Genomic DNA, 144,179 nt, shown 5'->3' with positions numbered 1-144,179 from the left:
TGGTGGCCATCTTGGGAGATTTATTATTTATGAAGTTTCCTAATTTCCTCATTTACTGCAGTCTCCTCAGTGGGAATACTTTCAGTTTTTTATTTTGGTTTCATCAAGAAGGCATTCAGATGTGTCACACATTTGCCATAAATTCTGAATGTTAGCACTCTAGTTGCTCATTAGACCACTGTAGTAAAACTACTGCTCACCAGGGAAGTCTGCTGCTGGTATTCAAAGTGCATGTTTCAGTCTGCATGTCAGAATTTTTTTATGACATAGAAGAGGATTTGAGAAGTCAAAATGTGCCCTAATTTTTCTTTCTGCAGAACTAATCATAATTTCTATGGAAAAATGAACCCCCTCATTTTGTTCCTTTGTAAATTAAATGTTTTAATTGTTACCACTTTATTCCAATCAAGATGGCTTCAGGTGTGCCATACTTTTGTCATAAGTAAGACTGTTAGCGCTCTAGTTGTTCGTTAGAACACTCTGGGACATTCTGTCATTGGGCTATACTTGGGCTACATCTGGGTGATATTTGGGCTACATTTGGGTTCTTTTGTCTCTGGTGGCCATCTTGGGAGATTCATTTGTTAAGAAGTTTCCTAATTTCCTCATTTACTGCAGTGTCCTCAATAGGAAATTATTTCTGTTATTTACTTTGGTTCCATCAAGAAGGCATTCAGATGTGTCACACATTTGCCATAAATTCAGAATGTTAGCACTCTAGTTGCTCATTAGATCATTGTAGTAAAGCTACTGCTCACCAGGGAAGTCTGCTGCTGGTATTCAAAGTGCATGTTTCAGTCTGCATGTCAGAACTTTTTTTATGAAATAGAAGAGGATTTGAGAAGTTAAAATGTGCCCTAATTTTTCTTTCTGCAGCACTTATTATAATTTCTATGGCAAAATGAACCCCCTCATTTTGTTCCTTTGTAAATTAAATGTTTTAAGTGTTATCACTTTATTCCAATCAAGATGGCTTCAGGTGTGCCATACTTTTGTCATAAGTAAGACTGTTAGCGCTCTAGTTGTTCGTTAGAACACTGTGGGACATTCTGTCATTGGGCTATACTTGGGCTACATCTGGGTGATATTTGGGCTACATTTGGGCTCTTTTGTCTCTGGTGGCCATTTTGGGAACTTATTTGTTATGATGTTTCTTAATTTCCTCATTTACTACAGTCTCCTCAGTAGGAAATGCTTTCAGTTTTTTACTTGGATTCCATCAAGAAGGCATTCAGATGTGTCACACATTTGCCATAAATTCAGAATGTTAGCACTCTAGTTGCTTATTAGATCACTGTAGTAAAGCAACTGCTCACCAGGGAAGTCTGCGGCTGGTATTGAAAGTGCATGTTTCAGTCTGCATGTCAGAATTTTTTTTATGAAATAGAAGAGGATTTGAGAAGTCACTCAAAATGTGCCCTAATTTTCCTTTCTGCAGCACTAATCATACTTTCTATGGCAAAATGAACCCCCTCGTTTTGTTCGTTTTTAAATTAAATGTTTTAAGAGTTACCACTTTATTCCAACCAAGATGGCTTCAGGTGTGCCAAACGTTTGTCATAAGTAGGACTGTTAGCGCTCTAGTTGTTCTTTAGAACACTCTGGGAAGATGCAGTAGAACACAAGGAATCAACTGACAGTCTCTGCCCTTGTTGGATGTACATGTTTTACTGAGAATGTCAGACTTCATTCTCACATGACTGAGAAAGATAATGTGAATTTACAGAAAATATGCTCTCAGTTTAGCTTATAGATCACCTTCCAAACCTCTGTGGGAAACGCATGAGAAAATAGTTTTCTCTCAAACATAATTCATGATATCACAGCAGAAGGCTTTTTCACATGGTAAAATCACCTTACAACACACCACAATTCCTAAAATCGGTATGGTACCATCAACAAATGAGTTATAATGTAACTAAAGTCTTAACACCTTCTATTAACTGCAATGCTTTGTAATGCGGTGCTATCATGTATATTGGTCCCAAGATGGCTGCTAACACTTCTTGGATGAAGTGCTGACAGCCAATCAGATCTCACGATGAGATGTGTGGTTAGGCTCCGCCCAGATATATATGTAATTTTACTTATGATTTTCTCAGGAACTACTGAACAGATTGACACCATATATGTAAAAGGCACATACCTGACCTGAGGACTACCTCTTTGCCAATTTTCAAGTAATTATTTTCAACCGTTCGGGCTGTACCTTCGACTAAAGGTCCTATGGGAAAATGCATGGGGAAAACGCGTTTTGGGACCCCCCTTTTTTCTCAGCCCCCGCTTGACGAATCACCTCGAGACTTTCACGGTTGGAGCTGAATGGAGCACCCCATTAGTTTTGAAAATTTCACAAAGATAAGTCAACTGGAGCCAAAGTTATTCAAAATAGAATTTTCAGATTTCCTATGGGAACTCGGTCCTAACTATAACTATCTACTGGCGACTGCCAGTAGATAATATATATATTCACTGAAAAAACCATAGGTTTCAGAGACGTTATAGTTCGAAAATAGTATTTAAAAAAGCTTTGAAATTCACTGAAAAAACCATAGGTTTCAGAGACGTTATAGTTCGAAATTAGCATTTAAAAAACCATAGAAATTCACAGACAAAAACATAGGTTTCAGGGGTGTTATAGTTAGCTGGACATTTCACTCATACAAAACCATAGAAATTCCTCCGTTATAGTTAGTTCTGCTAACTATAACTCGCGCACCCACAATGTACTGCTGATGATGTCACATATTACATCATTCATGACATGGTCAGTGACATCAATGATGACATCACTTATGACATCTCAAATGACATCTCTGATGACATCATTGATTACATCATCCAGTGAATGTGGTTTAGTTTGAAATTTAAATATGTATGATATATATATATATCAATCTGTATTGAAGAGTGAGTGGATATATAACTGTCTCGATGGAGGAATTAGTAGCTGTCTGACTGTCTGTTTAAGTGAGTAGTAAAAAGTGTCTCACTTAATACATGGATTAGTAACTAAACTATGTGAATGTGTGCATCACTGTCTCTGTTGTTGTATAACATGCTGCATCAGTTGGTCACTAACTACATGACTGTGTATATTAGTTATTGATTATTTGGGTGAGTATTTGTATGGGACACTGAGTTTGTGTGTGGTTGGATGGGGTGTGTGTAACAATGCATAGATGTGTGAATGGTTGATTGACTAGGTGTATAGGTTTAAGAGTGCATGTGGAAACAGTTGTTTGGGTGACTGAGTGTATTTATTTGTGTGTTGGTGAGCGAATATATATTTTAGTTGTACCTCTTCAACAAATAAAAAAATAAACGGCATTGTATGTGAGAGTTGGTGTATATAAATAAGTATCTGTAAGAGTCAGTGATTGTGAGAGTAACTATATGAATGAGTGTATAATTGTAATAGTGAATTTTTAACATATTAACTATGAGTTACTATGTGTTTGAATAAATGAGCTGTTGTGTGTATAATTGTGTAAGTGAGTAAATGTAAGTGTGATTCATTGTTTTCATGAGTGAGTAGGGTGACTGCATAACGAACTAAGATGAATGCTGATGTGTCAATGTATATACATATGTGTATAAGTGCATTTGATAGTGTTCTATTAATTAGTAACTGCATGTATAAGTGATTCTGTTGTTGAATGGATAGTTGTGTGTGTAGACTTAGGAATCAGTGAGTGGGTAATGTAGTAACTGTTATTTGTGTGTCAATGGTTTCAAATATGATACTCTGTATTTTAAAGTGAGTGATGAAAGGTTATACTAGTGTATGATGAGGTGTATCAGATTGTCACGTGGATGATGTCATCAGTGATGTTATTTGTGATGTCATCAGTGATGTCACTGACCATGTCATGAATGATGTAATATGTGACATCATCAGCAGTGCATTGCGGGTGCACAAGTTTTAGTTAGCAGAACTAACTATAATGGAGGAATTTCAATGGTTTTGTACGAGTGAAATGGCCAGCTAACTATAACACCCCTGAAACCTATGTTTTTTTCTGTGAATTTCTAAGATTTTTTAAATGCTAATTTCTATCTATAACGTCTCTGAAACCTATGTTTTTTTTCAGTGAATTTCAAAGCTTTTTTAAATGCTAATTTCTAACTATAAAGTCTCTGAAACCTATGTTTTTTTCAGTGGATTTCAAAGGTTTTCTAAATGCAAATTTTTAAGTGTGATCGTAGTAATACCTAGTTTTTGTTACTGATATTCTACAGTTTTTAAAATGTTTATTTATAAATATTTTATTCATTAAATAACATTATATATTTTTCTGAAAATTGCCAAAAAAATAAAAAATTTCAAACTGAAATTTTATTTTCGTCTTATTTTTTTATTTTAATATATTGATATTTCTATGGGGTCGCGCACCCAAAGCATACACATTACGGTGGGTGCGCGGATTCTAGCTACCATTTTAGAAAAGTGGTGAAGGATCCGCGTACAGTGTGCGACGGCTGCGTCTTTTTCAGTTACATCATATACATTTAATATTACGTTATGTGCGCGATTGGTATGCGACCAGTCCGCAACTCCTTCTCCCTCGCATTCGTGACACATGCGCATTACGGTATGCGACGCTTGCGCGGAGGCGGGTCCCGTGTGATGTCATATACGTGCTGGGGCGCGCTGGGTGTTTCGGCTCCCGCAAAAAAAATGTATGTTCTAAAATGATATTTGTCATTAATATACATATTAGGGCAAGAGATTATCTAAGGTAATATAATATATTTGTACTTATAATAAACTTATATTATTTTTAAACATATTTTCGCGGAGTCACGTCAGGTGCATGCTGCCTGAGCGCAGAGTGTGTGGATCCCATGTGACCTAAAAAAATGATTTTGTTGGTTCATAACATTTCCCATTGTAACTATTGAAGGACCCCACCCATTTTAATCATTCTTGTTGGAGTATCTTGGAAGAGACATCTTTTTCCTACAAGAACCCTTTTTGCTTGTTTTTTTGGGTGTTTTTAAAAAAATATCAAACAAAATGGCATCTGGACAGCAGCAGCAGCAGGAGGAAGTATCTCCTGAAGAAGAATTCTTGCAGGAGGCACCACGTCCACAGAGGCTGGAATCTGTTGTGTGGAAATTCTTCACTTTTCCACCATGAGAGAAGAAAGTAAATGCGAGAAAGGTGACGTGCAAAATTTGTGACCGAGTCCTGTCAAGAGGCAGTGAAAAATAATACTCTTGTGGCACTGCTTCTTATGTACAAGCATCTCCGGACCACACATCCTCTCGAGCAACACTGCGTGAAGTGTAAGAAACTTATATCGTTCGGTGAGCAACATTTGTTAATTTTTGGGGGATTTTTTTGGAATGATAAGTAATTCCAAAAGTTTCCTGTTTTATTCGTTCTTTTTTTGTTCAGTTTTTGAGAAAACACCCCAAAAAATACAAAATTGTTAAAAAAAAAAAATACAAAAGAAAAAAGAACAAAAAAAAAGTTCTTATCAGAACTATCTTATCTGGTTAAAGAAAGAACTATAATTGCAAGGTAATGTGTGAAAGTTTGGTTGAATATAGTAGACAGCATGATTGACTAAAAGAATGCATTAGTAGTGTATGGTGAATTTATAGTTGAATATTTATGAGGATGTACTGTAGCGTGGCAAGCTCTTTAGCTGCACTGCACTGTGGCACTTCCGATGCACAGGGATGTGACATATGTACATGACTATGTTGCAACTTTGTGCTTCCCTCTGCACTGCTGCACAAACTGCAGCCATGTGGTGACACAGGCACACTTGCACCATGGTGAAAGGATGTCTGTGTCTGTGTCTGTGTCGTGCAGAGATTGTTTTTGTGCAAGAAGGTACACCTTCCTGCACAAAAACAATCAGTAAAGGCCTTTTCCTCTTTCAATGTATGCTGTGGAATGCAGCATGCATTGAAAGAGGAAAAAATGAGGAGAAATTAAAACAATTCTCCTCGTTGCGCCTTGCTACACCAACTCTAGGATGGCGCAGCATTCACACACATCTCCAGATTTACAATTTCTCATAAATCTGGAGATGTGTCTTGTTCTATGTGTGTTGCGTGGGAACACCCACAACAACACCTATGGAAAGCCCCTTCAATGAAAAGTTCTGTGTTTGAAGGGGTCATATTTACAAGGAGAGGAAAAACCACGCAGGGTGGCTTTTCCTCTCCTTGTAAATATGAAGGAGTGCCTCGCGCCAACACTATGTTACAAAAAGTGACGTACTGGTGGCGCAGGGTGCTTGTAAATCTGCCCCATAAGTGCATAGGTATTGGCAGACTAATACAATAAGAACACAGTGCTGGATGGGTGATTGAAGAATTGAATGAGACTGACAGGAGGTATCCTACGCTGCATGGATACTACTTCAGTATTTAATGGAGTGGACCAATAGTATGTATCTGCTTAGAGATTTGTAGGGATTATGCACAGAATATTTTATGTGTACTTGTGTTGGTGCCTAGGTCATTTTATAAGAATGCCACTAGTAACTGGAATGATGACAGTGCTGCAAACAGAGTGAACACTTAATTTATAAGTGTTTACGTATTGTCAGAGTGATAGGATAAGTAGATAGTGGTAGATAAGAGATTAAAGAAGTGCATGGGATAGACTGGACGATTCCTACACTGCATGAGTACTAACTGGGTATTTAGAAGAGTGTATCAATAGTATGTAGCTAGGTAGAGGTCTGCTTGTACAGTGCACAGAATATTATAGCTGTACTTGTGTTAGTAGCTAGGCCATTTCATAAGTTCATGACTAGTAACTAGAATAATTACAGTATTACAAACAGAGTGTATAGTGAATGTATACGTGCTTAGGTGTTGGTGGAGTAATAGGATAAGTAGATAGTGCTGGATGGGTGATTGGAGAAATGCATGGGACAGACAGGAGGATTCCTACACTGCATAGGTACTAATTGGGTGTTTAGAAGAGTGTATCAATAGTTTGTAGCTGATTAGAGGTGTGCATGCATAGTGTACAAAATAGTGTACCTGCACTTGTGTTAGTGACTACGCCATTCCTTAAGTATACGACTAATAACTGGAATAATTTCAGTGTTGCAAAGAAAGTGCGTGCTGAATTTATAAGTGTTTAGGTATTGGTGTAGTGGTAGGACACGTAGATAGTGCTGGATGGGTGAATGGAGAAGTGCATGGGACAGACTAAAGGATTCCTAGACTGCATAGGTACTAACTGGGTAATTAGAAGAGTGTGTCAATAGTATGTAGCTGGTTTGAGGTCTGCATGCATAGTGTACAAAATATTGTACCTGCACTTGTGTTAGTGGCTAAGCCATTCCTTAAGTATATGACTAATAAGTGGAGTAATTTCAGTGCTGCAAAGAGAGTACATGCCAAAATTATTAGTGCTTAGGTATTGGCAGAGTGATAGGATACGTAGATAGTGCTGGATGGTTGAATGGAGAAGTGCATGGGACAGACAGAAGGATTCCTAGACTGCATAGGTACTGAGTATTTAAAAGACTGGATCAATGCTATGTAGCTGATTAGAGGTCTGCATGCATAGTGCACAGCATATTGTAGCTGTACTAGTTTTTCTGACTAGGCCATTTCTTAGGTACATGACTAGTAACTAGATTAATTTCAGTGCTGCAAAGAGAGTACATGTTGAATTTATAAGTGCTTAGGTTTTGGCGAAGTGATAGGATACGTAGATAGTGCTGGATGGGTGATTGGAGAAATATATGGCACAGACATAAGGATTGAACCACAGAAAGGACCGTTCCTAGTTGTATATAAGAGATGCACAAACTAGTGGAGGCAAATCACAAAAAATTGACGGACTGGCATCACACACCACCAGGTGTCATGCTTCATCATCTGCCAGTCCTCGCCCTCTAAAAACCGCATTTGATAGAGGGCGGGCATGCACCTGGAGACAGGGAAGCACTTCTAAACTAAGTGGGGGCCCAAACAAAAAAAGGAGTGAGTGAATTTAAAAACCATCATAGTATACCTGAACGATTTTTTATTCTATGGGGTTACTATGTGGGATTAAAATATATAAGTGCGGTGAGTGGGGACCTTATCATCCCATCGCCGCTGTGAATTAGTGATTGTTAAGAGGGGGTCAACATGTTTCTGCCTGTATTGTCCACTTGGGTACGTGGCATTCGTCAGGACCTTAGAGATTGGGCTCCAATCTTACCACTGGGGGCGTAGGCCTATAGCCAGCTGCCACCTGTTTAGAGAAACCTGTAAGAGAGAGAGGGGGTGAGACAATCATATAATACTCAAAATGGTTGTCATTCGGTAGAACTTGATGTGTCACAGTCACGCTCCATACTTACTGCTCTCTCCTAAAGTGAAAAAGGTGAAAAAATGTATATGAGTGTCAGGCATCTGTGTTCACTCTGACATTCATGCAAATAAAATGGAAGTCTTACCCTATTGGAAAAACCTATTTGCCCCATGGGAGGGGTAGGGGGGAAGTCCCTGTAGCCACATTCTGGTGGGAGACGGTAAAAGATGAAGACAAAAGGGTTAAAAACCAGACAGGTTAAGAATGGTATATCAAGGATACTTAGTTAATTAGCAGAAAAAACCGCCAGGGCGTGCTTGAGCAACTATAGTATCAACCTCTTGGAAGAAGACATCAAAACACAGACTTACAGTTCAAGGTGTACTCCCCGCTAGAAAACCTAGCGCTGCATGCGTCCAGCCTCCTCCCCGGTGACAGTAAGTGTTGTGCGCAGCAAGCTTTTATACTATTCGGGTGTGGGAATAGTTGCATGCAATATGGGTTACAGGTGAGCATGGCGCACAGTGATGATGCCGCGTTTCCTGTGTCCTAAAAGGAGCATGCAGAAAAGACTGCACGTTGCCTGTTTGTTGCCTGACCCTCGTGGGGGTGTGTCAACACCTGGCGCTGCTCTATGACACGCCGCTTCCTGTGTCCCGTCTTTACTTTAGATTATTGCCTGGAGTAGGGCGGATCATAGGGAAGGACCAGCTTTGGTCCAATGAAAACGTTTGATTTGTGTGGCTAATCAGTCCGCCTACCATAGTCTATGGAGAAACAAGGGAGCGATTGAAAATGTAGACGCGCTTTAACAGAAATGTGGGAAACATGAGCCCTGCTCATGACTGTTATTTCATGTCAAGAGCTGTTTATTAAGCATTTGCACAAAAGAAAGAAGGCAAACCCAGATTATATACAGTCAGGGTGAGGGTGTGGTTAAACCCACAGTTAATGTAGAAGTCGTTTTTTTACAGCTACCGCATGATTGCGGATCAAGATGGTTTTAGGGAGTAAGGAAAGCTGCGCCTGGCTCTTTTCACGTGTATTACTGTATCTATTGTTTGTGTTTCTTTTGTCATTTTTTTGAGAATGTTAGATTGTATGTTTTGGTGAGCGTGAAAGAAGTTACTTCATTTGTAGCCATGGGATGTCATCGTTCAATCCGTTTTTCCATGTCCCAAGGCGAAACACCCAGCGCTGTTCTCTAACATGTAAGACATGTGAGAGGCAGCCATTGCGTTTCTGTACTACTTCTAGTACTGTCCATCTTAGATCATTATCAGAGTGTTCTTTCTCAAGGAAGTGTTTTGTTAATTTGGTGTTATCTTTCTTCCTTCTGATAGTGCTCCGGTGCTCACTAATTCTGGTCCTTACACGCCTAGTAGTCATGCCAACATACATGAGTTGACAAGGGCATTTGAGTAGATACACTACATTCTCTGTGTTGCAGTTAGAGAAGTTCTTCTGAATCCATGGTCGCTCAGTGCCTATGTCCACTTCTTTTGTGGTGGACGTGAATTGGCATGATACGCAATCGCCACAGGGGTGATGTCCAGTTGGTCATTGGTGGCCCCCTAGTGTCAGTTGGTTGTCATCTCTAGCGGCTGGTGGTTTGGTATGGACTAGTTCATCTTTGATGTTCCTACTGCGTTTGTACGCAAATAGGGGCTGGGTCCAAACTTTGTCGCTGGTGTTTAATATGCGCCATTTCTTTTGTATAATGTTCTGAATTTTTTTAGACGCAGGGGTAAAGGTGGTGACACACACCATCCGGTTGGCCTGCTTTTTTGGCGTGCTTTCCAGAAGAGCTGCCCGGTTGTTATTTCGAGCTCTTTTTTTGGCATTCTTGATCAATTTTTTGGGGTAATGTCTTGCCCTGAGTTTCATTTCCAGGGTGTCTGCTTGTTCATGAAAGTCCAATATTTCTGAACAATTCCTGCGGATACGCAGGAATTGTCCTACTGGGAGGTTTTGTCTTAGGGCTTTGGGATGGAAGCTCTCAAAGAGCAGAAGGCTGTTTTTGTCAGTTGCTTTGTTGTGAACTCTCGTGCGTAGGCCTTCTGAAGATAGGTTGATTTCAAGGTCCAGGAAGATTGCTCTTTCTTTGTCGATGGTATGCGTGAATCTCAAGTGTGAATCAATGCTATTTACCCATTCCACGAATGATTGTGCTTCTTCATTGGTACCCCTCCAGACGATCAGGACGTCGTCGATATACCTCTTCCACATTTTGAATTGACATAAGGATTCCAACACTGCATAAGTATTGACTGGGTATTTAGAAGTGCGTATTAATAGTATGTAGCTTGTTAGAGATCTGCATGCATAGTGTACAAAGCATTGTACCTGTACTTGGGTTAGTGGCTAGGCCATTCCTTAAGTATATGACTAATAACTGGAGTAATGTCAGTGCTGCATAGAGAGTGCATGTAAAATTTATAAGTGCTTAAGTATTGGCAGAGTGATAGGATACGTACATAGTGCTGGATGGGTGAATGGACAAGTGCATGGGACAGACAGAAATATTCCTAGACTGCATAGGTACTAACTGAGTACTTAAAAGACTGTATTAATGCTATATAGCTGATTAGAGGTCTGCATGCATAGTGCACAGAATATTGTAGCAGTACTAGTATTGGGGTATCTATGGTTTCAAGAATGGTAGTCTGTATTTTAGGGTGTGAGGAGGTGCTTCAGATGATCACATGGATGATGTCATCAGTGATGTCATGTGAGATGTCATCCGTGATGTCATCAGTGATGTCACTGACCATGTCATGAGTAATGTAATATGTGATGTCATCAGCAGTGCATCGCGGGGGCACTAGTTATAGTTAGTACAACTAACTATAATGGCCAAATTTCTCTTGTTTTGTACGAGTGAAATGTCCAACTAACTATTACGTCCATGAAACCTGTGGTTTTTTCAGTGAATTTCTGAGGTTTTTTAGATGCTAATTTCCAACTATAATGTCCCTAAAACTTGTGGTTTTTTCAGTGCATTTTACATATATGTATTTAATCTCCTCTCACTCTTACAAGGAAGGAATCAGCACTCAGGTTGTAGTTTGGAAGTATTTAATCTGCAAAGGACGTGATCCACACGTTTTGTCTTGTCCTAACCTTGATAACAATACAAGACGTCATTGTAGCATCCTTATTTAAATTTACAAATGCCTCCAGTTGCCAACATTAACAAAGGACTACATATTACTTTAATCCAAAAAGCTGGCAGCCATATTGGCCTGGTCACGATCTGAAAATTCAGGAATTGATACAATAAAGAAAAGAAAACAAGTGTTAATATGCACACAATGTCATTTCAGCATATCTTGCCCCGTGACCGCCGTACCTGTATGTTCGTCAATGTGACTTATGCATAATAAACATGCTTAGGATTGCAAACATCAACATAAACAATGGACTACACATTACTTTAAAGTGAAAGGCTATCAGCCATATTAATCTGGGCACGTTGCGTATTATGATGGTTCTTACACGAAAGAAAAGGAAAAAAGGGCTGCTAATATACACACACTATCCCTAAATAAAGTTCTAGCGAATATAGTTCCATTCCATTCACAGCTCATTTGAGATGTCATTAGTAATGTCATGAGTGATGTAGCTGACCATGTCATGAATGATGTAATGTCTGAGGTCATTAGCAGTACATTGCGAGGGTGTAAGTTATAGTTAGCTCAGGTAACTATAACTGCTGAATTTCACTGGTTGTGTATGAGTGAAATCTGAGTCTAACTATACCGTCCCTGTAATTTTTGTTTTTTTCAGCAAATTTCTAGTTTTTATTTAGCGTTAAGTAAGATGCATATCACAATGGATGGTGTGGGGTTGGAAGCAGGGCCTGGCAATGTGCTGCCCCCACAAAGCTTGCTGCTCCTGCCTTCCCTCCTCCTATCCATCCATTGTCCAAGTCCATGTCCCTGCTCCCTTATCACAGCCCTGTGTGGCCATTGTTCTGCCATTGGCCTTCCCGACTTCTCTGAACAGTTAGCTTGCTGCCCCATCCACCTCCTCCCTATCCTCTGTTGTCTGAATCCATGGACTAGCCTCCTCCCTCCTGCCATGCATGGTCTGATGTGCTGCCACTGCCCTCCATTTAGCATGATGTATCAGCCCACTCCTCCTGCCCTCCATTGCCCAATTCTTTGCCCCATCATTGACCTCCTGCTTAGCCTCTGTGCTTAGCTTGCTGCCCCTATTCACATTCCCCCTGCCCTCCGATGTCTGTGTGCATGCCCCTGCTCTATAAATTTTGCCCACCATGTTCCATGGACCTGCCACTCCTATCTACTCTGAGTGTTCTGTTGAGCTGCCACTCCCCTCCCACCTGCCTAGCATTGTCAGATGACTGTAACCTGTCCCTGCCACCTCCACCCTGCCTGTCCACATTCCATGCCCCTATCCCCTTCCTCCTGTCCTCCATGGTCCATTTTACTGCCACACCCTTCTGCACTCCCTGGTCTGTTGTGCTGCCACTGCTTCTCCTGCCTGCCCCGCATGGTCTGTTGTGAGGCCCCTTCCCCTGAACTCTCTTGTCTGTGCCCAGATTCTGACCCTCCCTCCATGGTTCTCTCTGCATGCCCCTGCACCCTCCTTCTTGCCCATCATGGTCATTGTGCTGCCACTAACCCTCCTGCTTGCCAGACATGGTCTTCTGTGCTGCCACGTCCCCTTCCACCTTCCCTGTGTGGTCAGCTAGCTGCCCCTGACCCCCTCCCTCCTTCCCTCTATGGTCTGTGTGTATGCCATTATATTCTCACTGTTGCTCTCCGCGGTGTGTCTTGCTTCTAGTGCCCATCTTGCCTGACCTCCATGGTCATTTAGCAAAAATAATGGGGTGACTGAGAGCTGAAAAGACGTGCAGAAAAGCAGATCGCGTAAATCATGCGACTGACCTAAATCCTCAAATTCTATTGCTATGATGATATAACCCATTACCCCAAAGAATCTTGATACCTTCAAGGGCATCTCCTGATTCATAAGGACAACAAATTGACCGAGAACCCGTCGCGCTCGCAGACATTCATTAAAATCTGCGTATGGGCTGTATACCCATCCCCCCTGTCCTGAGGGAGAGCCGGCGTGATGCTTATTAGATTTTGCGCAGTACACGTGGTTGAAACATTGACTCACCTTATATGTCTACACAACGCTTCTGATCACAGATTAATTCACAAAGGATCACGACGTGTATGTGAAAAACCATATAGGCAAAAGAAAAATTGTACCCTTCCCTTTTACATATTCACTTTTGCTGCATAAGAAATATACTGTATATATTATTTATCATCACATGTCACTTTTTCACCACAAGTCACCAATATCTTGCTTTTTCATTTGAACTTATGTATTACGACAGTCCATAATACTCTTTATTCCTTTAAATTACCAAATTGAAATTTCCTATTGGTGTGTGTTTCTTTCCTCATTCAGCTGATACTTGTTACATGTAATGTATATATGTTTTGAACACCCTAAAGAAATTAGAAATTCCCGACAGAACCATTGTATTTATATTTAGAACAAATGGAGGTGCACTAAACATAGAATAGAGAGTCCCAATATTTCTCTTTTTCTTTGTTTGACTTTTATTTCATAGCTGATAAATACAAAAGAACAGCCAACGCGTTTCGTTCCTTTAACCCCTTCCCCGCTCATGACGGAACCGTTCCGTCATGAGCCACGGTTGAGCTGTGCTCATGACGGAACGGTTCCGTCATGACACGCCCGTTGGCGGCCGCACGGCCTGCGCGGCGCTGTTTCCCCGCCTGTGCGGGGGGACAACGCAAATGGGCGGAGTCATGACGGAACCATTCCGTCATGAGCACAGCTCAACTGTGGCTCATGACGGAGCGGCTCCGTCATGAGCACAGGCCCACCGCGCTGCCCCCCTGCCCCCCCCAGCGCTGCAGCGGAATGTCCGCAGCAGCGAAGGGGTTAAAGACAATTTTAATGGAACTTCTTCAGGGCTGCAACAGAATAGAAAAAAACATTTTTATAACACTCATTTAAAATGACGGACTTACACATAATTACAAAAGTTTAAAATATTGTACAAATAATACTCAGTTGTTTTCAAGGTATTCCAAACTGTACAATGAAGGAGTCATAATATACACAAGACACCATACATTATTCGGTGTTCTTTATGACTAATTTTTTGACACCTTATTTTGAGGGTATTCCAAAAGACACAGAGAAAGAGTCAAAGTATACATAAAACACTGTACATTATTCAATGTTCATAACGACAATTTCTTTAAAAGTTTGAAGAATTCTAACTTATATTTGCCAAAGCTAAAACTCAAAATGAAGACTACTGTCTCACCTCGAATTGATAGCAAGTCAAGTTCAAACTTTATATTTGATGAATCGAGAGTAAAAAATAGACGGCGAATCCCACTTGATGTGTAAGAAATCCAAGATAACTAGAAAGTAAAGCAAAGAAAACCAAAATAGACCAAACCCAAACTATTTAAGAAGCATTTCAACGGGATTATATACTACAACTTATCTCACCTTTGTCGGTCGTGGAAGGTTTAGATATGTGCAAAAAACCATTGGTTCATTTTAAAGATGAAAAGCCCATTGTAAAGTTGACTATCAGATTTGTGATAAAAATCTAAAATAAAAACAGAAGAAGATACTGAATCATAATATAGTGGGTATAATAGATGAAAGATTATTATATAATAATTCAGCATTTCTTATAATTCCACGATATTGTCTCATCCCTACAAGTTGGCACAAAGAAAGATGCCCTGTGCCCTCCTGTAAGTAATAGATGGTCTTGTTGCAATCAAATCTTTCAGGCCTGGTATTTCTGTCAGAAGGTGCCAATGCTTGCGAAAGATATTAAAGATGGCACCACTGTGTAAGGTGTACTGTGTTATAAATCTTGCCTTCAAGTTAATTTCATCAACGGGGAGTTTTTCTGTCAGTGTATCATCCCTATTCAAATTGTAGGCCCTAGATTCCGCTTTATCAATGATTGCCTGTGTGTAATCCCTCTTAGCGAACCTAGTTTTCACGTCCCTGATATTGGCTTGGAAAGTTACTTCCTCGCTACAAGTTCTCCGTATCCGTACCATTTCTCCAAATGGTATGTTGTTCTTAACTGACCTGGATTGTGCACTTGTGGCGTGAAGGACCGAATTGCATGACGATTCCTTTATATAGAGTGTACTGTGTATTTGACCCTGTTGGATGTAAAACTGTATGTCGAGGAAGTTGATACGTTCTTTGTTGTACATCATTGTAAATTTCACATTATAGATGTTATCATTGAGAAACAAAACATATTGCTCAAGAGCTTCCACTGAGCCAGACCATAAACAGATTACGTCATAGATGTACCTCCCCCAGTAAACTATATAATTGGTCCAGGGGGAGGCACCTCTGCTCCAAGCATGCTCCCTCTCAAACCACCCCATAAAGAGGCAAGCGTAAGAGGGAGCAAACTTGGAGCCCATCGCAGTACCATGTATTTGTTGGTACCAACCGTTATCAAAAAGGAAAAAGTTATTAGACAGTATGATGTCAATCATGGAGACAATCATTTCATTGTACCCCAACAGTCCTGCATCCTCCTTGTCCAAAAATGTTTGGACTGCTTTTATCCCAAAATCCTTATTTATGCAAGTATAAAGACAAATACATGGTACTGCGATGGGCTCCAAGTTTGCTCCCTCTTATACTTGCCTCTTTATGGGGTGGTTTGAGAGGGAGCATGCTTGGAGCAGAGGTGCCTCCCCCTGGACCAATTATATTGTTTACTGGGGGAGGTACATCGATGACGTAATCTGTTTATGTGAAGAGAGACACAATGGTTCTAAATGGCCTAAAAGGTCCAGAATAGGAAAACCTTTAAAAGGTAAACGTTTAAATAAAGGTTTTTTTTTTAAATAAATTTTGAAAAGAGAGAGTGATAGTTAATATAGAACAGGGACAAGAAGGTCAAGGTATAACAGATATTTATTATACAATGAAGTAAATTCAGATGCTCACATATTCAGTGACAGTAAGCGTGACAAAAAAGGTGAAAGTGAACTTTAAAAGAAGACATCGCATTGACAACAGGAATTGAACCACTTTCTTTTAGACTTAATATGAGGGGTTCATGTTGTGAGCGGGCGACGACGTTTCGAACTCAGTTAGTTGAGTTCATCTTCAGGACAAAAATGAGCATCTATAATTGTCAGTGTAGATATAAGGTAGAATTTTAGTTTTTACTGATCACGAGAGAATCAAGTGCAAGTTACTGCTTCAAAGTAGGGCCCTTTGTCATGGCAGGAGGCTTGGGAAACGTTCTTAAATCATTTTACCGGGACCTCAGGGATTCAGGTGCCGGGCGGATTTGGTAATTTGTCCGATCGGATTGCAATGAATGCGAGCCTCCCGGTAAGCAAGTCCTGTTCAAGTGCTGCTAGCGCTGGGACAGAGCCGACCGCTCACAACATGAACCCCTCATATTAAGTCTAAAAGAAAGTGGTTCAATTCCTGTTGTCAATGCGATGTCTTCTTTTAAAGTTCACTTTCACCTTTTTTGTCACGCTTACTGTCACTGAATATGTGAGCATCTGAATTTACTTCATTGTATAATAAATATCTGTTATACCTTGACCTTCTTGTCCCTGTTCTATATTAACTATCACTCTCTCTTTTCAAAATTTATTTTAAAAAAAAACCTTTATTTAAACGTTAACCTTTTAAAGGTTTTTCTATTCTGGACCTTTTAGGCCATTTAGAACCATTGTGTCTCTCTTCACATTGTACCACCCCAGGTTTGTATATTGGGGTTCCCTTGTTTCCTATCAAACACTTGTAATCTGTTTATGGACTGGCTCAGTGGAAGCTCTTGAGCAAAATGTTTTGTTTCTCAATGATAACATCTATAATGTGAAATTTACAATGATGTACAACAAAGAACGTATCAACTTCCTCGACATACAGTTTTACATCCAACAGGGTCAAATACACAGTACACTCTATAGAAAGGAAACGTCATGCAATTCGGTCCTTCACGCCACAAGTACTCACTCCAGGTCAGTTAAGAACAACATACCATTTGGAGAAATGGTACGGATGCAGAGAACTTGTAGCGAGGAAGTAACTTTCCAAGCCAATATCAGGGACGTGAAAACTAGGTTCGCTAAGAGGGGTTACACACAGGCAATCATTGATAAAGCGGAATCTAGGGCCTACAATTTGAATAGGGATGATACACTGACAGAAAAACTCCCCCTTGATGAAATTAACTCGAAGGCAAGATTTATAACACAGTACACCTCACACAGTGGTGCCATCTTTAATATCTTTCGCAAGCATTGGCACATTCTGACAGAAATACCGGGCCTGAAGGATTCGATTGGAACATCTATTACTTACAGGAGGGGAGTTTCGTTAAGAAATTCCCTTTGTCCCAGTTATGTAACGACTCCCAAGACAACACATTCATGGTTACCACCCAAACCAAAAGGCTTTTATGTCTGTGGGATGTGCAATGTATGCCCCTTTGGTAGAAACAAGACCGTTACATTTAACTATAATACATCTAAAAGCTTTAACATAGGTCACTTTTTTAATTGCAATACGACACATGTCGTGTACATCTTGGGGTGTAAATGTGACATCATTTATGTGGGCAGTACTATTCGCTGCTTAAAATTGAGGATCCAAGAGCACCGTCGAGCCATTAGATCTAAGGACAATAGGTATCCCATTACAAACCACTTTTCCTGTGAATATCCGGACGGCCTAACCTTTTGGTTCCATGCAATAGACCATGTACCGGTACAAACAAGAGGGGGGTAACAGGGATCTGTTACTGAGGCAAATGAAGGCCAGATGGATTTGTCGACTGAAAGCGACTCAGTTGGGGCATAATACCGATGGGGAAATGCATTACTTTCTCTAGAAACATGATGTAATTAAGACTGTAAAACCTTAATCTGAATGATGACATATATACATATAACTTTATGTCTACCAGACATTCATTCTATCCCCTTGTCGGTTTAACACTAACATTGCTGATGACCTTGATTATTATTATTTTTTCTTTATTTTTTATTTTTCTTTTCTGAGAGTTATACTTATAGGGTGTTTTCTTCCTTCTTTCTTCTTTTTTCTTATTCTTTACAATTTTTTTTAATTTTTTCTTACTTTATTGTCAGGTATAATCACCATGGGGTATTTTGACTGCAGTCTATATACCTTATGGTCTAAATGGTTATAACACTAACCAATTGTGTTACTTATCGACTCCAGCAGAATCATCCTTTGCATATGATCTGCAGCTTAATATACTAGTTTTGTTTCTGCATTCTGTCTCCATATAATTGTACTTAGAAGTGTTTTTTTTGGGTAGCAGCATTTACAAGACTTTGACTCGTTCTCGTAATTTCGTTTTATCTAACGATTTGAACTACATAACGGATATTGCCCTATCTGAGTAGGGGCGCAACATTGGTGGAACACAGCGGTGACCCATTTGCCAATTTGGCAGTTAAATTATCGGGTCCGATGGGTGTTATTGTGTTGCAAACGGTGTCTGTGTTTTCATTTAGGATAGAATACTTACTTGCGACCAGTGTGCAAATTGGACTTTCATACATATACTATACGTATATAATTTTTACATGTGACCGGGGGCACCGTGTTGGTATAATATGACGGTGTTTCCTTTGCTAACCTAATATGTACATTGTCGGGTTTAGAAGAGCGACAACGTGAATAATATCTATATTCGGTAAGGCACTTTTTGCCAGTCAAACATGGCGCCCGCTCTTTTATACAAAAACACGTGAAATACGTGACCCATTAAACCGTCGGGATGAACGAATCACATGATTTGTCCTCAAAATCACTTTGTGATTAAATAAATATATCCATTTGAATAAAATATTTTTGTTTAGAATTTAGTACTTGTTCGAGAGCAGTGTGCAAATTGGACTTTCCTACAATATATATACTATACGAACTGGAATACAAAACAAAAAAATCTTTACACGGGACCAGGGGCACTGTGTTGCTAGAATATGACGGTGTTTCTTTTGCTAAATCTAATATTTACATTGTCGGAGTATGAAGAGCAATTCACAATGCGAATAAATATTTATATTCGGTAAGGCTTTTTCTTGCCAGTCAAACATGGCGCCTGCACTTCTGTATAATAACACGTGACCAAATCAACAGTCGGGATGGACGGACCACATGACTTGTCCTTGCTATTTATATGTCTTAAAAACAGCGCGGCTGTTTGAATCTCACATAAGGGATTGGTACTTGAACCGTGACTTCCGACCGTGACTTGAGGTAAAATTATGGGTCTTTCAAATGATTAATCTTTCTTTGGATGTGACCTAAATTAACGAAGAGGGTGGGGAGGAGTATTTTCATTTTAAAGTTTGACTTTTTGATATCGGACACTAGATGATGCCGTGTTTATACTATTGTGGAAAGTTGTGGCTTCCCTTCACTCTTGCGCCTTCTTGGCTTCACTTATGTTACATACTATATACCGATTTTTAGTGTGATCGTGAAGCAAATATTAACCATGACGCTTGGCATATATTAGTATACATGAACCAAGGAAGGGGTTTATGCATTATCATGAAATAGTTAGTAGATAATACTCTGGGTCGCTATATGTTTCTCATCTTATGTGTTTTGGGTGTTATAATTAGATCTCATTGATCAAAAAAAATTTGACACGCTAGCCTTATCTGTTTGTTATCGTTAAATAATTAGGAGGTGGCATCATAGGTCGTCATGACGCTTGACATATCTTATTCTATTTTATATATGATCCAAGGAAGGAATTGTGTACTATCGCTAAATAGCCAGTGGATAATTTGTATGTTAGGGGGAACAAATTAAATAGCATTAACCTAAATTTTGGATATGCTAATCTCACCCACTTGCCGTCGTAATGCAATTCGGAGGTGGCATCAGATGTCTTGTTATATTTTATGTGTGTGTTATGTTAATGATATTTCCACTGGGAGTGTATCCGCCTATTAATATCGGGTTGGTCTTACATTTTGATCACCCTTTATTGGTTATTATATTAGATAATCTGAATGCAAATATATCGTCCTTCCTTTCCCCACTAGGAATTTTGGCCGCTACTTAGGCCTCTGGATACATTCTTGATTTACACTTACAAGCCAAAAGTTGTTACGGAGGTAAAACAATTATCATGTTAACTATTGCCTTTGTTTCTGGTATGTTCTCGAATCAAAGGTTTTCCGAATGACCACTTGTACCATGTTGTCCATAGGCCATTGTGTGTGCTTATATATTTGTATTTAACCTGTGACATAGATTGATCTATACCACGCCATATGGGATTGTCTGATTTACGTTTTTCCTATTAGGGTAAGGCCGGGGCTGTACAGCGTTTATAGATCGATCAACTTTGGATTTCTGCTGAATATTTTATGCACATATAACTCGTGAACCCGGACCTTAAAAATGTGGCGTTTACTTGATCTCATCCGATTTTCGGACAAAGAAAAAGATATTTCTGGTGAGACTATTTGTTGGCCTAAATGAGATATATATATATACATATTTTTTATGATATAATATTGTCTATGGCACTTTACACCTCCTGCGATACTACACATTTCCTGTGGGATTTGATATCTAAGCCTTATAGGAATGTGCAACTGCTTTCATCATTTTTTATTTTCTTCTTCATTTTTATTTACACTTTCTCTGTTTATATATTCTGTTTTTTGCTGCTTTACATACACAATTCTGTTTTTCCCTATTAAGGTGGTGTTGCTATCTACATTAAACATAACTTAGCGTGGTGAAACAACGAATTTAAGACCCTTTTATGTATGTTTGTTTGCTTAAATCTACTATATGTCTATTCATCTATGACCTACTATGTTTCTTAATATGTGTTGGTTTGATTTGCTATTCTCTTTTTTATATGTGATCTCTATATGTGATTTTATATGTGATTTTTAATATGTGATCTTTTATATGTGGTTTTTATGTAGTTTCTATACAATTCCTATGTAAATTTTATGTAACGATTATGCAATCTTTATATATGAATGTATGTTATTTATATGTCTATATCTGCTTTGTATGTCTTTGTCCTATGTGGCAGTTGTGCTTAGTTTGTCTTTTATTCATGTATTGTTTCAGCCCTGACGAAGTTCCTATCGGAACGAAACGCGTTGGCTGGTGTTCAAGATCTTACTGAAAAAACAATAAAGAAGTTTATTTTGGAAAATATACAGAACTACTTGACTTCATCCTGGTGCACCGTCCCTTTTTTCTCTCAAACATGATTCATGATATCCCAGCAGAAGGCTTTTTCACATTTAGAACACATCACAATTCCTAAAATGAGTATGGTACCATCACCAAATGATTTATAATGTAACTAAAGTCTTAAAACCTTCTATTAACTGCAATGCTTTTTAATGAGGTGCTATCATGTATATTGGTCCCAAGATGGCTGCCAACACTTCTTGGATGAAGTGCTGACAGCCAATCAGATCGCACAATGAGATGTGTGGTTAGACTCCGCCCAGATATATATATTTCTTTTTCCATTAATATTCAAAAAAGTACTGAACGGATTTACACCATTTAACAAAAAGAGCTCTTTCTGAACCAAGACCTACCTTTTTGCCAAATTTGGTGTAATTACGTTCAGCAGTTCGGGCTGTAGCCGTGTCTAAAGTTTCCAAAGGAAAATTGCACGGAGAAAACACGTTTTGGGACCCCCCCTTTTTTCTCAGCCTTATGGTAACTAGGTCCTAACTCTAACTACCTACTGGCGACCGCCAATAGGTAATATATATATATATAAACATAAATATATATATTTATTACATTCACTAAAGGTAAAGGGTTCTAAGTGATCCTTTCCCTTTTGAAAATGAGTAACTACCTCCTTCTTGGAGTAATAAGCCTATCAATGGTCTGTGACTGAAATTGCTGTTGAATAACATTCAAACATAGCATTCAAAATCTCAATTTCGAAGGGAAATCCTAAACATGTCCCCTTCCAAACTGCAATTCGGTACACCTTTCTAAATCCATTTTGAGATTTTGTAAGCACTTAAAGAGTCAAAAAAGTGTTTAGTACACAGTAAAAAGTAACCTAGCAATTGTGCTATAATTTAGCGAATCAAAGGATTTTTAGGGCCAGAAGTACGACCCTTTCATTTTGCGAGTCGGCAGTTGCATCATTTTGCGACTCGAAATTTGCAACTTGCAAAATGGAATTTCCAAGAGTGTCTCAGACACTGGTTGCGATTTCCAATGGAGTCACAAATGACCTGCTCATTAATTATCATGAGGCAGGTCGCAATTTGTGACCCCATTGGGAATAGGCAACACTCATAGGGATGGTGGCCTGCTAGGATGAGCAGACCACCATGTCTGTGACTGCTTTTTAAATAAAGCATTTTTTTTAATTCTGCCCGTTTTCCTTAAAGGAAAACTGGGTGCATTTAAAAAAGAAAGATGAAACATTTCTGTTAAATTTTTTAAGAGTAGGCAGTGGTTCGTGGGACCACTGCCTGCTCTAAAAAATATATTTTCGCTGCCAGACAGAGAGGGAAAGGGGTCCCCTGTGGACCCCTTCCCAATTGCGAGTAACTTACCAGTTTTGCGAGTGCAATTGCGGTCACAAATCAATTGCACATAGAAGTGCAACTCGCTATTAGGAAGGGACGCCCTTGGCATGTTCCTTCCTAATAGCGAGTCGCAAACCCTAGTTGGTGAGTCGACAATAGGTTACCGACTAGCCAAATAGAGTTTTTTGGTATGGCACAGAGCTATTTTGCAGTTACAAACTGACCGATTGCGCGTTTGCGAACGCAAAAAGCGGTCGTACATGTGGTCCTTAGACCATTAAACAGCTTCGTGCCTCTGTCCCCTTACAGTAGGAGAAGAGGTGGTGGCAAAATACCAGAGCACCTTGTGCCAAAGGTCCACTCCACCACTGTTCACAAAATAAGAGATCATGAACTAAAGTGATGACATGCGTAAGCTATAAACCATCCCGACAAACAGCAGACTCCTAACAAAAGGTGCAGCAAACCACCAGAGCATACTGATGAGAAGGATAAAACCTAAAGGCGGCAGATGAAAATGATACGATGCTATCAATCACTGTCCAAGGGGACCCAGTACATTTTGAAGAAAAGGTTAGGAAAACAGAGGCTGTTAGCCATTTTCCAGATAATTACTCCCCCAATGCTGATATATGGCTAGATATCTCCTTGCTATAATCTTAGGCTTCGCTGTGCCTTTTTGACCTTGACTGCTTCACAAATGCCAATTTCTCTCTAGAATTATCCCCCTCGCACCCTCCTCGTAGCACCGTAGAAAGGGAAAATATTATGATTTATAATGAGCTTCCCACTCTTCGTTTTGACTTTACAGTTCTCATATAATGCGCCACGTGCTATTTCACATTCAGCCCCTGCAGGTCTGCACGTGGTCACTGCTTGGTCACCAGTTGTCCTTCAATGAGATGAGATATAACGGCGAGTTGAAAGTTTCCTTAGTAAATATATATAGTCATTTTCCGCATTTCCTATATAAATCTCATTTCAGGCTAATAATATGCATCTTATGAAACCCTAGCCAAGGCTACAATCCTCATTAGAGATAATAAGTTGTTCCAAGTTCAGTAAATTAACACGCAACAAAATCATTGCCTGAGATAACTTAATGTTGGATTGCATTAATTTAGAAGTTACACATAGCCGTGTTGCTCACTGCCTCGGCTTCTGTCTCTTTCTCTGCTTCAGTCATGGTCACCGTCTCGATATTGTTTGATTTCTCTCTATTTATTTCACTCGGCGTCTCGCTATCTCTCTTCTCTCTTTCTACTTTTATTTCTTTAACTCTATTCATCTGTCTCTCTTTCTAGGTCTCCCTCTGCACTTTTTTTCTCAACATCTCTATCTATTTCCCTCATAATTTTTTCTCTCACCCCTGTCTCTTTCTCCTTATCTCTCCCGCTTCCTTTTCTTTTCCTATATCGATCCCTCTCTTTCCCTCTGCCCTTTATCTGTTCCTTTCGACCTCTCTCTTTTTATCTCTCTCTAGCTCCTGCTATATACATTTCTCTCTATATATATCTCTCCCCTCACTCTTGCATACTTGAGAGTACACAAACATACACACACACACGGAAAATGCTCACACGCGTGATCTGCTGCTACCCAGAAAATTATCGCGAAATGTTTTACTGTAAATGTTTCACGACTCCATTGTGCAATAAAAGGATGTTATAAAATTCCATCTGTTTCAATGCATTATCCTTCCAGCTGGGCATTTTATTGAGTGCTTTTATTGCCTTCTGTACTTTTAATGTCTTCTAAAATAAGTAAACCAGACAATAGCATAGCCTTTGAAAGCTCAGAAGACTACACGTGATAGCCTTGGGGCACATCAATTAAATGGAAAGATATATACTCCAATTTACAACTTCGTTCTTTCAAGCAATTTTGCAGTAATATGAATGTCTTGCCTTTACAATGGTGTGCGCACCGTTCCATAACTCTTCAATTTATTGCTTACTGTTTTTTGAACAAACTGTTTTGCAGTGGCTTTTTCAGATAAACAGTTCGTGATTTTTTGCTGTTCTGTCATATTATGAAGACTACTTCTTCTATTGAAACTCTCATTAATGAGTATTTACTAAAACGTTGGGAAGTCTCTTGTTTTAAGTGATATGTAAATGTCAAGTATAAAGGGAGGGCGTTTTCTTAAATATCACCTCAAGGAACAAAATGCATTTAGGGGGCAAGTTAAACTCAAAATAAAATGTATCTTTGCTCGGTCAAGTGGCTCAATGAACTGCCTAATTTGGTGGCTTGATGGACTAATGCATTCACTAGAGCAATCTATGTTAGACCTCATGGTCACGTGTGGGAGGACAAGCTTTCATGCTTCTGTCAATAAAATGAGTACTCTTAAGGTGGGTCACAAAAACAGCTTATATTCAGCCCTACCATGCCCCCAACAGATGAGTATTCACATGTTTATGAGAGTAGGATTCCCTTCTCACAACTCTCCCACTGAAACTCAATCCTGTCATGCTGAATTTTCATGAATTGTGGCATATGATCTCTGGTGTCACGGCCTTCCCTGTGTACCTCTCTGCTTAATTTGAGCTTGTGGTTTCTGGTGCTCAGCACCAGCACTTAATTGTCAGCACAGACAGGCTATAGTGACAGTCCACCACAAGGTGGTGCTGTCTGAGATTTGCACATGAACCATGTTTATTAGGTCAAATGGCATTGAAAATGAATAATATCAGCCCCTCACACCATTATTATATCTTTGTGTGTCCTGAAATTGTCTGAATTGTCACACTTGTAGGAGTGTGATGGTTAGGTGCTATGTTGGTACTGTCATTGGCAATGCTGGCAGGGGCATGGTGTAGGCTGCTGTGACCTTTCAAGAAGGGCCCTGGCTCTTAATGCTTTACAAATTAAGCACTGGTACCTCACAAATGCCTTGCAACCATATAATACTGATCCCCTGACAGATAAACCTTCTCATCCATAGCTGTTCTGTTTTGTGCAATTCCCTACATTTCAGGCACTGGCATTACAGCCAACAACTAGCCTTGCTAGTGTAATTTCTTGTATCTAATAAAAGCAATATTTTCAAAATAAAACCACTAGGGAATTCAATCTGTTCAGCCCCTCCGCGCCCGCCACCCCTGAACACACACACACAGTTGCATTTTCTGGCCTCAGGGTTTTATCACTGCCTGAACTGTTGAGCTAGCCTCACATTAATGTGTCTCTTAAGATTTGGGTCACTCTTTCATCCCACTGACGCCCCTGTTAACATGGACTAGCGTTTACTTGTGACAGGATGCCACACTGGATAATGCAAAATATAATAACCAACACATTATAAATTATCTGCATGAGCACAGAGCCACTTAATCCAGTAATTTATTTAGTTATGTGACGATGGCGTACAATATTTTTCTGACAGACCAATACATTTGATATGGTCTTTGTGTGGCTCTCTTAGTCATAGCAGCACCAATTAAGATTACATTTCACAGTTTTAAGCACTTTAGAATCTCAGCTTCCAAATGATAAATACCTTTGCCTTATCTCCTATAATTCTTAATATTATTCTTGGCTTTTCTGGCATTGATGAATAAAATGCTAATCAACCCATGTGCTAGAAAGAAATAGAACACAATTACACACAGTTCTCTATAGTGACCTGCGAATGAATCTGAAACAATAATGCATAAGGGGTAATGATATTTCCTGGGTGTTTTTCAGACTTTAGTTTATTCATAATTCATATCTGTTTGATCTCTCTGCCTACATTTCCCCCTAAGGTGTCGGATGGAGGGGTAAACATAATTCTCACACAGGAATTGGGGGAGGTCTGTATCATCTTGATTTATACAATGTTTGGCCAGAGAAGGTTTCTCTTCACAGCTTTGGTGAGAGTTCTCCCCTGTACCAAGTTCACCATAGCAATATGTATTCTTTTTGACTCCCACCTTAGCGTACGCAACTATCATGCATGCGTACTGAGGCTTCTTTGTATAACAAGGAATAAGACCCAGAGAAGGAATCTGATATCCGAGGGGCACACCATGTGCACCCTCCTTGCATAAGGGTGGCTAATGTGCCCTTACCGGGTTGTGGCGACAGACGGTGGTGACTGCGATTCAAATATCACTAAGCAGGACAGGCCTTTCTACCTGTCACCTGCTAGGGAGAGGGCATTCTGGTATTTCCCACTTTTTTCAACATTTTGTCTGCCAGTCCACTGCAACTAGGTCCTTGGCCATGCCACACTTTATTCTATTCCGGATGCAGACAAATCCTGTGCTGCCTAAGAGAGAGGAAGAAGAAGAGACCCCAGACAGCTGTTGTGAATTAAAGGGTTTTTTATGGCATTCCGGAGACCTGTTTGATGGGCAGAAAAAGGAGCATTTAGGAGGCAGTGGGTATCTTTAAAACTAGGGAGTTTACCTCTGTCAGTTGTTCTCTAGGTGAGTAACTGTATGAAATACATCTTTTCTGCGTGGTCATCCCAGATTTTTTGCATTTTGCTTGACCCTATATTTTTGCTGGCTTTAGAACTATGTGCACTTTACCCCTGCTAGAAGGAAGAAAAGTGCCCATGTTCCTCCTTTTAACATGGTCGAATTGGCATATTCACAACTGGTATATTTAACTTACCTATAAGTCCCTAGTATATGATACAAGGTGAACTCAGAGCCTGGATATTAAATGGCACTAGTGGACTGCAGCATCTATTGTGCCATCCACTACAGTGGCAGTTCAAACATGTTTTTGAGCCGACCACTGTAGTCTGATTGCAATGGTGAAAAACATTCACTGAAGTCTGTCAAGGTAAACCCCTTTTGAGAGGGAAAACCCGTCCTTTCAAATATTAATAAGTCACCCCCTTGTAGTCCTCAAGGTGCAGGGTGCATGACAAATTAATAATAGAATATGTACAACTGTACAGTTAGCATGTCTGTTAGATCTGGGGGTCTCTAGTTGGCAGAGGTATTCACCTTAGACCAAATAGGGACCCTTGCTTCTAGTCAGGGTACAGGGACACACACGGTAGATAACCCCTGCTCACCCTCTAGGTAGCTTGGCTCGAGCAGACAGGCTTATCCCCAAGGCAATGTGTAAGGTATTTGCACATAGACACCACAATGATCTCCCCTCCGCACACCACAAACTTAGACCACACAGGTGAGTTATATCAAAAATAATATATCCCTATCTAGTTTCCGCAGTTGAAATCAAGCATCACAGGTTTACACAATATTCGCTTTTTTGGTTGGTCGGGATCGTAAGACGATAGTCTCTAGTCTCTTGAGTGATTCGATACTCACTGAGAATGAATCAGTTTGTAGGCTCTTGATGTTTAGGCAGCTACGTTGCTCCGGCGGTGTCGCTGCACTTGTTGTACAAGCGCTCCTCTGGCTGTTCGGTGCAAGGATTCCACAACTCCCTCGACGAGCCCCAAGTGACGATGTCGACGTCACCGGAGTCAGCCACTCACAGCGCGGCTTTGTAGAGCAGGGAAGTACGACTCTCGATCTGCTTCAGGCCTCCGGGTCGCGGCAAGGCACGTGCCGATGAGCACGTCGATCATCTTGATGCGGCTACCGGTGTCAGGCCCGGATCAGTGCGGTACTCTCCAGCAAGACAGAGAGCAGCCAGCCCACCTCACAGGCAGATGTTGAGAAGCTTGGTAGAACAGTCCACGGACCCTGCGGCACACAGCAGCGCAGGTGGGACACAGCAGAGTCTTGAGTTCTTGGCAACCTTTCTATCCCTGGGTTGCGAAACAGGAGGCCAGCTCTTCTCAGGCCCTTGGAGATTCAGTTGAAGACACAGCACATAGCAAAGTCTTGTTTGGTCAAGTGGATAGGGTCAGCACACAGCAAGACCCCTTCTCCTCCTCAGCTTCAGTTGTACAGCAGAACAGGTCAGCCTTTAGAGCACACAGCACGGCAATCTTCCTTTAGTTCTTCAGCGGTCCGTCTTTCAGCAGAGGTTCCTCTCGATGGTCGAATCTAAAAATCTGTTGTCAGGGGTCGTATACCCCTGACTCCAGCTGAAAGTGGGGAGAACTACCCACCCTCTTGGGAGTTCTCATCGCTAAGGCGGAAAAACCTGGACAGGCCATCAGCATTGGCGTGCTCTGTACCGGGACGGTGTTCCACCGTAAAGTCCATTCCCTGTAGGGAGATGGACCACCTCAACAGTTTTGGATTCTCACCCCTCATCTGCATTAACCATCTGAGGGGCCTGTGGTCGGTCTGAACACGGAAGTGGGTCCCAAACAGGTAGGGCCTCAGCTTCTTCAGGGCCCAGACCACAGCAAATGCTTCTCTTTCAATAGCGCTCCACCTCTGTTCCCTGGGAAGTAGCCTTTTACTAACGAAAGCTACGGGTTGGTCCCCGCCCTCGTCGTCCATCTGTGAGAGTACTGCTCCCACACCTTGCTCTGAAGCGTCTGTTTGCACTACGAACTCACTCGAAAAGTCAGGCGCCTTAAGCACCGGTGCTGTGCACATTGCAGTTTTCAGGGCATCAAAAGCAGTTTGACAGGCCTCGGTCCAATTCACTTTCCTGGGCTGATTTCTAGAGGTTAGTTCCGTCAAGGGGGCAACAATGGTGCCGTTTCCCTTGATGAACCGTCTGTAATACCCGGTGAGTCCTAGAAAGGCTCTCACCTCTGTCTGCGTCTTGGGGGGTTCCCAAGCCAGAATGGTATCGATCTTCGCCTGTAGGGGCGCCACCTGGCCGCTCCCCACCTGGTGTCCCAAATACACCACTGATCCCTGCCCTATCTGGCACTTACTAGCCTTGATAGTGAGGCCTGCCTTCTGCAGCGCCCTCAACACTTCACAGAGGTGTTGCAAGTGTTCCTCCCAAGTGGAGCTGAACACAGCAATGTCATCCAGGTACGCGGCGCTGAATTGCTCCAGCCCGGTCAGTACCTGGTTGACCGGTCTCTGGAAGGTGGCAGGGGCATTTTTCAATCCAAAGGGCATAACGCGTAACTGGAAATGCCCCTCTGGTGTTGAAAATGCCGACCTCTCCTTTGCCCCTTCAGTTAAGGCAATCTGCCAGTACCCCGAAGTCAAATCGAAGGTGCTGAGGTACCTGGCAGCTCCCAACCGATCCACGAGCTCATCAGCTCTGGGGATGGGGTGCGCGTCAGTCTTGGTGACCGCATTGAGCCCGCGGTAGTCCACGCAAAACCGAAGTTCTGACGGGCCACCAGGTGTAGCAGATTTCTTGGGAACGAGGACCACTGGGCTAGCCCAGGGACTGCTAGAGGGCTCAATTACCCCTAACGCCAACATCTTGGAAACTTCTTCCTTGATGCTGGCCCTGACCTTGTCAGCTACTCTGTAAAACTTCTGTTTCACAGGCAGGCTATCTCCAGTGTCCACATCATGGACGCACCAATTGGTGACACCTGGGGTCAGGGAGAACAGGGAGGCAAACTGACCCAACACCTGGCGACAGTCTCTCTGCTGCTCTGGGGTCAGGGTGGGCGAGAGGACCACACCATCCACTGACCCGTCTTGCTCCTTGGTTGCCAGGAGGTCAGGGAGAGGATCACTATCCTCCTCCCCACCGTCGTCTGTAGCCATGAGCATCGTCACTTCAGACCTCTCGAAGTGGGGTTTGAGGCGGTTCACATGCAAGACTCTAAGGGGCTGCCTAGGAGTCTTCATGTTGATCAGGTAGGTCACCTCACTCTTGCGCTCTACCACCTCATATGGCCCGGTCCACTTGTCACGGAGCGCACAAGGCTCCACCGGCGCCATTACCCACACTTTCTGCCCCGGATGAAATTCTACCAGCGTGGTATTCTGGTCGTACCATCTTTTCATCTCCTCCTGGCTGGCTTCTAGGTTCTCCTGAGCGAGCTTCCTGGAGCGCTGCGTTTGGTTGCGGATGGCCAGCACATAGCTGAACACATCCGGGGGGGTTTTCCCACGGGATTTCTCCCACCCCTCCTTCACCAGTGTGAGAGGTCCTCTAACAGGGTGGCCATACAGCAGTTCAAAGGGGCTGAACCCTAAGGACTTCTGAGGCACCTCCCTGTAGGCAAACAACAGGCATGGTAACAAGACGTCCCACTTCCGTCTCATGGGCTCCACTAGGCCCATAATCATACCTTTCAGGGTGCAGTTGAACCTTTCAACCAACCCATTTCCTTGAGGGTGGTAAGGAGTGGTGAACTTATAAGTTACTCTGCACTCCTCCCACAGAGACTTCATATACCTAGAGATGAAGTTGGTACCCCGGTCGGAGACCACCTCTCGGGGGAACCCCACACGGGAAAAGATCCCCATCAATGCACGGCCCACCACGGGTGCTGTGATTGTCCTGAGAGGGACTGCTTCCGGGTACCGAGTGGCGTGATCCACCAAGACCAGGATAAACCTGTTGCCTAAGGCGGTCTTGGGATCCAGGGGCCCTACGATATCAATGCCCACCCGCTCGAAAGGGGTGCTCACTACAGGAAACAGCTGGAGGGGCACCACGCACTTCCCTCCGCTCTTACCACTGGCTTGACAGGTTTGGCAAGACTTACAAAAGGTACCGACGTGCTTCTTCATCTGGGGCCAGTAGAAGTGGGTGACAAGCCTGTGATAGGTCTTGTCTTGCCCCAGATGTCCTGCGAGAGGCACGTCGTGAGCCAGACCCAGTAAGAAGTTCCTGAAGCGCTCGGGTACCACCAGCACACGGGCTGCACCGGGCTCAGCGAACTTAGGCTCACTATACAGTAAGTCATCCTCCCAGTAAATCAAATGTTCCTTGGACCCTAGGCCTGCTGCCTGGTCTGCAGCCTGCTGCCGCACACCGACGAGAGAAGGGCACTCCTTCTGAGCCTGGCAGAATTCCTCCCTGGAGGGGCCACCCTCTTGCTTCCAATGGGTCAGCTCAGGCAACTCCCCCAGTTCGGCCACTTGCTCCCCTGTAGGTTCCAGGGCATCCCCCTCAGGTTCTGCTTCCTCCTGGACCGTGGGAACAGTGGGGGCCGGTTTCCCGCGCACTCTGCCCCTTCCTCTCCTGGCAAGTTCCTGGGCCATTGTTCCAGGCTCCAGTTCTACTAATCCACCCTTACTGGCTGTCATGGCACGTGTGGATACACAGATCCACGCTGGCAGTCCTAAGTTCTGTGCTCTACGTCCTTCCATGGAGAACTCTCCAGGTCGTTACCCAACAGACAATCTACCGGCAAGGCATCACTGACACAGACTTCCAAGGTACCAGAGACTCCCCCCCATGTAAAGGGAACACGCGCCATCTTGCAGAGGCGAACTGAAGTGTCAGCTGCCACTACTGGGCGGAGCACATTGGGAATGATTTGCTTTTCAGACACCCACTGACACCTGACAGATGTCACACTAGCCCCGGTGTCTCTCAGAGCCTCTATCTCCCTCCCATTGATGGTCACCTTTTGCCCGTATTTCTTAGTGTTAGCGGGTATCAAGGTATCCTGGACCATCTCTTGGTCTCCTAACGAGACAAGGGTCATCATAGCTAATCCCTCTTCTCCACTGAAAATCAAATCCCCTCCCAAAGCTACACTAGCTAACCCTGGGACTGGAGCAGCAGCTGGTGCTGGGGGTTTCTTGGGACAATTAGGGGCGATGTGCCCCACTTCCCTACACGGATCAGGGGCGCCCACCCCCACCAAGAGAAACGTCCAAATCAACTACCCAAGAAAAACCAGGAGAGGGAAAGGAAGGCAGCGGCAAAGCTTTACGCAGCGGGAAAACGGTGAATTAGTGAGTAATATATCATCACACACTCTCACCAATCAAGAGAAGTCCCTTTTGGGACGCGGTTTATCGTTTGTACCCACGTCTCATGCCAACCATTTACAAACCCAAGGAGAATTCTTCAGATTCATGCGCACCATTCGTCTTAAACATTTCTTCAATGATGTAGCATCTGACACCACACAAGATGATACTTTTATCCATCATCAATTCAAACCTAAGAGTACCTTTGTGCCACTATCATCTCACAAAACTTTGGATATCTTTGAGACATTGGTTAACAAAGACTTGGAAAAACTCAATTACAAACCTAAACATCACAACAACATGTCAAAACATGAACGTCAAGTTCTTCTGAAATTGTCTAACAATCCCTTGATCACAATTCCACCGGCTGATAAAGGAGGAGCAATAGTGTTGATGGACTCAGAATATTACCATGCTAAAGTACTGGCACATATCTCTGATACCAATACCTATTTGCTATTATCATGTGATCCCACAGCACAACTTTTGGAGCTTCTTAACTCTATTCTCAACGCGGCGCTTGAACAAGCATGGATTGATAACAACACACGGCTTTTTTTATCGTCATCCAATCCTCAACGCCCTCATTTATACATGATCCCTAAAATACACAAGGATCCCCATGATCCCCCGTTTCGTCCAATAGTATCTGGCTGCAAATCCATCTTTGATCCCATTGGAAAATTCCTGGATTATTACCTACAGAAGTTCGTACAATCTTGGCAAACTTACCTTAAAGACACTACTCACTTTCTCCAAATGCTCCAACAAATGACCATTGATCCTCAAGATTCCTTTTACCTATGTACCATTGATGTCACAGCCCTTTACACCTCTATCCCACACGCAGCAGGCCTTGAAGCGGTAGAATGGGCTTTATTCAAAATGGAAGACATTGACATTGAGAAGGTCTTTATTTTGCAGCTTTTGAAGTTCTGCTTACACAACAGCTATTTTCAGTACCAACAGAAATTTTACGCGCAACTGAATGGCACTTCAATGGGCTTTTCGGGAGCACCTGCTTATGCGAACATCTATATGGCACAATATGAACAAGATCATATTATTTCTAATACTGCATGGTGGTCTAAAATACGTTTATATTGTCGCTACATAGACGATATATTCCTGATTTGGAGTGATTCAGCACAGTCTTTTATCTCTATGATAGAGACACTCAACAGGACTCATACCCATATCCAATTGACCTATACCATTCACAAGGACTCCATTCACTACCTGGATGTACAAGTCACTAAAACATCAATGAACCAATTTCACACTACAGTTTTCCATAAACCTACTGATCGCAACAGTCTTCTAACCTTTGCAAGTTTTCATCCCCGCCATCTCATCAACAATCTACCGTTGTCTCAATTCACTCGAATTCGCAGAATTTGCTCAGACCCTGAGAAAGTACCCTTCAATTACAAATTACTTTCGAAAAATTCTCATCAAGAGGATACTCAAAGGAGGTGCTACATAAATGTCTTACACGAGCAATGACCACTCCAAGAGCAGATTTATTGCAACAGAAACCACGTACTGCCTCTAAAAGACTTGTATTTGTTAGCAACTTTTCTACATCCTCAAACAAAATCAAGAAGATTATTCTCTCACGGTGGGAATTGTTACAACAAGAACAAGATTTTCAAAACCTTTTTTTGGAGAAACCCATGTTTGCATACACCAGAGGTAAAAACTTACGGAACCTCCTGAAATTCTCTAAAACTACTGACAAACCTGATGCTTATCATGGAACTCGTAAATGTCATTCATGTATTCACTGTAATAACGTTATAACAGGAAACATCTTAACTCATCCCACATCAGGTTCCAATATATGCCTGAAACATAACAGTGACTGTAACACTACCCATGTCATTTATTGCATAAAATGCCCCTGCGGCAAGGCCTATGTAGGTAAAACTGAGCGCAAAATAAAAACACGCATTACGGAGCACAAATCCAGGATTAGGAACAAAAGTAGTACCTCAAGCCTTGCTATGCATTGGCTAGAAGCCAAACACACAATTTCCCAACTTCGATTCCAAATTATTGAGACTATTGATGTTAGACCAGGCGTAGATACCACTAATTTACTTCTGCGTAGAGAACTCTTTTGGATTCAGAAATTGCAGACCTTGGCCCCATGTGGGCTTAATGACCGTTTAGACTTTTCATGCTTTTTGTAAATACAGTACTTACATGTCTGTTCATTGCATTTTTGTATCCAGTGAATCATTAATGGTCCTCTTGTTTTACACCTTCATTAAGTACTCTCACTTTTGTTGTTATTTTGCATTTCTTTCTATGACTATCCTTTTCTCTCATTGGCTATCACGTTTATATAAGCACTTTTCTAAACTCTTTAATACCTTCGCTATCATTTGATATCACATTTTTTACAAGCAAAACCCATCTTATACCATCTCGCATCCAGATTTCCATTAGTTTGTCCTTTATTAGATCAAGCATACCTTCATGTTCCCATGCACTGGGCACATTTATAAATACTTAACTTATGGTCTTTTTCTCTATCACACGCCTTACGGGTCATACACGCACATGTTATTTCTCTGTTCCATCTTTTAATTCACCAATAGGATCTCTTCAACAATGGCGACTGTGTATTCCTGTTGATACTTTGTTTCAACAGCGCGGCAGCTACGTTTTTAGACTAAGCGAACACTTGGTTGTTTTTTCTGTTGCTTGGTTACACAGTGCACTGATTTTTTCCTTGGTTTACTTTACCGTGTTAGTTCACATGATCTTTCATTGTATACACTTCTGTAGCCTTTTATTTTTATGGTTTCAGATTCGGGTTTTCCCTTTCAAAAGGGTTATATATACTCTTATACATGGCGCTACCTGCCAGTCCTCTTTCAATCGTTATTAGTTCTTCTTCCGTTTTCGACATCCTCATCGCATAAATTGGCGCGCGATTCGCATTTCTAACATCCCGTTGCACCAACAGGACGCCAGTGTGTTTTCCAGACCACGTATTATCGTCGGGACTCTCGAGTAAGTAACTTGAACTCGTGTAGTTGTTCTTTAGTCATTGGCTCTGAACACGCCAAGTTAATATGCCAGGATTAGTCCTTACTCGTTACGTTTTGTTTCACTTTAGCGCTTCCTGCTTAGTCGGATTAAGCACAATTGTTCTTCCACGTCCTATTTCGATTGATTGATCTACTTCGGATCGTGCATTATTTATATCCTGCACCACGCTTTGGAATACGACTTTCTTCTTTTTTATTCCTTGTGAGTATAGTCATCGCCTGTTCGCGTTTTTTCATTAGAGTTATTAATGCACTACCCTTTTCCCTTTTCTCAACATATTGTGTTCTCATGTTTTATTTCAGTCATTTGTCTCATCATTTACTTAATACCATACAGTTGGTAAGTTGAACCTGGTTTTTTCCTCACGCATCACTTTTTATACATGTATTTGCATTTATTCTATTATTATTTCGTTTTCCATTTTTTTCAGTTGCAGTTAGCTGTACACATTCATTCTTGTTTCTTTTATGGACTCGCATACATAATATTCGAGGTGAGGTTATATTCATCCTTCATTCCATCTCATCACATCACACCATACACTTATTCTGGACTTTTCTTACATTTCTTGCACCGTATCGACTTCCATTACTTTTTCTTGAGCTACTTTCGCCTGTTATACAGTCACACTTTTGGGTGTCTACACTAATTTTTTCCTTTCAGCTTATGTAAGGTCTATCTGTCATACGTCTGGGTCATTGGATTGTATTATTGATCTTGCTAATTGCACAGCTCCCCACCATGGACCCTTCTTGTATAAATGTACCTATCGCTTTGTTATTGACTATGTAATATATGTACTCTTTCCACAGATTGCCCCTGACGAAGGGACAGTTAAGTCCCGAAATGCATTGGGCTCACCAACACATCATCTTGTGACCATCTTGAAACATTATGTTGTACATTACATTTTTTGAATCGTTTGTGGTAGATGACTACCATTATGCACACTTGTTGAATTCTTTTTGATCCTTGTAATATGATGTTGTTCCCACATATATGCTGAAAAAATATATGTTTAAATGAACACCACTGTTTTGCATTTTTTGATGTTTTGCTAATGAGATTAACCATTTGTAACCTAGTTACCCTTAGCACAGTGCGCAGCGTCAATCACTAGTTGGTTGTCCATTATTCCACTTCCCTACAAGCATAGCAAGTAGGCGGTGGTCTGTTGCCCTTAGGGGGCCAAGACCTCTTAGGCTTGGGGGCTTGGGACTCCTTCTCCTGGGAACTGTTTTGGGGCCCTTTAGAGAACTCCTTACTGTTACCCTTGTCCTCCCCACCTTTCTGCTGGGGACCCTGTCCACCCTTGGCTGGCATACTTACCACCCCTTTGTTGACCCTGGTGCTAGTCCAGCGGTCTGCCTCTTTAGCAAGCTCACTGGGATCAGTTAACTTGCTGTCTAAAAGATGCTGGCGCAGCTCTGGAACACATAGACTACTCAAGTGCTCCCAACTAATCAAGTGACACAACCCCACATAATCAGTAACTTTGCTGCCCTTTTTCCAACCTTCCAGTGCACGCGTGTACATACTCACACACTCCACCAAAGTACTCGAATCAAGTTTCTTGAAGTTCCTAAACTTCTGGCGGTACTGTTCTGGTGTAAGCCCATACCTGAGGCATAAGGCCTCCTTCATAGTGGGGTAGGTTAGGGTCCCTGCTGCTTCTAAGGGTGCTAAAACATCCCTCCCAGAGGCCTCAAAATGCTTCCACAAACCTGCTCCCCAACTCTTCTCAGGCACTTCATTCATCTTCAGGGCAAGCTCATAGGATCTAAACCACGCATAGATATCCTCACATTCTGATAATTCTGCACCAAATCTTTCGGTATGTATACTTTACCCGCCTGTACTGGTTGTGCGCTGCCACCATTCGAACTGGACGCCACTTGTTTGGCTTTAATGTCCAGCTCCCTCATGCTCAACTCATGAGCCAACTGGAGTTTCTTCTCTTCCAAAGCGAGAGCATTCCTCCTCTCCTCCGCCTCTTTCTCACTGTCAAGGCGCAGTTTCCTTTCTTCCGCTTGAGCTTTGAGCTTAAAAAGTTCAATCTCATGGGCCCTAACCCTCTGATTTTCCTCCAGCTCCTCTGGAGAGAGGCTCCTACTGGAATGGCCGCTGCCACCCCTAGACGCTGGCCTATTCACTGGCAGATCATCGGATCCAAATCCGTGCTCCGGTGTGCCATCCCCTTCAGTAGTTTCCTCGGTTGCGCCATTCTTGGCCTCCCACCAGGCCCTTAGAGCTTTCTGTAGCTCCGTCTTGTTGGCGCTGCCCTTCGCTGGGCATCCAAGCTGCTTGCAGAATTGCTTGAGTTGCTCCTTCTTATATTCGAGCAACTTTTTCACTTCGAATTGCAATTCCGACTCCTCACCTACTCCATTCAGAGACATGATGCTTCGTCGATCCTCCAAGAATAGTCTTCGCACAAAAAAAAACTTTGTGCGATGCAACTGCTTACTAGATTAGTGATGTACGAAGAATCACTGCAGGTCAAGTGCAAATACTGGTTCTAATCCGCACCGCTGACCACCAATGTTAGATCTGGGGGTCTCTAGTTGGCAGAGGTATTCACCTTAGACCAAATAGGGACCCTTGCTTCTAGTCAGGGTACAGGGACACACACGGTAGATAACCCCTGCTCACCCTCTAGGTAGCTTGGCTCGAGCAGACAGGCTTATCCACAAGGCAATGTGTAAGGTATTTGCACGTAGACACCACAATGATCCCCCCTCCGCACACCACAAACTTAGACCACACAGGTGAGTTATATCAAAAATAATATATCTTTATCTAGTTTCCGCAGTTGAAATCAAGCATCACAGGTTTACACAATATTCGTTTTCTTGGTTGGTCGGGATCGTAAGACGATAGTCTCTAGTCTCTTGAGTGATTCGATACTAACTGAGAATGAATCAGTTTGTAGGCTCTTAATGTTTAGGCAGCTACGTTGCTCCGGCGGTGTCGCTGCACTCGTTATACAAGCGCTCCTCTGGCTGTTCGGTGCAAGGATTCCACAACTCCCTCGACGAGCCCCCAGTGACGATGTCGACGTCACCGGAGTCAGCCACTCACCGCGCGGCTTCGTAGAGCAGGGAAGTACGACTCTCGATCTGCTTCAGGCCTCCGGGTCGCGGCAAGGCACGTGCCGATGAGCACGTCGATCTTCTTGATGCGGCAACCGGTGTCAGGCCCGGATCGGTGCGGTACTCTCCAGCAAGACAGAGAGCAGCCAGCCCACCTCACAGGCAGATGTTGAGAAGCTTGGTAGAACAGTCCACGGTCCCTGCGGCACACAGCAGCGCAGGTTGGACACAGCAGAGTCTTGAGTTCTTGGCAACCTTTCTATCCCTGGTTTGCGAAACAGGAGGCCAGCTCTTCTCAGGCCCTTGGAGATTCAGTTGAAGACACAGCACACAGCAAGACCCCTTCTCCTCCTCCTCCTCTTGTTTGGTCAAGTGGATAGGGTCAGCACACAGCAAGACCCCTTCTCCTCCTCAGCTTCAGTTGTACAGCAGAACAGGTCAGCCTTTAGAGCACACAGCACGGCAATCTTCCTTTAGTTCTTCAGCAGTCCGTCTTTCAGCAGAGGTTCCTCTCGATGGTCGAATCTAAAAATCTGTTGTCAGGGGTCGTATACTTATACCCCTAAAAGTCTTTGAAGTCTTTGTGCAAGTGGGTCCTGAGCCCGGTCTGATCCAGTTCTGGGTGTTGCTGGAGCACTTTGTTTTCCTGGCCTCTACATTCTTTTCAGAGCGAGGGGCAGAGTCGTCAGCCGCCCAGCAGGAGGTGGAGCCAGCAGAGTGGCAGGCAGGCACAGCCCTATTCAATCCCAGGTGCTATCTCCTCCCTCCACTCTCCTTGCAAATGTCGCCATTCAGCAGAGGGCTGACTCAGCCAACCTCCCGGGGGATCCCCAGCCCCTGTCACTCTCAAACCAGACAGTCAATCCACAAGCGCGCCCAGGCACACAGAAGGGTCAGACAAGAGAACAGCTACTCTCTAAAAAGTACTATTCTCCAACTCAGGATTTAAAAACAACCTCTCCTAAAAGATGTGTTATTAAATGCTGAGCTCAGGGATATCAAACACTCATGTCTTATCTTGTTCTTATGAGAAGATAGGCGGATAGCCATTGGCACCAGCCTCCCCCATGTTAGCCTATGGAACAAGATAACCTTGCAGTAGTGAACACACAAAGTGGCCGGTGTTCACTACCAGAACATGTTACCTGCACTAGTACATGCTCTACCTTCTACATACACTGCACCCTGCCCAGGGGGGTACCTTGGGCCTTCCATAGGGATGACTGACGTGTACGAAAAGGGAAGGGTTAGGCCCGGCCAGTGTGGACACTGGCCAGGAGGACATGGCAGTCCGGGGACTGCAGGCAGGCCTGCGGCGGCAGGCCTGAGACACGGTTTTAGAGCTACACAGGTGGGTGGCGCAATCAGCGCTGCAGACCCACTAGTAGCATCTGTCATCACCAGCCCTGGCACACACAGTGCACTTTACTAGGGACTTCATGGTGATACAGATATGCCAATCAGGTATATCCAATCAATACGATATTTTACACAGGGAGCACTTACACTCTGGCACTGATTAGCAGTGGCAGAGTGTCCAAAGCATCTAAACCAGCCAAAACGAAATCCAGCATAGCATCAAAATCCAGGTAGCAGAGGCAAAAGATAGGGGAAAAACCCACGCCAAGGATGTCAGGTCTAACAATGTCCTTACAGTGACTTGCCCCTAATAAGCTATTTTTACTCTAGAAAGTCTGGCAGGCCCACAGAGAAACACTGGGAAGCAATATTAAATCCTAACACTTTATCTCAGGATATCGACCAGCTACAAAAATAATTAACCCACTAATAATAAAAAAACAATTCAGTGGGAAGTTGGATGTTTAAAAAGTATTATGGAAAAGTAAATTTCAGAAAGTTACCCTTTGCCTGCCTGAACTGTCAAAGGCTAATTAACATATGCCTCTGCTAGCTCACACCCAGGATCAAATTATATTCTAACCAAAACAGACAGAGATGACCACTTTGAACTTTGCAGAATATGCAGGGTGGCCCTACAGTGACCTGACATTGTCAAATCCTGCTTGATTGTCAAATCCTGCGTGACAGATCTGCTGGGTTCACATATATAACTTGGAGCACACTTGAAAGGGGAGTGAACAGGATGCCAAGACAATTCTTATTGATCCACTGTCTCGTTGCTGAACAACTCAGCTTTTGTGATACCAGGCCTCTGTCTTTGTGGTTAATTTGTGTACAGTTGCTGCCTGGATTTTAGTTTTGGATGTAGGAGTAAACTAGGATTACCATACGTCACCTGCTAAACACACCATCAACCCTTATAGACCAAGTTTATTGTAGCTGAAGGACATCACCATCTTCAAAATGCCCAGTGTGGGTAGGGTTGTCCCCTGGAGCCTTTACCCCATTATTTAGGGTGTGTCCAGGCATCATTCTGACTTACAAGCTAGTGCCAGACATAAATGTAGCATCTCCAGGCACTCATTTCAGAATATCTTCTGGACCTGTGGAAAAATAGTAGGTGATTGAAACTGATGTCTGTAACCAGAGAGGAACCCTTGGGACTGGACCTGCTCTGTTGTACCCAGGGTAAAGAAGTGGAATACCATCCTTTGGAAACAGCTTCCAACAAACTTAAATGCTGGAACCTGGTCAATAAGCCAGCAACCCCTATTGCAACACTACTCCTTCAAGACAGCTTCCAACAACCTTCAACCTAGTAATTCAGCCAGCATCCCCTCATGGAGCTATGTCCCTTTGTTACTTCCAACAACCTTGAATCCTGAATCCTGGCGAATCAGCAGGCACTGTTGTGCCCTATCACCATGACTACAACCATCTTCTCACCATTTGACACCTTCGCTATTCCAGCCCTTTACACAGACACCATGTTTAGTGCACTAACCGGGCGCTTCTTGTTTTGGTATCCCCTTTTTCTTCAAGGACATTCTAGCAATTGAGTTTAAATAACAAAGTCTTGCATAAAGGGGAAAATACTAGGTATGCGAAGGTACTACACACAGGGGTCTATAGGGAGAAGGGAAGCCTACCAAAGGCATACTGCTACCTAATTTAAACAAAAACACGCAAAGGTATGTCTGGTATACATGGGGAGAAAGTAAACCTTTGAGATAAACGTTATCTGTTGGAGAATGCTTTCCTTAGGACGAGAACCCTCACTCACCCTTAAGTGACATTCTTCATCATAGGGTTCCCTCCTCACACCTGCACCACCAGGTACCTGGTGTAGGCTATAATTCTCAAAAAGAGAGTAGCAGAGGTATTTTTTGGGGGTAGATGAGCAACAATGTTTAGATGAGGTGCAGAGTTCTATCTCGTTTTAACGTAAATAGGGAAGGAGTGATTCAGATAAAACTGTCTCCTGGTAGGCGAAAACTTAATTGGTATCTCCAGTGGCCAGAATTAAAAAGAAAAAATCACTGGGACTTTGGAAAGAATACTCCCTTTAGCATCAAGGTCAACATATTTCTGCCCTTAAGGGGCTCAAACCGGTGTTCAGGGGCATTCATCAGGACCAACAAACTATAATGTCACTCTAAAAACAATTACGTGTAAGAACCTTATACCCACCTTGTCATAGTAAGCCAGAAGATAATGAAAAAATGGCCCACAGTGTCACAATCTTGGGGTCCACTTCTGTATTGAATAAGGACACAAAACAAAAAGGGGTTAAAAGCATTCAAAAACTGACAACGGGGTGCAAATCTGTAACAGTGACTGGGTGAATAGAGTAAATCAAACCACCACCTCCACCACAATCCACACTAGTGTTTAGATGGGATGAGGGGCATTTCTTACCCGTAATCAATAATGTATTACCCACTCTCAAGCCTCAAAGGCTGCCTATCATGCAGGGGTGTATGGTACAAAGGAATATTTGAGGTAGAAAAAATATATATAACATCACGTAGTCTCTATGAATTATATAATCTGCATTCATGCCAAAGTCTCCCTAGTGTTGCACATATGTAGGTTTACAAACGTACATCATCTGGTGTTTATCTGAAATGATGCATACTTTTGGTGCATATAAACAAGTCCTTAGAACAACAAAGCACCATATGGGCATGGCCCACATCCAGTCATTATCTATTCCTATGTTAATTGTAATGTGCACTAGCACTCAACTATGAACAAAAGGGGAAACTTCAATTCACCTCCATGGTATTAAAACCATAGCGTCATAAAGAACATTCTGATCTAGATAACCTAAAGAGGGAATGAGGCACATAAGTGCAATGCTGTGCAAATTGGTATTGTAAACAGTTACCTTTCTAGGGTTGCCATGGCGGGAGGTTTTGAAATGAAGTCATGGAAGTATGTATTATAAAAAAGGGGTGGAAAAGGAACATCTCTAAGACTAGTGAACCTGCTGGGCTTTCTGAAAAACTAATTATGAGAAAAATGGCTGCATTAAGCCCCTGATACAGTGTGCGCTGGCTCGGTCTGGTGGGGACAATCGCTGAGATTTAACTTACAGCGGAGTACGCTGTACTCACGGAGTTGCGGCACAAGACCGTAATGTCAGAACATTTGTTCACCCCATACCCACATAACTGAAAGTCCGCTGTGTAAACTCAACTGACAGCAAGACCAACGAGAGTATGTACTTGCTGGCTTGCTTATATTGAAAGGCGAAGCGCTCAATACTTGGCAATCATTTGCAGGTGTGCGGAGCTTCTTGGGAGTTATAGTTCGTCCGTCATAGGCACCATCTCCAACATGGTTAACAGCTCAGGTTTTTGAGATATTAGGTCCTTGTTCATGTCCTGTGGAACTCAAGATGATGCTCCAAGGTTAAAAGTCATCCTTCACACGGTGCAAAGATCGGGGAACTCTGACCACTTTCAGTGTTATGTGTATCCGATACAGCATACGGTTGAAGGGGGTGTAAATGGGGGGGATATAAAATGCAAATGGTAAGGAATGAGGCTCTTTTATAGTCTCATACCGAATTTACATAGTATTAGTAAAAAACAGAGGCAAGGAGAGTGCGTTTCTCAGAACATTCTGGAAAGATATAAAATGATAATTTATAATATACCAACACATGAGTAGGGCATAGGTCATCTATAGAGTATGCAGATTACATAGACAAAAAACATAGTGCGTAAAAAATCAGTGATGTATGTCTTTGTACAGCCTATAAAAGTTCAATGTATCTGTGTGACTAGATCTTAGATGTTACAAGGTAGCCCACAGGATGTCATCATTTAAACCGTGTAGGCGACTCTTCAATCTAAAAATCCAACATTGTTCCCTGCAGAACTACAGGGACTCTAAATCATCCATACCATTAGTGTAATGGGGCTTGTCAATGATGAGTCATTTAATGTCCCTTTCTGTGTGTCCAGTCAATAGATAGTGTATTGTCAGTTGTGTGAGATTTTTTACATTTAACAGAGCTGCAATGTTCCACTAATCTAGTTTTTACCTTGCAAGTAGTCTACATAATTTAATTTGCAGTGGTAAGTAATGAGGTAAATCACTCCACTAGTGTTGCAAAGTGTGTGGTTGCGTAGATCCCACAGAGTCCTCAGGCCTAGGACCACTTGGCTCAAAGTTTGTGTTAAATGGCAGGGAATGGTGTGGGACAGCAGCCAAAGCAGCTGACTTCCGCAGCACGGGGCTCGCGGTTCGGTGCCTGGTGCAAATGGCAGCTGAGCTCAGCATCATATGACTCTGGGCAATAGCTCACTTAATCCTCCTGAAGGCCCCAGCACCTTGAGACCCTTAGGGGTGGTTAGATCACGCTTTACAATTACTGGATTATTTATTATTAACAGGCAGACAGAGCAGGACCCACATGGGAAACACCCTTTGACTGGAGGTAAGGATCAAATGGTGTCTTGATTTTCTCTTTGGAATGGTAAAAGCCTAGTATGGATGACCAAGTCTCTAATGTTTTTGTGTGTTTTGAGCGCAAACAGGGGTTTCTCAATGTTACCTTCACCTGTATTTAGAATGTGTCAATTTTTGTTTATGGCCTTCTTTCTAGTGTTAGTCAGGTGGCTATATGTACTAACACACATCAATTTGTCAGATATACATTTGGGAATTGTTTCCAGAAGAGCCTCTCTGTGGTTGTTTCCAGCACTTTTAGAGGCTCTCCGGATACGATCTTTTGGATATTGTCTTTGTAGGAGGTTTTCACATAAGATCTGTTGCATGTTTTTTGAACATCTGTAGCCCAGTCACAATTCCTCGTTGTTGGAAAGTGGATTATTGGTAGGGGCAAATGTAGGTGTGCCACTGGCAATAAGGCCACTAACACAGTATAGGGCTCAGAATAGGTCTCAGATAAATATTCCCATGTTCAACCCTTGGTAGCTTAGCTGCGAGCAGGCAGGCTTAACTTCAAAGTATATGTAAAGCATTCAAAAACACCAATTCAGTAAATAATTGAGATTCAATACCTAATAAAAACCCAACACCGATTTATAAAAATAGGAAATATTTTTATCTCTAAAATGACACCAAAACGACAAAAATCCAATGTACGGAACCGGAATTGTGATTTTTTAAAGATTTATCACTTTATAGCACTTAAAAACTTATAGCACCATATTGGGATATCTGGTCCGATAGACCGGCTCAAAGTCAAAGTTTCAGGCTGACCGCGATGGAGCCCTGAGCGGCTACCCCTCTCGGTAGGTCCTGGTCAGTTTTTACCTTCGGACTTAGAAACTTTTCTGGAGTTTTTTCTCGTGGGGTCCCTCAATGCACTTCACCAGGCGGGATTTGGTGAGGGTTCGCCAGCCTCAGATTTCTTCAAACTCTGGAAGTCGGACCTACAGAGCTTTTAGCGGGACGAACCTGGATGGCTTGGCCGGCTCGCGGTTGAAGGCAGGCGGCTTGGCTGACCAGGTTGAGTCGGTCCCCCTATGGAGCTTTTTCCCAAAGTTGCTCCAAAGTTCTCCAAACTTCTGGAACTTCTTCCTGAAGTTCACCAAATTGTCCCAAAGCATCTCAAACTCACTCCAAGGGTCTGGAAGCTCCAAGATGGTCCTTGAAACTTGACGACTTCACTTACCACAATCAACTTGGACAAAACCCTTACAAATCCACTGGTATTTCTCCAGGTTGAGGATCCTTGGTGGTGATGTTCCAGGTGAGCTCTGTTAACCTGTAGCTTGCAGGGAGTCCACTCTTTAGTTATTTTACAGCAAGGTAATCCACAGGACTGTAGTTTCAGCTGGTGCAGTTTTCAGAGGGCAGGCCAAATAATTTGCACCCCAACTTCTCAGCATGGCAACATCTTGCTTTCTTAAGTTTCAAGCAGCAGATCTGAGAGACTCTGCCCCTCTCAGATACTTATTCCAAGTTCTCGGGGTCAAGCAGGAGGTCACTCCTGACCAATGGGAGCAGGGCAACTCCCCAAGGATATGACCACATCCTGTAGAGTGTGGCATTATTTTGTCCCAGAGTGCACCAAATCCTCCAAATTCATAATGGCTGATTTTCCAGCAGGGAGATAAGAGCTGGCTATTCACACCCCTAGGATGGCTACTTTCCATAGCCCCCCCCCTGCATCATTCCTTCCTTAAGCCTAGCACTGGCTTTGGATCAAAAGAGTGAAGTTGCAAATGACACTGAGGCTCCACCTCCCCTTAGAAGACCATGGTTTATGACTCCTCCCCCTGCTCTGGCAATTCTGTTTAGCAGCACCCTGCCCTCCCAGCAGAACTCTTTAACCCCAGGGGCTCTTTATTGCCTCTTCAAAGCAGCCTGGCTAATCTACTTAACTCTAACCAATCTGGACAGACCACTGGAAAGCTGAATCTGGACTTGCAAACAAGAAAGTCTTATTACTTCTTGTCCGTACATTTTGGGAGAAATTCAACAATATGATATAATTTGGATTCATCACAACCATCCTGGGAAGTCTTTGAATGGAAGTTTTATCATGCTCCTATCTGGAGTTATTAGTTAATAATTTCTTGCCATGTTAATGTATGTGGCATGGGATTTGCAATGGGAAAAATGATTTGGGCCATTTTTCCAGCACTAGGGCTTATAAAAACATATTTTGTAATTACTTTGATTATTTCTACAAGGCCCCCACCCCATGGGACAACTAGGGGAGACCTTAGGTGCTCTGAATCTGTAGAAATATTGCATATCCTCCCTACACAGTGCTCCTAGCATCAAAGTCGAATTTTGGCAGCACTTTATCACAATGTGGGGAGTGAAATGTGAAGTTTCACTTAACCCAGGTCTTATAAAACTCATTTTATAATGGTCTATCTTATAAATACCTGCCCTCCCACCCCTGTGACACCTAGGGGAGACACTGGGGGTTCCCAATATGCCAAGACATGGTAAGTTATCCATTTTTAAGTGCCCCACACACAAAAGTCGCGTTTGGGCACAATTTACTTTTTAAAAGCAGTACTGTCACCCAGGGCTGCTTTTAAACTGACCTCAGGCTTCAGTAGTGCACACATGCAAGTGCAGAAAAAGATGCTGGCCTCTAACCTGCCATGCCCTATTGTGGACTAGGGACTTCTAGGTAGTTTTAATCCCCATGCCCTATTATTTAATGGGGTCGGATAGGGTAGGTCATACCAATCACAGGGGTACCCCATACCATAGTGTACCCTAGTTTATACAGGTGTTTTCACTGTATTCTAAATGTGTCTCATTCAGCATAGTACTGGCCCTAGGCCTGGTTAGCCAGAGCCCAGGGTCAGTCAGAGTCAGATACCAGCAGTATCATTCAGTAAAAAGTTGGGGGATGCCCAGGGCACAGGATGACTTTGCAACACTCGTGATTCAAAGGAACCGATCCTCTGGAAGGTTGTTATGCAGTGCATGTAGGTGAAAGCTTTAATAGGATAGTAGAGAGTTCCAGGCAATTGGTTTCTTATATAGTTCTGAAAATATACCACCATCCTTAGGGTATAGTGGCAGATCTAAAAATGGTATCAAATCCTTGCTGTATTTGCAAGTAAATTTCAGATTGCTCTCTATAGAGTTGAGCCATGATTAAAAGGTTTGCAGTGCTGGTAAATCCCCCCGCCCAGATGAACAAGATATCATCTCTGTATCTCTTCCTTAGTTTAAGGTTCACCTGGAAGGGGTTCTCATCTGGGTAGATGTGGGTGGTCTAGAAGTTGTGAATGCAGAGATTTGCCATGGTAGGAGCAAAGATACTGCCCATTGATATCCCATTGACCTGCCAAAGAGTTGGTCTTGAACCCGGAGATATTCTTCTTCATTATAGTTGCACAGTCCATGACAAAGATCATCTTGTTCCCTTTGTGCTAGCAGTCCTTAGACGGTCTGTAGAGTAACTGCAAGATATTTGTGTAAAGTGACTCTGCGACAAACGATACCTGATAATGTATTTGAGGGTTGAACTGCACATCAGCAAGAAAGGAGAGAAGATGCTTCATGTCTTCTAGGTAGGATGGCATCTTCACCAGTCCACAAAGTGGGAGAAAGGCTCAGATCGTGAGCTGATCCAGAAGCAATCCTGGGGGTGGTCATGTTGGTTTGTGGATCTTAGGTAATGTATAACATATATTACCTGTGGATTTAAGGTAATATATAACCACATTGTAGACGGTGCCTGTGACAGCCGTACTACAACTCCCCAAAAACTTGGCACACCTGCAAATGATTACCAAATAGTGAGAGATCAGCATTTAAATACAAGACCTCAGGAACATACATACTCTTGCCAAGCTTGCCATCAGTTGGGTCTACGCAGTGGACTTTCTGGTAAGTGGGTATAGGTCAGGCAATGAAATGACATTGGGGTCTTGTGAAACAACTCTGAGAGCACAGCGCACTCCTCTGTTAGACACATCCCAGCACTCGCCTCACCACACCAAGCAGGCTCATGCTGTATCGGGCAGTTAGTGTAGCCGTTTTTCTGATAATTATTTTTTCAGGAAGCCTAGCAAGTCCACCTATCTCAGAGATTTTCCTTTTCGTACCCTTTTTTTTTATAATACATACTTCCCTCACTTCATTTAAAGAACTTCCGCCATGTGGCACACAGGTAATCGTGCATGATACCAATTTGCACAGTATTGTGTTCATGTGCCTAATTCCCTCCATAAATGAAACCACTTAGAATGTTCTTCATGACGCTATTCTTTCAATTCCACTGAGGTGGTTCACAGTTTCCCCTTTTATTCATAGTCGAGTTGACCCATAGACACTATTTGTTTGTGCGTGCTGGGAAAACTACTTGTTCCAGAATTCAGTGTGGCAATCTCCCACCAGTAGGATTTGGCCAGGCTTTAACTGATTGGTTCAGCGAGTCCTTAAATCATCCTCAGCACTCCTGCAGTGAGGGACCCAGAGGTACTGTTTGTTTGTGCGTGTTGGGGAAACTACTTGTTCCAGGATTCAGGGTTGAGAGCTCCCGCCAGTAGGAGTTTGCCAGACCTTCCCTGATTGGTCATATGAGAGATTAAATCACCTGCAGCAATCCTACAGTGGGAAATGCACAAGCACTCCCCGGCATAGCCCGGGCCATGAGCAGGCCCGTCTGTGCCCATTCAAGTTGGACTCTAATTCACTACTAACTAATCAGGATCAAGGTGCTATACAGTGACTACTCTCCGAGAGGAAAAATACATTAAAGCAAAGCCACCAAAGCAGAGGTATCTCTCGTTCTCTTTTTTCATAGCAGCTTTGTGTGATTAATCCTGCGCGTAACAATTAGGATTATTACACTCTCTTTTTCTGTCTTGCTCTCATTTTATCATGCCTTAGCCCCAAAAGGGGAAACACATGACCAATGCTAGTGCTTCAACAGTGCCTCCAAATATGACCATGGAGGCCTTTTTCAAGCATGCAGTTGGCATCATCAATAAAGAAATCAAGCTGGCAGAAAGCCTCCTTTCTTCCTCCTCCCAAACATCGTCCCTGCCGGGCTTGCCAAAAAGCCGGTACGCTTGACCCTTCAAACATAGGCATCAGCCCAAGCGTCTCACCCGCACTGGACACTCGCCAAGAAGGGAGAGATCAGAACCAGTCCACACTTGAGATCTCTGCATCTTCCTGAGCCCATTTATCCTCTTGGAGCCAGGAGTCTTAGTGGTTCACCTACACCTACAGATTAAGGCGCAGCTGGGAAGTGAAAGAGACTGAAGCCTGTTAGGAAATCCAAACAACCAAGGGTCAATACCATTAAGTTCCCCAAAAAGAAAGATTCCTCAAAAAGAAAAAAGACGGTATCGGATTCCTCCCGGGACACCCTCAATGACACCACAATTGCTGCCCTAGAGACAAGGTTAAGCCCAAGTCTGGAGCATCATTGAGCTAGAGCTGAAGAACCTTAACCAACAGGGGCCTCCTTGGTTAGGAAGTACACCTGTCCATGCCCTGACTCTACCCCGCCCTGCTCCTACACCAATATATGTTCAATCAGCCCTGGGAGTAAGTTAAGGGGGCGCACTGGTTAACCAAAGCAGAACCATTCCTTTGTTAGTTCACCTCTCTACTTCAGACAATCATACACTGTTTCATCGTACGGGAGAAGACTCTGGGGTTAATAAGAAAGACCATATAGCATTCTGTTGCTCCAAACATAAAAAATATCTAAAAATGAAGTTTCAATCCAACACAGGGAAATTGGTTCACCGTTCACCCAGAGAGAACCACTCGATAAGGGGCCATGCACACTGAACAAGGAACCTCGGATTGAGCCAAATGAAATTTGGCCCTATATTTCCCCAGAGTACACCCCCTATATTATTGTGTTGGAAAATGTCCCCAAAATGGCTCAGCCTCATATACAATCACATGCATCTCTTTTGAACATGGTATCATATTGGCTACGAAAGCATTCCAAATGATTTAGCGACCACTCCAAAAACATTATTTCCACGAGGAGGGTTTCTTGGATTGGACAACTACCTAAGAGCTAACAGGGTGATTGCATAATAATACATTTCAGAAGACCATATTTAATCAGGACTTTATTACACTCACTCAGCCAAAGCCCAAATTCACCAGATGGCATCAGAGGCCTCCTATTTATTGCCCCCCAAGGGCTCCCCCGGCTAGTATACAATAACAGTAAAAACGCTCAATTGGGTACAGCAAAGTATACAAATGTAAATAATCACCCCAACTGTCCCCTCCCTCTCTCCTACAGGTTCACTCCTCTGGCATCTCTAGAGCAACTGGACTGACTACCCCACATAGCACCTCAACCATATCTAATTGGTAACCACTCCATCTCCACCACACCTAGACAAAGGTCATCTCACGGTGTACTTCCGCAAGAAGGGGACCTTGGTCTGATCTCATGGAATGTGTTAGACTCGCACTTCAAACTGGAGACCCATGAATGGTTGAACTCAGTGGGACACTACCAAAGAATCTGCTGTCAAGAGACTTGGTTATTGGACCAGCCGCAATTAAATGGTCTTGTCACTTTCAACTTTCTAGCAATCTCCTCAAAGTCAGGTTGAGCTAAAGGGAGTTTGGCAATCTTTATTTTAGTGACCGTGGCGGACTGTAGGTTTATGAACTGGTCATCACCCATTCTATCATATACCCCTGATCACCATTGAGAAACCTTTTGACCTATTATTGGTCAACTAATACTATAATATATTTGACCCGGGAGAAATGGGATAGGGGATGTATTGCATAAAATCTCAAATGACCCAGGAAAAAGTTATTAATCCTGTGGGCAGGAGACTTTAACATCTACATGTGTTGCAATGGACTCTATGCAATATGTGTAATTTGTGATGATTCTGATGAACCCCGCACACATATTAAACATACCACTTACAGAGACACATTAAACAGGGTGCCCTCTGCTAACAATCTGATATTTGCACAAGAATATAGCGCACAGTCCCCCATTCAGATCCTGACATACATGGGGGCAGGGTCTAACTATCATAGACTATATATTAATTTCTAAGGAGCTGCTACCAGCACTGATCACTTATAAAACTGTGGTCTAATGCATAAGTGATCATAACCCCCTAACCCTGGAGCTAAAAGTATTGTTATCCAGGGATACTCAAAAAAACACCAAATTGAAGATAATTAAAATAAATGTTTGAGCATTAGATGGGAAAGAATTGACAAGGAAGCCTTCCGTAGAGATGTAGTTACACATAATCAAATGGAGATTAATCAGATCTTGCAAGAGGACTCAAAGTCACACTACGTAATCCAGGCCTCTACCTCCCTTAAAAATTATATGACAGATAAACGGACTAAAAGAGCTGGAAAAACCCACAATAGTCCAAGGTGGTTTGATAGTACCTGTTCTAAAGTCCACAAACTTTTAAAGCTTGCTCTGAATAAAGGCTCACGAGACAGATCGGGATTTGCAATGGCCAGAAAAACTTATTAAGAAGCCATTTTTATAAGGAAGACAGAAATAAGGGGACAGTCTTATAAGGAGTTAAGAGTTGCTGAAAAGCTGAAAGAATAGCAAGCCTTCTGGCAAGTAGTAAACTCCAGACTGTCCTAGGAGAGACCCTTCCTAAAGTTGAGTGTGTCATTTCAAGCGATTCCTGGGTGACTCACTCCTCAAATATATTCTGCCCAAAGCTCCAGAACCCCATGTAAGAATATGATGCTAAAGCTATCGACGACCCCATTGCTAGCCTGGAATTGTGCAGATCTATTAAGGTCTCTATGTGATCTTAGCAATTGTCTGATTGCTAAGATCACATAGAGACCTTAGACTAATGTCTTAAGAAGGGAAATCATTGGCCATTTGGTCAAAACATGGGAAGAGGCTATGATTATTCCCATCTTTAAAAAGGGTGATAAAAGCCAGCCTCACTGCTATCAGCCAATTTCAATCCTGAATAGCGCGGTTAAGATCCTAGGAAGGGTTATATTGGCCAAACTAGAAAGCTGGGCTGCAGAGACTCAGGGTTATCAGACTTACTGTTTGGGTTTCACCTAGGCTTGGGAGCAGTAAAACAGACATTATATCTGTTACTTCAAGTCTACAAATAAACAAAGGCCAAAAAAGGCTGTGTCCATCTTGACTTTATGGACTTGACATGTGTCTCTGATACAGCGGAATGTTCCAGACTATGGTCAATAATATCAGAATTAGGTATAGATGGCATAATTATTTCCCTGCTTCACAGGCTTCATGTACACACCACAGCCAGAGTCCGCTAATGCATGAATGGGGAACTCAACAAATAATTTCTATCAGTAACAGGGGTTAGACTGAGTTGTGTCCTGCACCATTTCTCTTTTTAATACATATCAACGCTCTAGGATATCATTTGATAAAGATATCCCTAAAATTAATTTATGAGAAATTCCTGTGTTACTTTACGCAGACAATGCTGTTCTTATTGCCTGAACAGCTAATGGGCTTCAGTCCCTGCTAGATGTTTTTAATAATTATATGAATATCCTAGCGCCCCACGTCATATGGAATGAAATGCACCCCAAATGTGTCTAAGACCAGGAAGTTCTTATATGGTGTCAAAGAAGTTAAAACAAACCCCTCACTTCAACTACATCGGTGTCCCAATTAATTTTGGTTTTACTGGAAGTTTTTACTGAATGTTAGAATTTTGCAATTTTACAGTACAATTGACACAGTATTTAGATTCTCAAAAAGGCTAGGACATAAACCAATAAGCGAATTTCTCTGTATTTTAAAAAATAAATGTGTATCAGTCTCTACATTTGGTGCGGGTATCTAGGTACGTCCAAACAGTAAAGATTGTATAAAATAGGTTCAGAAGAAAACTACTGGCAACCCCACACTCCATCACATCGTTCTTCCTCGATGAGGTAGAGCTAAATTACAGAGAAGACCACATCAAATGACAACCCCTTCTTATATGGCGGCGAATTTGGAAAAATCCAGACGTCCAATTGTGTAGCTCAATCTTGTTAGACTGCATGAATTTGGATATTTACATGTGTATCCTTTGGCTTAAATACGTCAAAACGAGCTTTAAAAGCCTGGGTATTGAAGAATTCTTTCAAAATATGGTTATTCTATCTAGCATCCTCTCAATCCAAAAAGTTACTTTCTTCCAACACATGCAAAGGGCACAATTAGGGGACAGTTGTGAGGAGAGGGGAGATATCTCCTGGGTACTACCAGCATGGCCAACACTTTACCCACAACTAAATGCAGGTGAGATACATACGTATCACAGTGAAGCCCTAGTGAACAAAGCACCCTGCACTTTATCCTATTTTGTACATTTTGCATCCGTCAAAGTAGGCAGCACCCAGTACTGCGAGCACTGGGCTCTAGATCTCACACGGTTGCTTTCTCCCACTTACAGTGTCTGGGAAACTAAATTGGTTTCTATGCTGTTTTTAACTATATTTTAATTTCCCTAAGATCACAATCAAAATATTGAAATTTTCGATTATATTTTGCTGCTTTCACATTTCATTGGATGTTAGTGACTTTATTTAAGGTTTTAATAATTTATTGATTTCATCAAAGTATACCTCGTTATTTTTAATTATGTATTAAATAATGAATATTCTATCTGTGATATGACTTTTATGGCTCAATAGAGCCGTATAAAGTATTTTGATTGAGTGCTTGTGTACCTTACACTTTACATGGGACTAGATATTTGCTGGTTGTGGACCATGGCCCATATGGAATTTTGTCTTTTTAAACGGCAGATAGGAACTCTCTGGTGGGAGTATGTACTCCTCGAGTGAACTCGTAATCACAAAAGATACTCCATTCAATGTCTAGAAAACACTAAATAACCCTAGGGAGATGATTGATGAAGTGACCTACATGTTACCCACTAGGTTGTAAGAAAGAAAACAAATCCTTTTTGTTTTAAGTACCCTCACACACCCTAGTGGTGTCATGCTTCATCATCGGGTCACCCTGTCCCCCAAACGTCAAGGTGGGCTCAATCAGATCTCAGGAAGAGCTTGAAAGATCTGGCCAGGGGGTCTTATATAACAAAAATCCTTAGGCTGTTCCCGGTATCCCTTTATTCTTGGAACAGCATGGGATATTCAAATAATTAAGCATATACAAGGGTCAATTGGATGTATTATTGGTCCTATGACCTTAATGACAACATGTTTCAGCCTGTCTATTGGCCTATCACAGGTCCTAGGCTTTCTTCAGGGCCATATGAGTATAGAGGATCCCTCCCTGGTATGTGCAGAATTATATTATCACACTGCTTCATTGACATAAAAGGGCAGATAGCTGCTCCTTGTGCATAAACAAACATACACTTATCTGTACTGTTAAGGATCTTGTTCGTTCTCCTCCATCTACAAAGACAAAAGCGGAGAAAAAAGAGACAAAACATAAAACAACAACTTTTCTTTGTAATCATCATTGTGTCTCCAAGGTGATGTGCTTACTAAATACACCCATGCTCATCCGTTTTTCTGGGTGATTCAAGCCATTATTCCTAAAAAGTGTAAAACTGCACACTCCTTCCTATTATCTCATAACCATATCACTATTGTGATGAGTTTGTGCTGTATACCGTAAAGTGGCGATATACATCGCAGTTTATCCTTATTAAATACCAGTGTACAATTAAGTGCTTGTGAAATATCGGCATGCCTTTCACTTTTAACCACGCCAAAGTTAAAACACAAACATACATTGTGCACGCATACTTTATGTACATTCATCTCTCCCTTATCCCAATTTGGGAGAGGTAACACTTCACAGGGATGTAGTCAGAGGAGTAGTCCTCTAGTCAGACACTGTTTGCTGCGTTCGATTTGTCGATGATAATAAAGAGTTGCATACCGGCATGAAACAAAAAGAGGTGAAAACAAGTGTGGGTAAGTCTTATGATATTACCGGTATTCCTCCCTGTCCCCACATATCTTTGCAGGCCATGATTGCGATCATGCCTAAGAGTACTCACGTCATGAAGGGTCCTGCCCCACTCCTACACCTGTTTGGTACTACACCCCGGGCTTGCGCGGCGTTCCTAGTTTGTCTCCCAGTTTTAAGTGGCCGCTTCATTACACGTTTCAATGGCAGTGCAACTGACCCTAGCTAGCAAAGCCGTAAATGATGAAGTAAGCAAGGGGGTGATGGGAATTGTAGTTAGAGCTGCTTACTTCAGAATGTTATTCGTCTGTATGTACGGAAAACTCCACCACACTCAGTGTAAATCATCTGAGGTACGGATATAATAAAATTCAAAAACAAAAAAAGTGATACGTATGTGCTTTTATCAAATAAAATTAATGGCACTCAATATTACGCGGTAAAGCAATTTTTTTTAAACTCTGCATACTCCGGCACCGTGATACCACGTATTTGACGACCACTAGAGTGAGTATATTGCCTCCATAATTAATTGTTACCAGAATTATAGTAAACCGCTTTCTTTATATATTTATATATATATATATATATTTATTTATCTATATATCTATATATTATCTACTGGTGGTCGCCAGTAGATAGTTATAGTTAGGACCGAGTTCCCATAGGAAATCTGAAAATTCTATTTTGAATAACTTTGGCGCCGGTTGACTTATCTTCGTGAAATTTTCAGAACTCATGGGGCGCTCCGCTCAGCTCCTACCCTGAAAGTTTTGGGGTGATTCGTCAAGTGGGGGCTGAGAAAAGAGGGGGGTCCCAAAACGCGTTTTCCCCATGCATTTTCCCATAGGACCTTCAGTCGAAGGTACAGCCCGAACGGCTGAACAGAATTACTTGAAATTTGGCAAAGAGGTAGTCCTCAGGTCAGGCATGTGCCTTTTGCATATATGGTGTCAATCTGTTCAGTAGTTTCTGAGAAAATCAAAAGTAAAATCACATATATATCTGGGCGGAGCCTAACTACACATCTCATCGTGAGATCTGATTGGCTGTCAGCACTTCATCCAAGAAGTGTTGGCAGCCATCTTGGGACCAATATACATGATAGCACCTCATTAAAAAGCATTGCAGTTAATAGAAGGTTTTAAGACTTTAGTTACATTATAAATCATTGGTTGATGGTACCATACTCATTTTAGGAATTGTGGTGTGTTCTAAGGTGATTTTACCATGTGAAAAAGCCTTCTGCTGTGATATCATGAATCACGTTTGAGAGAAAACTATTTTCTCATGCTTTTCCCACAGAGGTTTGGAAGGTGATCTATAAGCTAAACTGAGAGCATATTTTCTGTAAATTCACATTATCTTTCTCAGTCACGTGAGAATGAAGTCTGACATTCTCAATAAAACATGTACATCCAACAAGTGCAGAGACTGTCAGATGATTCCTTTGTGTTCTACTACAGCTTCCCAGAGTGTTCTAAAGAACAACTAGAGCGCTAACAGTCCTACTTATAACAAATGTATGGCACAACTGAAGCCATCTTGGTTGGAATAAAGTTATATCTCTTAAAACATTTAATTTAAAAAGGAACAAAATGAGGGGGTTCATTTTGCCATAGAAAGTATGATCAGTGCTGCAGAAAGAAAAATTAGGGCACATTTTGAGTGACTTCTCAAATCCTCTTCTATTTCATTAAACAATTCTGACATGCAGACTGAAACATGCACTTTCAATACCAGAAGCAGACTTCCCTGGTGAGCAGTAGCTTTACTACAGTGATCTAATAAGCAACTAGTGTGCTAACATTCTGAATTTATGGCAAATGTGTGACACATCTGAAGGCCTTCTTAATGGTATCAAAGTAAAATACTGAAAGTTTTTCCTACTGAGGAGACTGTAGTAAATGAGGAAATTAGGAAACATCATAACAAATAAGACTCCCAAAATGGCCACCAGAGACAAAAGAGCCCAAATGTAGCCCAAATAACACTTATATACCCATGTATTCTTCCATCGACCTTGAGATATACATATATAAAACATATGTAATTTTCAGAAAAACACACATTCACTGGATGATGTCATCAGTGATGTCATCAGTGATGTCATTTGAGATGTCATCAGTGATGTCATGAGTGATGTCACTGACCATGTCATGAGTGATGTAATATGTGACGTCATCAGCAGTGCATTGTGGGCGCGCGAGTTATAGTTAGCTGAACTAACTATAACAGGGGAATTTCAATGGTTTTGTACGAGTGAAAAGTCCAGCTAACTATAACGCCCCTGAAACCTATGGTTTTTTCAGTGACTATTTACTGAAAAAACCAAAGGTTTCAGGGGCGTTCTAGTTAGCTGGACTTTTCACTCGTACAAAACCATTGAAATTCCCCCGTACACGCACACCAAGCCATTCAAAGGGGATTCAACAAAAATTCGACCAAACTATGCAAGAATCCCCCCTCACGGTTAATAAAATACACATCCACCACCGGATGTGTAATACTTTTTATTTTACTCTCTGGAAAGGAGACGAACCTCACTTGAGAGTCACAGCGTGCTCCTGGCAGGGCTCAATGCTGTGTTACACCCACCAGTGCCCGCCGAGTGCCACATACCTCTGTGTTGTATTCCACCAGCTAGTGCATATGCTATGACACTCTCTAGCCCATGTGCACTGTAACACCACCCCGTGAATATGTCATGCCACACTTGCCTTCGCACGGGTTATATTGCCCCATCTAACGTGCCTTCCTCGATGCCTATGTTATAATGCACAGCGCTATGCCATACATATTACAATCTGGGATCCATATCTTTGTCACAGTACAACACTGCCCTGTGCATATTACACTCCAAGGCGCATATTGCATATCACACGCTAGTGCCTGTGCCATCTCGTGCTCTCCAATGAATCTGTCATTGCGCACAATGTATTGCATATTATATTTCAAGCCCCGGTTCATCTTATATCACACTTTTTGGTGCATAGTTTATATCATATACTATATCTAGTTTTCATTTTCAATCGTGCTCTCAGGACTATGGTCTATATAACACTGCGTCCACCTACCCTTTTCACGGGCATTACATTTTGCGATGGGGGTGGAGGGTCAGGGGGTGTTTCTGCCAAGTGAGCCCGGAGTCACAGTCACAAACGTCTTCTAATTCCTGAATAAAAGTGAGATTATGCTGCATACTTGTTCATATTTTAAGTAGTTCGCACAGACACACATTTTAAAAACAATAAAGTTCCTAATACCCACCTTCTCTGAACAGTTAGCTTGCTGCCGACTCCACCTCATCCCTATCCACTGTTGTCTGAATCCATGGACTAGCCTCCTCCCTCCTGCCATGCATGGTCTTATGCGCTGCCACTGCCCTCCATTTAGCATGTTGTACCAGTCCACTCCTCCTGCCCTCCATTGCCCAATTCTATGGCCCATCATTGACCTCCTGCTTAGCCTCTGTGCTTAGCTTGCTGCCCCTATTCTCCTTCCCCCTGCTCTCCGATGTCTTTGTGCATGCCCCTGCTCCATCCTTTTTGCCCACCATGTTCCATGGACCTGCCACTCCTATCTACTCTGAGTGTTCTGTTGAGCTGCCACTACCCTCCCACCTGCCAAGCATTGTCAGATGACTGTAACCAGTCCCTGCCACCTGCACCCTGCCTGTCCACATGCCATGCCCCTATCCGCTTCCTCCTGTCCTCCATGGTCCATTTTTCTGCCACACCCTTCTGCCCTCCCTGGTCTGTTGTGCTGCAACTGCTCCTCCTGCCTGCCCCACATGGTCTGTTGTGAGGCCCCTTCCCCTGAAATCTCTTGTCTGTGCCCAGGTCCTGACCCTCCCTTCTATCCTCCATGGTCCTTTTGCATGCCCCTGCACCCTCCTTTTTGCCCATCATAGCCATTGTGCTGCCACTAACCCTCCCGCTTGCCATGCATGGTCTTCTGTGCTGCCATGGCCCCTCCCACCTTCCCTGTGTGGTCAGCTAGCTGCCCCTGACCCCCTCCCACCTTCCCTACATGGTCTGTGTGTATGCCATCATAGTCTCAATGTTGCTCTCCATGGTGTGTCTTGTTTCTAGGGCCCATCCTGCCTGACCTCCATGGTCATCTTACTGCTCCTGCCCCCTTGCCCCCAGCCCTCTGTTTCCATGCGCAGACCCCTATTCCCTCCCTCCTGGCTTGTCTGTTCCATTGTAATGCCCCTGATCCGTCCCTCCTGCCCTTTATGGTCTGTTATGCTGCAGCTTTCTCTCCTGTCTGTCCATTATGGTCAGCTAGCTACCCATGCCTCTTTCCCCTATGGTCTCTGTTGTCCATGTGAATGGTAAGAGGGAGATTTTGAAAAAAACCTGGGGTAATGATTTTCCCCTTTGAGTTACATTGAAAAAGAGGAGATTGTAGACAGGAGACAGATCAAATAAAGCCCATTTGAGCTTAAAAACATTGGACGTTTCCTGGCTGAATCGGGTCTGTTGGCATGTATGGTTGTACTACCACTGCCTCTTCCTTCTGCCCACAATGGTCTATTATATTGCCACAGCCTCTCCTGCCAGTCCTGTATTGTTGGTTTGTTGCCCCTGCCCCCGTTTCCACTGCCCTCCATAGTCTGTTGTGCTGCCACTCCCCTTCCTGCCTGCCCAGTGTGGTCAAATTGTTGCCTCTGCACTCTCTTACCTGCCTTCAATTTTCAGAGTCCGTGACCCTGGCCTCTGCCTCTTAACAGTATTCCAATGAATAACTAGATTGCTAACATTCTAGATTTATTACAAAAGTGTGGAACGCCTGACGTCATCTTGATGTAATCAAAACTGTAATACCTAGAGCAATTCCTTTAGAAATTACATATATGAGAGGGGCTTATTTGCATCAAAATTATGGTTAGTGCTCTAAAAAACTAAAATGAGGACATATTTTCTGAGTTTTCAAATAGCGACAAAGAACTTTTAAATTATTTTTAATCTTTATGTTTTTTTATCCAGTTGACCACTTGATTAAATGTTGCACTTAGGGGAGAGGATGTGGTGTTACTTCCAGAGCTGCAGACTTTGCAGCTGGGGAACCAGGTTGGAGTTTCTGCTTCAGCTCAACATTCTGTGATTCTGGTCAAATCACTTAATCTCCCCATATCTACAACCAAAATGAATTTGATCTTGTGTGATGTAACCAATGCTCATGTAAAGCACTCCAATACCTGACAAGTCTGCACTATATAAAACTGCAAATACACAAAAAATAAGTGTTTGCACACTTCTGTCATTGGGCTACATGTGGGCTACATCTGGGTGATATGTGTGCTGCATTTGGGCTCTTTTGTCTCTGGTGGCCATCTTGGGAGATTTATTTGTTATGAAGTTTCCTAATTTCCTAATTTACTGCAGTCTCCTCAGTAGGAAATGCTTTCAGTTTTTATTTTCATTCCATCAAGAAGGTATTCAAATATGTAATAAATTCTGAATGTTAGCACTCTAGTTGCTCATTAGATCACTGTAGTAAAGCTACTGCTCACCACGAAAGTCTGCTGCTGGTATTAAAAGTGCATGTTTCAGTCTGCATATCAGAATTTTTTAATGAAATAGAAGAGGATTTGAGAAGTCAAAATGTGCCCTAATTTTACTTTCAGGTGAGGAGCAGACACGTCCTGTTTTGGCCTGCCCCCCGCCAGCGTTTGGTGGGACCGTTCCAGTGGTCCGGTTGCTACTCCTTTACCTATGAAGCTCTGAACCCCTCACTCTGAGGCGGAGCCATTTATTCTGTACCATACTTAGGTTCAGCTTTACATGTGGTTGACCTCCAATACCCCGTTATAAGAAACTGAGGTATATGTACTTATTATTGGTCCCACGGTCCTGAAGAAGTGTCGCTCGAACTTGAGCATCTGTGACACGAAACATGTTGACCCCTGTCAACTAAAAGCTACCCTGATACCTAGAATCACCTGAGTAGCCTCCCTGGTTTTACCTAGTCCCAGCCCTACCTAACCTTATTAAAACTACTGAGGGGCCAGGGCCTATTTTAATCCTTTCGAATCCCCACATTCTTAGGAGCTATTACCCTCCACAATCATTTACATGGTCTTCACACAAAACGGCGTTCTCAGATCAAAAGATCTCCGATAAAGATGCCACCAGGCCCGTCGGACATTGCAGCGCCGGTCCGACGAGGAGCACGCCCAATGATGAAGCATGACACCCTAACAGGTGTGTGAGGGCAACAAGATCTGAAATTGAACTTTCCCTTCTCAGATCAGATTAATCATTACTATCTTTTCCAAATTGGCCATTTAGAGGAACTGCTCTTACCTGTCTTTTCCTAATTTTACTTTCTTCAGCACTAATCATAATTTTTATGGCAAAATGAACCCCCTCAATTTGTTCCTTTGTAAATGAAATGTTTTAAGTGTTACCACTTTATTCCAATCAAGATGGCTTCAGGGGTGCCATACTTTTGTCATAAGTAAGACTGTTAGCACTCTAATTGTTCATTAGAACACTCTGGGACATTCTGTCATTGGGCTATACTTGGGCTACAGCTGGGTGATATTTGGGCAACATTTGGGCTTTTTTGTCTCTGGTGGCCATCTTGGGAGACTTGTTATGAAGTGTCCTAATTTCCTCATTTACTGCAGGCTCCTCAGTAGGAAATACTTTCAGTTTTTTACTTTGGTTCCATCAAGAAGACATTCAGATGTGTCACACATTTACCATAAATTCTGAATGTTAGCACTCTAGTTGCTCATTAGATCACTGTAGTAAAGCTACTGCTCACCAGGGAAGTCTGCTGCTGGTATTCAAAGGGCATGTTTCAGTCTGCATGTCAGAAGATTTTTTATTAAATAGAAGAGGATTTGAGAAGTCAAAATGTGCCCTAATTTTTCTTTCTGCAGCACTAACCATACTTTCTATGGCAAAATGAACCCCCTCATTTTGTTCCTTTTTAAATTAAATGTTTTAAGAGCTACCACTTTATTCCAATCAAGATGGCTTCAGGTGTGCAATACGTTTGTCATAAGTAGGACTGTTAGCGCTCTAGTTGTTCTTTAGAGCACTCTGGGAAGCTGCAGTAGAACACAAAGGAATCAACTGACAGTCTCTGCCCTTGTTGGATGTACATGTTTTACTGAGAATGTCAGACTTCATTTTCACATGACTGAGAAAGATAATGTGAATTTACAGAAAATATGCTCTCAGTTTAGCTTATAGATCACCTTCCAAACCTCTGTGGGAAAAGCATGAGAAAATAGTTTTCTCTCAAACATGATTCATGATATCACAGCAGAAGGCTTTTTCACATGGTAAAATCACCTTAGAACACACCACAAATCCTAAAATGAGTATGGTACCATCAACAAATGATTTATAATGTAACTAAAGTCTTAAAACCTTCTATTAACTGCAATGCTTTTTAATGAGGTGCTATCATGTATATTGGTCCCAAGATGGCTGCCAACACTTCTTGGATGAAGTGCTGACAGCCAATCAGTTCTCACGATGAGATGTGTGGTTAGGCTCCCCCCAGATATATCTATCTTTTTAACTCTAATTTTCTCAGGAACTACTGAACGGATTTACACCATTTAAGCAAAAGGCACGAGTCTGAACTGAGGACTACCTCTTTGCCAAATTTGGTGTAATTTCACGAAGATTCGTCAATCGGCGCCATCGTTATTCCAAATAGAATGTTGTGGATTTCCTATGGAAAATAGGTCCTAACTATAACCACCTACTGGCAACTGCCAGTAGGTAATATATATATATATATATATATATATATATATATATATATATATATACATATATTTATATAGACATGCAACGATTCTCCTTTCTCCTCCCGCCGTCTGGACGCCGCTTGGACGCAAGAACGGAGCACGGACTACAATATTTGCGCAGAGTATTTTATTTTCTTCCACTAAACAGCAGCCATTACGCATTGATCACATGACCTGAAGGTAGTGTCTACAATAGATTCTGGGTTTTTTGTGCCTTAGTGAACCGGGCAGTACCCCGATCACATGGGCCCAGCGCTTATCAGGTAACAGTAGTGTTTTATATATGTATAGACCTGGCGGTAGTGTCTAAAATAGATTCTTGGTTTGTTGTGCCTTAGTGAACCGGGCAGTACCCCGATCACATGGGCTCAGCGCTTATCGGGTAGCGGTAGCGTTTATGGATCACATGGGAAAAAATGTATTTGACTAATTGTCCATTGTTTCCTGGCCATCCTGGTACCTCTTATTGTGTCAGACTTCTTTCTAGTATTTCCAAGAAAGTATATATAGCCATTTTTCGGGGGGTTTCATTACTGTATACGTTCTTGTAATTACATCTGGACCGACATTATGGTGATATTAATTAGTCTTTATGTTCAAGTGGTTGTTTCATGATACGTGCCATACATGTACTCTATGTGTGATTCAGTTGATTCCAAGGTATTGAATCATTCAAGCCCTTCTCATGGGTTCTCAAGTGGTAAACCCACCGTTGTTCGTGTTTGAGAAGTCTCTTAGCCAGATTGCCACTTCCATTTATCTGTTCAATCACTGTCCAACTAAGCTCTTTATCTGAATGATTCTTTTCTAGATAATGGGACATGAGTTTTGTCAATGTAATTGCCTGCCTGATTGTACTGCGGTTCTCGCTTATGCGGACCTTAAGCTTCCTGTTGGTCATTCCCACGTACATCAATTTGCTTGGGCAGGTAATAACATACACTACATGTTGTGAGTTACAATTTGTGTGAGCTTGTTGTTCCCACGGATAACATAGTCCTAGGTCAATTTCTTTTGTATGTTTGGTGAATGGGCATCCCACACAATTCCCACAGGGGTAGTGGTAGTGTTACCTGGGAATTGGTCTTTGGTCTGAATTCATCCGTGTGTACCAAGGAATCTCGCAAGTTTCTGTTTCTTTTAAACAAAAACATTGGTTTAATATAACTTAATGTATTTGAAGTTAAGATAGGCCATTTGTTATTAATGATCTTTTTAAACTTGTTTGACGATGAATTGTATGTTGTGGCATATTTCAATAAGTTGGTTTCTGATTTCTGATTGGTCTCGGGGAGGGCTGACCTTGGTGTATTCCTTGCTCTTGTGCGTGCCCTCTCTATGATTTATTTGGGGTACGTTTTTTACTCTAATTTTCTTGCTCAGTGCATCGGCTTCTTTATTGAAATAATTGAGGTCAGTGCAGTTCCTCCTTTTTTGATTTTATTACATCTGTAACCCGGATGATTTTCACAGAGTGTGGTGGAGTTTCCCATACATACAGACGAGTAACATTCTGAAGTATGTAGCACTTACTACAATTCCCATCACCCCCCTTGCCAACTTCGTCATTTTCGGCTTCGCTAGCTAGGGTCACGTGCACCGCCATTAAAACATGTAATGGAGCGGCCACTTAAAACCGTGAGACAAACTAGGAACGCGGCGCAAACCCGAGGTGTAGTACCAAACAGGTGTAGGAGTGGGGCAGGACCCTTGATGACGTGAGTACTCCTAGGCATGATGGCAATCACGGCCTGCAAAGGTATCCCACATACCCATGACAGGGAGGAATACCGGTAATATCATAAGACTTACCCACGCTTGTTTTCACCTTTTTTTGTATTATGCCGGTATGCAACTCTATATTATCATCGACAAATCAAATGCAACAAACAGTGTCTGACTAGAGGGCTACCCCTCTGACTACATCCCCGTGAAGGTTTTACTTCTCCCAAATTGGGGTAAGGGAGAGATGAATGTACATAAAGTATGCGTGCACAATGGATGTTTGTGTTTTAACTTTGGCGTGGTTAGAAGTGAAAGGCATGCCGATATTTCTCAAGCATATATTTGTACACTGGTATTGAATAAGGATATGAATGCGATGTATATCGCCACTTCACGGTATACATCACAAACTCATCACAATAGTGATATGTTTATGAGATAATAGGAAGGAGTGTACAGTTTACACTATTTAGGAATGATGGCTTGAATCACCCAGAAAAACTGATGAGCATGGGTGTATTTAGTAAGCACATCACATTGGGGACACAATGATAATTACAAAGAAAAGTTTTTGTGTTATTTTTTTTTTCTTCGCTTTTGTCTTTGTAGATGGAGAAGAAGGAACAAGATCCTTAACAGTAAAGATAAGTGTATCTTTATTTATGCAAAAGGAGCAGCTATCCGCCCTTTTTTGTCATTGAAGCATTGTGATAATATAATTCTGCACATACCAGGGAGGGAACCTCTATACTCATATAGCCCTGAAGAAAGCCTAGGACCCGTGATAGGCTGTCGTACTTTAGAATTTGGGACCGCGTAGGAGGCAAGGCCCTACCCCTGTCAATCCCGGTATTAGCGAACCGCGAATGGTCAATGCGGTATGTACAAGTGCTTTGTGTAACGTTTTAGCTATGAAGGCACTATGTATACGTTATTATACATTGACTCCGTGGGTTCCATTTTGTATCGGTGGCCATCTTATGGTTGCCCTCACATAGGCTATATAGCATGATGCGAATACGGGCCTTTTGGAGCACATGTGCCTTTCCTTGACTTTTCTGTGACCTGGGCAGCGTGGCTCCGCTGCCCCGGGTCAAACTGGTATCACGAGTTCCCCGTCCTCTGGCCACCTGTGATTAGCATCAGGGTTTGACACACCATAAAGTCCTTTCATCCTACACAAGCCTCCAGCTAATCTCTTTCACACCTGACTGTTCCCGCTTTATGGCTTGTTTCCCAAAACAGGAGATGCTCATGTTTATTGGGGCCTATCGATATCTAATGTGGGATCTGAACCTTGCTGTGTAAATAATTGCGGGCTGGCTTAACTGGAATGTGGGATGGTCATCATGACTCTGCTTTTTCGTTTGTAATGTACACTTTATATGACCATGCCATAAAACTAAGGAATGTATGCCTGAGGCAGGAAATTCTGTATTTAAGGAGAAGCTCGTTTCTGTGATTTTCAGCAGTCTCCTGAGAACATACACGCTGTTGTACTTCTAGGACGCCTGTAATTGGTCTGCAGCCAATAAACTGATCTTTGACTTCACCCAGAAGACTCTGTGTTTCTGTAGGTCTGAAACAGGAAGAACCCCGAAGTCATAGGGTGTGTTCCCCTGCACCGCTGGGCTTAAAATACCCAGTACTTCAGTTGGCGCCCAAGGGGTGGCGATTTCAGCGGTACCGGTCCAAGCCAGAGGTTCGTGAGGAGCTTCGTGTGGAAATTCTGGAGGAAGGCCACCACTTCATCGACCTCTGCATGTCGACGTGGTCCGAAGGTCTTTTCTGCGAGGTTCTCCGCGTCCCGACGGCTACGAAGGACTGCTGCCCTGATTAATCGCCCTGTTTTGGACCCTTGACGATTTTCGTAGAGCAAAACAATCGAGAGAGTCTTCTGGTGACGCCATAGATCATTAATATTCAGTTAAGTATAAGTGGAGCGTCTCCCAGTTTCAATTTGGTATCCTTCGGGATCATTTTTGATTTGGTGCTTGCAAGTCCCAAAGCCAGAGGACTTGTGTATTCACGAGACTATCGTATTCGATAATCCTTTGACATTTGAAACTAGACTAGTGAGCGAAGATGCCTGGTGTTAGTGTATTTGGTAATTGGTTTTGTTTGAGTTGTAGAAGGGATTTCCAGTTAGAGGATTCATGTCCGGTTCCTCCAATTGGAACTCCAACTTATGAGCTTTATGTAAAACATGGCGTGGGCCCCATTGCATATAATGAAGTATGGATCCGATACACCAGAAAGGACGGTGTTTTAAAATGGCCCCAGAATGGAAGTTTCGATACAGATATCTTAGATAATTTGGAAGTAAATTTGTTTAAAAAGAAAGCCCGGCCGGCGATGTTTGATTCTTTCCGCCTATGGCGAAAGGAAGCCAAACAGAAGGAAATTAAACTAGCGAAAAGAGATAAGAGAGAGAGAGGTATGTCAGTGATGCAAGCAGCAGTGCAATTTAAAGATAATGAGGAGGAACAAATGATGGAACAGTTGCACAGACAGCGCAAATTAGGGATTGATAAATGTTATCCTGTTTTGCCACCCCTTGTGCAAGATGAGACAAAAGAGAAAGAGAAAGATTCCCTAATGTCCCATTTGCTAAGTTCGCCACCCCCGTATGCGCAAAATGCCACCGCAGCTTGTAAATGCGCAACCTCCAGTAAATATGCCGCAAGACTTCCCGCAGCCGCCAGCTCCTCTTCCGCCGGCTCCTATCCCTGCAGTGCAGCCCTCTCAAGGGCCGCTGGTTTTGCTACTTGTTACCCCCGCGCTTCCTGCGACTTTGCCTAGCACACCAGCGGTTTCCTCTGGTGCTCCTTCTCACACTACCCCGGTGGCTGTATCTGAACCTGTTTTTCTTCCCTCTGTCTATCCCCCCGTTTTCGCCTCAACTTCTCCTTCAGCACGACAACGATTAGCCAATGTAGTTACTAGTCTAATGTCGCCTTTCTTTGGGTCATCTAGTGCGACTCCTGGTTTACAGCGTAAGCAATTGCGCAGTCAGTTGCCTGGTCCCGATGAGAAAGAGGTGTTAGATCATCTGGTGCGTAGGTGGATTGGTTTCCCTTCACTCTATGATGTGGAATCGGTTGTTAACGTTTTTCACCAATCGGATGCCCCAAAGCAGAGGTATGTCTTTGATAAAATGTGTGAATTCCTCTGTGTGGAATTGGAGGATAATGGTGCAAACCCAAACCCGCAGGAGTTATGTCGAGTGAGATTTGATTTTGAAAAAGGTATGATTGTGGGCCCTGAGGTCGATAGAGCAGTTGCGACCTTATTAGCCTTGAGGAATGATGATTGTCAACAGTCGTTGTTTGAACCAGATTTCCCTGTGGGGAGAAAGGGAAAAGCGCGACAATACCCCATGAGAGAAGTCCCTCCGGTATGGAAGGAAGCTGTTGCGGCTGATGCCGCTCGAGGTATTGTTGCTGCTCCAGCGCATTTTCAACGTGTTTGGGTACATGTCCCATGGAAGCGATCTGAGGTGTTAGCACTTAAACAGACATTACCTGATCCCCGTAAAAACCCTGCAGGATATTATAAGGAGTTGTCACAAACTGCAGAATCATGTGTAATGAATTTGGCTGACATAGATATGCTGTTTGGGAATGTGGTTCCACAGCCTTTATGGGGATCCATTCGTAATGTAGATCACGCTGCAGAATTGGGTGATACATGGGCTAATATCGTTGCTGCAGACGCTAGACAAGTTGGTGGTGCAAAACCTGAGCCCCTCATAGCAGCGCTCCCTGGTAGAATTATTACCTACGTGAAAACTATAATGCCTGCGATGCGCGTAAATTGGGATAAACTATCCGCATGTAAGCAGAAGAAAGATGAGACAGTGTCTGATTTTTTCACCAGGTTTGAAGAGACGTTTATCGACCACAGTGGTCAAGACATGAGCACTGAAGGTGGCCAACGGTTATTTGTTGATAATTTTGTGCAGAATCTACTTCCCGAGTTGTGTAAGAAATTAAAAGACTCAGAAAGTTCTTGGGCTGTTTCCTCTTCAGCGCAAATACTGGCCACTGCACAGTATTATGAGAATAGAGACAAAGATGAGAAGGATAGAACAGATAAGAAAACGAAAGAACTAAAGACAAAGGTCCTCTTGCAACAGGCTTATCCACCACGTGGAGGACAGAGTAGCTATAGGCAAACACAAGGTATCTATCAGCCGCCCCAACAGTTTCAGAGTAATCAGCAAATGAATGGGTATTATCAACCACGAATCCCTGTAGGTCCCAATCAATGTTCATATTGCAAAGAGGAAGGTCATTTTAAATATAGTTGCCCTAAATTAATGCAGCGTAACAGTAATGCGTATGGCGCAAGAGGTAGAGGTGGTCAGCAAGCTCCTAGAGGCAGAGGGCGTGGAAATCTTCCCCAGAACGCACGTCCTCTTCCGCCTCAAAATACCATAAATAGCTTTGATCAGCAAGCCAATGCGACTGGCAATACAGCTCAGTACTACAATAGTGATTATTATGCGGAAGGCGACAATGTAGAAGATGGTGATTACTAGGACCACCGTAGACAGAGAGAGGGAGTTGTTTCAGTGCCAGTGGATCAGAGTGGACCTTATGTTAAAGTAACTACAGCAAATGTAACGGAGCCCTTTCTGCTGGATACTGGTGCTGCAAAGAGTTCAATCATGCATTCAAAACTCCCTGGCGCGCCTTTGTCTGGCGAAATGAATGTTTCAGTAGGTTTTTCTGGCGCCCCAGTTAGGAACCCGATTTCTAGTCCTATGTCACTTTCTGTTGGACCTTGTGAGCTAAAAGCACCCCTCATTCTAACGACAGGTTGTGGTGAAAATCTGCTAGGATTAGATTTGCTAAAAAGATTGCATGCAACACTATATTGTTCTCCCTCAGGAGTACAACTTACATTAGGTAAGAAAGTGATTTCTCCAATGTATTTGTCTAAAAACGCAATGCCACCTGAATTGTCATCCCTTCCGGATGCCCTCTGGGCCACTGGTCCCAATGATGTGGGTCTCCTGGAAATACCGCCATATGTGGTCACTTTAAAAGCCAATGTCAGATTGCCACGTATTCCCCAGTATAAGATCTCCAATGAAGGTCAGAAAGCATTGTTAGCAATTGTCAGTGATTTGATTAAAAAGGGTGTAATTGAAGAGACAAGAGGCAACGTTTGCAATAGTCCTGTTTTGCCTGTCTTAAAATGAACGGACCCTTCACAACCACCTGTTTACAGATTTGTGATTGATCTTAGAGAGGTTAATAAGATTGTTGTACCACAGTTTCCAGTTGTCCCTGATATAACTGCCTTGTTAACTATGATTCCAGCCTCGGCTGCATGGTTCTCAGTGATCGATCTGAAGAATGCTTTCTTTAGCATCCCAATTGCAGAGGAGAGCAGAGACATTTTTGGCTTTAGTTTAGGAGGTCGCAGTTTCCGCTTTAAACGCGCTCCCCAAGGCTACTGTGAAAGTCCATCAATATACAGTCAGGCTTTAAAAGCGCAGCTTGATGCACTGGTTTTACCCAGTGGCGCTATCCTCATTCAGTACGTCGACGATTTACTGATCGCCGCGGATACTGAAAAGATGTGCAAAAACGCTACCTTGTCATTGTTGCGTCATTTGTCTGCCTTCAATCACAAAGTGTCTCTCTCAAAGCTGCAATATTGTCGACAAGAGGTGACCTACTTAGGTCATCTCTTATCGAAGGAGGGAAGGAAACTGACCCCAGAAAGAATTCAAGCCATTGCACAGTTGAATGTGCCAAGAACACAGAGAGAAGTGCGTGCTTTCTTGGGCATTACTTCATACTGTAGGCATTGGATTCCTAATTTTTCTTTGTTGGCAAAACCTTTGTTAGCATTAACATGCAAAGACACACCGAATCCTATTCCATGGTCTGGGGAGTGTCAGAAAAGTTTTTTGGAATTGCGTGATGCATTGTGTTCAGCTCCTGTGTTGGGTACCCCTGACTACAGCAAGCCTTTTACATTGTATGTTCACGAGAAAGATGGTTGTGCATTGTCAGTGTTAACACAGCCTTTTGGCGATAGACCGCGTCCATGCGCGTATTTTTCGTCAACCTTGGACCCGGTAGCGAGGGCATTGCCAAGTTGTCTGAGAGCCACAGCCGCTGCAGCTATGTCTATTCGACAGTCTTCTGGCCTAGTGATGGATAATACATTGATTGTTATGGTTCCACATGCTGTGGACACATTGTTAAACAGGACTAAGACACAACACTTAACTAGTGCACGATTATCTGGTTATGAGCTGACACTGTTAGCAAACCATATACACATAAAGAGATGCAACACGTTGAATCCAGCTACACTATTACCAATCCCAGCAGACCTAGATGAGATTGAGCAACATGATTGTCTGTTCAGAACAGAAGAAGAGACGAAAGGGAGAGTAGATCTCAAAGATACTCCCCTGACTGAGTGTGATGGTACTTTATGGGTGGATGGTTCGTGTTTCAAGCTTCCGAATGGTGATACGACTGCTGCATATGCTATCACGACTTTGCACACGATTGGGAAACTGCGCATGTGCCGCAAAATTCGGCTCAAGCAGCAGAATTGATTGCCCTTACGAGAGCATGCGTGTTGTCTGAAGGAATGAGAGTGAACATATACACTGATAGCCAGTACGCCTTTGGCGTGGCTCATAGTTTTGGACGATTGTGGAAGGAACGTGGGTTCCTGACTTCGCATGGAGCTAAGATTCAGAATGGCAAGTTGGTGAATGATCTCCTTGAGTCACTGACCCTACCGTTGCAAGTTGCGATTATGAAATGCAGTGCGCACAGGAAAATCACTGATGATGTTGGTCGTGGTAATGCGTTTGCTGATGAAGTTGCGAAAGAAGCGGCAAAAGATGTGAAGACTCGAATGTATGTTGCAGGCCCTGCCAGATGGGTTGGTGATGTTGGAATGTGTGAAAACACAATAGAGAGTGTAAAGTCCCTTCAAGCTGAAGCCACAGAGAAAGAGTTGAGCAAGTGGAGAGAAGGTATGGGTAAGTTGGATGAGAATGGTTGTTGGATTGATTTGTCAGAACACAGGCGATGGTTGTTACCTGATGCATATGTGCTTCCAGTAGTTACTATGGCACATGGAATGGCACATATTAGTACGAAAGGAATCTGTAAGTTGTTGGCTCCAGTATGGCAGAATACTGGAATCCCTAAGTGTGCAGAGAATGTGGTCAAGAATTGTATGGTATGCTTGAAGTACAACCCTGGTAGGGGAATCCCGACTCCAGCTGGTCATTTTGCGCCTCCATCATATCCATTTGAAGTTTTGCAGCTAGATTTTATCCACATGGAAAGATGCAACAACCTGAAATATGTATTGGTGGTCGTTTGCGCTTTCTCAAAATGGATAGAGGCCTATCCTCTAAAAGATAACACTGCTCTGTCCACAGCCAAAGCCCTTGTGAAGGAATTTTTTCCTAGGTTTGGAATGCCAAGAATGGTGTGGAGTGATAATGGGAGTGAGTTTGTGGGTCAAGTGATGAAGAATGTGTGCGAGGGACTAGGTATAAAGCAGAAGTTTCACGCTGCAAACCACCCCCAATCAGCTGGATTAGTAGAGCGCTACAATGGCGCTCTCAAACTCAAGCTGGCCAAAATCCAAGCGAGCTCAGGTCTTAAATGGCCTGACGCTCTGCCTCTAGCACTCCTGTCCACCAGAATGACCGTACACTCACGAGTGGGACTTAGTCCCTACGAGGTCGTTTTTGGCCGCCCGGCCAATGTATGGGGTGTGCCAAGACCGATGAAATTCAGTGAAATCGAGCATCCAGTACTGTTTGATTACTTGCACGAATTGACAGCTAAACTGCGTGTTTTACACCAACAGGTGCATGATACTCTCCCCCCGGCTTCTGAAGCTCCTGGACACCCTATCGAACCAGGCACGTGGATCCTTGTGAAAAACTTTCAGCGGAAAGCCAACTATGAGCCCCGCTGGGTCTGCCCTCACCTCGTACTACTGGCTACAAGATCAGCTGTTCGAGTGAAGGGGAAGAAAAACTGGATCCACAGTGCCCACATCAAGAGGATCCCTTTGCCTCTGCCGTATGACCAGTGGGTCCAGGAGGGTATCGCGGACTCTGAAACAGACACTGTACCTCGTTTTGTGCCGTTCAGTAATGCACGCATAAAAGGCACAACATCAGCGCAGGAAAGTGACGATATTTTGCAAGAAGCTGTGCCACCGTCAATTCGATTTGACACTACAGAGCCTGAACTTTTGTTCCAAGATCAAACAGTACCTGGCCGTTCTCGTTATGATCTAAGGCCAAGGCCTATGGACAAATAAATATTCTTTTCCTTTTACCTTTCTATTTTTTGATAAACAGAGTTCTCCAATCTGAAGGACTTTCTTGATTTTTGTTTTTCGAACCACCATCCGGGTTCAGCCGCAGGGTCGTGGTGCCAAGACATTGGGGTACAGGCCGAAGACGTTAGGTCAACGGTTCTGGTTGGTCTAGGGCGTTCCCTGGACTGACAGGCGTACTCCTTAGCAGAAGAAACTCACCCGCCGCGAGTGGCACGATTAGAGGATGGAGTTTTGTAAGATGGAGAGACTCACTGAGGAAATGAACTTTAAAGCAAGAATGTGTAAAATAATGAAAAACAAACGTTTTGTGTTTTTATGCCTGTTTGCATTATGTAGTATGGTAATGTTTACTGTAGGATTTGTATTCTTCTCCTCTCAAGAGCCCATTGCACCCACTGTACAGCCTATACCTCCTCCTACTGTCTCCTCTCACTCTTTTCACCCTCTACCTGAACATGAACAAGCTAGACGGTCAGAATTTGTAAACAACTCGTTTATTCAGCTACTGCACCAGCACCAACTAGTCATGAATACAACAAACTGTTGGGTGTGTGGTTTAACCTCTTCAGCGCTGCGCGGATTCCCGCGCAGTGCTGAAAGTTCTGAGCGCGGGCGGGGCCATGACGGAACGGTTCCGTCATAAGCATAGCCCAACCGGCGTGCATGACGGAACCGTTCCGTCATCGGCATCGAAGAGGTTAATGCCGCATACCATTAATAAGGGTATTCCCTATCTGGTGCTGCCGTATAGTTACAATGGATCGTCATGGGCATTCCAGACCATGTTTCTCTATGCACTAGAAGCGTACTCCCCGCGACAACCGCGTTCCATCAGGCCTAGCACCAATAACAAAGCTTTAGTGAAAGGAGTTGCCGATATGAGTAGAGATATCGATGCATACTCATCCATTCCCAAAGAAGAGTTGAGAGCTTATGTAGGGTGGAACGCGACGGGGTATAGTATTAGTCTAGGTGAAAGACAGTGGAAAATCTCATCCCCAATCTGGGTCGTACCCCACATAGGTCGGTTCTGTTTGCAAGGTAATGGTCAGAATCCTAGAGCTCAACTGGGAAGAAGTGACTGTACTGAAACGTACACTTTTCCGTCACAGTTTTCCCCTGCGTTTTTGGCTGCCAAGGGTACATATTTTATCTGCAATGACCGAGCATATACATGGTTGCCCCCTGACTTCTCGGGCACATGTTATATTGCAAATCTGCTACCGCCAACATTTACTGCTGCCTCCGACTATCACAAGACCAGAGTTGTGAGAGGCGTGGTTAGTAAGGAGGATACTGCCGGTCAGGAAGCGGGAGATTTCTTTTTGGGTTTCCTGCCGTTTTGGGGACCTATGGTCAATAGTAGGAACCTGAGACAGCTGACTCGTGTGGTTGAATCCACCGTTAATGTTACGGCTGGTGCCCTTGGTAATTTGACAGCTGAGCTCCAAGCGGATCGCCTCATGACTTTGCAGAACCGCATGGTTCTAGACGTCATACTTGCAGATCGTGGTGGGGTATGTAAGGTTATCCAATCCAGTTGTTGCATTTTCATACCAGACAACGCTCCAACAGTTTATCAAGCCATCTCCAAACTGCATAAAATATCTGAGTCCATACACGTGGATAAAGGAGATTGGTCACTGATGGGGTGGTTCTGGGAACTGATATCTGCCTGGGGTTGGAAAGTTCTGATGGTCATCGGAATGATCTTAGCCATCCTTTTCCTGTTCTGTCTGTGCATACAGTGTGCTCCTGCGATATGTGGCCTCTGTGCTACATTATTTGTAGGGAAACCTGTATCGAGGGACGAGCTAAGTAATAGGATGATGCTACAGCAACATCTCCATGACTTCGTGAATATTGACCTAGACTCGGATTGAAGTGAGTATAGTTATTGCCTATGTAAGGGCAAAAGGAGGGTCTGTCGTACTTTAGAATTTGGGACCGCGTAGGAGGCAAGGCCCTACCCCTGTCAATCCCGGTATTAGCGAACCGCGAATGGTCAATGCGGTATGTACAAGTGCTTTGTGTAACGTTTTAGCTATGAAGGCACTATGTATACGTTATTATACATTGACTCCGTGGGTTCCATTTTGTATCGGTGGCCATCTTATGGTTGCCCTCACATAGGCTATATAGCATGAAGCGAATACGGGCCTTTTGGAGCACATTTGCCTTTCCTTGACTTTTCTGTGACCTGGGCAGCGTGGCTCCGCTGCCCCGGGTCAAACTGGTCTCACGAGTTCCCCGTCCTCTGGCCACCTGTGATTAGCATCAGGGTTTGACACACCATAAAGTCCTTTCATCCTACACAAGCCTCCAGCTAATCTCTTTCACACCTGACTGTTCCTGCTTTATGGTTTGGTTCCCAAAACAGGAGATGCTCATGTTTATTGGGGCCTATCGATATCTAATGTGGGATCTGAACCATGCTGTGTAAATAATTGCGGGCTGGCCTAACTGGAATGTGGGATGGTCATCATGACTCTGCTTTTTCGTTTGTAATGTACACTTTATATGACCATGCCATAAAACTAAGGAATGTATGCCTGAGGCAGGAAATTCTGTATTTAAGGAGAAGCTCGTTTCTGTGATTTTCAGCAGTCTCCTGAGAACATACACGCTGTTGTACTTCTAGGACGCCTGTAATTGGTCTGCAGCCAATAAACTGATCTTTGACTTCACCCAGAAGACTCTGTGTTTCTGTAGGTCTGAAACAGGAAGAACCCCGAAGTCATAGGGTGTGTTCCCCTGCACCACTGGGCTTAAAATACCCAGTACTTCAAGGCCAATAGACAGGCTGAAACATGTTGGCACTAGGGTCATAGGACCAATACATCCAATTGACCATGTATATGCTTAATTATCCCATGCTGCTCCAAGGATAAAGGGATACCGGGAACAGCCTGGGGATTTTTATCATATAAGACCCCCTGGCCAGATCTTTCAAGTGCTCCCTGAGATATGGTTGAGCCCACCCTGAATTTTAGGGGACAGGGTGACCCGATGATGAAGCATGACAGCACTATGGTGTGTAAGGGTACTTAAAACAAAAAGGAATTCTTTCCTTTCCCACAACCTAGTGGGTAACATCTAGGTCACTTCATCAATCATCTCCCTAGGGTTATTTAGTCTTATCTCGACATTGAGTGGGGTACCTTATGTGATTTTAATTTCAGGTAACACCAGATGATGTACATTTATAAACCTGCACATGTGAAACACTAGAGAGACTTCTGTCGAATGCAGAATATGTAATTCAGAGAGACTACATTCTTTCTTTTTTCTTAATCAAATGTTTTTTCTTAATCAAATATTCCTTTGTACCATACAGCCCTGCATGATAGGAAGCCTTCAAGGCTTGAGAGTGAGTAATACATTATTGATTACAGGTAAGAAATAACCCTCATTCCATCTAAATACTAGTGTGGATTGTGGTGGTGGTTGTTTTCCTTACTTAATACAGAAGTCGACCCTGTGATTGCGACACTGGGGGTTATTTTTTCTGTATCTTTTGGCTTACAATGATGTGGCCAGTATATGGTATTTATGTATGATTTTTTGCAGAACAACATTATAGTTTTTTAGTCCTGAAAAATGTCCGTGATCCCCATCTGGGGTCCCGTAAGGGCAGAAACATGTTGAGCTTAATGCTATAAGGAGTGTTCTATCCAAACTTGCCTTCATTCTTTTTGTTTAGTCCTGTCCACTGAAGGCACTCGAATAAAATTGACTTTTCGCGTATCAGTAGACAGTTTAATCTTAAGAAAAGCATTCTCCAACCGATATGATTTTTCTGAAAAGATTTTCCTTTCTCCCCATATGTACCAGATGTACTTTTGTGTGTTTCTAGTTATGTGAAGTAATACAACTTTAAGGACAGAGAAAGATTTTTTCCTCAATGTGATCGGGGCTAAAGGATTCAGTGCAAAGATCTGTGCTCAAAGGCCCCTCAAATGATCTCTAATTCCTTATAGTAATTCATGTTTCGTATATGTTTCATTAAGGACTCACACCTCAGGCTGATTGTAAAGCATTAATGTAAGGTTGTATGAAGTGATGGTGTTCTTGTTACAAAGTACTTATTCTGACTGAAGGAGTGCATCTTGTCATTAGAACTGGAGGTTTCCAGCTCAGAAGGATTAACATCCACCAGCCATCCAGTTCCAGATACACCGGAACCATCACTCTCTCTCTCTAACTGCCTTTCCCCCCGGTTTAGCCCTTGGTATCAGTCATCTCTTTTAATACTAAGGATTAACCTCAAGGGGAAGTGGTGGAAGACCTTCACTTCCGCAGAAGTTCTGGGAATTCAGGTGCCCTTGACAAGACTATTGGAAGTACAGTGGCTGTTTCAAATTGGAGTTTGTTGTTAGATGTGGGAGGACATTAGGATTATCATAGTACACTGCCAAACAAACCCCCATCCACCCGAGCACATGTTTAGTGTGGCCAAAGACATTCACTATCTTAAAAATGCCCAAAGTAGGTGAGGATGACCCCAGGAATATTTACCCCATTGGCACACCTAGGAGTCATACCTACATGCTAGTTCATTCCGGGCATAAATGCTGCACCTTTAAGCACCTATTTCAGAATGAAAGAGGACCAGGCCTGCTGTCTGTGACCTGAGAGGAGTCCTGAAGAATTAGACCTGCTCCCTCCTGTAAGCAGGAAAATAAAGAGGACTTTGTGGGTCACAAGACGGACTTCCTATTAAAGCTACATGATACAACATGCTGGAAGAGATCTTTCATGCAACTGCACTACTGATTTTGCAAAGGATAATCACAAACATCACAGGAGGAGTCTATTCTAAAACTTTAATTGTGTAGTGTGTAAATTAGTACTACAACAGTACTACTTACTAGAAAATATAACTAATAAATTAAGAATGAAAATGTCCACATCCAGGTCTCCCATCTTTTTATGAGGAGATCCTCACACATGGAAATGAACTACTTGGCAGTAAATGTAACAGGGACCAGAGAAGGGTCTGGAAAAAGAGGGATACTTACTACTAAATAGAAGAGTTTAGGGAGGGTTAAGAGGGGCTTAAGGAGGGACAAGCAACAACCCACAAAGAGTAAGACCATTGTTTAATCACAAACTCCACTTCTAAAATTACTATAGCCACAAATGACCCACATAGTAGTAAATGTACTTCAGCTCATACCTGAGTAAGTTCAGCACTACACAGGTCCAACCACTGGCACTGCAACACTCTGCCATAGCAAATAATGGAAGCACCGACTTGAAATAGGACCCATCCTAGATTGCTTGTTTTTCAGTTCCGGGAGCACCTGCCCTGACAGTTGGGGGAAGACCTTTCCCATGAGGAGCAGGGTCAAGACTGATCTGCATATGGTTGGGTCCAAACTGAGATGGTATGGTGGGCAAAAAACGATAGAGTGGATGTGGCTCCAAGCTATTTCCAGCATAAGCTATTTCCAGAATAATTTGAGCATTCCACCCATCAATGTGTTGCTTTTGAATTGGATGCTCAAAGTGTGCCAGGTATGCCCAGATGTGGGTCCATGGATCACTGTGGTCCTGGAACTAAGTTATACCTGAATGAAGAAACCTAACTAGGGCAAAACCTTTTCTAGGTTGCTTGTGTTCCAGTTCAGGGAGGACCTGACCTGGAAGTTTGGGCTGGACTGTTTCCATGCGGAGAAGGATCAAGTCTGCTTTGCATATGACTGGGTCCAAACTGAGGTGGCATGGTGGGCAAAAAATGAAGGATTGTGATGTGTCCAGAGGGATTGTCAGTGGCTGAGATTAATTTGAGCATTCCATTCATCACCTTGTTGCATTTGAAGTACAAAGCGCCACTCGCGGTCATCTGATCCAGCTAAACCAGGGCAAAGTCACATGGAGGGTGGGTCAGATACAGGGACTAGGTTAGTCCTGCCAAAAATTTACCTCCTCAAAAATCTGAAATGTGTGTGGGAGAAAGCTGCAAGAAGGAGGTCAAGCACTGAGGATGTTTGTCGCTGTAGTGCAAAGAGCCAGTTAAGCGTCGTGGATGGTTGCCATTGAACGATCGCGTTGATTGTCATTGTGGGCTGTCATTGGTGTAGTGCGAACTGTAAGTCTTGCTTTGCTGGTCACCGAGAAAAGTCATTGGTGTGAATAGGAGGGTTCACAGGAGCTCTGTGTTGGTGGCTCTAGCGTGCATCAGAGTCTTGGCATAAATGGTCAGTTCACTGTCGTGAGGGACCTCAACTCCAGGATTTTTACCTTTTCTTCTTTGGAGGAGCTTTTCACTAATGCCAACCAAGGGTCTGGGACCCACGTGGCACCTCTATGAGGTCAGGTCTCACTCAAGCAAAGGCCAGCAGCAGGACTCTGGAACTTCCAGTTGCAGCAGGTCAACTATGCAGTTGAAGGTAGGCCTCTGAAGCCTGTTGTGTCCCTGTGGCTCATACAGGTCATAAGCCAACTTACTCTTGGAATTACTTTTGGTAGCCTGGGATGAAGGCATGCAGGTCCAATCTTCTTTCTTGGACAGCAAGGAAGTCCTTCCTGCAGCATGTCAGTCATCTAGCAGCAGGGCAGTCCTTCTTCTGAATCTTCCACAGGTCCATGAGTGGTCTGACAAGTGGCTCTGGAGGTCCAATATTTTTTCAGGGTTCCAGCCTTTGTGCAGGATGACTTATTGTCCAATCCCTCAAAACAGGTTCTGGAAAGTTCCTCTCCTTTCCATGGTTAAGGATGCTAACTGTCTGGGGTACCAGAAGTCAGGCAAGGCCTGGTGACAGATTCCTTTGTGTGTGCTGTAGGCAAAGTCCCTTCGAAGTGTAAGTGTGGTTTGTTAAAGCACCTCCTCAGCAATCCAATCGGATTGGCCCATCCTGTCCACACCTACACCCCCTTTATCTTACTGTCTGGTAGCAATACAAAAACCCCAACAGTAGATCCATTCACAGTCATGTTACTCAGGACACTAGCAGGATGGCTCACTTGGTTGGGACAAGAAAATGTCAAACTTCTAAAAGTGGCATTTTCAGAATTGTAACTTAAATTCCTACTTCACAATTAAAGAGGATTTTAAAGTGCAACCCGATTGAGTGTAAAGAGCATATCTCTACCTGCTCCCATTCTAAAGTTAGCACTTATTGATTGTGATAAGGTAACCCGGTGTTAGTCAATGGAAGAGATAGGTATTACAATAGGGAAAAACGACTTTAGCAGTTTTTCACTTCCAGAACATGTACAACATGCCCTACGTTTTGAATGCAGTGCACCTTGTCCTATGAGCCTTAAGTGGCTGCCTTAGGTATGACTTATGCACATTGAAAAGGAAGGTTTTTGTCTGACAAAAGGTTTATTTTGTCATGTCGAAATGGCAGTCTAAAACTACTCACACAGGCTGCAGTGGCATTCCTGAGACATGTTTTGCAGTTCTACTTTTAGTGGTTGGCACAATGATTGCAGCTGCTCATTAGTAGCATTTAATTTACAAACCATAGTAGTAGTGCCATTTACTATGGACCTACAGGTAAATTAAATGTGACAGTTAGGTGTAGTCCAATTTTACAATGTTTAAAAGAGAGAGCACCAGCACTTTACCATTGGTTCACAGGGGGGGGGGCGTGCACAGCAACAGAGGGCAAAAAGCTGTGGCTGTCCCTGTAAAGAGGCCATCTCCAACAATTTCTGTGTGGTTATTCCTCCCAGTTGCCAGTTGAATCACTTTTTGGTGACGTTAATGTATAAGTAAACTAATGCTGAGCAAACTTTGCTTATGCCAATCTTAAACAAAAACATTTTGGAACTATAAAATATATTCCTCAGAACCAGTGTATTGCACTGTATAAAATGAAAGTAGAGGAGTCTAGACCTTAAAATAAATGCATACCCTACATAAACAACAAATTATCGGTGAATATTTAGAGATCTGATACGGTGACATTAATGGTGGGACTAGCATCTATGAAATGTCATCCTAATTCCGGAAGTCAAATCTAAGATCGTCAGTGTGTGACAGCATGTAGATGTGTTGCTCAGAATTCAAGCCTGCCTTTGTAAGAGCTTGTTGGATGAAGTTATATGAGAATTGTGTGTTTCTGTGATATGAACTGCACACTGTTCTTGTTACTGTAAGGAAGCCAGTTTGCCTTGAGTTATTTGACTTTCAGCTACAAACCATGGCCCAATAAAGGGCAACAAGAATGCCTACAAAACAAATCATTTTTTTAAACATCTTTCTTTACCTTTGTTTGATTGTCCACAAGCTACGAAATCTAAATTGTAAATACAAAAATGAGAGTGAATCATAAGTCCTGACTTGCTCAAGTTCCTGGATGTATGCAAATACAAAAACCAGAGCCTATGTGCGATAGCAGCTCCCACCAAAGCCCCTGTATTTTTCGCCCTCAATACATACCAGTAGCAAGCAAAAGGATAGTCACCTAACTGTTTTAATGATGCACTGGCTTTGGTGACAGGGGTCCCTTTCCCCTGGGATCATGTACCCTGAATGATTCCAGAAAAAAAAAAACCTTGATGACTAGTAGGTATGAAAATGTTTAGTTTATTCCGGCAGATAATTTACAATTCAACAGAAAATCTTTAACAGAAAAAAGCAAACAATTTACGTTTTTTTAGTTGTACATCTTGTCAAGAAATAAGCGCAACATCCACATACCTCACATTTAACACAAATTACACCACTTACAATTTTATTTAAAAAACTTTCTGAGATTATGAAAGTCTTCGGAGGGCACAAAACCAACCTGCGACATGTGCGGGTTAGAATATGTTACATGAAGCCAAAATGACCGGCATATTGGATATCTACAGGATAATTTCCACAAAATGGTCCCTGGTAAGTCTGCAAGCTATCAGAATTGAAACAGCAGGTGTGATGAGAAGATGAGGAGAATGGTTGACCCTGAGTTATTACATGAAGTCAAAAGTGGAGAACTCTCTAAACGTTCAATGACTCCAATAAGGATTATGACAGTAAAAAGGGATGGTTGTTGGTCCCCGGAAACAGTATAAGAACATAAACTGTGCTCGGTGGCTTGATGAAAGTGGGAGGCACCCGTATGAGATTAGTGTAGGCAGTGAAAGCCAAGAAACTGTGTCGTAATCCCACATGAATTCTTGTATAATTACTAAGCATTGTTGATGGCATTCAAACAAGAGTCAAACAGTGGGAATTGGTGCGTTTCATTTCCATCACTTGAACTTTGGAAACAGTACAGCATAAATGATGGGAGCAACACATGTCTCCGGACTCTGACTAACTATGAAATCAATATTTAAGGGGGCAGATTTACAAGCCCCTAGTGCCACCGGAGTGTCACTTTGGTGGCACTCTATGGAAGCCCATATTTACAAGGCTGTGCTGAGCCACTTTGCATGGCTTAACAGCCTTTAAAATATGGCCCACAGTTTTCTGTGGCAAAGGGGCATGCAATGAGTGTTGCTGTGGGCGTTCCTAGCAAAACCCTTGGCTTTTTGACACTGCTGAATATTTACAAGGATCTGTAAATCTGAGGCAGTGCCAGAAACTAATGCCTTTCAAAAGGAGGCATTAATGTAGCACAATGAGGAGAAGTACTTTTATTTCTCTGCAATTTATTTTTGTTCTATGTGTGCTGCAAGCAAAACTCCATTAATGATTGTTTTTTTTTTTTGCAGAAATGTGTCCTTTCCTGCACAAACACACTCATCCCTGCAATGCAGACAACATTGCGCTATTGGCGCTAGGCAGTTTTTTAGTGCTGGAACATGGGTGAACAAAGCGATACCAAAGGGCACATGGGTGAGCACACGGATGCACCGTATTCATGTTCAATGCATCCCTGCATTTTGAAAATGATGTAGTTCGGACCAGCAAAATTACTTGCAGCACCGCTCTGGGCCAATTTCATGTAAATATGCCCCCTTGTTTATACTCATAGTACAGTATGTTGTTTGTTACAGCTAAGAAAAACAGTGGCTCTTGGGACTTATCTTCTTTTTCATTTCAAGAAGCTATAATTCATAGGAGTCTGCAATCCATGTATAAAGGCCTGTTTCTAATTTCCCTATAACATGAAACTTCTATCACATCTAGCAGATGATATAGCGATTCAACTGTAGTAAATTATTACAGTTGACTTCTGACATTTCAATGCCTGCTGCCGGCAGTCAGGGTGAAAGGGAGGTCACACAGTTGCTGTGCTTCAGATGTGTTTTTTCTCAAAAGAAAACTTGATGAGTAGAAAGAAGATATTTATAGCAACTTGTTTGTTTTTTCAATGCTACTGATCATTGCAGGAAAGATACAATCTCTGCATATTTCTGAACATCTGAGTCATAGCCCTATTTTGTCTGATTTATGTTGAATTGACTTCTATTTATTTTTGTGGTGTATTTAATTTGGCAGTACAACATCTACCTTTATTCTTCTTGTCTGCAATGAACATCAAAGAGAAAGACACTAAGGATTCAAGCAGTTTATGGAAAAAGTGATGGTGATGAGCTACATGATTTTTCCCTATAAGGTCATAGAATTCTTTGTTGTCTTGCAAATATCCTTCTAATGTATGATAGAGGGTATTTTACTAAACACAAAAGAGAGACCAGCAGTGTTGGACTCCCCTCTAACACAATTACAAAGCACAAAGACGACACCCTGGGTCTAGAACTCAAACGGAGTGCGGGGGAGTCTCTTTTAAAGGACGGTTTCCCTCAGCCACCCGTAGGTGGCATGTCTCATCACAGGGAAAGCTCCTCGCACCATGAACCTAGTCACAGTGTGGGCTACAACCCCCTCACTGAGAGGGAAGAGCTCAGGGATGTTTTAGATGTAGCGAAGAGGTATCCTAAAACCTTAAGATGAGCAGGGTGTGGAGAGAATGAAAGGAAGTGAAAAGTGATCTAAAACTAACTCCCTGGTGTGTCAGAACAAACTTCATTAGGACACCTAGAGGTCAGGATTAAAAAGGTTGGGCTATGACTGGGAATTTTGACCGGTCATAGACTAGTGGTCGACATGTTTCAGCCTGGCACCCTCGGTAGAGGTGAATCGGCTTTCTTCAGGACCAAAACGTGAAAAGTGAAGTGAAAAAAAACCACTCATACCAAACTGAGTAGGTGGTAAAAAAAGCATACAACCAGCTTATGGGTATATTAACCACTGAAAATTGTTGCTGGTCAGATTCTTCCCTGAAAAGAGACAAAGTGTTAGAAAAAACAATGTATAACACAAATCGCCACGCACTCACTTATAAATCACCACATGCTCCAAAAATGCAGTTGTGGCCTATTACAGTGTATAAATGTCTATTCAGAGTGCTTACCCATATTATCGGGTGAGCTAGTGGCACCTTAAGCTCAGCACACACACTCGAGGTGGCATCCAGTTCTTAAAGAGGAGCAGAGTGGGAAATAAAAACTTGACTGTGAGGTTTAGTCATAAAGCTGCACAAATATACAGTTGACTAGATGGTGACACTGTTATTAAAGCAAATGAACAGGGTTATTATGCTGGTATAGAGCTTTGATAAAGAAAGTCAAAATTGAAAAACATCGACACCACCATTCACTCAGGCTCCCTTATGAATAAAAAGTCATTAATGATTTAAGGTAATGTTAAAACCACTGAAAACAAGGCATACGTTCAATGGTTCGGAAAGGTAATGACTTTGGATAGACACGGGGCCTGGATGCTGCATAGACAGTGCACTGCTATTTCAAGAGGTTTAAATGCATTGACCCAAAGGACATAACCCATCTGCTGTACTGACACGATTCATTCTCAGAACACACTCACAGAAAGCAAAACCAAATTAAAAATGAATCAGAGGCTAACACCATTTGCAAACCTAATTTGCATAGGCACTCAAATGCGCCTGTTGATGGCTGCCAGACGTAGGTCAGGAACCAACCTATAGGTCTGCACTGACACTGCTGTGATTCGTCCGGCAGCCCCAGGAGGGCTGTAATAATTGGTTGCAGAAAGTTGTGCTTGTGGAAGCCGACTACAGCTCAACAGGTGTAGAGCGTAATCTGATCGGGGCTAAGCACCCGATATTGAGGACTCTATCTGAAAAAAACTCATCTACACGTCTGAAGTCATGGACGAAATTGCAGCTTGCATTTAAGAAAAGCGTAACTCACTGCTCAATTGAGCTCTTGAGGCCCTGGGGTATCAATAGGGGGGAAAAAGGGTTAATCATGTCTGCACAGCCAAAGCTGTAAGCGAAAACACAGATTATATATAGGGAGCATTGTGCACTAGTCGAGGGAGCGCGTAAGCCCACTGTGAAGTCAATGGGGGTGAAGGGATAATCCCTGACTTGGAACTCCAGTACAACTAAGGAGAGATAAGATCCAAACACACATAGCGAGGACACCAACCTGAACGATGTCATCCTCAAAGCCGGCAAACGTGTACATAGGAAGGGGCGCCAGCAAAAGAGACAAGTACAGATTTCAAGCCTCCTCTTGGAGGGTGGCTCCGCCTACCTCTGTGTAGAGGAGCATAGAGACTGAAGAAATCCTCTGTGGCAGTTGTTTCATTAGACTATAACACAAATGATCGGAACTGCCAGTCGGTTAAAAGTGTTAACCAGACAAGTAAAAAGTGGTCCACATAACATGAGGCAAAATTTAAAGATGGCAACATGAATCGATTGGCAAATCCAATCTAGAGGAGTCTCTAAAAAAAAACTTGAATTCGAAAACTTTATTGACACAGCCACACACACATGCACAGTAGGCCTTGGGTTCAGGCTGGTTATATGGTAAAGGAGGGTTTAGAGACCTCTATACAAGATCCCAGTCTGGATCTGTATGGTCAGAACTGTGTTGACAACTCCCAGTGGCACAGTTGTGTCAGAGTATGCAGTTGTCCTATGATGGAACAAGATGGAAATGGACAATGGCAGAAAGTGCTGCACCACTTAATAGAATGAATAACAGAGTGTATGAAGTATTCTGAGAATGCAGCCAAAGAGTGTTACATCCAATGGAACCCTGTGCTCATTTTTTCAACACAGGATGTACCAAGTCTTTGCTCGAATCCACAGAACTCTTCTTGCAGGTGCTATCTGGTCCCATTGGATGTAACACTCTTTGACTGCATTTTCAGAATATTTCTCATGCTCTGTATTCTATTCTATTCTGGTTCCATTAGCCTGCCACCGGCTGCCCAGGCAGTGCTTGACTTTAATATGGTCTGAAAACTGCTCCCAGAGCATACCATTGGCATAAGCCTGGTGACAGGTTGGACTGGGTTTGGGATATATGATGTCTGTCAGCTCAGGAAGGAGTGTGGCTTGGGCCCAGAAGCTTCATTAATTTTAAAGCGATAGAAGTAAACCATGCACATCCATAGTTTAATGTCAGAGAAAGCGTGTGTACCCAAGGCCCACACTTGCTATGCTGGCTCTGAACCCAGTGGGAGGGAAGCTACCTACAGAACCAGTATTGACCGGACCCAGGAGAGTGGAATGCTTATTCCGCTACATACACCCCCGACTGGTGCAGAAGCTCCCTCTAAAGACAGAAGACCTGTGTCACCTTGGATTTTCCTTGGAATGGTGCAATGTGGGATAGTTTGTAGTAGGACAAACAGAATGAGCTGCAAAATTTGGGAGGTGTGCTCCTGTGAACTTTTTCACCATTGATTAGCAAGGGTCCAGGGGTCACCCAACCCACTGGCTAGCACAAATCATAAATGTGGCACTCAAAGGAACACTCCTCACAACATTTTGTGGATCTGAGGAAAATCAGGAGAGGGCTTGACCTGTTGTCTGTGCCCTGACAGGAGTCCTGAAGAAATGGACCTGCTTCCTCAGTACAAAAAAGTTAACTCCAGAGGTCAGTTGGCAGACATTATGTGTGGGTACAAGGACATAGCAAGCTGCAACTGCATGTTTCAAGAAGTGACCTATTTATAAGTGCCACCTAGGCCAGGACTTGAGTGAGTCCTGGCCCCTAAGTGTGTCCTGAGAGGCCTAATGGAGCCTCAGAGGAACTGCTCCAGAAATACTAAAAAGTTGGAACTTAGACATTTTTGGGAATTACAAAAAATTTGAAGGCGTTGGTGAGACCTCATGACAAAGGTGTTTGATTTCAATGCACTTCCACTGGAGGATTTTGAATGTCGTATAAAGGGCCTTCTTACCAATACGGTACTCCTGGGACCGCCATATTCATGGTGGTGGTCCGACCACCACCACCACTGCAGGTCCACCTGCTGTATTATGATGGTGGTTGTGAGACCGACACAGGACCAACCCCTCTACCGTAATCCAGGATCCCACGGTGGTGGCAGGGCATAAAGGGGCCAGAATATGCTGGCAGTGCCGATGCCAGTACCTCCAAGCATATTATGACCTGCATATCCACCGCCCATTTCATGGTGGGGATCCCCCCATAAAAAGGGTGGAGGACCAAGTCTGGGTGGTAAACTCCCCTCCACTCATGGAAGTTGCGGAGTTTCCTGCAATCTGCATTACACGGAGCTCGCGGAGTTCTGAAAACTCAGCTCAGCAGAGCAGAGTTTTTTCCTTACTTGCGTTCATCAACATCGAGTTGGCAAGCGCGAGCGAGGAAAATCCACCTCCCGGTGAGCTTTTTCCTCGTTTGCGATCGTCAACATCAAGTTGGCGATCACGAGCATGAAAAATCAACCTACCGGCGAGATTTCTCTAGCGGGCGGTCAGATTTCTCATTGCAAGTAGTCGCGTATGGTCGCAACTGCTTGCATTGAGAAACTGTCCGTTCACATTGAGAAAGCTGCCGCTCGAGTAAAAAACTACTCAAGCGGCAGAAAGGAATCAGCGCCCGCTTGCTCTGTGCATGGTGCCATTCGCGATGACTGCACAGTGCGGAAAAGCATCTGGCACTGAAAATCATCACGAAGAGCATTTATCTAACGCACTCTGCCGCTTGCAGAGCTTCGTGTAGCGCAGCAGAGGCTTTCTTTGCACTATGCGGAACTCTGCGAACTCTGCAGAGGCTTATGGAGGACATGCAGGTTAGGGAACCATAATAATAATAATAATACAGAATTTTGTAGAGTGCGAACAGCTACCTCGCACGGAGGTGTCCTGGCGCTAAACACAGGCAGAGATACATAAACTGAATTCAGGTCGTTAGCGTGGGTCCCCGGCTGAATCTGGGCATGGGGGTGCATGCGGGGGGAACATGTTGTGTCCCCCTGGATTTTCACACCATGCAGGAGTGTGCTGCAGGCACTCTCAAGGCAGCAGTATGCTGTTAAGGTTCTCCTATGAGCCTAACACAGCCGCCACTGTGAGACCGCCGCACACCGCCCGCCCACCCTTGATTATACTCATAATCCAGCCGGTATAGTCCCCTTAGGTCCCTGTTCAGTGTTTCCATAGACTATTATTAGCGCCCAGTGCTTTTTGGTACTATTTTCATTCCAATCTCTAGTTCTTCGTATTGGATGTTTGTCATTTTGGTGTCATTCTTTTTATTAACATTTGCTCTATTTTTCTAAATCTATTCAGGATTACTATTGTGTGGGGTTTTGACTTTATTACTTGTTTGGATACCAATCATCTACTTTCTTAGGCAATTTAACTCAACACTTTGAAACACATTAAAATGACATACCAGCAGCATATTCTGTAACCCAGGGCACGCTGTTACGGGTGTCAAGCACTGCCATACTACTGATGGCCCAGCATGGGACCTTCCCATGGGGAATAAGTGGATGCAAAACATTTAGCAACAGAATACTACCACCACAAGCAGCAGCAACAAGACTGCTGGCATCAAAGTTGGACAGGCACTTTCACTCTCCAGAAAAATATGAAAAGGAAATATGAAATTACTCTTCGGATAAACAATGTGTCATAAAAAAGAAGTGAAGCACAACACATATCTTTACGATTAAAAATCTAAGCACCTTGAAACCCATCAGAAAATCAGCCAGGGGGTCAGGATTCTGGAGAAAGGGAATATGATGGATATAAAGAAGAATCCAACCTATGAAAGTATCATCATTGAGAACCAAACCTGCAGAGAATACAGCATCATGTTCATGGTAAAGCCAGGAGAATCAACTGACTCCAACCAGGAAGATATCTGCAGCAGTCTTCATACTCCAAATGCTCAACAGACTTCAGAGCTATCTAGTCAAATGTGCCTTAATCTAAGAAGTGGTGATCATACCATCCCTGCTATCAAATCTCATCACTGGCTTCTGTTAGGTGTCAGAATTAAGGGGCCTATCAAGATGGCGGAAGGACCGCCACCGCAGGGCCGGTGGTGGCAACCGCCGGCCCTGCAGTTGGGGTCCTTCCGCCATCAAAAGGATATTTCCCACCGCCAGATTAGGATGGCGGTGGGAACATGAATGCATCCGCCGCAGACGTAAAGACCGCCCGCCGCCAGCAATTGTCCCGATTGCCTTGCGGACGGTCCAGGGAGCCCAAAATAGTGGCGGTGCATAGCAGGCACCGTCCACCAGATTAGGCTGCCAGCTTTAACCGACCATCGCCGCCATGGAAAGACATGCAGTGCTTTGCCACGGGGCCCGTTGCGGGCCCCCGGGGGGTAAGGGGGTGGGTGGCTGAACTTGGGGGTGGCAGACACTGCGCTGTGCCTGCCACGTTGTGCATCGCAATGCAAAACATAGTAATTTAACATTGCGCACGGTGCTGCAGCCAGCTGCACCGTCCGCAATGTTAACCTACCAGGATGCGCATGTCAGTGTGGCGGGCCCATCCTAATATGGCGGGCGGGACCGGCACACCTATGGCGGATGGTCCCAGCTCCACAGGGATGGCGGGCAGACATGAGTCCACCCGACATCCTAATAGGCCCCTTTGTCTTGTTCACCATCCACACAGTGTATGTGGGCAAAGCCCTTCCTTACCTGAGGAAACTGATTTCTCACAGCAGACACCTAAGAGATGTTTGTTTAATATAAATCCCTCTGATAGATCTATGATTCTTAAAGAGAGTGCAACTAAGGGGCACAGATCTCTGGGCATTTATGAACTGAGATTCTGGGGTGTTCTTGATCCTAATCCAAGAGGTGAACCAAACTATATTAAGGTATAGAAAATCATGAACATTGAGCTACTCAGCTGAGATTGTACAGTAACATGGGTCATGCTAGAGAAAATTGTACATGACTGGGTGCTAACGTCCTCTTCCAATAACAAAGATGTACCTACCTGCATGCTCTCTGACGTCACCAAAGGCAACACAGAGCAGTACAGAACTTCACAATAAATAAATAAATCTGAGGACAAATGCATGGTATATAAATGAGCTGCCGAAACTGCTGTTACAAAAGAATATGTTATGCTTATCTATATTGAACAAGTAAACATGTGCATGTGACCCCTCGGATGGATGGTAGAACCAAACAGTCGAATATCTTGGTGAGTTCAGTACCCACTTAAAGCCCTAAATGTGAAGTCAAAAGTGCATCTTTTCTAGCGAGAATTATAAAATTATACCATAGCGTAATGTTATCTCACCGCAACTACACAAAAAAACTAATATATTCTACAATGGTTCATTCAAGCTCACTTCCTTTCTGCCTTTGCACACTTTGAGTATATGAGGGGTCAGATTTCAGACATAAGAAAAGGAACAATGGCAGGAATACATTGTTGAAATTCAAGGGTATGCAATAAAAAAGTAACTCATTCGTTTTACTATGTTCTCACCCAGGTCCTGAAGAAATAGGATCACATGTGTCCCCTCCTGGAGGAACTCCATTGGCTCCCTTTGCTGGCCCACACCATCTCAAAATCAGATGCATCATTTACAAAGCCATGACGACCAGTATTACTGGCTATCTTGCAGACATGCTCCCCACCTTGTTGGTTCTCAATACACCCACAGTCAGGATACCATCAGACTGAAAAATAAGCAGTGTAAAAACAATAAAAAGACAGAAAGCCTTTTCCATCTATGCACCCAGGATCTGCAACAACATACCTGTTTCCATTAGAACCACGCCAATATTGCTCCAATTCAGGAAAAAGTTGAGTACTCACCTCTTCAAAGAACACTACATCATAATGCATTGACCACCCACAACCCAATTTCCTTTCCTATTACTTACTGATGTTATGCTTGTCGTCTTCGACCATTTACAGTGCTTTGCTGCCCTTTGCTCTATGAAAATTCCATATGCATACATTCACATATTTATACTTATATGCTGTCATAGAATGGACAGCATGCATTGAATGTCTAAAAAGCATGACTGTAAACTAAATATACTGTAACATTTTCCAGTACAGTGTTTTTTATGCTTATATTGCTTTAACCACTTGTTTGCTGTCTGCATCCATACTAGGCGGTCATGAATACCACTTTACATAGCCAATATATATACCTGATTATTGTGTTTTTTTCGTTAATTTCATAAAATCTTGTCAAATGTCCTGTACTATCAGCAGTATAAACTTGGCTTTGAGTTGCTCCAACCGCAAGCCCAAACCCCATTTTCAGCATTATGTGGCAGATGTGTAAAGGATTTTCCAATTGAAAATTAGTCGCAAAAGCACTGTGAATACAGAAAAGGGCAATAAGTAGTAGGCAGTACTTATCGATAAAATTGTATAGCATTGTGATGTTTTCTTGCAAATCGTGGATATCCACAAATAACGATTTGGAATCAGTGATTCTTAAAATGTAAGTATAAAGCATTCAAAATTGCTAAGTCACAAAAATGGGTAAATATAGTCCAACTATGACTGCCAACTCATGTAGAAGTAGAAAAAACTAGATACGGGTATGCACATAGTTTAAGTAAGTCAGACGTGTAACCTGTGGGGCAGCTGCTGAATACTTTTGTTTTTGAAGGGGTACAAGGAGGATATGGAAGGAGAAGTTTTAGACACAGGGTATCACTATTTGGACACAGTAAGAAGAGTCTATGTAGGAGGCATTGGTTCAGCGAGTGGCTCATTTTCATCACCACACCAAGGCATCACATATACAACACAGCATATCTGAAAACTAGGTATTTGGTGGAAAGAATACTGAAATTCTTTAAATCAAGATTCAGATGCCTGCATATGAAAGCAGCACATTACTGTAGAACTCAGAAACATGATGAATGACATGAGAAGGCAGTGCCAGGTTGCACACACAGCCATTGATTGGAGTCTGCTGGTCAAGGTATATAAGAATATCTCAGGTAACAAAAATTCCCTTGTGCCCTCTGTGTACACGATAGAATAAGAACTATGGAGTGCAGGTGCTGCCAAACTCCAGTGTTTACTTTTGTGGTGGTGCAACTGTATAAAGGACTGCATTATAAGGAGGATATGCTCGCCAATCCACACACAAGTACCTTAATATGTAGTTACATTGTTGGGCACAACTGACATCACTGATGACATCATCCACGTGACAATCAGATACACCTCATCAGACACTAGTATAACCTTTCATCACTCACTGTAAAATAGAGAGTGCCAGATTTAAAACCATTGACACACCAATACAAATTGTCATGAGTGATGTCACTGACCATGTCATGAGTGATGTAATATGTGACGTCATCAGCAGTGCATTGCTGGCGCGCGAGTTATAGTTAGCTCAACTAACTATAGCGGGCGAATTTCTCTGGTTTATGAGTCAAATGTCCAACTAACTATAACGTGTCTGAAACCTATGGTTTTTTCAGTGAATTGCAAAGGTTTTTTAAATGTTAATTACATATTTTAATATGTATAAAACCCATATTTTTTCAAATTGTTTTTAATATTTTGCAACTATATCATCCTTTTTTTAAACTTTACAAATTATGTAATCTTTTATATCTTCCCCACAAAATATGTATTTTTTTTTATTATTTTTTTTTTAGAAAACTACAGTCCCGTACCGGTAGTCTACCAAGCTCGATCAACACATGAATCCTATCCACCACATTTAAATGATGCGCATTTGGTATCCGACGGGTTTGTGGCACCGCATCCCGCTTAACAACATGTACATATGAGGTCACGCCAGCTGCTACTTTGGTATGCGATGGGTACGCACTACCAAGCCGTGCATTACGTCATGTGCATATAGAGTCGCGCCCGCTGCGTGTGGCATATGTGACGATTGCACGCTGCCACACCCTGTGTTACATCATAGACGTACGATGTCGCGCTACATACGCCATTCCCTCATTTTGTTTTGTCTCCAAACTATGTCTAAAAAACTTTAAAGTGTATTTGAGAGCAAGCAATAAAAATATTTTTAAAAGTTATATATTTCTAACTCTAATAAACTTATATTATAATAAATATAATTTCTCAAAATCACATCGGGTGCGGTCTCATTGCGCTCTGGCTGCGCAATTGCCATGTAACCATAAAAAAAAGCATTTCATTAGTTCATAACATTTCCCATTGTAACAGTTCGAAAACGCCACCCATTTCAGTCAATATCTGTACTGCATTTCATGAGACACACCTCTTCTGCTTAGAGAGCTTTGTTCAAAACCTTTTGCAATATACACATATCTTACACTACACACAACATGCAACCATCATTTTCATCAATATTCATGCTCTGTAAAGTAGCCTTCCACCTATGATACCCATACACCTAAAAGTTATATTACTGAAATTATCTCCAATACCACAGGTAACATGGTTCAATACACTGTCCACAACACAACGTAATATAGTACGGCCCAGAGACAGTATAATGCATAGATAATGAACACACGTACACAGATAGATAGTGGAAGTGGATACGGGCACGTACGCTCGACTCCTTTTTATTACCATGGTGACATATCCAGTTATGTCTGTGCTAGATGTGTGTGCGGTAAGTCTAAACCAGCCTTCAGACAATGGTTGCTACTAGCATCAACTACAACAGTAATCATTGGATCACACACAGAGATTCAATATTTAAAGAATCAATAATCTATGCTGCAGTAAGATAGGGACAGTAGATGTGAAATAATACAGAAATAATGCCATCGTAAAAGAACAACAACTTGTGGTATACTGACACACAATCAATAGATCTGAAATTATACATAAAAAGATTATATCATAAACGCTCCGTCAGTTCTAGTGCACTCACATAACGACATTAAAAGCATTCAGCATGTGCACAGCCACCGATAATGCGTGCTGTAGACAGCCCGTACTAGGAGCAATATCTGTTACCATCAACACTGCATCATCTGCAATACCGACTCAATCTGAATTATGAACACTGCTGTCTTCAGTGTAGGCCATAGAGAGTGGTCACAAAGAACCCACAGATACGTAAAGTGACTTCACCAACCCAGTTTGTCATCAGCGAAGCAACAAAAAAGTGTGTGCAAAGCCTGCAATGATACATATGCATGGTGCAGACAGTACACACTGGAGCAATGTCTTTTCCTACAGGACTACCTCATCCACAATAGCGACTCAATCTCAATTGTGAACACTGCTGTCTGCAGTGTAGGCCAGAGTGAGCGGTCACAAGGGCCCACAACCACATGGCATTCACTTGAGCTCTACAGTTTGCAATACACAAACTAAAAGAAAACGTGTGCAGAGCCTGCAATGATGCGCATGAGTGGCGCAGACAGAGCACACTGGAGGAATATCTTTTCCTACAGGACTGCATCATCTACAATCCCGACTCTATTTCAAATGTGCACACAGAAGTCTGCAGTATAGGCCAGAGAGAGCGTTCAGCAAGGGCCCACAGCCACGAGGCATTGACTTGAGCTCTACAGTTTGCAATACACAAAGAATAAAAACGTGTGCAGATCCTGCAATGATGCATATCAGTGGTGCAGACAGAGCGTACTGGAGCAATGTCTTTTCCTACAGGACTCCATCATCTATAATACCGACTCAATGTCAAATGTGGACACTGAAGTCTGCAGTATAGGCCAGAGTGAGCGTTCAGCAAGGGCCCACAGTCATGTAGCATTGACTTGAGCTCTACAGTTTGCAATACACGAAGCAAAGAAAACGTGTGCGGAGCCTGCAATGATGCGTATGAGTGGTGCAGACAGAGCACACTACAGCAATCTCTTCTCTTACAGGACTGCATCATGTACCATAGCAACTCGATCTGAATTGTTAGCACAACTGTCTGTATTGTTAATTGAAAGCAGTACTCACACACACAACCATCAAGACTTTTTCTCATTCCCTCTTTACAAAATAAAACAACATAAATTACAGAGAACTCTACAATGAATAAATCAAAACAATTCGAATTAGGATTTAACCTCTCCACAGTCTACTCTATTCACTGTTCCTTTGGACTTCCAAGATAAATTTGGTCATTTCACTAAACCTATAACTGATATAAAAAAACTTCTTAAAGCAAGTATACTAAAACAATATTGTGTATGTTTCAATAGACGTTCTAATTACTTAACTACTGGATTCTGTAACTAAACAATCACCACACAATCTAAATTGTGAAACCTGCGAACTGCAGTCTACACCAAATCCAGTGGTCATTCACAACTCACAGCCACATACCATTGGATTCGGAAGCACGGAGTTGATTGCACCTGATCAAAGGGGGTACACAAAAATCATCACAGACTTTAATTTATGACATCCTCAATCATAGAATCAAGACCCCATTTCACTTTTTGGACTTGCTCTACCGCGGTGTATTCCAGCAATATCAGTTAACTAAGCCCAATAACCATGTGCAACACTTAACTACAGAAGCACAGAATCTGATGCACCTCAACAGACGGAGTTGTGTGAAAAACCAGCAAGAGGTAATATCGGACATCGTCCATTGTGATCAAGACACCATTCCACTGTTGGTACCTAGAGTTGGTTGCGCCTCATCAGAAGCTATACACAAAAATCATCACACACTTTAACTTCTGACATCCTCCATCATAGAATTAAGACCTCTTTCACTGTTCGAACATGCTGTACCACTTTTTTTTCTCCAGCAACTGCAATAAACCATGCCTAATATTCATGTGCAGCAGTTAACTACAGAAGCACAGAGTCTATTCCACCTCAACGGAAGGAGTTCTGTAAAAATTAAGCAGAATGTAAAATTGGACATCTTCCATTGTGGAATCAAGACAACATTCCACTGTTGCAACCTAGAGTTGGTTCCACCTGGTCAAAGGGAGTACCTTAATCTCCACTCTCAGATGCAGTTCTAACATAATCCATTATGGCATCAAGACACCATTCCACTGTTGGGACCCAGAGTTGGTTGCAGCTGGTCAAAGGGAGTACCTCGATCTCCACTCGCAGATGCAGTTCTAACATCATCCATTGTGGGATCAAGACACCGTTCCACTGTTCAGACCTAGAGTTGGTTTCACCTGATCAGAGGGGGTACCTTCATCTCCACTCTCAGATGCAGTTATAACATCGTCCATTGTGATATCAAGACACCGTTCCACTGTTCGGACCTGCTGTACCTCTGTGTACTTCACTGACTGCAGTTAGCCAACCCCTATAATCATGTGCAGCAGTTAGCTACGGAAGCACAGAGTCTGATGCACCTCAACGGAGGGAGTTCCCTGAAAACTCAGTAGCAGGTAATATCGGACATCGTCCATTCTGGGATCAAGACACCGTTCCACTGTTGGGACCCAAAGTTGATTGCACCTGATCGGAGGGGGTACACCAAAATTATCACAGACTTTAACTTCTGACATCCTCAATCAAAGAATCAAGACCCCGTTTCATTGTTCAGACATGCTGTACTGCGGTGTACTCCACCAACTGCAGTCAACAAAGCCCAATAATCCTGTACAGCAGTTAGCTATGGAAGCACAGAGTGTGATGCACCTCAACGGAGGGAGTTCTCTGAAAACTCAGCAGCAGGCAATATCGGACATCGTCCATTATGGGATCAAGACACCATTCCACTGTTGGGACCTACAGTTGGTTGCAGCAGGTCGAAGGGAATACCTTCATCTCCAATCTCAGATACAGTTCTAACATCGTCCACTATGGTATCAAAACACCGTTCCACTGTCTGTATCTGTCGGACTACTGTGTTACTATTATACGGAGCACTCCACACTCCTGGGTATCAGACTGGGCTCTGTGTGCCTGTGTCACTGTAGCCAGCCTTAATCTTCCGAGCTCGCAGACCTCAGCCCAGGACCTTCCGCCGGCAAGTGGTCGGCCCTCTTTCACATGCAGCGGTGTCGAAAGGTGAACTGTGGGGCATATATGCGTCACAGCAGCCATGACGGTTTCTGAGTACCAGCAGGCTGATAGCATCATTCACGCACCCACCTTCGCTCACAGCGTCAGCCTCATGGCGGTGTAAGCTGCGCAGACCTGGCAGACACGTTCGCCAATCCAGAAACGAACCACACCCAAAGAAATGTGCCTTTTATTCATACCCCTATGCTAGCCTTACGTACGGCGAGCCAGCCCATTTCCCTAAACATTTGGGGGGGGAGGAGACACGTACGTGCTACCATTCCGTAATCTTCCCTACTGACTGTACTATCATGGTTGCGTCCACTGTCCACTTCACTCAATAGACCATCAGTGCATGTTGACATGTACATGTCTGTGCTCTGCATACTCAAGTATGTCCGGCACATCCCCTCAAGAGTTTGCATTGTATACTTTTATAATCAAGAATTACTTGCCACCTTCGCACATACTTTGCACCCCTCATCTCTCCCCGCATTCTGCATTGTGTGGCAGAGGTGCCATGCCATGTTTGCTCTGTGTACATGGCTAGCCACGGTTCCCACAGTACGTAGTGTTGTTGTGTCTGCTAGGTGTACATGTTTTTTGTCATGTTGTATGTGATTATATGAAGTATCGCGTTTATTCATGAGCAGTGGTTTCTCCCATTTACATATTTAAAGAGCATACAGAAGTTTTTCTCACAGGTGAAAAGTGCGACCACAATAGCAGTCATTCATTACTATCCAAGAATGTCCAACTACACGGCGCTTCTAAGCTCACAGCCCCCAATCTTGTGACCTTTCTTAAAAGGACGCCAACTCCCACAATCAGACCAACATTCACACAGCTTTCTAACGTCAGTTATCTGATTCTCAATAACATGCACTCTTACGGAATGTGAGCTGGCATACCGTATGTCCTTACTGTTTCAAATCAAGTAACTTCCTGTGGCAATTTCTATTCCCACCCACACAAACTAACTCCCAAACTTCAACTTGGCCTTCAATCCCTACTTTGAAAACAGATTTAATTTAAAAAAACAAAATGAAAGCGCTTTTGTTCACAACAGAAGTGTCCCTCACTTCTGCAAAAGAAATTTATCGACTGCAGATACCACGAACTTCAAGTCAAATACACTCCGTTTTAAATACGAACCTTCCATTACACTTTGTGAATTGTTGCACAATTTTCAACACATGTCACACTCAAGATCTGGCACACTTTTTTAACATGGTCTCCTACAGCCTTCTAACACGCTTTCAAACTGTTATTCTTTTAATACCAGACTACATTCCGACATGTTTTCGGTCATCTCTGGAATAACAGGAACAGTGCCCATAATTCTAACCCTCTTTGCGGCCATCCTACTACTAATTCTACTTGTAGAAATGGCTACACTCTCTATGGTAACAACGATGTCCGACAGAAGACGCCTCTACGCCAAGCTACATCAATACTGTAAAAAAATGGAAAAACTTTTTGGCTGCCTGCCTCTATCTATTATCCGAGCTAGCTACAACATAACATTTATCTACACTTATGCAATATGCGTACAACAATCGTTTGATTGCAAAACTTGCCATTCGACTGGCGAATGGATGTATGCCTTGCCAACATATATCTTGAAAACCATGAACATGATTGTTCTGGCAGCAGGGCAATGGTGAATGCAATGCAAAAAGGAATCGCAGCACAATAGGATTTCTGCGCAATACCTCACTTAATTTCCATACCCAGCACTTTCAGACCGGTAGCTATGAGTAGTTTGCTTCGCACCCCCTCTATAGCACAACCTAAACACCCCCACAAAGGTTACAGTGCTCCGACCGTCCTCTTTGCTACTTTTATTGCCCTTTTTTCCCCTTACTCACTTCGACAGAATCACAAAATGGCAGCCAACACTTCCTAGTTGCAACCGCTCGCAGCGCTCCCAACCAATAAGCAGCAAGCTCGTGCTCGTAACGCCTCAACCAATCAGATGGCAGAATTCCCAAATATCGATATATGTAAATTACAATATTTCTCAAAAACTACTGAACGTATTTACACCAAATAAACAAAAGCGTGCTTTCGAGACCAAGACACATCTCCCTGTCAAATTTGGGATAATTCCGTTTACCCGTTCGACCTGTAGCCTTGTCTAAAGTTCCCTATGGAAATTAAGATGGAGAAAATAGTTTTGGGACCCTCTTTTTTCTCGGCCCCCCCTTGACGAAACACCCCTAAACTTCCCACATAGGAGCTGATATGAACAAAGAATTTAGAGACTGAATTGTACGGAAAAAATAATAATAATTAGTTTGGAAATTTTCATAAAGATTCATCAAACGACGCCAAAGTTATAAGCAAAACAAAAAATGCTCTTCCTATGGAAACTTGGTCCTAACCATACCTACCCACTGGCGACCGCCAGTAAGTAATATATATATATATATATATATATATATATATATATATATATATATATATATATATATATATATAATATATATATATATATATGTTAGAATTTGGCCCTTTTTGCAGGGTCATCCCTGAACTTTTTGCCTTCCTCCTACCCTTTTTTCTGACATGGTATTGGTGGTTTTAGGACTCTGGGCACTTTAGCACTGCTGTTCAGTGTAAAGTGTGTGCTCTTTGTGATAAATATGGTAAATATTGGTCTACACCTGTTTGGCATATTTAATTTACCTGTCAATCCCTTGTAAAGTGGTTTCTCATATACCCCAGGCTGGTAACTTAAATGCTACTGGTGGGCTTGCAGTGCTGATTGTGCCACCCACCAAAGTAGCCTTTCAAACCTATCTCAGGCCTCTGCCATTGCAGTGCCTGTGCGCGCAGTGTTACTGCCGTGTGACGTGGCACCTTAAGTGTGCACCTTGTCTGTGACCCCCATTTTACTACATGTTAGTCACCCCTAAGGTAGATCCTAGCTAGCCCTATGGCAGGGTGTATTGTAGGTAAGAGGTAGAACATGTACCTTAAGTGTATGACATGTCCTGGTAGTGACGAACCGCCATTTTGGTTTCACACTGCTGTTAGGATGCCCTCTCCTTGGAATCCATTGGGGATTCCCTGATAAGTGTTTCAGTGGTAATTCCTGATATTAGAGGAGCAGCATTGTCAAGTTTGGTATATTTGGAATAGTGATAATAAATGCTGCGCAATGGTGTACGCAGATTTATTATACCAATTTTAGAAGTGCCACTTTTAGAAGCTGGCATTCCTGTGTGCTATGTATCTGCCTGCCTGATGTGGATTGCATGTCTGGCTTTGGAGTGGCAGGGGCTGGTGTGGTGTGTGTGGCTCCAGGGAGGGCAGGGTGAGAAAGCACTAGGCTGAATAGGGGATCTGCATTTGGAGTAGAGGGAAGACTAGACCCTTGACTCTGAATAGGTCTGTGCCTGTCTGGGTGAATGTTGGCTCCGCCCCCCTGTGATGTGTCTGATCACTGAGCCCCCACCTGACAAAGGGGAAGAGGAGCCTTGTGAACAAAGTGCTCCAAAACCCCCCAGAACCAGTTTAGGCTGGTTCCCCCAGCCCTGTGCCAGGGCAGAACAAAGAAAATGTTGGTATAAATATTGGGGCTGTGGCCCCATAAAAAAGGTGGTGCTGTTCCTGTGCTTCCCTATGATAAGGGAGCTTGCTGCTGCTGGGCCCCAGGAGGAACCGCGACGAGGGACTGCCTCCCTGCTAGAGGGCCCTGTGTGCTGGCCTGCCTGGACCCAGCTCTGCCCCTTTTCCGTTGAGGGCCCTAGTGTCCCATGAGAGCAAATATGGACTGCCATGTGAAGAAGGAGTGCGGGTGTCTGCAGCGCAGGGCTGCGACGGGCTGTGAGGGAATCCTGGCGTGTGGTATTCCCCCTGCGCTGTTTATTGGAGTGGGTCCCCACCCCGCATTTGTGCAGTACTGGCGGGAACCCACCGCGCATTGTTTTATACACGATTACTGGCAAGAGCCCACTCTGCATTTGTGCATTACTGCCGGCAGCCCACCCAGCACTTTTGGATCACCGAAGAGGAGCCACCGCAGTCGAAAGCGGCGACCCGGAAGTCAGGTGTGACTGTGCCTGACGGTAGGCGGGGCCAGTGATCAGGAAGTCAGACTGCGGAGGGCTGGACATGGGCGGGGCTCCCATGAGCTGGGAGAGCCCTGCATGCTGCCCGACAAGTGAAGAGAGGCCCCGGGAGCAGGGTCAACCGAGGCACATTGCAGGTGCCTTTCCCTAGCCAGCGGAGTCCAGAGGAGCCCCCGGACAGCCCGGTGAGTGGGGCTGCGCGGGAGCCTTTTGTTGTGCCACGAAGGCACCAAGAGAATCCCCAGTGAGTGGGGCAGAGCGGAGCGGTGTTGGAGCTCGCTGAGACATAGTGGTGCCGAGTTGTGGCACAGCTGCACCGCAGTGGCAGGCAGCTGCAACAGGGGGCATTTGGTTCCTAGAGCAGGGGCTGTCAAGGCACATTGTCGGTGCCATCCCCCGGCAGTCAGGAGACCCCGGTGAGCGGGATTCCATTTTGCACATTGTCGGTGCTTCCCCCCTGCCAGAGGAGGCATCCAAAGCGCCTGAAAGGATCTCACAAGGCAAAGTAGTGCCAGTGCCTGATTTTCCAGCTGTATTGCAGCTGCGGGCAGCTGCACCAGAGGGCAATCTTGTGTTCAGGGTCCCAGAGTGGGGCTCACCCAGCACCGTGTGTGCCAGCACTTGATGGGCATTGCTTTCACTGCTGGAGCAGCCAGAGGCACCCATGAGAGGTCCACTGATTACGCCCTGACTTTCTGGACCGAGGGCATTTGAGTCCCAGTGAAATGGCCAGTTGGCCTGGGGTCAGTTTAGTAATTACACTAAGGTGTTGTGTGCACTTTATGGGTGTACTGGTAGGGCGCAAGGCCCTAGGTTGATGTATGCACCTGGTCAGTGTACGTTGGTGCACTGCTGATTTATGCATAATGTGTTTATGCCTACTGCTTAGTCCTAATGTGAAATAATGTTGAGTTCATTATCTTATCAGTAGTTACTAGTTGTGTTATCTTTACTATCTGTGGTGATGGTTCTGACAGTGGCCCGATTGGCCCTGTCTTGTATTTAATCCCCTGTAAATTATTACCTGGTGCCAGTTGGCACAGTGTATATGTGTAATTATGATTCTAATGTGTTTATGATAATTCAAAGGCTATTTTGATATAACCTTGTATGGAGTTTCCTTTGTACTGTGCCTAGGGTGCTGCTGTGTGTGTGTTGCGCAAACGCTTTACACATTGCCTCTGGGATAAGCATGATTGCTCGTGCCAAGCTACCAAGGGGGTGAGCTGGGTTTATCTTCAGCATGTAACTCCCTTGCCCTGACTAGAGTGGTCGTTTCCGCCTGGCTTAGGCGCATACCCTAGCCAACCAGAAGTCTCATTTATAAATATATATATATATATATTCACTGAAAAACCATAGGTTTTAGGGAAAGTTATAGTTAGTTGGACATTTCACTCGTACAAAACCATAGAAATTCCCCCGTTATAGTTAGTTCAGCTAACTATACATCGCGCCCCCGCAATGCACTGCTGATGACGTCACGTATTACATCACTCATGACATGGTCAGTGACATCACTGATGACATCTCAAATGACATCACTGATGACATCACTGAATCACTGATGACCTCATCCAGTGACCGTGTGTTTCTGTAAAGTTTAAATATGTTTAATATATACAGGGAAAGGCGTTTTGAAGAATCAGTGGGTGTATAAGTGTCTGAATGGATGATTTAGTCGGTGCGTAACTGAGCCTATGAATGAGTGATTAAATGTATCTTACTGAATGCATGGGATAGTGACTAAACTGTGTGAATATCTGTATCCATCTGTCTGTTGGTGTGTAAGCGGCTGCATGGGTTTGTGAATAGCTACATGAGTGTCTACATGAGTTATTGATTGGTTGACTGAGTATCTGTATGGGTGCCTGAGTGTTTGTGTGGGGGGTTTGTGTGACTCTGTGCATAGATGTGTGAGTGGGTGATTCACTGGGTGGATGGTTTCAAGAGTGCATCTGTGATGGACTGCATGGGTGGGTGAGTGTGTGTATGGGTGTGTTAGTCAGTAAATGTATATCTCAGTGGTACATGAGCACGTAACTACATACTTAGCTGAACTAACTATAACGGGGGAATTTTTATGATTTTGTACGAGTGAAATGTCCAACTAAGTATAACTTTCCCTAAAACCTATTGTTTTTTCCAGTGAATTTCTAAGGTTTTTTAAATGCTAATTTCTAACTATAACGTGACTGAAACCTATGTTTTTTTTCAGTGAATTTCAAAGGTTTTTTAAATGCTAATTTCTAACTATAACGTGCCTGAAACCTATGGTTTTTTAAGTGAATTTAAAAGGTTTTTTAAATGCTAGTTTCTAACTATGCCTACAGAGGTTGGACAACTGAAGAAAGAAGAAAAACGCACAGAAAGAAGCAAAAGAAATGTAGATAGAGGCAACAGAAGTCCACAAATACGAAGAAAAGAGCAGGAAAAAGCTAAACATGTCCAGAAAGAACCAACAGAGGAGCAGAAAGAGGCCTTGTTGCAAAATCATCCTGTACCCCCAATTTTTTCAGACGGGTACTGGTGGTAACTGACTCTGACTAACCAGTAAGCCTGGGCAAAGCACTACGCTACGCTCGCGTAGTTTGCGAAGTTCGCGCTACTTCGCACTACGCGAACTGCACATAGCACAGTGCGAACACGCGTAGCGTAGTGTTGCGTAGTGCTGCGGTCATTTTTTGCTTGCTCGCGGTCCTCAACGTCAAGTTGGCAACCGCGAGCAAGCAAAATGACATCCCGGCGAGACTTTTTCCTTGTTCGCGATCAACAACTTCAAGTTGGCGATCGCGAGCATAGAAAATAAACCTCCCGGCGAGATTCCCAACGCAAGGAGGTCAGGTTTCTCATTGCGAGTGGTCACGTGTGCTCGCGATGAGAAACTACCAGTTCGCGTTGAGAAAGCTGCCGCTCGAGTAAAAATATACTCGAGCAGCAGAAAACTAAAGCTCGCACTGTGCAAGATGCCATTTTCTATGATTGCACAGTGCCGGTTGCTTGTCCGCACTGTGCAATCATTGAAAATGACATCTGGCACAGTGCGAACAAGGTACTACGCAGTTCGCGAAGTGTTACGCGTAGCTTGCGTAGTGCGAACTTCACTTTGCGAAGCTTCGCGATGTGCTACTTCGCGAACTACGCCCAGGGTTACTAACCAGGCCTGGAGCCAGTGCTATTCTAAAAGACACTTAGAGTACAGTGAAAACACCTACATACACTAGGGATCACTATGCATTGGGGTACCCCTGTGATTAGCATGACCTCCTCTGTAAGTCCCTAGTACATAATAGGGCAGGGGGATTAAAACTACCTCTTAAAACATGCCACGGGACGCATTTGCACAATGGTGAAGGGAGGGGGGTCCTGAGGTGACACATGTACAAACACGCCCTGTGTCCATTTTAAGTTGGGAGATTAAGTTCCCTTGAATCCTGAGGGTCCCTGGGGTCCAACTAGACCACTAGGTACCTCCAGTAAGCGCCACAGAGCTGCATTGCACATCGGTGTAAAAAGGGGCATGGCCTGGACCACCTCTCTGCAACGCAGGCCTGTGTCGCTTACTGGAGGTACCTGGTGGCCTAGTTGGCCCCCAGGGGCCCTCAGAATTGAAGGGGTCTTAATTCCCCAACTTAAAACGTGCCACAGGGTGTATTTGCACACGTCACCTCTGGCCCCGCTCTCTCCCTTTACCACTGTGCAAAGGCGCCCTGTGGCATGTTTTAAGTTGGGGGATTAAGTCCCCCTTGAATCCTGAGAGTCCCTGGCTCCAACTAGCCCACCATATACTTCCATATACTAGACGTACCTGGTGGGTTAGTTGGCCCCCAGGTACCCTCAGGATTCAAGGAGACTTAATTCCCCAACTTAAAGTGCACCACAGGGCCCCTCCCAATCAGTACAAAGCCCCGGGGAGGTGGTGGTCCCCGGGGCTCTGCGGTCCTTAACAGACCCCCAAATTTACATATAAGTGCCCCAGGGAGGTGGCGGTCCCTGGGGCATGTGGGGGGCTCGAGCCCCCCCACACAGGTATTTTTTTTAAAAGAAGCCCCGGGGGTGGTGGTCCCCGGGGCTGTGGAGAAACAATGTACCCCCACGAATAATTAATCAAAGCCTTGGGGGGTGGCGGTCCCCGGGGATGCGGGGGGATGTGCACCCCCACAAATATTTATAGAAAGCCCCAGGGGCAGTGGTCCCCGGGGCTGTGGGGGTCCTCCTGGGCCCCAGTAAACTATTTTTTGTGCATTCCTCCGGGACTTGGCGCTTCGATTTTTTTATTTTGGCATCCGGATCCGCAGATCCTCCGCGCATCTTGCGAATTAAAAAAAGAAAATGCTTTTTTTGGCCCTTGTGGGATCCCCTGAGCAGGCCTAGGGGGTCAGGGTGTTTTTACCCTGCCCCCTTTCTTTGTTTTGCACCTTAGTTTTTCTGTTTTCTTTTGCCTCGGTTACCGAGCCACAAGATGGCTGCCAACACTTCCTGGTTTGGAGTGTTGACAGCCAATTATCCACCACGTCTCTATATATCAAAAAATTTATTTTGTTAATTTCTCAGCAACTACTGAACCGATTTACACCATTTAAAAAAAGGGCGCTTTCTGAACCAAGCACTACCTTTTTGCCCAATTTGGGGTAATTCCGTTCAGCAGTTCGGGCTGTAGCCTGTCTCAAAATTTCCTATGGAAATTAACATGGGGAAAATGCGTTTTGGGACCCTTCTTTTTTCTCAGCACCCGCTTGACGAGTCAACCCCAAACTTTCAGGATAGGAGCTTACCTGGATAGACTTCTGTTGGGAGAATTTTGCGAAGATTCGTCAAACGATGCCAATGTTATTAGCAAATCAAAAATAATAATAATATATATTCACTGAAAAAACCATAGGTTTCAGGGGCATTATAGTTAGTTGGACATTTCACTCGTACAAAACCATAGAAATTCCCCCATTATAGTTATTTCAGCTAACTATAACTTGTGCGCCCGCAATGCACTGCTGATGACATCACATATTACATCAATCATGACCTGGTCAGGGACATCACTCATGACATCACTGTTGACATCTTAAATGACATCACTGATGGCATCACTGATGACATCATCCTTGTTATAGAGTGGCAGACCTCCTCTCACCCTAATATAACCTTTGATACACACACTCAAAAATACAAACTAACATTTTAAAAACAATGGACATACCAATACCAGTTACAACACACCTATTCAGTAATTCCAAGATCTACACACACATCCACTCATTCACCAACAGTCCCTATACAGTCACTGATACATGTACTCACTCATCATATGTACTCATACACCTATACATCCTGTTACACAGTGCCACTCTTCCATAGAGTTACTCACACACATAGTCACACATGCAAACAAAGTATCAAACATCCATTTACTTGCATATACAGTTATACACACACTACCACACTTACTCTACAGAAACTTACACATACATACTCTCTTAAACAATCACTTATAGAAACACCTACTTATTTGGTACAGGAACTCTTCCAATCTCTCACTCTCACATATACTCACTTATATACACCAATACTCACATATACTAGTTTAAAACATATGTAGTTACTCATAAAGACACTAATGAAACAGTCCTTCACTCACTAACACACCCATGCACACACTCATCCACCCATACAGTCCTGCACACATGCTCTCTTCAACACATACAAACAGTGAGTCACTCATTCATGCATATATGCACTAAGTAATACCCCCCACCGAACCATACAGACACTCACACACTCATACTGATACTCAAAAAACCAACTAACAATAAAAAAAATCATCCATTTAGACACTTATACCCATTTATTCTTCCATTGACCTTGAGATATACATATATTAAACATATTTAATTTTCAGAAAAACACACATTCACTGGATGATGCCATCAGTGATGTCATTTGAGATGTCATCAGTGATGTCATGAGTGATGTCACTGACCATGTCATGTGTGATGTAATATGTGACGTCATTAGCAGTGCATTGCGGGCGCGTGAGTTATAGTTTGCTGAACTAACTATAACGGGGGAATTTCTATGGTTTTGTACGACTGAAATGTCCAACTAACTATAACACCCCTGAAACCTATTGTTTTTTTCAGTGAATTTCTAAGGTTTTTTAAATGCTAATTTCTAACTATAATGTGCCTGAAACCTATGATTTTTTCAGTGACTATATATATATTTATTATACTATTTCAACAACATGGTAGCCCCATGAGCTGCACTCGAACCAGAGAGAAGGTTACCAGCCTTAATCGCGGTATGGACAAGAAGGTTCGCCAGTGTAATGAACAGCCCTTCCTTCGCCTGACGCGTTTCGATGGACTTTCACCATCTCTTCAGAGGCGTTTAGGAAAGGTACGCGCTTGGCGGGCAACTACTTCCTTTCGTGATGTCACGACAAGTGTCTTATGGGAGTCGTAGTGCCGCAATTATTTCCAACCTTAATAACGGTGCGCTGATTCCTGTAAAAAATACAGCCCAAACGTGAGCCCCAGCTTGCCTGCCAGTCCTTAGTCCAGGCTCTCTGTTCCACTTTGAGAGTGGTGTATCCTCTCCCGTGGCCCCCTGGGAATCATGGGGTGGTGCAGACTCGGCAGATGGGCGTCCGCCTCAAAATTTCAACAACATGGTAGCCCCATGAGCTGCACTCGAACCAGAGAGAAGGTTACCAGCCTTAATCACGGTATGGACAAGAAGGTTCGCCAGTGTAATGAACAGCCCTTCCTTCGCCTGACGCGGTTCGATGGACTTGCACCATCTCTTCAGAGGCGTTTAGGAAAGGTACGCGCTTGGCGGGCAACTACTTCCTTTCGTGATGTCACGACAAGTGTCTTATGGGAGTCGTAGTGCCGCAATTATTTCCAACCTTAATAACGGTGCGCTGATTCCTGTAAAAAATACAGCCCAAACGTGAGCCCCAGCTTGCCTGCCAGTCCTTAGTCCAGGCTCTCTGTTCCACTTTGAGAGTGGTGTATCCTCTCCCGTGGCCCCCTGTGAATCATGGGGTGGTGCAGACTCGGCAGATGGGCGTCCGCCTCAAAATTTCAACAACATGGTAGCCCCATGAGCTGCACTCGAACCAGAGAGAAGGTTACCAGCCTTAATCGCGGTATGGACAAGAAGGTTCGCCAGTGTAATGAACAGCCCTTCCTTCGCCTGACGCGTTTCGATGGACTTTCACCATCTCTTCAGAGGCGTTTAGGAAAGGTACGCGCTTGGCGGGCAACTACTTCCTTTCGTGATGTCACGACAAGTGTCTTATGGGAGTCGTAGTGCCGCAATTATTTCCAACCTTAATAACGGTGCGCTGATTCCTGTAAAAAATACAGCCCAAACGTGAGCCCCAGCTTGCCTGCCAGTCCTTAGTCCAGGCTCTCTGTTCCACTTTGAGAGTGGTGTATCCTCTCCCGTGGCCCCCTGGGAATCATGGGGTGGTGCAGACTCGGCAGATGGGCGTCCGCCTCAAAATTTCAACAACATGGTAGCCCCATGAGCTGCACTCGAACCAGAGAGAAGGTTACCAGCCTTAATCACGGTATGGACAAGAAGGTTCGCCAGTGTAATGAACAGCCCTTCCTTCGCCTGACGCGTTTCGATGGACTTTCACCATCTCTTCAGAGGCGTTTAGGAAAGGTACGCGCTTGGCGGGCAACTACTTCCTTTCGTGATGTCACGACAAGTGTCTTATGGGAGTCGTAGTGCCGCAATTATTTCCAACCTTAATAACGGTGCGCTGATTCCTGTAAAAAATACAGCCCAAACGTGAGCCCCAGCTTGCCTGCCAGTCCTTAGTCCAGGCTCTCTGTTCCACTTTGAGAGTGGTGTATCCTCTCCCGTGGCCCCCTGGGAATCATGGGGTGGTGCAGACTCGGCAGATGGGCGTCCGCCTCAAAATTTCAACAACATGGTAGCCCCATGAGCTGCACTCGAACCAGAGAGAAGGTTACCAGCCTTAATCACGGTATGGACAAGAAGGTTCGCCAGTGTAATGAACAGCCCTTCCTTCGCCTGACGCGTTTCGATGGACTTTCACCATCTCTTCAGAGGCGTTTAGGAAAGGTACGCGCTTGGCGGGCAACTACTTCCTTTTGTGATGTCACGACAAGTGTCTTATGGGAGTCGTAGTGCCGCAATTATTTCCAACCTTAATAACGGTGCGCTGATTCCTGTAAAAAATACAGCCCAAACGTGAGCCCCAGCTTGCCTGCCAGTCCTTAGTCCAGGCTCTCTGTTCCACTTTGAGAGTGGTGTATCCTCTCCCGTGGCCCCCTGGGAATCATGGGGTGGTGCAGACTCGGCAGATGGGCGTCCGCCTCAAAATTTCAACAACATGGTAGCCCCATGAGCTGCACTCGAACCAGAGAGAAGGTTACCAGCCTTAATCACGGTATGGACAAGAAGGTTCGCCAGTGTAATGAACAGCCCTTCCTTCGCCTGACGCATTTCGATGGACTTTCACCATCTCTTCAGAGGCGTTTAGGAAAGGTACGCGCTTGGCGGGCAACTACTTCCTTTCGTGATGTCACGACAAGTGTCTTATGGGAGTCGTAGTGCCGCAATTATTTCCAACCTTAATAACGGTGCACTGATTCCTGTAAAAAATACAGCCCAAACGTGAGCCCCAGCTTGCCTGCCAGTCCTTAGTCCAGGCTCTCTGTTCCACTTTGAGAGTGGTGTATCCTCTCCCGTGGCCCCCTGGGAATCATGGGGTGGTGCAGACTCGGCAGATGGGCGTCCGCCTCAAAATTTCAACAACATGGTAGCCCCATGAGCTGCACTCGAACCAGAGAGAAGGTTACCATCCTTAATCACGGTATGGACAAGAAGGTTCGCCAGTGTAATGAACAGCCCTTCCTTCACCTGACGCGTTTTGATGGACTTTCACCATCTCTTCAGAGGCGTTTAGGAAAGGTACGCGCTTGGCGGGCAACTACTTCCTTTCGTGATGTCACGACAAGTGTCTTATGGGAGTCGTAGTGCCGCAATTATTTCCAACCTTAATAACGGTGCGCTGATTCCTGTAAAAAATACAGCCCAAACGTGAGCCCCAGCTTGCCTGCCAGTCCTTAGTCCAGGCTCTCTGTTCCACTTTGAGAGTGGTGTATCCTCTCCCGTGGCCCCCTGGGAATCATGGGGTGGTGCAGACTCGGCAGATGGGCGTCCGCCTCAAAATTTCAACAACATGGTAGCCCCATGAGCTGCACTCGAACCAGAGAGAAGGTTACCAGCCTTAATCACGGTATGGACAAGAAGGTTCGCCAGTGTAATGAACAGCCCTTCCTTCGCCTGACGCGTTTCGATGGACTTTCACCATCTCTTCAGAGGCGTTTAGGAAAGGTACGCGCTTGGCGGGCAACTACTTCCTTTCGTGATGTCACGACAAGTGTCTTATGGGAGTCGTAGTGCCGCAATTATTTCCAACCTTAATAACGGTGCGCTGATTCCTGTAAAAAATACAGCCCAAACGTGAGCCCCAGCTTGCCTGCCAGTCCTTAGTCCAGGCTCTCTGTTCCACTTTGAGAGTGGTGTATCCTCTCCCGTGGCCCCCTGGGAATCATGGAGTGGTGCAGACTCGGCAGATGGGCGTCCGCCTCAAAATTTCAACAACATGGTAGCCCCATGAGCTGCACTCGAACCAGAGAGAAGGTTACCAGCCTTAATCACGGTATGGACAAGAAGGTTCGCCAGTGTAATGAACAGCCCTTCCTTCGCCTGACACGTTTCGATGGACTTTCACCATCTCTTCAGAGGCGTTTAGGAAAGGTACGCGCTTGGCGGGCAACTACTTCCTTTCGTGATGTCACGACAAGTGTCTTATGGGAGTCGTAGTGCCGCAATTATTTCCAACCTTAATAACGGTGCGCTGATTCCTGTAAAAAATACAGCCCAAACGTGAGCCCCAGCTTGCCTGCCAGTCCTTAGTCCAGGCTCTCTGTTCCACTTTGAGAGTGGTGTATCCTCTCCCGTGGCCCCCTGGGAGTCATGGGGTGGTGCAGACTCGGCAGATGGGCGTCTGCCTCAAAATTTCAACAACATGGTAGCCCCATGAGCTGCACTCGAACCAGAGAGAAGGTTACCAGCCTTAATCACGGTATGGACAAGAAGGTTCGCCAGTGTAATGAACAGCCCTTCCTTCGCCTGACGCGTTTTGATGGACTTTCACCATCTCTTCAGAGGCGTTTAGGAAAGGTACGCGCTTGGCGGGCAACTACTTCCTTTCGTGATGTCACGACAAGTGTCTTATGGGAGTCGTAGTGCTGCAATTATTTCCAACCTTAATAACGGTGCGCTGATTCCTGTAAAAAATACAGCCCAAACGTGAGCCCCAGCTTGCCTGCCAGTCCTTAGTCCAGGCTCTCTGTTCCACTTTGAGAGTGGTGTATCCTCTCCCGTGGCCCCCTGGGAATCATGGGGTGGTGCAGACTCGGCAGATGGGCGTCCGCCTCAAAATTTCAACAACATGGTAGCCCCATGAGCTGCACTCGAACCAGAGAGAAGGTTACCAGCCTTAATCACGGTATGGACAAGAAGGTTCGCCAGTGTAATGAACAGCCCTTCCTTCGCCTGACGCGTTTCGATGGACTTTCACCATCTCTTCAGAGGCGTTTAGGAAAGGTACGCGCTTGGCGGGCAACTACTTCCTTTCGTGATGTCACGACAAGTGTCTTATGGGAGTCGTAGTGCCGCAATTATTTCCAACCTTAATAACGGTGCGCTGATTCCTGTAAAAAATACAGCCCAAACGTGAGCCCCAGCTTGCCTGCCAGTCCTTAGTCCAGGCTCTCTGTTCCACTTTGAGAGTGGTGTATCCTCTCCCGTGGCCCCCTGGGAATCATGGGGTGGTGCAGACTCGGCAGATGGGCGTCCGCCTCAAAATTTCAACAACATGGTAGCCCCATGAGCTGCACTCGAACCAGAGAGAAGGTTACCAGCCTTAATCACGGTATGGACAAGAAGGTTCGCCAGTGTAATGAACAGCCCTTCCTTCGCCTGACGCGTTTCGATGGACTTTCACCATCTCTTCAGAGGCGTTTAGGAAAGGTACGCGCTTGGCGGGCAACTACTTCCTTTCGTGATGTCACGACAAGTGTCTTATGGGAGTCGTAGTGCCGCAATTATTTCCAACCTTAATAACGGTGCGCTGATTCCTGTAAAAAATACAGCCCAAACGTGAGCCCCAGCTTGCCTGCCAGTCCTTAGTCCAGGCTCTCTGTTCCACTTTGAGAGTGGTGTATCCTCTCCCGTGGCCCCCTGGGAATCATGGGGTGGTGCAGACTCGGCAGATGGGCGTCCGCCTCAAAATTTCAACAACATGGTAGCCCCATGAGCTGCACTCGAACCAGAGAGAAGGTTACCAGCCTTAATCACGGTATGGACAAGAAGGTTCGCCAGTGTAATGAACAGCCCTTCCTTCGCCTGACGCGTTTCGATGGACTTTTACCATCTCTTCAGAGGCGTTTAGGAAAGGTACGCGCTTGGCGGGCAACTACTTCCTTTCGTGATGTCACGACAAGTGTCTTATGGGAGTCGTAGTGCCGCAATTATTTCCAACCTTAATAACGGTGCGCTGATTCCTGTAAAAAATACAACCCAAACGTGAGCCCCAGCTTGCCTGCCAGTCCTTAGTCCAGGCTCTCTGTTCCACTTTGAGAGTGGTGTATCCTCTCCCGTGGCCCCCTGGGAATCATGGGGTGGTGCAGACTCGGCAGATGGGCGTCCGCCTCAAAATTTCAACAACATGGTAGCCCCATGAGCTGCACTCGAACCAGAGAGAAGGTTACCAGCCTTAATCACGGTATGGACAAGAAGGTTCGCCAGTGTAATGAACAGCCCTTCCTTCGCCTGAAGCGTTTCGATGGACTTTCACCATCTCTTCAGAGGCGTTTAGGAAAGGTACGCGCTTGGCGGGCAACTACTTCCTTTCGTGATGTCACGACAAGTGTCTTATGGGAGTCGTAGTGCCGCAATTATTTCCAACCTTAATAACGGTGCGCTGATTTCTGTAAAAAATACAGCCCAAACGTGAGCCCCAGCTTGCCTGCCAGTCCTTAGTCCAGGCTCTCTGTTCCACTTTGAGAGTGGTGTATCCTCTCCCGTGGCCCCCTGGGAATCATGGGGTGGTGCAGACTCAGCAGATAGGCGTCCGCCTCAAAATTTCAACAACATGGTAGCCCCATGAGCTGCACTCGAACCAGAGAGAAGGTTACCAGCCTTAATCACGGTATGGACAAGAAGGTTCGCCAGTGTAATGAACAGCCCTTCCTTCGCCTGACGCGTTTTGATGGACTTTCACCATCTCTTCAGAGGCGTTTAGGAAAGGTACGCGCTTGGCGGGCAACTACTTCCTTTCGTGATGTCACGACAAGTGTCTTATGGGAGTCGTAGTGCCGCAATTATTTCCAACCTTAATAACGGTGCGCTGATTCCTGTAAAAAATACAGCCCAAACGTGAGCCCCAGCTTGCCTGCCAGTCCTTAGTCCAGGCTCTCTGTTCCACTTTGAGAGTGGTGTATCCTCTCCCGTGGCCCCCTGGGAATCATGGGGTGGTGCAGACTCGGCAGATGGGCGTCCGCCTCAAAATTTCAACAACATGGTAGCCCCATGAGCTGCACTCGAACCAGAGAGAAGGTTACCAGCCTTAATCATATTTATTATACTATGTATACATGTGAAAATGTCTCGGTCCACCTCTTTGCCTTGGTGGCACAGAAAAAATGGGTGGAACTGACGTCAGCATGCCCACGAGGTCCTCTGATGGCTCCGATTATGTCATACGGAGTCGCGAGCAGAGCCGTGCTATTATGACGTCCTCGTCGACGTGGAAGAGCTAGGAAATAATTTCCGTGGAATGCTGGTGCAGGGGATATTCACCTAAGTGTTCAGGCTAGTCCTTTGGGAGCAGCTGTTTATGTTGCCACTCCAGAAACCGAAACCAGTGATCCGAGGGCAGAGGCCCTGCAGATGGCACACGAGGTGGGGTGCCCAGTTGTGTGCACCGGCGGGGCAGCGAAGTGACAAGCACCACAACCCACAAAAAAAGGTATCGAGGACACTGAATAACACTGGATCTTCTCTTTGTATCTGGCAGGAATAACAAAGTTAAAATGCCCTAGTACCAAAATGTAGAATTAGTGCTACAATGGTCTTCAAGAGGACCTGCGATGCCGCTTCTGCCTCCCGTACCCTGGAGGCGGCACATGGGTCACGCGGTACGGTCATCCTGCGGTGGGACGCACACTCGTTGACCTCTCATCGCACTGCTCCACACTTCAGGGAGGACGCTTTCCATTAGCTATGTTTTCTGATGACGTGTCACGCTGGCCCAATCCAACAACAGAACTCCTTTAGATCCAAACAGACTCTTCCACTTTCTCACCGGAAGTGAAACCAGGCCACGCAGACACTTTCACAATACAATAGGTGGGAATGCACTTTTCGGTAAAAAAAACACATTCCTTCCTCCTAATTAATCAAATAAACGTCTCAATGAAGAACAGAGGCCAGCTTCGATCGGTAAACAGCCGTTACAATGACTATTTTACTTCGCAATACCATTACAACGCATGCATTACCACGCATGCGTTGTACATCGCGAAGTCATTACTACACATTTTTTTAGAACGCATGGACATTTACCACGCAAGCCTTTACACCAAATTTTGTTGTAAAGGTATGTATGGTAAATGACCATGAGTTCTAAAAAACATGTAGACGATCCATGTTGTTGTCAGGAAACAGAGGCTGTTCCGTTTTCTCACAACGATGTGCACCGCCCCTCAGAGACGACGTGAAGCGGGAACCACAAGGAGAGAGGAACCATGAGGAGTGAGAGGTAAGGGGGATTGGGATTGGGAATGGGTTGGTTTTTTACCCTAGGGTTTAGGGTAGTGCAGTGGTGTTTGGGTAGTGTAGGGTGTTGTGCTGGGTGTAGTGTTTTAGGGTTTAGGGTAGTGCAGTGGTGTTTGGGTAGTGTAGGGGTTCGTGCTGGGGTAGTGTTTTAGGGTTTAGGGTAGTGCAGCAGTGTAGGGGGTAATGCTGGGGATAGTGTTTTAGGGTTTAGGGTAGTGCAGTGGTGTTTGGGTAGTGAAGTGGGTCATGCTGGGGTAGTGTTTTAGGGTAGTGCAGTGGTGTTTGAGTAGTGTAGGGCCATGCTGGTGCTAGTGTTATAGGGTTTAGGGTAGTGCAGTGATGTTTGTGTAGTGTAGGGGGTCGTGCTGGGGGTAGTATTTTATAGTTTTGGGCAGTGCAGTGGTGTTTTGGTAGTGTAGGGGGTCGTGCTGGGGGTATATTTAGGGTTTAGGGTAGTGCAGTGGTGTTTGGGTAGTGTAGGGAGTTGTGCTGGGGGTAGTGTTTTATGGTTTAGGGTAGTGCCGTGGTGTTTCTGTAGTGTAGGGAGTTGTGCTGGGGGTAGAGTTTTAGGGTTTATGGTAGTGCAATGGTGTTTGGATAGTGTAGGGGTAGTGTTTTAGGGTTTATGGTAGTGCAGTGGTGTTTGTGTAGTGTAGGGGCTAGTGATGGGGGTAGTGTTTTAGGGTTTAGGGTAGTGCAGTGGTGTTTTTGTAGTGTAGGGGGTAGTGTTTAAGGGTTTAGGGTAGTGCAGTGGTGTTTGTGTACTGTAGAGGGTGGTGCTGGGTTCTAGTGTTTTAGGGTTTAGGGTAGTGCAGTGGTGTTTGTGTAGTGTAGGGGTTGTGTTTTAGGGTTTAGGGTCGTGCAGTGGTGTTTGGGTAGTGAAGGGGGTCATGCTGGGGGTAGTGTTTTAGGGTTTAGGGTAGTGCAGTTGTGTTTAGGTAGTGAAGGGGGTCGGGCTGGGGTAGTGTTTTAGTGTTTAGGGTAGTACAGTGGTGTTTGTGTAGTGTAGGGGGTCGTGCTGGGGTAGTGTTTTAGGGTTTAAGGCAGTGCAGTGGTGTTTGTGTAGTGAAGGGGGTCGTGATGGGGTAGTGTTTTAGGGTTTATGGTAATGCAGTGGGGTTTGTGTAGTGTAGGGGGTTGTGCTGGGGTAGATTTAGGGTTTAGGGTAGTGCAGTGGTGTTTGGGTAGTGTAGGGAGTCATGCTGTGGTAGTGTTTTAGGGTTTAGGGTAGTGTAGTTATGTTTGGGTAGTGTAGGGTGTCGTGCTGGGGGTAGTGTTTTAGTGTTTAGGGTAGTGCAGTGGTATTTGGGGTAGTGGAGGGGGTAGTGTTTTAGGATTTAGGGTAGTGCGCACAACCAGCCACAATATCCATGGACAAAGGGGGTCCTGACTCTTTTGAACGCTCTGCCAATTGAATAATTTGAGTCAAGGGCTCTACCACATCCAAGACCTATCACTTCCTTTCTTGGGATCCCTCATATACTTGGAGAAAAAGGTACATAGTTTCTCATCAATTTCAGGCATGTGTGCCACCTTTTTTCCCTTCAGTGAGGTCCTGGGGCATTCTCCCCTCATCCTGTTCCTGACCTCCCTTTCAAGGGATTGACGTATTTTCCCCACCACATACTCTGCCACTTTGGTGTCAGGGGTCCACTCCACCGACCTAGGATGGTAAATTTGGGTAGGCTGGAACATGTCCGAGTGGACCCCGTCCTCAACCCGGGACTGAGAGGAGTGGGACTCTGGATGCCAGGGACACCCCGAGTCCTTATCCTCATCGGAGGAGAAATCGTCCTCCGATACACCCTCACCCTCTAAGGGAAACCCACCGTTGGGTCTACAATACTGGTGACAGTGTTGCAATTTTCTCCGGACTCCTCCTCCTCCTCCTCCCGGCAGGGTGCATGTTTTAGCATTCGCGCACTCTTGAGGAAGGTCTCCGCAAGTTTATCAAATCCTTCCAAGTGCCCCGCGTTATGCTTAACGGCCCTTTTATTCCCCATCTGGGAGCTCTGGGACCCGCCACCACCAGATCTGGGTCACTGAACACCCCAGGGATGCTTTTCACCAGCTTATCAACCTGATCCCTAAGAGGAGCATGAAACGAGTGAGGACCAGCCTTGCTAAAACATTAATCAACAATTGAAAAATTTGCAGCACTCTCCCTGGGATTTCATACATTTATTCAACCCATCTCTCCGTTCCTCCTACGCGTTTAAACCATCACAGTCTTGATCACGGTAGTAAACATTGTCCCTTTTCACTTTCTCATTTATATACATGAATACCACTCCACCCATAATAAGGCATTGTGGGATCAGTAGTTTTTACATTCAGACAATTTACTTTGCATTGAATTTCACGTTGGTCAAGGTGATGCATTACCATACCCCGCTCTTATCGGCGTGCATACTGTCTGGCAAATTTGTAACTGTATCTGTCCATGCATTCATTGCAATCTGCTCACTATTACCATTCTTGTCTACTTAGTGTGGCAATTTTTGGCATTTGGTAATTAGATATCTGTTTTTCTACATCACGATTGAAAATAGCAGTTAGCTTATTTTATATGACATGTTTCATATCCACATGCTTGCACTACATTACATATTACTAGACTCAGTGTCCGTTATTTCATGTACCAGATTAACGGTACTTGACTAAGTGCCCCATTGTCATGTACTAGGCTTAGTGCCTGTATTCAAGCCTGTTTTCGCACAGCCCATAGCTAAATCACCCTCCCACCTTTCAGTATTTTTGCTGATAATCTTCTGATCAACATTTCTTCTTACGAGAATGAATGTTTCTCTTAAAGCAACCGAAGTTCACACCGCACATATGCATTTCCTATTATGATACAGTAGACAGGCAGATCCTGCCAGAGTTGGTACAACATATTCTTAGAGATGAATATACATTTCTTCGTCCCTGTTGAGTCCCAGAGGGATCTTAGTCTTAAATCTTATAATGAGTTTCGATTCCAAACATCTCAATTTCAAAGTCATATTGCCTCTCCTCTAATATGGCGGCACTGTCACTAGGCCTGAAATATTTCATATCCAACCATGTGTTCCCTTCATGCGTTAGCATGTGTTTAGCAGTTGCATATGTTGAGTCCTTATTTTGAGTCACTCTAATATGCTAAAAAATCCACTTTTTCAATGGGCATTTAGTGCTGTCTATGTATCTTTTATCACAGAAGCATTCTATTTTGTACACAACATATGTGGATTCACATGTAATTGCCTCATTGATGTTGAACGATTTCCCTCGAGGGTCAATGATGGTCTTCAAGTTCCTAGCTATTTTGCATGCCTTGCAGCTGTTACACTTTCCAAATCCTTTTTGTAGATTCTGTAGCCAGGTGTCTTGTTTTCTTAATACAAGATGACTATTTACCAATGTGTCCCATTGCGATGGCGCTTTTCTGTAGGATATTGATGGCCATTCACCTAGCTTGGCTACAATGTCTGGATCCTTTCTCAGGACATTCCAATATTTGGTCAATATTTTCTGTATTTTGAAACTTTCTTTGCTGTATGTTAGAATCATTTGAGTCGTATTGTCTTGTGGTTGTGCATTACTGCTTTTTTATCAGGGTCTGTGCCCTTGTTAAGCCTCTTGCTCTGGCTTCCCCACATTGGATATCCCTGAATGTATACCCTCTCTTGAGTAATCGCTGTTTTGTTTCTTTTAATTTCGATTCCATTTCTTTCACATCTGAGCAATTTCTTTTCATCCTAATAAACTCGCCATATGGGATACTTTTCTTTAGGGAGTATGGATGAAAGCTCGAGCCATGAAGCACACTGTTTGTAGCTGTACTCTTTCTAAAGATTGTAGTCTATATTTTATTGGACTTCACGTACACCTTTGTGTGCAAAAAATCAATCTCCTTGGTATTGATGTTGTGAGTAAACTTCAAAACCCACATCATTGTTATTTAAGATGTCTAGATATTCCAAAAACTCCACTTCAGTACCTTTCCAGAGTAGGAATAAATTGTCTATGTAATGCAGCCAAAGTGCTACTTTGGCTGTGTATTGGTCATTTTCTTCTTTCCAAGCTATGTTTTTTTCCCACCATCCCATCATGAGGTTGGCATAGCTTGGAGAGAAGGAAACTCCCATGATGGTCCCGCAGCTTTGGGAGTACATTGTTTTATTAAACAGGAAGATGTTGTTTTTTAGACATAGTTCTATATTAGCCATTAACATTTTGTTATTTTGTAGTACTCCTATGAGTCTTTGTTTCAAGAAGTAGATTACAGCCTGTAGGCCTATTTCATGGCTTATTGATGTATAGAGGGAAACGACATGGATTGTAATATTCTTCCTGCCAACTAGTTTCCATTAATAATCTGAGGAAGTCGCCAGTATCTTTAATGTATGAATTCAAAGTTACTACTATTGGCACAAAGAACTGATCCACGTATGGTGCCAGATTCTCATACAATGCGCTGCAGCTCGATATTATGGGGTGGCCTGGTGATTTGAATTATGGGGGGACCAGAACCAGAACCAGTCGAGAGAGGAGGTGTAAGGAGGTGTAAGGAGGTTGAACATACCTCGAGGCACGTGAATAGCGCTCACTGACACCAGCGCCATCGGCTTGTTGCCGCCGTCCTGTCACCCTAAGGACTACATTCCCCAGCCTCCCACGCTCCACTGGGGCACTTCCGCCCGTCGTCGCGCCAGGAGGCGCAGAAAAGCGCGAGGTTTCCACGGAGGAGCGGGGGACCAGAACCAGAACCAGTCGAGAGAGGAGGTGTAAGGAGGTGTAAGGAGGTTGAACATACCTCGAGGCACGTGAATAGCGCTCACTGACACCAGCGCCATCGGCTTGTTGCCGCCGTCCTGTCACCCTAAGGACTACATTCCCCAGCCTCCCACGCGCCACTGGGGCACTTCCGCCCGTCGTCGCGCCAGGAGGCGCAGAAAAGCGCGAGGTTTCCACGGAGGAGCGGGGGACCAGAACCAGTCGAGAGAGGAGGTGTAAGGAGGTGTAAGGAGGTTGAACATACCTCGAGGCACGTGAATAGCGCTCACTGACACCAGCGCCATCGGCTTGTTGCCGCCGTCCTGTCACCCTAAGGACTACATTCACCAGCCTCTCACGCGCCAATGGGGCACTTCCGCCCGTCGTCGCGCCAGGAGGCGCAGAAAAGCGCGAGGTTTCCTCCGCGTCGCGGGACGCGCGTGGGCGGCGCCGGAAGAGGCCGGGCCGGGCTACAACTCTTGGTCTTCGAGCCAATTCCAGATCACTGCCACATCTGCAAGAGGACAGGGGAGATAAGTTACAGGGGGCATTTCGTGGGCTATACATTGCTGTTAGATAACACCTATTGTTTCGTGCTTGGTATTGGCTAGCCACAAGTGGCTGACTAAGGGTTAAAGCTCTCTGGTTGTTAAAGCGGTTGTTAGACGATATTACAAACTCGGGAGGCCAAAGTTGGACCATGGGAAAAACGAAAAAAAACCAGAGTAGACCAGGGGGAGGAGTAAAGGGAACCCTAGATGCATTCATTACACGGGCAGAATCCTTACTTTCACATGAAATATTATTGACGGAGCGGAGGTTATCGCTCGATTCCCTCCTGGCCCACAAACGATCTTCACTGGGGACAATTGCTGAGAGTCTCACACCTGGGGGGAGTACCCTTGAAGGTCAGAACATCTTAGTCCATAGTAACACCCAGCATGTGACCACAGCACAAGTTCATACACCAACGGTAGTAGAGGGGGAACAAGAGGTAATAATATTGGAGGGGTCTTTAACCCCCCCCTGTCAACACCACACTTCTCCCTTGAGATCAAATGTGACGGTGTCAGGAGTCTCCGAGCCTCCAACCCCGGGTATCAGGGAAATTAGATCTGAAGAACAAACTGGGAATGCCACTGGGGTAGAGAGAGAACCTGACATCCCACTAGGGAGAGAAAGTGAAGTGATCACCCGATCGAAAAAAATGTTACTAGGGACAGACCCCACCCTAGATCCTGGCCCTATTGCGAATATAAGGTCCCTGCCAAACGCACATCGTAAAGGAACCGAAAAAACAAGAAATGGCAATAAATCGAAAAAAGGTACACTTAGGAATGAGCCCATAGCTACTGAGGACATAAGATCCCGACTTACTTGCACACAATGTGAAACCTGTTCCCCGGTAGTTAGAAAGGAATGGTTAATGGAGACAACGAAAGTACTAGAGTCCAACATAGAAGTCATTCTCCTTAAACACTTGGCCCCCTTAGTAGAACATATCAAGAAAATAGAGGGGAAAATAATCAGATTGTTGGATGCACAAAATAGGGAACATCTGGTGGCCCGAAAAATCACGAGCCAGGAAGGGCTGAGGAGTGACTTGTGCCCAGCCAGTGCCGATTCAAATAACAGCAGGCCGGTAGTGAGCAATATGAGAACTGACACTATAGTGAACAAGGACAGAGATACACCCCCCATCATTGCAACCCCTAGACTACATCAGGAGGGTAAAAATAGTGGGACGGTAATAGCTCACAGTTTTCCAGAGGCACAGGCCAAGAGCACTCCGGGTCTTCAGACATTGGACTTGCCCCCAGCCTCCTGCCCATACACAATAGTCCTGGCGGGAGTTCCAGCCCAAAACCCCGACAGAGAAGAATCGACAAGCTCCCTGATAAATAAAATTAACCACTGGTTACATAACAACGTGAGGGGAGTTAATCCGAGGAATACTCAAATCCTCATGGCAAGAAGGGTAGCTTGGGTTGGACCGTCAGAGAAAAAATTCCCAGGGGATTGCGTGATTGTTAACTTCAGAGACCCGCAAATGGTAAAAGAATTACTTGCTTTTAGTTGTGGGTTCTTTGATAGTGGGTCGACAATAAAAATGCTCCCACTTAATTTTTTCTACAGGGACCACTTAACCGAGCAAAGACAAATGAATTGGAGAAGAAGGGAAAGGCTTATCACAAGAAATAATAGTCCGTGGCCTGGCCCTAACCAGTTCACTCCATTATGTGAGACAGCAGTGATGGATGAACTGGACTGACTGGCCCATGAAGAGCTTTTAGAGCCCCTATCTCCCTCAGTTAATTCAGAGCACAGGGAATTTCTGGATATCACGGGAAATACTCTAGAACTTTCCACCAGGCAAAATGAAACTTCACCAACTCCTGTAGTTAATAGCGTGGTTTCGGGAGGGACTTGCTTTGCAGGGTTCCTTGACCAAAATCAGTCCACCCTAGCCAGGAGGACAACAAACTGCGAGGCGGAGGAACTTGGGGTGGTCTCTTGGAATATTGCAGAATTATCTTCCAAGTTAAGAAATAAGGAGTGGTTGGACTTTAGTCAGAAATTCCATATTATCTGTCTTCAAGAGACGTGGGAGACGGATAGTAGCGCAGTACACTTAGAGGGATATAAAATGTTTTTTGTACCGGCCCGGAAATCTAGCATGGGAAGAGCGAAAGGTGGACTAATGATCTATGTGTCTCTTAAACTACAAGGGTCCTGGGAGGTCATGGGCTGGAGTTCGGATCATTTACAGGGTATTAGTCATCGCAGGAAGGGCTTAAGTTTTGTCTTAATAAATTTTTATAATGCAGTTCAGCCAACGCAGAGGTTGAATGAGCTCGAGGATAGATTATCAGATCTACACTCCAGGGGAAATAACCCCCCAACCCTGATTCTGGCGGGCGATTTTAATTGCCATCAATGCCCACATTTAAAATGGGAAGGGGCTAAATGGGATTTCTGCCCCTCTACCAAGGACTGGCATCTAGAACATACACTAGAAGGTAGTAAACTTGGTAATATCCTGGGCTCATATGATCTAATCCCCACGATGGACTTAATCAAGCCCACTAATTCTAATGTTATTAACCCAACGTTTAAAGGCAGAGGTAGGGATACCATTATCGATTTTATTTTTGTTTCGAATGATCTTAAACACAGGATTGTAGATTTTAGTATACAGATTAGTATTTTTAGTGACCATAACCCCTTGGTGCTGTCATTGATGGTCGAGGATTCATCCTCTCAGGCAAAGGCCAGTATGACGAGGGGCAAACTAGAAGCAATTGATCAAGGCAGGCGCATACGTTGGTCTAACATAGATGGGGAAGCATTCTATAAAAATCTTATTGCAACCCCCGATAGTGGGATCTGGATGTGTTTAGACCAGGATGTGAAAGGCAAAAAATTGATAAATGCCTTTATAAATATGGCAAGGGACATCGACAAGTTACTCAGGGCTAAAGTACCACCTACGCCCAACAGCCAACCGAAATGGTTTGACAAAGCTTGCTCTAGTGCCCAAAGAGAATTAAAACGGGCACTTAAAAAAGTACCGAAAGATAAGAGCAGGATAACGGAATGCAGGGCCCAATATAAGCTGGCCATAAAAAGGAGGAAACAAACTATCCAATCCGAGGCCTGGGGGAACCTAAAGGAGGCAGCGGAGCTGAGAGACATGTCTAAATTCTGGAAGGTGATAAACGACCCAATTTTTCAGACATCAAATAGCGAGAAGATGGTCTTTAATATCCTTCCAGAAGAATGGGTTTCTCATTTTAGTAAGCTGTATAATCACGTCAGCGCTCCAACCCAATTAGCCACAGATGTGGGGACTCTGCCAAATTCATGGGTGGAGTTTACAGTGGATGAAGTCAAAAATGGAATATGTGCCCTGACAAGAAACAAGGCCCCGGGGCCAGACGGGATTCCTCCAGATCTATTCTTATCACAGGTTGAGCTGTGGGCACCTATATTAGTGAGAATTTTTAATACAGCCGTGGAAGAGGGACTGCCAAGGTCCTGGTCAACTGCCCATATTGTCCCCATATTTAAAAAGGGAAATAAGAGTAACCCACAATGTTACCGACCGATTTCTTTAATTGACGTGTCTGCAAAGGTGCTAGGGAAGGTGATTTTAAATCGTCTTATGGACTGGGCGGAGGAAAAGGAAATTATCACAGACACCCAGTATGGTTTTAGAATGGGCCGCTCAACTACTGACCAATGCCTCAATTTATATAATCTGGTCGCAAAATATACGGTGGCTGGCGAAGGTACAGTTTTTTTAGCTTTTATGGACTTAACAGCAGCCTTCGACCGGGTCAATCGAGGGAAATTATGGGAGATCCTAGAGTTGCTAGGGGTAGATTTGAGCTTGATATTCATTTTAAAATCATTGCACATGAGTACTACAGCCCAGGTTCGGTATAGCAACGAGGGGAATCTAACCGACCACTTTTCTTGCACAGGGGGTGTGAGACAAGGCTGCATCCTGGCGCCTTTTTTATTTACATTATATATAAATGGTTTGGACAATGCTCTGAGAACACTGGGAGTTGATTGCCCGAGAGCAGCAAATAGAAGTATCCCGGTCTTATTGTATGCGGATGACGCAGTACTCCTCTCGCGCACAGGGAGGGGTCTGCAATCTCTTATTGATGGCTTCTGCGAGTTCATGGCAAATTTAGATTTATCCCTAACCTTACAAAATCCTATATTATGGAAGTAGGAAAAAGACCAACCAAGAACTTTACTTTTAAAATTGGGGGACACAAACTAGAGAAGGTCGAGGTCTTCAATTATCTAGGGATCACCTTCGACAAACATCTCAATTTTAACGCACTCACCACTGAAAAATGTAAACAGCACGTGAGCATTATGGGCTCAATCATGAATCGTGCCATGAGATTAGGTAGATGGTCAGTGCTGGAAATATTGAATTTATATAATTCAATTTGTTGTTCTAAAATTATGTATGGGAGTGAGGTTTGGGGATTTAGAAACGTGGCCTCTATACAACTAGAGGAAAACAAGTTTCTTAGGAGGATCTTGCAGGTTCCCCAAAGCACACCGGCCTATATTATCCATGAGGAGCTAGGGATCCCGTATATCTCTGACAGATTAAGTTTCAGGCCATTACTGTGTTGGATTAAAATCTGGACCAACCCTGAAGCAAGTCTAAGCAGAGAAATACTAACAGACTGTATTAACAGGGATAAAGGTCATAAGATACCATGGCTTAAATATGTTCAGGATAAACTGGAGTGGCTGGGTTTTGCAAAATATTTTAAGGAACCAACGGCACTAACACCGCAGCTAAAGGTCACGTTAAAAGCAGAATATATGAGGCGGATAGCCTGTGCCCGGGAAGATAGCGAAATTCTGAAAGGGTCAGTGAGATCTCATATATTAACTAAATCTGTTGTAGGTCTTGAACCCTACCTGGCACTGATCTATAACAAAAACGATAGATTTTTAATGACCAGATTCAGACTGGATCTCTTACACCATATTTTAGCAGTTCCCGCGGGGTACACGAAAGAAATTGGTACAAAGGGTCCCTGTGGCTGCGATCTGGAATCTCCACAGGACACCCTACATTTTGTATTCTTTTGTCCATTTTATGAATATCCGCGGGCTCTTTTTTTAAAAACCATCCTAAGAGCGAATAAATTTACCCAGGTTAGAGTAGCTCTCTTATACTTAAAACTGTCCGTGGAACCCTTCACATTGTTCTGTACTGTAAATTTTCTAAGATTAGCTGTGAAACTGAGGAAATCTAGAAGGGAGGCGTAAGTTAGTTTGATTGCCGGATGCTGTAGTTGAGGCATCCGGATTAAAAGGCCCCCCGTATGATAGTTTTACTTTGCACTCAGAACAGGAGATGATTCATGGAGTCTTCACAATTGTTGAACTGCAACATTTAAAGTACTTGGGATGTTATAAGAAGTTTGTTTTAATTAGGCTAAGGCTTATTTTTAACTTGACCGATCTTATGTAAACTACGATCTTGCATTTTATTTATTGCTAAAAGGTTGGTATTCCCTAACTGTACAGATGTCATCTCACTGCACTTTATAAAAAAACACAAAATTATGAATTTGTAACTTAGTATAAATCTTGGACCCAATTTTGCTACTGATATCTTGGAATGGTCCTTCAGATATGTTGTTTTTTAATGTTTTAAGATGAATTGCTCATATTATTGTATTTGAAATGTGTAAATATATTGTTCTTTTCTGGATGTTTTAATATCCGAATAAAGATACTTTTGATGATGATGAATAGTGTCTTATGCATATTAGGCAAAAAATATATAGTGGGTAAACCGGATTTTCATTCATTAGAAATGTGATTTCTTCATCACTCAGCAATCCTTTTTCACACCAGTCCCTAAGTTCATTGTTCAGCTCCACTACTAAGTCATTGATTGGATTTCTGTTCAGTACTTTGTAGTTGGTGCAGTTGCGTAATTGACGCATCACTTCCTCTATGTAGTCCTTCTTTTCCATTATCACTCTATTGCCGCCTTTATCCGCTGGCTTAATTTCTATTGAGTTGTTATTTTGAATAACATAAGGCTTTATGCTTTTTAAGCTCATCACGGTTTATCGAAAAATGAAAACCACTGTTGAAAAACACTAAGCTCATCAATATTTCATATTTAAAAAGGTATTTCACAAGTTCCAAGGTTCAAGTTATTTTTGTGCCATCTAGCTGTTTTACCTTAGATTGTGTGTTGCTTCAGGGCTTATGTCATATGCAAAAAAGCACGCTGTTCCCTGTTAACGGCAGCTGCCTCTTTCAGGTGCCTACATTTGCTTTCTCCCAAAACAAGCTTGGCATTCTCATTGCATTTAAGCACAAGTGTTTGCTACAGTGTGTCTGCTAATGTTTCAGTACTGTCCGTTGCTAAGCACTCAATGGCTCTCAAAAACTAGAGGTCATTCTAATCTCGGTATTCTGCTTTATAAAATGTCTTAATGCCTTAAAAAAAGAAAAAACAGGCTTTGCTAATTTGGTATGAGCGAACCTCGTGTGAAATCTTGTCAGAACATTATTACATGCTTTCGGACCCTCAACTCCCTCCCCAACTAGCCAAACATTGCCACCAATAATGCATGAACCTAACAACCATATTGATGATGTTACATTTCTAATGCACACATTTATCGTTTTCTATACGTATCACAGATGTACTCCACGGTGGGCAATCATTAGTTTTGCATTCAGTGCCAAAAGGATTGTGTCCCAGTCAGTCGTAGGTAGCATAATATTAATCATGCGCAGGGCCGGCTTGAACGCTTGGGGCGCCCAGTGCGACAATGTTAGTTGGTGGCCCCCCCAATGACCACCTCCACCACGGATTCTCTCACTAGCACCCTTTAACAGTGACCAAGTCTCCATAACCACTCTCTCTCAGATGCATTAAATTAGTTATATAGCTCCACTCATGCCAGTAAAGGATGTCAGGGCACTTTGCATCACACGTACATTACTCAGAGAAAATCAAACATACGTGTGTAAATCAGTGTATAGGAAATGTTACATAAGCAAAAGGACTAAAATTGTACGAGTCACATGTCATCCATACTGGTAGGCAGTATAGTTTAGGAGAGCTTGGTGTGGAGAAGCACAAACTCAGAGCAGAAAAAGAAACAGCATAGTTGGGAGTTTTCTTTATTAATAAGAAATGATTTCTACCCAAATTAACCCATTTGCAACATTAATCAATGCTCTAATGTATACTTTGCAGTGTGTATGCAGTTCTATGATGAATTTTAATAGCTCACTGTTCTATATTAGGACTTTAAGTTACAAATTGCAAGTAACAAAATGATGTCTCTTTTAAAAGCAGTAATGTGTTGTTCTATTTACATCATATGCACTCTGGAATCTGCATGTTACTTTCCAGCAGGCATATTACCCTCTGCACTACCTTCTCATAAGTCAAAACATCAACTATACAAAACTCCAATTTCTCTCCAGAAAGACCATTAATCACAGGAATTAACTTGACATTTTTGTGAGGCCTGGTAATTGCTGAAGGAAAAGGACGCAGCATCAGGAGCTTTAAAAACATAACAAACGTGCAAACACAGCGCCCCCAGGAAGCCAGCACCCGGTGTGGTGGCACTGGTCGCACCGCCCTAGATCCTGCGCCAGAGGAGAGCTAATGACAACAACTCGGCCCATGTCCATTCAATCACATCATAAACCAACCTTTTCCATTCAGCATCAGTTTGTGCCTTACATTTCGCCACTATATTTTCTCAACAGTCAACGTTAAATCTATGAACCTACATGTATGCCTGTTGGCTTTCATTCAATGTATTTCCCCCAATAAGCATTACAGGAGTTACAAGGACATTTCCAATCTGAAGACCTCTTTAATCAGGAACCAAGCGTATTTCCAATAATCCTGTTTATACACTTATCTTCACACCACATGATAGAAATTTGCGCATGCTTGCACGCATCTAGGAGACACATCAGTAGCACCGCTGTACATTGTGGCAATCCTGTATGGGGAAATTTGCAGCACAAAAAAGAGATGGACGGAATGCAGAACATTGTCAAGAATTGACCCCAGACACAAATTGGGCTGAACACCATAGTTTTTTTGCTACCCATGCCTTTCCAGTTTGGACCCAGCCATATGCCATTCAGTCTTGCCCCAGCTCCCCATGGGAATAAGCCAGCCCAAACTGCCAGGCCAGGTCCTCCCTGGACCAGGAAAAAAGCATCCTGGGACCGGTTTCGGGGTATCACCCCTCATCAGCCAGGCTAGCTTGAATCTGGTGGTGTAGCGAGCATGGACCTCACGTCTGGGCTTACCCATCTCACTTTGGGCGAAAATTGCAACATAAAAGATGATTGACTGCATGCTGTACATTGTCAAACATGGTGCACAGTCTAAATATCGACTTTTAAATATTTACCTACAGAAATATCGAGTTGCAAATATCGTAGGGACAGAATATCGAAATCAAGAATATCGACGACCAGAATATAGACCCGAAGGTAAGAAATATCTTTTTTGTTAATATCGAAGTTAGTAATATCGATACCAAAAATATCGATGTTACTAATATTGATATTTATATTAGTGTTATGTATTTTATTATGTATTTTATAATTATTTGTTATATATTTTTTGTTAAGTATTGTACTTGTTTTTAAATATATGTATACATTTTTAAGAAGTTAATAATGTTTTTTAAGTAAATTATTCGTTTTAGTACTGTAGCGGGTTGTGGGTTTATAGGGGAATAGGGTGGGAAGTCATTTAATTATAGTAAATTAAATATTAATTTTTAGTCATTATTAATTAATTTTAATTAAATTATGCGTTTTAGTACTGTAGCGGGTTGTGGGTTTATGGGAGGATAGGGTGGGAAGTAATTTAATTATAGAAACTTAATTCATCATTTTTAGAAATTATTCATTAATTTTAATTAAATTGTGCGTTTTAGTACTGTAGCGGGTTGTGGGTTTATAGGGGAATAGGGTGGGAAGTAATTTAATTAAAGTAAATTAATTAATAATTTTTAGGAATTATTCATTAATTTTAATTACATTTTGCGGTTTAGTTCTGTAGCGGGTTGTGGGTTTATAGGGGCACAGGGTGGGAAGTAATTTAATTGTAATTAAGTAATTAATGTTATTTATTTATTGGTATTAATAATTAATTTGTTGTTAATTAATTATTAATTGGTAATTAATTTTTATTTATTGGTAATTCATTTTTATTTATTGATTAATTGATAATTATATTAAGTGTATTAATTTATTATTGGAGTGTGTTGTGAGTTTATAGGGGAATAGGGTGGGAAGTAATTTAATTCTAATTAAGTAATTATTAATTTTATTTTTGTGTATTGATAATTAATTTATTGTTAACTAATTTGTATTTGGTCATGAATTTTTTATAATTATTATTTATTAGTGTTTCTTATTAATTTGTTGTTATTTAATTTTTAATTGGAAATTATTTTGTATTAATTATTTATTGGTATTGATAATTAATTTATGGTTATTTAGTAATTAAAACATTATTTATTTTACAAAATTATTTTAATTATAAGTAGGTTATTTTTAACCCCTACGCTATCCAACACTTTCCCTACTGTTGCACTCACTGGAGTGGGACTACTAATTTTTACCCCTATGCTATCTAACACTTTCCCTACTGTTGCACTCACTGGACTGGGAATAGTAATTTTCACCCCTACGCTATCCTACACTTTCCCTACTGTTGCACTCTCTGGAGTGGGAATAGTAATTTTTACCACTATGGTATCCCACATTTTCCCTACTGTTGCACTCACTGGAGTGGGACTAGTCATGTTTACTACTACGATATCCAACACTTTCCATACTGTTGCACTCAATGGAGTGGGAATAGTAATATTTACCCCTACGCTATCCAACACCTTCCCTAATGTTGCACTCATTGGAGTGGAAATAGTAATTTTAACACCTACGCTATCCAACATTTACCATACTGCTGCACTGTTTGGAGTTGGAATAGTAATTTTATTCCCTCCACTATCTAATATTTTTTGTATTATTCTAGATAATGTAGTATATCATTAATTTTAAAAAGATTAAAAATACTTTTTTAATTTTTATTTGTTACATATATTAATTAATTTTTATTTATATTATTGTTTCATGTGTATAGATGTATTTATAATTTATACAAACAATTTAATAATAATGTTATTAAAATAATTATCAATACATATTAATAAGTAAGTGTATATATGATATATTATATATATATTAAATGTATTTATGAATTATATATATAATTTATAATTCATAATCATTTAAAAATATTTTTAACTATGTTCATTTTAATTATATGTATTAGTTACTTTATTTTACGTTATTTTTGTAACTTAAAAAAAACAATATTTTTAACAACGATATTTTTGACAACGATATTTTTTTTCTCAATATTTTTGTACTTACCATGACGTAGATGGTATGTCGATATTCTTGACTTCGATATTCTTGCTGCGATATTTTTGTAGGTCGATATTTTGACCTTCAATATTTAGTCAGTGATTCGACAAACATAAACCCCGGGTCACAGATCTTGGCCTAAATCTATTGTTTGTTTTGCTCGACAGCCCAATCCAGTTTGGACCAGCCATTTGCAAATCTGTCTTCACCCTGATCCCCATGGGCACAATCCAGTCCAAACTGCCAAGGCAGTTCCTTCCTAGACCAGAAAACAGGCCCCCTAGGATTGGATTTGGGGTATCATCCCTCATCAGCCAGGATAGCTTGAATCCGGTGGTGTAATGAGCAGGCCCCCCATGACTGAGCATACCCATCCCCTTAGGGCAAAAATTACAACATAAAAAAGATAATGGACGGAATGATTAATATTGTCAAACATTCACCCCAGTCCCAGATATGGGTCTAAATCCATCCTTTTTTTTGCTCACAACGGCAATCCAGCCATATGGAAATCAGTCTTGGCCCTTCTCCCCATGGGGGCAGCCCAGCCCGAACTGCCAGGCCAGGTCCTCATTGGACAAGAAAAAAAGCATCCTGGGACTGGCTTCAGGGTATCACCCCTCATCGGCCAGGCTAGCTGGAATCCAGTGGCATAGCAAGCATGGCACCCACGTCTGGGCATACCATCCCACTTGGGGACAAATAAGATTTGTGAACATATTTTACCTGAGTGAACCTAAAACAAGCATTTCTGGAAACTTTTTAGACATATTCTAAGATGCTGTCCCACATTCTGCTTGAATTTACTGTAGCCTGAGTTCCCTCCCACTCATTCTTCACCTTTGTGGTATCTGTGTAATATACAGGATTTAGGGCACTATTCAAATGTTTAACTGCATGTTTGCAATTCCCGAACGTGAGAATGTAAAATGTTATTACTGATGATTCTGGTTACTGTTTCCCCATGGAGCATGCTTTTGCTACTGCAACTAAGGCTGCATGGGATTAAACAATTTTAATCTAACATTCTGCAAATAAATGAGCTATGGTGGACAGTCCCCATATACTCCACGGTCTCCAATCATGATGTCTACTTACTCCTCTGAATTTTGGAAGATCCCATTACAGGATCTTAGGGTCATAAACATTTTAAAGTCATAGTTATCAAATATAACTGTGCCAACAATATCTAATTACCCTACATGCCCCACGGTGCCCTCTCATTATTTTATCATTTTCCAATAACACCATTAGCACTGGCATTCCCATTGTGCTAGCCTCCTCTTCTTGATGTCCTTCCCACTTCGTTTGGTCAGCCACTACATCACCTACATTAACTGTGTTGCCAATAAATAGGTCTCTGAATTGGGCACCCCACTTACACTTTCTGTAGTGGCAGCATCATTTTATCTATTGACAGTCTTCTACTTTTATATCCACACACTAAGGGGCCGAATCTGATCTGGGTCGGAAAGCTCTCTGACCGAGCCGGACCTGCAGTGTTTTCCGACCGAGCCGGAGTCGTGCAGTCCGACTGAGCGAGTACAATGCGGCCGCATGCTGCCCGACTCGGTTCGGTCGGACTCCAATAGAAGTCAATGGGAGCTGGTCGTACGATGCGTACATGGGCTCCCATTGACTGAATTGGTACGTCTCGCACAAGGCCGCCCCCTAAAGTGGGTACACGTCGGTGCCATCCGCACCGTACATGCCTGTGTTGGGGAAACTCTTGGATCTCCCCCTGTGTCCGAGTCGTAAGGCTGCAGTTGACAGGGGGTCCGACGTGGACCCCAAAGGCAACTTCCCGGACGTTTTGCGAGCCGGACACTTCAGCTCGTACCGGCTGTCCGACGCGTGCATCCTACTGGCTCAGTCGTAAATCGCATCCATTGCACGGCACGGTTCACTTACGGACAAGACGTACGGAGCGGTTCGGACCCGAAAATGACTCGGTCGGTGAATTTCACATTGCTCGCATCGTACTTGCTCGCTCGTACAGCAGTACGAGTTGGGCGGAAATCACGCCTACGGCTAATACTTTTTCCGGCCGGATCGCGTTTGGTGCCCTTCCGAACGAGATCGGAATCAGCCCCTAAATCTGAACAGACTGTTCAGGTCTCTGACAAAGGCTGTCTTAATAGCATTGGCACTGCCTGGAAAAAATACAGTAGGCAAAGCAAAGCCACCATATTTAATATTACAACCCTGCCCAATGGAGACAGAGGAAGCCTTCCCCCAAAAGAAGCTGAAGACCTCACGGAGGTCACCACCCTCTCCAGATCCCCTCTGATTAGTTGCTCACCCCCTCTGTTATTCCAGAGCCCTAGATACTCAAACATATAGGGTTCATATTTCAATGGAATCATCAAGTCCCCCAGCCAATCAATTTGCTCATTGCTGCGAACAGGACACAGCAAAGATTTATCGTGAAATAAGTCAAGGGAGTCAATAAGTTCATAAAGCTGGACCTTGGATCCCTCAGGTGCATCAGTTCATTGTCTGCATATCAACATACCACATAAGGTTCCTGTGCTAGCTGGATCCCCCACTCTGGGCCAAAATCTTGAAGAAGACCTAACAACAGTTCAACTGCCAAAACAAAGAGCAGTGGCAATAATGGCCTTGTGCCTCGATAAATGCACCATTTGCCTAAGAAAACTTCTCCCATTCTAACCCTCACAATTGGTTCAGAATACAACAAGCAAATCGATTTTAGGAAGTATGTCCAAACCCCTAGTTTAAGCAAGACCTCTAATAGAAAGAAATATAAAAGGGTATCCAAGGCCCTCCTGACACCCAGGATGGCCACCATCGGGCACAGTCTAGGCGCTCTGTTTAGGACCCAAAGAAGACAGAACAAATTAATATGTATGGTGCTTCCAGGGATAAAAACTTTTGGTTTGAGTGTCCCAACATAATCTACAGAGGAGCCAGTCTATTCGCCAACACTTTACTCAGTATTTTATACTTTGAGTTGAGGTATGCCAGGGGTGTATACGAAGTAATCTCCATTGGATCCCTGTCTGGCCTGAACAAGCTCAATGATCTTTGCAGTCCTCTAAAATTTTGGACAGAACACCCCTTTCTAATCCATCCACATAAAGAGCTATAAACCTTTGGTCAATTATAGCTCTATACATGGAGTAAAATTCCATCAGGAGTCCATCAATACCAGTTGTCTTATCTTTAGCCAACTAATCTATTGCAGACCTCATCTCAGCAATAGTTACTGCCTCCCTCTGAACCTCCGTCTGTTGTATATTAAAGCCAATTAAAAAACAACTGTTCCCTTGGAGGAAGCAAAACAAGACTTTGCTTTCTAGGCAAATATCAGTAAGTATCAAAATGTGTATTATTCAGTTAAATGTAAATGTACATCAACAAGCTAAACAGCAATCAGTGTTGATCTTGACAATAAGTCAAAGGCGCTCTGGTGAATGGAGCAGTGAATAGTATATCAAGTGAGGACAAGTGCACAGTGCATGATATGACAGATGAAATAAAGGAATATGTAGAACAGTCCACGTTTATATATGTACAATAGCTGATCAAATTTTGGACTCTACTACACAACGGTTAACAATGTATATACATCTACATGTTAAAGAGTTGAGGTTTTGAACCCTTTACTGATCTACATTCCTCGAGGTCTTCATCAGAACAATATAGTAGCGCCTATAACAAGACAAGAATACAACAGCTCTTCATAAGATAGGTACATAAGAAATCAGTAAACCTATTTAAACTGTCAGTGTAAGTAACACACTCATCAATAATGATAATTACTTAAGTGTGGAGGGAAGCATGATTCATCCTCTTATTGCCTCCTATTTAGAAACATCATCTGTGAAATAACCAAGGACAGCATTTCCTCAGAATTGAAAGGCTCACCACTTAAGATGCATTTCACAGGGATGTTTGTCCCTTTTTGTATGGTCATTAGGGGTCTTTTAAGGGCAAAGTGGTGAGTCATTTTCAATGCTGAGAAAGATTCTGCTGTTGGTTATTTCACAGGTGATATTTCTAAAAAGGAGGTGCTAAGAGGATGAACCATGCTTCCCTCCACAATTGAGCAATTATCGTACCTTAGTAAGTTAGTGAAGCTGAACAGTCCAGGCTTACTCCAAAGTAGTGTTGAATTAAGACATAGCCCAGGCAGCACAGGCACTACTCAAAAAAGAATGTATTTTCCAAGTAGTATTTGGCTTCAAGTGAAGGTGGGGACTTTTTTCTACCATTAAGGCAATAGGGTCCAAACCTTTAAGAAATTCTCATACCTTTGATTACCAAACTGAAACCACAGCTTGATTACAATTTTTTGTGTCTATGCTTTAATCGTGATTATTAGGTTTTACATTTATCATTGTTAATTGTATTTAGCAGCAAAGCACCAGATACTGCTTTGCAAGCATTATTGCCACACAGTTTTATGCTTGATCATCTCAAAATCTTTACCTCACAGCCAGGCATGGGGACTGCAATTCGAGGGGGCATGGCCTAGAAGGGCGTCATGTTGGATGCATGAAGTGTGAGCTCCTGGGCTTGAGCCTCTCATCATTATTGATCCACTACACAGTCTCCCTGAGGCTCATTCCAGGTGTGGAGCGGTGTTATGCATACCCCTCCTGTGGAGTGCTCCTAGATTTCTCTCTGCATCATCACCATCCACATCACTGGGTCGAGACGGCCTGCTGCTGAGCTGATCCACTCTGACCCGTTCAGCAACTGTTTAAAGGCATTCAACCATAAAATCACGATAAAACCATAGTAAAACATTTTAAATGCATCTTATTCCATTACATACATGATGCAATCAAGCAGAAAATACTGTAAAAACCATACTGCCTTGTTAAGAAAAAGATACACAAGTAAAATATCAAACCCAGTCAAAGAAAAATCAATTTTAAAATTCAGCTTTAAAACTCTAATGCTACTCAGACAATGCCACATATTTTCTTCTCAGTTTCAGTGGTTGTGTAATAAAATTCAGAACTGTGCTACAAATCAGCAGAGAATCAAGACACTAGAGAAAAAGAAAGCCCTCCTGGTGGTTATTAAAGGGTCTTCCACTGATAATGCGACCAAGAAAGCATGACCTAAAAGAAGCATATAAAGTGCAAAAGAGCATAAAGTTCATGCTTGACTTATGCAAACTACTATCACAAGGGCGACATGGTAACGTTGGGAACCAACTACCTGAGACAGGAAAATCACCTAAAAAATGAATCTCATTTCCCTGCAGCCGTGTGAGATAAAATCTAAGCTCTGGGGGCTGTACCCATGTCAGATAAGGCTCCATACCTTTAGTGGTGGACAGTGGCACATATAATTGGATCATTGCTGAATTCAATACTTTCACAAACCTGGCTTCCTCTTTATATAGATAAACTTTAACTATACCAGATTCTTAGAAAGGGGGATTAACTTAGCCGGGTCATACAAATAGTCAGTAAATTCCAAGTTCCACAAAGTATTACTAATGTACTTGAGCGAGGGAATGGCTAACGTTGCTCTGCACAAGACAATCTTTAACTACACTTCAGCTAAAGCCCAATTCTTGGGTTGTCAGGAGTTTGATCCACAGTTGGATGGGGCCAGCCCTACGTTATATTTCAAGAAACATACCCTGAGTTTGTTATGGGTAATACAACTTGGGGTGGCTTTTGGAGTCATTAGTAACTTATTTAAGAATGTATTTTCTGCACCCTGTGGTGCCTTCACAGGTATACACCCCCAAAATCCTGATCCATATATGCCCATGCTAAGAACCTTACTGTTATACAGTATAATCACTTCTAATACTGGCTTATGTCCTAACTTCCTGGCAAATCTGAAAATTGATTCGCAAGAAGCCTCCATCCCCTGTCTTCTCTGGATGATTAACTTTTCCCAGTGCATATTCTTATTGAACATCATGAGGTCTAAGTAATTGAAATCTTTTATCTTTAAAAACGAAGACTTTTTTTGATTGGGTATTCTTGGGGCCACAAGTCATGACATAGGATTTCTTATGGTTTACCTTGAGCTTCAACTCTTGCATAAAATGGTTTAAACAGTTTAAAAGTGATTGTAGCCTGTTTGCTGTATGTGTGATTAAAACTGCATCATCAGCATACAATAATACATGGACAAGGCGGGAACTTATCTGGGACATCACAAGGGCAAGATGTTAAAAAGGCCTCCATAACATTTATATAGGCGAAATAGAAAAAGGAGGCTAAATATAGTCTTGTCTTATGCCTTGATTAACATGGATGGGGGTGCGCGTAATCACCTTGTTGGGTATTAAAGACCCTCATATAGGTATCTGGATGTAAACATTTCATAGTATATAACAACGTGGGGTCAACCCCTGCCTGGCTCATGAGGTCCGGTAAAATGTCTCAATCCACTAAGTCAAAGGCAAAGGAGAGGTCCATAAAAGGTCCTTAAAAGCCACTTGTAGGGCTTCTCTCCTGGACTTGACATATAAACCCAGGCTCAAGGATAGGTTTAGGGCCTGCTTGGCTGTGTCGAAATCCATATTGGACTTCATTGAAGGAGGATTTCTCTGCCGCCCAGTCCTCTAACTTAGCTAGGATTACCCTGCCAAATATTTTTGCTGAGGTGTCTAACAGTGAAATGGACCTATAACATGAAGGGGAGTTTCTGTCTCCTTCTTGAAATTAGGGACTATTACAGGTTCCCTCCAAGCCTCTATTGGTCTTACCATAACTACTGCTCTAACGTATGTCACCAGAGGGCCCTGAAATCAAGTTTATGTTAAAAAAAACTCAGCAGGGACCCTATCTGGTTCCAGAGCTTTCCATGTTGTAGAGCTTGATATCACTTAACAAACTTCAGCTACTTTTACCCATGAGGCGGTAATCCAGACACCCAGGAAAGCCCCCCCTTGGACTCTTGAAAGACCAGCAGAACGTGCCTTCCTGAGGACAAATGGACCAGAGATAATCGACAAAGACCTCCTCGGAGTCCGTGGAGGAGTGATGCAAAAGAGGGCCTTGACCAGATGGCCTTCCCCAGGAGACCCATCACTTTCCAAGGTGCTTTGAGACCCCAGCAGTGACTTGAGAGTTTCTTGCCAGCCTGCCTGGCACCCGCATACCAGCACCCTCATCAAGACCTGGGCAAAGATGGGGCCATGGTTCACACTGCGGCTGTGAGTTGGGGCTTCTAATGAATCCTGTGCAGCAGCCCCCAGATCCGGAGTGGATTGCTGATTCTTGGTTCACAATGTATCTATGTCTAGACACATGGTTCAGGGGCATTCTCCCCCTACATGGCATTTCTTGAGGCAGAGAGCCCAGCAGTGACTTGCAAGGGGAAGAGAGGAGTGAGCAGAGTGGGGGCGAAGGTGGGCACTCATGCAGTGGTTTCTCGGCACACAGATGAGATGATTACAGAGTTCGGAACTTATGGTGGGGAACGCCCAATAGTTTTTTTTCTGCGCCCTCCTTACACTCTCTGATTTTGAAAGGGGCAATCACACTAGGGAGAGCAGCATTAAAAGGGGGATGGGGTGAACTATGAAGGGTAATGGGGCACAGAATGACATGGCTTCTGGGAAATTGTGGGGGCTATCCTTAGATTGTATTGCTCCCCTCCTCCCTTATGGTGTGTACCCCAAAAAGGATAGGGGTAACAGGGGGGTAGGGGGGCTGAACAGGCTTGTGACAGTTTAAATTACCAAACACAAGGGGGCACCATACAATCCTACTGCGTTTATGGTATGGAAAGGTACAACAATGAGCATGTGGTGGTATTTTTGCAGGCGGGCTCCCCAAGATTTTACTGCCTCTCCTCCCCTCCTTGCGGCATGTCATAGGGACCCTTGGGAATTTTTTTATTGCAAACAGACAGTATAGAGATTCCCACGATGAAATCTGAGAGAACTAACATTTTCTAAATAAAGGGGGGCAGTGGAGCAGACGAATGGGGCAGGGCGAGGGTAGCTGTGGCAATTGGTTGGATGGGTCATAGAGAATAATCATGGCATGCAAATAGGCAGCAGTGCTTTGATTGGCAGCATCTGTAGACAATTTGGCGTGCTCTTCAATTTATCTGTCCTTCTTATGGGGGGATAATCCACAGAGGGAAGGCCAGATCTTACTATTAGGCAGAACATGTATTTATGATTTAAAGAAATGTAGTCTACGTGTGCTGTGAGGGGCTGTACAGAGCTGTAAGTGCTTGTATACATACTCAATCAATGTGCATCAAAACCATCACTTGAGGCTGAACAGTGTTAGAAGCAGCTGGGTTACTGATGGAATTTGAATGGAGGGCAGAAAGGAAGGGTGTTTGTGGTCAATCAAACGATTGAAAAGTGGTTGGTGCACTACCAAAGTTGGGGTACCAGGAGGGAATATTTGAGGGGTAATGAGATGGTGGTATCCAGAGGTCAAAAAAGGTGTCAGAGGCACAGAGGTATAGGGATCCTGGTCCCACGGTGAAGGGTGGTCAAAAGTCCCTGTTAAAGATTTCTGTCCTACCATGACCAAATGTTGGACAGCCTTGCTCCCTCTGTAACTTTACCCCATAGCTTTAAAGCCTGCAGATGACTGGATCAGGCTTCCCAAATGTATTCTTGGCCTCATACCCGGAAAGGAGTGCCTGACCTTTCTGGCCTAGTGATACTCCCAAAGGGAACGCTACTGACATTCTGAGAAAATCCTCACTAACAATGCGTATTTATGCACCATACATTGCAAATCCTTACCGCTGCAAAGCATCATATCAAACTTGCCAGCTTTGAGGAGGTGCAAGTGTTCTTATTTGAGAGAAATATTCATCTACGCTTCCTCTCCTAACTGAGAACTATGGAGCTGCTGTTCCTCTCTCACGTGTCCCTTCAAAGAGAGGTGACACACTCACTCAATCACTCAGCAAAAATGTATGCTTAGACACTTTCATCTTGCTCTTTACCTTCCAAAACTTTCCCCTTCCTCACAAATATTGGCCAGTGATTCCTTATTACTCATTCACTCAGTCATCACAGTTCACCACTCTGTAGGCACTGCAAGCCAAACATGAGCAAGAGGTATGTCAGCAAGCAGAAGTAAAACCTTAGTGTGCTTTTATGTTCATACTGTTGCCCTGTAGTAACGCTACACGGCAACTGCAGCATTATAATCTGACTGAGAAGAGGGCTGTCCTATGCACATAATGTCCTCCCATGCATACTTTCTTCTGAGACGATCACCAGCTTGCGCCGTGATACTGCCACTAACATCAGATCTTCAGTCGAATTCAAAAGCAGCCTATCTTAAGCTAATGATTTTGCCACTCAAAGGCCGCACTTGGGGACATCACCCTCATTTAGCAGGGTCCCAAGTTGCCTGCAGCCAACCTCTATATAGAACATGGACGATCGAGGGCGTTCATGGGCTTCGTTCAAAGGAAGGAAGGGGATGTTTAAAGCCCCAGCCCAGCCCAGTGATGCTCCAGTACCTCACCTGCTGCAGCAGCAATGATGCAGATCTGCTAGAGCAAAGGTCTGACTGTGCCCTTTTCTGCCTCTTGAAGAAAATAACCTTTCTATCTCCTTGTTGCATCTATTAAAGGGAGTTTTACTTGCCTCAAACTTTACCCATCATTTCATTAGTCAGAGCTCGTTCATGACCTTTATAACTAGCCAACCTCTCAGACACTAAACCCCTGATTTGAGATATCGGCTCATACCAAAATGAAATTTCACCACCATCCTATTTATTTTACTATCAGTGTAGCACCTTCCTCGAAATCTTGTGTTCAGTTTTACCCCCTGAGGCCACATTTGTGTTCTGAAATACACCTAATTTAAAGGACAAAGAATGAACACACATTGATAAAGAAAGATAAGGCTTTTTCTCTATTGTCCACACTTGAGGAAAGGGGGTTAGTGGGTTGTCACGAGGGAAAAGATGTGAAATTTTGGGGCGTCGCACATTCCAAAAAGAGTGCCCACTTTTCTTCTCTATTTTTCAAAATAAAAATAAACTGAGCAAATGAAAATAAAAGCAAAATTTAAAATGTTACAACTTTAGGATATGTTGAGAGCATTGGCAGGATTTGAATCCCTGTCCCATGAGAGCCTTTGCCACCAAAGGCACAAGACTTGCCACTGAACTATAGCTCCTTGGTGGACTATAACTTTGCAGTAGTAACTATAAGCAACATACAGGCCCTGGTGACATTGCCTGTGGCTTCCATAGCACATGAAAACGATGACCATGATATAGGGACAATTTGAAAGGCTACTGACATGGAAACCAATGTGGTCCAGTGGGTAAGTTCTTGACTTTCAGACAACCAGGGTTCAAATCCTGGGTTTGGCACCAGGTGACTGATGGTGGCGCAGCAGAGGTAAGTTGGAGATGGCTGCCTGGCCAATTGGTAAGTACAACATGTATGTGAGTTTGTGTGTGTAGCATAAGAGTGACATCGCAAATGGCGCATAGCAGAGTGGTTGGTAATTAAAATGGGTGTGATGAGAGCAAGGGTCGGGAACAGTGACTGATGAAAAGGGGTAGCATGTGTTGAGTGAGGAGGGGTGTAGGAGGAACCTAGGCCGATTGTGTGGGTGGAGTCAGAGTGCAGGGGAAAAGGTGTAGGGAAGAGCAAGGGTTGGTGATTGGGGCCCAAGTGGCTAAGATGGGGTGATAGATCGAGAAGGGGCTGGGGCACTCAGCAAGTCAGGGGAAGAGAGGAGTGTTGGCACGGGTGGGCACTCATGCAGTGGTTGCTCAATACACAGATGGGTTGATTACAGAGATCAGGTTGTATGGTGGGGAACCCCACGTGTTTTTTTACTGCACCCCCTTACACTCTCTGATTTTGAAGGGGCAATCACATTTGGGGGAGCAGTATTAAAAGGGGTTTGGGGTGTACTATGAAGGGTGATGGGGGCAGAGAATGACATGGGTTCTGGGATGTTTTAGGGGCTATCCTTATATTTTATTGCTCTCCTCCTCCCTTATGGGGTGCACCTCAAAAAGGATAGGGGCAACAGGGGGGATAGGGGGGTGAACAGGTTTGTGACAGTTTCAAATTACCAAACACAAGGGAGCACCATACAATCCTACTGCGATTATGGTATGGAAAGGTACAACAAGGAGCATGTGGTGGTATTTTTGCAGGCGGGGCTCCCCAAGATTTTACTGCCTCTCCTCCCCTCTGTGCAACATGTCATAGGGACCATTGGGAATTTTTTCTTCCAAACAATCAGTATAGAGATTCCCGCGATGAAATCTGAGAGCACTAACATTTGCTAAATAAAGGGGGGCAGTGGAGCAGACAAATGGGGCAGGGCAAGGGTAGCTGTGGCAATTGGTTGGATGGGTCATAGAGAATAATCATGGCATGCAAAAAGGTAGCAGTGCATTGATTGGCAGCATCTGTAGAGAGTTTGGCATGCTCTTCAATTTATTTGTCCTCCTTATGGGTGGAAAATCCACAGATGGAAGTTCAGGCTTTACTGTTAGACAGAACATGTATTTATGATTTAAAGAAATGTAGTCTATGTGTGCTGTGAGGGGCTGTACAGAGCGGTAAGTGCCTGTATACATACCCAATCAATGTGCATCAAAACCGTCACTTGAGACTGAACAGTGACAGAAGCAGCCGGGTTACTGATGGAATGTGAATGGAGGGCAGAAAGGAAGGGTGTTAGTGGTCAATCAAAGGATTTAAATGTGGTTGGTGCACTACCAAAGCTGGGGTACCAGGAGGGAACGTTTGAGGGGTAATGAGATGGTGGTATCCAGAGGTCAAAAAAGTTTCAGAGGCACAGAGGTATGGGGATCCTGGTCGCACGGTAAACGGTGGTCAAAAGTCCCTGCTAACGATTTCTGTCCAACCGTGACCAAATGTTGGACAGCCTTGCTCCCTCTGTAACTTTTCCTCAGTATCTTTAAAGCCTTCAGATGACTGGATCAAGCTTCTCAAAGATTTTCTTGGCCTCATACCCGGAAAGGAGTGCCTGACCTTTCTGGCCTAGGGATACTCCCAAAGGGTGCGCTACTGACATTCTGGGAAAATCCTCACTTACCATGCGTATTTATGCACAATGCATGGCAAATCCTTACACCTGCAAAGCATCATATCGCACTAGCCAGCTTTGAGGTGTTTTAGAGAAGTATTCATCTACGCTTCCTCTCCTAATAGAGGACAATGGAGCTGCTCTTCCTCTCTCATGTGTACCGTGGAGCAGCTACAGGGGTGACACCAGTTGCTCCTTTCCCTTGGTGCCTGCTTGGCTCCTTTCTTACTTTGCCACTTGCTTTTCTTAAAACTTGTTAAGCGCAGTGGCTACACTTTAAATCATTTCTGCATACCAGAATACACATAGGGTAGACATCATACCCTTAAGTCTGAGATACCACAATATGTCTATATCTAATATTCCCACTTACACAGAGGAATATATTGCCAGAATCATTAATGGACCTTCACTCTTTCATACACCAGTACCGAGTAGCAACACAACTACAGACGTAGCCAGTGAAAAATCGATAGCTCTAGAAAGATTGAAAAAGAAACATATACGCACAGAACTTCATGCTCGCATGCTCACCGAATATCTCAAGGCAGATATTATTCCGGTGGGCCTACAAGTGCGCAATATACACGCGATTTTTCAGCAAGACAAAAAATTCAAGACATGCTTTTCACACATTGGTACCACCTGTTCCCGCTATTGGATGGTGTTAGGAATTGACACAGCCCTAGAACACAGTAAAAAGGAATTGGAGGAGATTCTAGAACTAGAAAAAGCCATCCTAGAGCTGATTAGCCTAGCAGACGCAAAAGGAGCTTGAGAGAAACTAGAACGCACAATCCTAGACTTCCAAGCTTTTGAACATCACAAAAAATCCAATAAGGTGTCAAAGGACATAAGAAACTACCACAAAGATAAAACTTACCCTTACCTCCAAGATGATTTTTTCACCTCAAACACCCT

This window comes from Triturus cristatus, chromosome 9, assembly GCF_964204655.1.
Source record: "Triturus cristatus chromosome 9, aTriCri1.1, whole genome shotgun sequence".
NCBI lineage: Eukaryota > Metazoa > Chordata > Amphibia > Caudata > Salamandridae > Triturus > Triturus cristatus.
Note: the sequence above shows the minus strand (reverse complement) of the source record.